This window comes from Mesocricetus auratus, unplaced genomic scaffold (assembly GCF_017639785.1).
Source record: "Mesocricetus auratus isolate SY011 unplaced genomic scaffold, BCM_Maur_2.0 Super-Scaffold_100007, whole genome shotgun sequence".
Lineage (NCBI taxonomy): Eukaryota > Metazoa > Chordata > Mammalia > Rodentia > Cricetidae > Mesocricetus > Mesocricetus auratus.
This window is the reverse complement of record NW_024429191.1, coordinates 80927619-81049514: the sequence shown is the minus strand read 5'-3', so window position 1 is coordinate 81049514 and position 121896 is coordinate 80927619. Positions and strand designations below refer to the sequence as shown.

The 121896-nt window shown below is 43.7% G+C and overlaps 2 protein-coding genes and 4 non-coding genes across 9 annotated transcripts; 5 read left to right on the top strand and 1 right to left on the bottom strand.

Annotated features, from left to right (window-relative positions):
• The first annotated feature begins 18230 nt into the window (after positions 1-18230).
• Positions 18231-74230, top strand: LOC121141528 (leucine-rich repeat-containing protein 37A-like). The gene is made up of 14 exons (XM_040749858.1): positions 18231-19391; positions 20773-20844; positions 22427-22498; positions 26976-27047; positions 28317-28397; positions 49089-49160; positions 51649-51723; positions 54556-54674; positions 57823-59813; positions 60577-60681; positions 72917-72966; positions 73754-73787; positions 73864-74009; positions 74092-74230. The coding sequence occupies exons 1-14, from the start codon at positions 18289-18291 to the stop codon at positions 74192-74194; spliced, it is 4095 nt and encodes a 1364-aa protein (XP_040605792.1). The 5' UTR covers positions 18231-18288; the 3' UTR covers positions 74195-74230.
• LOC121141680 lies at positions 24543-24702 on the top strand. The gene has a single exon (XR_005878644.1). It is a non-coding gene; the product is annotated as a U1 spliceosomal RNA (small nuclear RNA).
• Positions 74231-88568: 14338 nt separating the features above from the next.
• Rdm1 (RAD52 motif containing 1) lies at positions 88569-101445 on the top strand. Of its 4 annotated transcripts, XM_013113182.3 has the most exons (8): positions 88569-88585; positions 88879-88962; positions 89623-89802; positions 94368-94490; positions 95125-95284; positions 96926-97024; positions 98113-98195; positions 101124-101445. In XM_013113182.3, the coding sequence occupies exons 2-8, from the start codon at positions 88942-88944 to the stop codon at positions 101223-101225; spliced, it is 768 nt and encodes a 255-aa protein (XP_012968636.1). In that variant the 5' UTR covers positions 88569-88585; positions 88879-88941; the 3' UTR covers positions 101226-101445. The 4 variants fall into 4 exon arrangements, with proteins under 4 accessions (XP_012968636.1, XP_040605791.1, XP_012968638.1 ...); XM_040749857.1 differs by lacking the exon at positions 88569-88585 and having other exon boundaries at positions 88639-88962; positions 89639-89802; XM_005070245.4 differs by lacking the exons at positions 88569-88585; positions 88879-88962 and adding an exon at positions 89321-89465.
• LOC121141701 lies at positions 88631-88821 on the top strand. The gene has a single exon (XR_005878657.1). It is a non-coding gene; the product is annotated as a U2 spliceosomal RNA (small nuclear RNA).
• Positions 101446-114180: 12735 nt separating the features above from the next.
• On the top strand, positions 114181-114371 carry LOC121141704. Its single transcript, XR_005878660.1, has one exon. It is a non-coding gene; the product is annotated as a U2 spliceosomal RNA (small nuclear RNA).
• Positions 114372-117826: 3455 nt separating this feature from the next.
• LOC121141699 lies at positions 117827-118017 on the bottom strand. The gene has a single exon (XR_005878655.1). It is a non-coding gene; the product is annotated as a U2 spliceosomal RNA (small nuclear RNA).
• Positions 118018-121896: the final 3879 nt, after the last annotated feature.

Here is a 121896-nt window from a genome sequence, read left to right as displayed (position 1 = left end):
TTGGTTATGGTGTTTTGTCATAGCAACAAAAGCAAACTGCTATGCACATATTCCCCTATACACTATGAGATATTAAAAAGCCATCAGGTCTTATAAGGCACTGTCTTCATTATCTTAATTTTTGAGTTTAAGATCAAAATCTCTTGGACTATTAAAATAATACATATATAGCTACACAGGGGTTACATATTAAGTATGTGGCAAAACAAAATCAAGACAGTTCTTTCACAGATGTGCCCACAGCCAACCTGTTCTAGGTAATTCCTCATTGAGACTCTTTTCCAGATTGTGGCAAGTTGACTTTAAAAACGTTCACAAGTATCTAAAAGAGGAAAACAAGCAAACTAAAACATAAATTAAGGTCACAACAACTGATTTAAACAGAAACTAATTTATCTTTGTAATTAAGAGGATGTTTTGTTTTGTTTGAACAGACCATTTAAGCTTTTAACAGGTTGCAGGTTTGGGCAACCTTATCTTTCTGAAATACTTAAAGCTGTAAAGACTCAGAAAGGAAATTCTAGTGAATAACTTTCCAAGTTCTTTCAGTCTGAGTAGAGTGAACCTCTGTGCACATTGAGATGTCAGAAGACATCTGAGTACAGCCTGTCAGTCTCTTCATAAAGAATGTGTCATTCCATTTTTCTAGATTAAGGAAAAGCAGTGGAATAGTGATAACCTCTAGGTTATCACTGAGACAGAGCAGAAAAGGCACTGGGACTGTTTTGTTTTTTTTTTTTTTTTTGGATTGTGTCAGTTTCCCACCCCCACCCCCACCGCTGCAAAAAATGCAAGTAATTAGAATAGTTAGTAATTCTCTTCTCAGATAATTTTTATTCATCTGTGTAAGACAACAGCATCTCAGTGAGTCTGCTAGCTATGTCCTTTCTGAGGGGCCCATGCCCTCTGTTTCTGATTGAGATGGACTTATGCTTAGTTTTGGTGCATAGGTGCAAAACTCTGTATCTCAGAGCATTGCTGTAAGCTGTTACCGTTTATAAGTGTCCTACTTACCCACATGTCACAGAGTCTGTCAGATCCATCTAGGTGAAGATTTCCAAAATCATGCCTTGTCACTTGTACTCAAACTTTTCTTTGGGCCAACAGCTCACAAATAATGATGCTGGACACTTCTTATCAATTATGAAAACTTGGCCTTTAACTTAGGCTTGTCCCCAACTAGCTCTTTTTTTTTCTTGTGGTTTTTCAAGACAGGGTTTCTCTGTATTGCTTTGGAGGCTGTCCTGGAACTCGCTCGGTAGGCCAGGCTGGTCAGGAACTCACAGAGATCTACTTGCCTCTGCCTCAAGTGCTGGGATTAAGGGCATGCGCCACCAATGCCTGGCTCCAACTAGCTCTTATAACTTAAATTAGCATGCTTCTACTGATCTACATTCTGTCACGTCGCTTTTTTACCTCACTTTCATTCTGTATGTCCAACTTGGTCTGCATCCCCACTGGCATCTCCAACTCTCTTCTTCCCAGAGTCCTCTCTCTACCCAGAAGTCCTGCCTATTCTCTCCTGCCTAGCTCGTAGCCATTCAGTCTTTATTAAACCAACTACAGCAATACATCTCTATACAGTGTACAAATATCCCACAACGGCCACTCTGTTATATACAGATAATATTCAAGGCTGGGGATAACAACAATAATTCCTTTGGCTTTGGGGAAATTCTATCAACATTGGTCATTACACATAACATCCTGAGTTATCCATTAAGGTAGAGAACAAAGTTCCAGTGTTGGAGGGGAAAAAAAAACATTGTTATGTGTTTTATCAGGAACTACTCAAGGTCCTTTTTAAATGGTTATCTAAAGTCTGTTGAGATTTCACCTAGGACGTAAAGTAGCATCAATCTTCGGGGCAGCTATCATTGGAGCTGAAGGCTCTTGGATGGATGTTCCTTATGGGGATTTCCCTCTTTGTACAGGGTACAAATTGTGATTTTGTTGCTGTTGTTTGTTTGGGTCTTTTTGTTTGTTTTTTAAAAAAGTGTAGTTCTTTTCCAATGCCATGGTTTCCCAGAGATATGGTAAGCATTGCTCTTTTAGAATCTTCTTACTTTAAAGTTTCTCTAAGGAAACAAGGTTTTGTTTTGTTTTTGTTTTTTTTAAGTATTTCTTGTTAGGCAGTTTCATACATGTATACAATGCATTTTGATCATTTTTGCCTCCAATTATTTTCACCCTCTTTCTTATTCCATTGAATCCTTTCTTCTAAACAAGTTCCTCCCCTACTTGAAGAATGTGTTTGAGTGCTTGCCTGCATGTATGTCTCTGTGTGTACCATGTGTATTCCTCAGTGCCCATGGAGGCCAGAAGAGAATATCAGATACCCTGGAACTGTAGTTGTAGACAGTTGTGAGTTCTGGGAGCCAAACCCAGGTCCTGCTCTTAACTGCTGAGCCATCTTTCCAGCTGTCCCTTCTCCTACTTTCATGTTATTTTTGTTTTGTCTGTGCCTTAGTTATGGTTTTATTGCAGTGATAAAATACCATGACCAAAAGTTAAGGAAAGGGTCCATCATTGAAGGAGTTCATGGCAGGAACTTAAGGCAGGAACTTAGAGACAGAACTGAAGAGGCCATGGAGGAGTGCTGCTTACTGGTCTGCATTTCAAGGCTTGCTCAGCCTGCTTTCTTATATAACTCAGTACCACCTTCCCAGAGTATCACAATTCCCTGTGAGCTGGGTACACCCACATCTATCACTAACCATAAAACTGGCAACAGATGGAGGCATTTTCTCAACTGAGGTACCTCTTCCCAGATAACTCATTTGAAAACTAGCCAGGACAATTGACCCCTTGTCAGTTTCACACACAAACACATCACTATTGAACAATAACCTTTCCTTTCTTGTATATCCCCAAGACCTCATGTTACTATCAATATCTCAATATAAAATACATCCCAACTTTTAAAAGTCCCACAGTGTCAAGGCAGGGTGTTAATGAGTTCACTAGACCCAAGATAAATGAAAATGGGTGTTTTTACTGGGGGACAACTTACACAGGTAATAGTAAAGAACCACTGCAGTGTTTCTGCTCCAGAAGATGCAGTCTGCTTTCCTGGAACTGTATGCACCTGAAGCCACACCCAAAGGGGTGCGACCACTAACACAGATTCACTGGCAAGGAAATGCTACTACAACAGTCTTTAAAAATTCAAGCACTGCGGGCGGTGGTGGCGCATGCCTTTAATTCCAGCACTCAAGAGGCAGAGGCAGGCGGATCTCTGTGAGTTCGAGGCTGGACTGGACTGACAGCCTCCAAAATAATACAGAGAAACCCTGTCTCGTAAAACCAAAAAAAAAAAAAAAAACAAGAACTTTAAATTTTCAGTCCCTTTAAAACATCCAAAGTCTCTTTCAAAGTTCAAATTCTCTTTAAGTATTCAGTGTCTCTAATGTATCAAAAGTATCTCTAAGATTCCAAAATCTCTGTAAAATTACAAGTTCTCTTTTTTGTGGGCTCCAACAAGATAAATATAAGTTAAATACTTTCTTATTTCAAAAGGGAAGAATCAGGGCATAATCACAATCAAATCAAAGTAAAGCCAAAATTCAACAGTGTAAAAGTTCAGTGCTTGATGTCTGGGACCCATGCATGATCCTTTGGCCTCCACGGGGCCTTGAAATAGCTGCATTTATTTTGCTCTGGCATCTGAAGGACCCATGATGTCTCCCAGGTTCAAGCTGGCTCCACTCCACATGTAATGTGTCCTTGGTGTTTGTCCTATGATACTAGTATTTCCAAAATGCTGGAATCTCTGCTGCAACTTCATCAATGCCTCTCCTGGGCTTTCTTCAGAGACTCTGCCCCTGCTACGTGGTGCCAAGCCCCAATGTCTCACCATTACTCCTTCAATCCTGGGCCTTCTGCAACTGAGGCTACACTTTCACCAGTGACCTCCCACAGTGCCAAACATCAGCTTCTCTCCATGACCCCTTCATGCCTTCATGACCAATACCACCCAAGAGAATCTTACACATTACCATATGTCTCTGCCAGCACAAGTTACTACTGTCTTCGCCTCTCTGGATCACAGCTTCTGTGTGATGGCCCTGAGGAAACGTTTCCCAGAAGATTTCACTTCGGTGATGCTAGTCTTAGTCACAACTGTTCTTCAGCTCCAAATGACCAGCATCAACTGTCTCAACAAAGCAAATATTCCACTTTAATGGTTCTCTCTCTCTCCCTCCCTCCCTTCCTCCCTCCCTCCCTCCCTCATAAAGATTTTTTTCCATTTTAACATAGTTTTTTCTCACATAATATACACTGATTATGGTTTCCCCTCACTCTACTCTTCCCAGTTCTTCCCCACCTCCCCTCCCATCCAAATTGCTTCCTTTCTGTCTCTCATTAGAAAGCAAACAAACTTTTAAGGGATAATTATATGGTATTATATATAATATATGATAAAACAAAAACAATTTGGAATTGGACAAAATAAACAGAAGAGAAAGGGTCCAAGAGGAGGCCCAAGAATCAGAGACCCACTCGTTCACACACTCAGGAATCTCATAAAAACATTAAATTGTAATCCATAATATATACACAGAAGACATGTACACAGCTGTACAAGTCTTGTGCATTTTACCTCAGTCTCTGTGAGTTCATATGAGCTTTGCTCATGTTGATTAAGAGGGTCTTGTTTTCTTGGTGTCCTCCATCCCCTCTGGCTCTTAGACTATTTCTGCCTCCTTTTTCAAAGGGTTTGCTGAGCTCTGAGGAGAGAGATTTTATGGAGACATCCCATGTATAGTTGAGTGTTCTGAGGGCTCTCACTATGCATAATGTCTGGCTGTGTATCTCTCTGTATTTGTTTCCACCTGCCACAGAATGAAGCTTCTCTGATGATGGCTGAGCAAGGCACTGGTCTATGAGTACAGTAGAATGTCACTGGGAGTCATTTTGTTGCTATGTTTATTGTTTGCTTGTTTAGCACAGTATTACTTGGTTTTACCATAGGTGATCGGGCTATCTAGTCTCAGCTTCTCAGTCACCCAAGCAGTGTTAAGTATGGGTTTCATCTCATGGAATGCACCTTAAGAAATATTAAAGAGTAAGAATCAGTAGAAATATCACTAGAAGGACTTCGAGTTCAGTAACTTGGGATTCTCACATGCCTAATGTAGTTGAAGAGGGATATCACCTAGATTTTCTAGACAATGCCAATGTGTACTCAGAAGTTGACAAGCATTTGAGATGAGAAATAGGAATCCAAGAGTTTATCCCCTAAAGTTTGTAGTACAGGAAATAGTTGGAATTACTTGACAGGGTCTGTCTTTAGTTGGGGTGTCTATTGATGTGAAGAGACACCATGACAATGGCAATTCTCAGAAAGAAAAACAATTAATTGTGGTAGCTCAGTTACATTTTTAGAGGTTTAGTCCATTATCATCATGGCAAGCAGACACGGTGCTAGAGAAGGAGCTGTGACACTGGGCATGGCTTGAGCATATATGAGACCTCAAAGCCTGCCTCCACAGAGACACACTTCCTCCAACACAGCCATACCTACTCCAACAAGGTCATACATCCTAATAGTGCCATTCCCTTTGAGGGCCATTTCCTTCAAACCACCACAGGTCTTACTAATCCAGATTGATGCATACACACACACACACACACACACACACACACACACAAACACGGGATGGGTCAACAGTAAGAGGACTTGCTGCTCCTGCAGAGGACCTAACATGGGTTCAGTTTCCAGCAACCATGTGACAGTTCATGACCAGCTATATATCAGTTCTGGGGATCTGATGGCATCATATGGCACAAGGCATACACATGGTACAAATATACATGTGAGCAAAACACTCATACACATAAAAACATAAAATTATGTAACACAATGTGAATGTCAGTGAGGAGGCCTGGGCAACCTATGGGGCCCTGAGCAGTGGATCAGTGTTTATCCCTGGAATACTAACAGGCATCATGTGTCCATAGCACAAAGAGGGATGCTCTCTCAGCCTGGACTCTTAGAGGAGTGCCTGGACCCTACCCTGAGTGAAATGACAGACTCTAGATATCCCCTATGTGGCAGGAATTGGCAATAGGGTGGGAGGCTGGGGGGGATGGGGGGTGCGGGAGGAGGGAGGGAGAGGGAACTGGGATTGACATGTAAAACAAACTATTTAAAATTAAAATTAAAAAATATGTAACACAGTGTGTCAGAGGCATTTGGATAAAACCTAATCAGGTTTCCAATGGCCCATTCAGTAGAGGAATAAGACATAAAAGTCTTACTTTCCAAGCTATTGTTTGTAAATATATATTGATTTTATTTTGTTTTTAAGATCATATATAGCCCAGGTTAGCCTCACATTCACTTTGGGAGACTGGCTTTGAATACCTGATCCTCCTGTCACTATCTTCTAAGGATTACTGGCATGAGTTACCATGCCTGTTAATTTTTTTATTGTTGCAAATAACTAGTTTTAGTTCTCTATATCAGTGCTTTTAATTTTCAACTAAGTTATATTTATAGCCTTGGTAATAGCAAGCGTAACATATATGTGACATATATGATTATATATTATATATAATTAAGTTTGCTATTAACTAAAGGTTATAAATATAATATAAATATTATAAATGTTATACACATACACATATTCTCCATCTTTCAAATTTTCTTTTGGCATATTTGAATCTTCTGGTTTTGTCCTCACTTTTCCCATTTTGGAAAAACCCTTTCTTAGGATAAAACATTATCATTGAAAATCTTTTCTAATCTAAGAACTTTTCCTGTCTTTTTATCTTTTTTACTAAAAATAGCCTTTTTTCCTCCTTTGGTACTAAGGATTGAGCCCAGATCTTAGAACAGGCTTGGAAAGCGCCTTCCTACTGAGTTACACCTTCAAGTCTCTTCTTTCTTTCTTGTTTGCTGCGTCTGCACCACAAGCAAGTCCAGGGTATCAGGAAAAGAGAGACCAGACGTACACTTGTTTGTACTAAGAGAATGCATGTGCTGCCTTTATTGCCAGGAGAGTGTGTGTGTGTGTGTGTGTCTTCATTGCAAGTGCTAAGAGGTCTCTCCCTTGTAGGAGGGAGGAGCTTTTTATACAAGTTTACAGCACAGTGGAAAAAACCCCAGGTAGAAGAGATCGTTGTTTTCCTCCTGCTGGATGTTGATGTCAGAGGGTCAAGGCCAGGGCAGTAAGCCAGGACTAGAAAACAGAAAGCACTTGGATTGGAAAACAAGTTGCACTTGTAGGCTGACCAGCAACTCACAGAGACCCCATGGGGCTGGGGCCCAACACTTGTTATTTTGAACCAGGGTCTCAATCACTTGCCTTGAAGCCATTCTACAGTCTGCTCAGTTCTTGAACTGCAGTTTTCCTGAAACAGCACCCTGGGCAGCTAGAATCATAGACCTTCATTACCAGCCCAGAAAAAAACACATTTGTCAGGGCTGGAGAGATGGCTCAGCAGTGCTTGCTGCTCTCCCAGAGGTTCCAAGTGTGGTTCCCACCACCCATGTCAAGTGGCTCATAATTGCCTTTAACTCCATCTCCAGGGAAATCTGAAGCCATTCATGTGCTCTCTCTCTCTCTCTCTCTCTCTCTCTCTCTCTCTCTCTCTCTCTCTCTCTCTCTCTCTCTCTCTCTCTCTCTCTCTCTCTCTCATACTTGAGGGTTCCTTTCTTTTAATTTTTGTTTTTTGTATTTTGTTTTTTCATTTTGTTTTGTGGGGTTTTTTTGGGGAGGAGTGCATTGACGATAGTTCAACAGGGTAAGATGATTGCTGCTATGTCTGATGACCTAAGTTTGATCCCAGGAGAGAACTGACTCCCACAAGTTATCTTCTGACAGCTGTATATGTGTGTGCAAAGTCACATATATAGATAAACAAATGTAAAATTAGAACATTTTAAAAATATGTTAACAGTTCTAGGGGCATTTTTATCTTACCAACAAATTAAAATTAATTTATTAGATTTATTTAAGTCTTACTGAATTAAAAGGAATTTGGACTAAGGTTATGTGTGCACTTACTTAGAAATTAATTTAAATTAAACCCTTTTGGGGGAGACTTTATCATGTAAACATATCATATGTTAGATCTAATGGTAATGTACAGAAACATAATACTGGTAAGCCAATGTAATAAAACACTTTATGTCAAAACTTAATCATAAGAAAAAGCAAAATAATTTTACAACTTCAAAAGTAAATTCAAATATATAACAGAATGAAATGAATGCAGACCACCAATTATTTATCTGCCAAACCTTTGTTGTTGTGGTTACTCAAGAAAACTCTATCACTGCATAAGTTAGAATACTTCACTCTTACAGATTCTTTTTAGACCCAAGTCAGTTTGATGATTTGCTTGGTGTGTGTGTGTGTGTGTGTGTGTGTGGTGTGTGTGTGTGGTGTGTGTGTGTGTGTGTGTGTGTGTGTGTGTCTGTCTGTCTGTCTGTCTGACTGACTAAGGCCTGAACCTAGGGCTCATCACCAGCCCTGATAATTACTCTTGCTGTAGGGTAAGTTGAGACAGCAACCTTGAATAACCAGTCTTATTAATGAGAAGCAATTTAAATTTGAGACATGGTAGAGAGGATGGAATCCTCAGGCCAGGAATGAATACATTTGTTCTTTAGACCATAATAGAAAGAGATCAGGCTTGTTGAGTATGCTGCAAAGGGGCAGTAGGCTAGGCAATAACAGTAGCTGCAGCATAAGACAGTGGTTTGGGGGAGAATGGTTGTGGTGGAGGGGTCTTCTGGTAAGTTATTTTGTATGTAGTTTTCTGGCATGTAATCCCTGCTTAGCCAATATGGGTGTTACTGGAATTTTTAGGATCAAAGCCTGGGCCCCAGCAGTTCTAACAAACTCAGTTACTCATCATGAATATGCCAATTAAAGGGTCGGGGAGACAAATGGCTCAGCAGTTAAGAGCATATGTTGCTCTTGCTGAGGACAGGGTTTGGTTCCCAACACCCATATAGCATAGTTCACAACTTTCTGTAACTCCAGTTCCAGGGGATCCAACCCCTTTTCTGTCCTCTGTGGGCAGCTGTATGCACACAGTATACATGGATACAATCAAGCACAAACACATACACATAAAAGTAAACACATTTGTCTTAAAAAGAAGGGGAAGTAATAGTGAAAGTCAGAGAAAGGAGATTCTGTCATTGTAGCCATATTAGGAAGAAGAACAGATCAACAGGTCCAGTGGTCCCAGAGGCCATCTTTCGAACCCTGACTTGGGTTTATTTTTAGAGAGCAAGAGGTGTGTATAAGCAATCAGTTCAGCTCATGACCACCTTTAACCCAACATTGTCTCAATCTTTTCCTTCTCCCAATCTGAGATTTGGTGGTGTACGTGTGTGTGTCTGTGTGGAGGGAGATCCCAATTTCTTGTGGTTCATCGTTTCAATAGTCTATTAATAAAAAGGAGGGGCACAAGTGTCTTTTTAGAATATATTCCTCCTACCAGGAAGGTCACAATTCCCTATTCTTTGTTTTTACATCCTAATATTGAGGTGCACTACCTGTGTCTGAAACAATTATCATAAACAGAATTTATGTAGGATCCCTGTCAGAAAATACTCAGTCTTGTAATCATAAGAACTATTTCTTCACAACTTCTTGGCTTTAGTTACTTTTAGAAGGATTCCATTCCAAAAGTGACTCACTTTTTGCTGTTGACTTTGAGACAGAGCCTTCCTATACAGTAAGTATAGTCCAGGCCTAACCTCAGACTCATACTCTTCATGCCTAGCCTATTTTTTCTTTGACTGTTCCTGTTTCTTTCTTTCTTTCGCCTACGCACTTGTAAAACACACTGAAACCTATTTAGAGGGTTTTCCATCTGGATCTGTTTTACTACATATCTCTAGTCTTTCTTGACTGAGCAAACTTTAGACAGTTAAGCACCCCTAATACTCCTCGTGCTCTTTAGGCTGGCTCTGTCCACTCTCTGGTTAGGTTGTGAAAGCCAAGCCTAGAGCTCACAGCCTCGTCGGAGGAGGTTCATGACCAAGAACTGCATTAAACCTTTCTAGCTATGGAAGCAAGTACCTGCATTGCTGCAAATGGTTTTTACTTAACTTGCTGTTTCTAGTTTCTGTTTTAGTGCTGCTGGCTGAACAGTGGCACCTCTTAAAGGGGCCATGTCTTTTTCCAGCGTTCTCAGTCCCTACCTGGAAATACGGCCCACAAAAATCCTTTACATAGTAAGTCAGCTTCTTTTGAAGCAAAATTTAGAATATTTGAATCAATAGCATAATGGCTGGGCTATGTTCTTCTTCTGAGAAATATACCATTTAACTAACATGAAAACATATTGGTGTGTACTTGAAAAAGAAGGTCTTGCCGGGCGGTGGTGGGGCACGCCTTTAATCCCAGCACTCGGGAGGCAGAGGCAGGCGGATCTCTGTGAGTTCGAGGCCGGGCTGGATCGACAGCCTCCAAAACAAAACCCTGTCTCGTAAAACCAAAAAAAAAAAAAAAAAAAAGAAGGTCTTAAATATCTTGTTTTGGGGTGGGAAGGGCATATTTTGAACATACCTACAAATTTATTCTTTGTTCCAAAACACTGACGAGCTTTTGGTCTATTTTAATGTTTATAACTTGGGATTGTTTGTGATTGAAAAAAAGAAGTTAAAGAGCCTGGACCTGGGCAGGCACTTTCGAGTTCACGCTTTTGAAGCTCTGCCCCACAAAAAGACAAAGGGCTGCTGGGTAAGGACCACCCAGGACTGAGACCTAAATCCGGGTTAGGGTAGACCCCGAAAAAATCGGAGTTCTTTTCAGCCCGAGTAAGAGAAACTTGGGCCCTGTTACGTAGAAGGTTCTCTTCAGGGGCAGAATCCACTTAGTCACGCTTTGGTAACAAAGGAGTCCTGTCATAAAGGGCGGGGCAAGGCGACCACAGTTGCCAAGGCTCCCTGATGAGGTCAGGGGCCTTTTCTCCAGTTTATCCCCCGCCAGTGCACTGCAGCACTGTGGATCGCGCACTGCAGCACTGTGTATCACCTCGATATTGCATGCCATGTCCTTAATGCATGTCATGACATCACTGGACTTTCACTTCGTCACCCCAGGACTTCTCCTCATCGGACAAGTTTTGCTGGTCCTGAATCAGGCGATGGATACCCTTTCTGAGTTCGGTCAGAACCCAATTCAGTTGACCTCAGAGCCTTGGGTGCCGACCAAGCTATGGTCTTGGCACCCCTCTGATCATCGGCCCAAATCCCCACAAGCTCATAAGTCCCACGCAGGTGCAGGGGGCTTTGATTACCTGGGGTCCTCTGCTCCCTCCCAGATGTTCTCCCCACCCCGGGAGTTGACGGACAGTTTTCTTTCATTCCAAGATACAGATACCACTGCGCAGCCGCACCCAGAGTCAGACCAACATCAGCAACTGACCAACAAGATGACTCCACCCGGGAAGCTGTCAGAGAACGTTTTAAAGTTAAATGGGGATCAAAATCAGTCTCCACAATTCAAAAGTATCTCCAGTCTGGATCAGGCTGCAGATAACCAGTTATATGAAATACTTGTTCCACCACTAGACAGCGAGAGTTCAAAAGTGACAAAGTTCATAGCTTCGCCCCAGGACTTGAAGAAATATCTAGCACAGGACAGGAAACTTGCTAAGGAGACTGTTGGAACTACAAACCAATTTGCAAAACCTGAACTCCAGAAAGAAACTATAGAGGATGATTATGAGGATCCAAGTCTAAATGAAACTTATTCTGGCGGCTTACCTCTGCAATCCCAGGGAAACAGAAAGGAGCCTCCAGAGCCTTCTGAGCAGGTAGAACCTCCTGAGTACCAGCTGGAGGCACTGAATCAAAATTCAGAGAATCTTGGTTTGGTCCAAGAAGGCCAAGATCATCTCCCACTGCTCTCTGAGGAAGATGACCAGAAGGAAGAAGCAGTTCATCAGTTCGCTTCTGAGGGGGCTGCAGTAGTAGAGCAGCCGGAAATAAACGCTCCATCTCCAGATAGAAATGAAGTCCAGCACTCAAACTTGGCAAATGTCACAGTGAATCCTGTGGATCTGGAGGTTACGGTGATTTCAGAGGCAGATAAAGACACTCAGCACACTCTGAGCCAGCAGCAGGTCCCGGGCCATCTTCCAGAGAGTCCAGAGGTGGTAGGACCTTTATTAATCCAACAAGAGTCCCCAATCCAGCCTGAGGAGGTAGCACTTCCATTAATCCAACAAGAATCTGCAGTTCCAACTCCAGAGCTCTCTGAGGAGTTAGAACCTTCATTATCCCAACAAGAGACTGCAGCTCCAAACCCAGAGCTCTCTGAGGAACTGGAACCTTCATCAAGCCAGCAAGAGTCCTTAGCTCCAACCCCAGAACTCTCTGAGGAGCTCGAACCCTCATCAAGCCAGCAAGAGTCCTTAGCTCCAACCCCAGAACTCTCTGAGGAGCTCGAACCTTCATCAACCCAACAAGAGGTCCCAGCTGACATTTTAGAGCTTCCTGAAGACCTTGAAACTTCTGGTAGCCAGCTGGAAGTTCCGGCCCTACCTACAAAACCCTATGAAGAAGTCAATCCTCCAGTTGAGCAAGAGGCTACAATTCCAACTCCAGAATCCTCCATTCAGAGTATAATTGAAACTCCAGCAGCAACAATTCCACAGCCCAGTCAGGATCAAGTTCACCATCATACTTTGCCCAGTCAAATGATTACAGTCAAACCTGTAGATGTGGCAGTTACAATAACTTCTGAACCTTTGAAGGAGGTTGAGATGTCTCCAGTTCGGGAGGAGACTCCAACTCAGACTCCAGGTCCTATTGTGCAAGCTGAACATTTTCCTAACCTGGAGCAGCAGCCATCTGAACTTGATGAATCTTCTGGGGAGGTTGAATCATCTGAAAGTGGTTTGGAATCCCACATTCAGCCTCCAGAGGAAGTTGAGGAAGAGGAGGAGGAACCTTCTCCGATCCAGCAGGATGTCCCATCACAGCATCCAGGCCCTCTTCTGGAGGATGAGTCTTCTATGGAAGTAGAGCAGCCAGCTCAACCCTCTGAGTCCCCTGAGGATGTAGGATTAGGTCCTGGAAACCAGCCAGAAGCCTCGGTTACACCTGCAGAGCTCCCTGAGGAAGCCATGCCTCCAATCGAGCAAGAGGCTCCACTTCAAGCTGCAGAGTCTACTATTGAGAATATAGTTGGAACTCCACCAGTTCACCAAGTGACAGTCCATCCAACTCAGAATGCAGAGCACCATTATCCCTTGCCACATGTTACAGTTAGACCTGTGGATGTGGCACTTACCATAACTTCAGAGCCTACCAAGGGGATGGAATCTTCTCTGACCCAGCAGGAGTTCCCGATGCATCGTCCAGAGTATACTGGAGAGGGGGAACCTCTGATCCAACAAGAGCAACCAACTCAGTCTTCAGAACATCATGAAGTGACACTTTCACCCACAACTCACCATCAAACTCACCTTTCAAGCTTATCCACTATGACTGTTAAACCTCCAGATGTGCAGCTTACCATAACACAGGGACCCACAGCAGAGGTGGGACCTCCTCCAGTGCATCATGAGGCTATACCTAAACCAATTACAGTCCCAGAAAAGGATGTGGGCACTTCTACAACCCACTATACCAATCCAGCTGTAACTCCAGAGCCTTCTGAAGGGGTTGAACTCTTATCAAACCAGCAGGAGGCTCCAGTTCAATCTCTAGAACCTGTTCAGTCTGAAAAGCCTTCTCTGAGCCAGCAGGAGGACACAGATGAGAATTCAGAGCTCTTAGAAGAAGTGGAACCTTCTTCAGCCCAGCAGGAGTCCCAACTGCAACTTTCAGAGCACCCTCATGAGACAGTAGCTCAACCTCCAGCACACCATGAGGCAACAGGTTCTGACCTGGTTCATAGTCAAGTTCTTCCTCCAGCATCACACAATGTCACAGCTAAGCCTCCAGAGTTGATTAATGAAATTGAAACTTCAATCCAACAGGGGTTTGAACCTTCAAAAGATCAGCAAGAAGAAGTTACAACTGAGCATCCAACCCCCCCTGAAGAGCATCAACATTCTCCAGTTCAAACAGGGGCCCCAACCCAGTCTGTAGAGCATGCTGGGGAAGTTTCTTCAGGTCAGCAGGGGAACTTGTCTCCACCCCTAAACCACCCTTTAGGTGAAGAATTTTCACCATATCAGCAAGAACTCCCAGATCAGCCTCTAGAACCACCTAAAGATGATCTCTTTCTTCCTCCTTTGGGAGATACCCTATACTTTTCACCTGAAGATCTAGAAGCAATATTCAGATATGAGCATTCAATGCATAATACCACAGTTGAACATCCAAACCAAGCATATACCAGAGCTCCAGAGTCCTCTATGGAAGCTGAATCTCCTCAGGCTCAGGAGGACGTAGTTCAGCCTGTATCTCCCAGTGAACAAATTGAATTTTCACAAGACCAAATTGAGTCCCCTTCCCATACACCAGAATTCCCTGGAACTGAATTTCCTCAGCAAGAGGCCATAGCTCAGAAAACAGGCCTCCACAAAGAGGTCCTTCCTTTCCCAACTCAGCAGGAAGGCCCATATATACCTCCAGATTCCACTATGGGTGTAGAACCTTCTCCAGCTCAGTATATGATCCGCTCTCAACCTGCAGATCTCTCTGAGAGTGTGGAACCATCTCCAGTGCTACAGCCCACCCCCACACAGTCTTTAGAAAACCCTAAGGAGATAGAGCTTTCTTCAACCCAGCAAGTAGTCCCACACCAGCTTCCAGAGTCAATGAACAATATTGTAACTCACCTTCCAACACATCAGATGCTAGTCACAACACCAGGTCAGATTCAAGCTGAGTTTCCAACATCACCCATTATCTCATTTCAGCCTTTGGACCTGGAACTCACCGTAACTTCACAACATACTCGAGCACCAACGAAGACTACACCTCCTTCAACACAGCCCCAGGTAACATTTCCACATCAGACTCAGCATCCAAACCCAGCTCAAACTTTGGATCTGGAACTTGCCATAACTCATCAAACAACTCCTAAGGAACTTCCTCAAACTACACCAGAGAGCACAACTCATCTCACAGAACTACTTACAGAAATTCTAACTCCAGCCCCACTATATCAGGAGGTGGCAGTTCCAACACCACATCAGGATCAAGCTGAGTATCCAACAGCACCTGTTATTTCATTTCAACCTTTGGACCTAGAACCTACTAGAGAGACTCAATCTCCTATAGCCACAAAAAAGCCCTCTCATGTTCAGCCTTTGGATATGGAACTTACCATAACTCATCAAACAACTCCTGAGGAACTTCCTCAAACCACACCAGAGAGCACAACTCATCTCACAGAACTACTTACAGAAATTCTAACTCCAGCCCCACTATATCAGGAGGTGACAGTTCCAACACCACATCAAGATCAAGTTGAGTATCCAACAATGCCTGTTGCCTCATTTCAGCCTTTGGACCTGGAACTCACCATAAGTTCAGAACCTACTAGAGATGCTCAGCCACCCATAACCACAAAAAAGACTATAATTCCTCCTCCACAGCATCCTCATATTGATATTCCCCATCCAACAGCTCAACCTTTGGATCTGGAACTTACCATAACTCCACAACCTACTCCCGAGGGAGAACTTTTTCAAACTATGCCAGAGACCACAACTCAGATTACAGAACCACCTACAGAAGTTGTAGCTCCAGCCCCACTATATCAGGAGGTGACAGTTCCAACACCAGGTCAGTATCATGCTGAGTATCAAACAATGCCTGTTGCTTCCTTTCAGCCTTTGGACCTGGAACTCACCATAAGTTCAGAGCCTACTAGAGAGACTCAGCCACCTGCAACCATAAAGGAGACTACAATTCCTCCTCCAACACATCCTCAGGTTCAACCTTTGGATCTGGAACTTACTGTAACTCATCAAACAACTCCTGAGGAACTTTCTCAAACCATACCAGAGAGCACAACTCATCTCACAGAACTACTTACAGAAATTCTAACTCCAGCCCCACTATATCAGGAGGTGGCAGTTCCAACACCACATCAGGATCAAGCTGAGTATCCAACAGCACCTGTTATTTCATTTCAACCTTTGGACTTAGAACTCACCATAAGTTCAGAACCTACTAGAGAGACTCAACCTCTTACAGCCACAAAAAAGCCCTCTCATGTTCAGCCTTTGGATCTGGAACTTACTGTAACTCATCAAACAACTCCTGAGGAACTTCCTCAAACCACACCAGAGAGCACAACTCACCTTACAGAACTACTTACAGAAAATCTAACTCCAGCCCCAATATATCAGGAGATGATGTTTCCAACACCACGTCAAGAACAAGCTGTCACATTCCAGCCTTTGGACCTGGAACTCACCATAAGTTCAGAACCTACTAGAGAGACTCAGCCATCTACAATCCCAAAGGAGACTACAGTTCCTCCTCCAAAACCCCCTCAGGTAATACTTCCAGAGCAACTTCACATTCAGCATCCAAACCCAAGTGAAGTTACAGTTCAACCTTTGGATCTGGAACTTACCATAACTCATCAAACAACTCCTGAGGAAAAACTTCCTCAGATTGTGCCAGAAACCACAACCCAGATTACAGAACCACCTACAGAGGTGGTAGCTCCAGTGCCAGTATATCAACAGGTGGCAATTCCAACACCACGTCAGGATCAAGCTGAGTATCCAACAATGCCTGTTGCCTCATTTCAGCCTTTGGACCTGGAACTCACCATAAGTTCAGAACCTACTAGAGAGACTCAGCCATCTACAACCCCAAAGGAGGCTATGGTTCCTCCTCCAAAACCCCCTCAGGTAATACTTCCAGAGCAGCTTCGCATTCAGCATCCAAGTCCAAGTGAAGTTACAGCTCAACCTTTGGATCTGGAACTTACTATAACTCCACAACCTACTCCCGAGGGAGAACTTCCTCAAACTATGCCAGAGAGCACAACTCATCTTACAGAACCACCTACAGAAGTTGTAGCTCCAGCCCCAGTATATCAAGAGGTGACAGTTCCAACACCACAACAGGGTCAAGCTGAGTATCCAACAATGCCTGTTGTCTCATTTCAGCCTTTGGACCTGGAACTCACCATAAGTTCAGAGCCTACCAGAGAGACTCAGCCTCCTACAACCACGAAGAAGACTACAATTCCTCCTCCAACACATCCTCAGGTTCAACCTTTGGATCTGGAACTTACCGTAACTCATCAACCTACTGCTGAAGTAGAGCCTCCTCAAATTATGCAAGAGACCATAACTCAACCCTCTGATCCACCTAAAGAGCTACAGGCTCAAGTCCCTGTATTTCAAGAAGTGACATTTCCAACACTCCCAGAACAGCTTCTCCTTCATCATCCAAACCCAACTGAAGTCACAGTTCAACCTCTGGATCTGGAACTTACCATAACTTCACAATCTTCTACTGAGAGAGAACTTTTTCAAACTACACAGGAGAGCACAACTCAGCCTATAGATCCACCAAAAGAAGCTGTAGCTCAAGCTCCAGTATATCAGGAGGTGACATTTCCAATACCAAGTCAGGATCCCATTGAATATCCAGCTTCACCTGTTGTTACATCCCAGCCTTTGGACCTGGAACTCACCATAAGTTCAGAGCCTACTAGAGAGACTCAGCCACCTACAACCACAATGGAGACTACAATTCCTCCTCCAAAACCCCCTCAGGTGACACTCCCAGAACAGCTTCTCCTTCACCATCCAAATCCAACTGAAGTCACAACTCAACCTTTAGATCTGGAACATACCATAACTCCGCAATCTACTACTGAGGGAGAACTTTCTCAAACTATCCAGCAGATTACAACTCAACTCTCAGATCCAACTAAAGAGGTTGTCACTCCAGCCCCAGTAAATCCAGAGGTGACAGTTTTAACACCACCAAGTCAGGATCCAACTGAGTATTCAACAACACCTGTTGTCTCATTTCAGCCTTTGGACCTAGAACTCACTATAAATTCAGAGCCTACCAAAGAGGCTGAACATTCTACTACCTCACAGGAAACTACAGTTTCTCCTACACAGTACCATGATACAACACTTCCAGAACAAGCTCATATTCAACATCCAAATCTAACTGAAGTTACAGTTCAACCTTTGGATCTGGAACTTACAGTAACTACAAGTTCCTATATGAATGTTGAACCTTCTCCAAGCACACAGGAAATCCTTCCTGAGCCTGAACAGCCACATGAGGAGGTTGCAGCTCAAGCCCCAGTATTTTATGAAATACCACCAATTCAGGATCAAACTCAGCATCCAATTCCTTCTAAAGACATGGTTCAGCATGTTCATCATATAGAAGTAGAGCATAGCGCAGCCCAAACCACAATATCCAGTGTAGAGACTGAACTTCTTGTAGTCCCATACAATATTACAGCTCTTCCTCCAAAACACCAAGAGATGACCCTTGTACCTGAAGATCAAGTTCAGGCTCAGCATGTAAACCCAACTCAAGCCACAATTCATCCCTCACACCCAGAGTTTTCCATAACTCCACGGCCTGCTACAATGGTTAAACGTTCAGCACCAGTTCAGCCTACAGAGTCACCTAAGGAGACTGTAGCTCAATCTTCATTACATGTTGAAATGACAGTTCTAATTCATGATCAGTCTCAGCATCCAAACTCAGAGGCTATACATTCCACCCTCCCAATAACTAATCAACAGATTACATATTCTATAGTCCCAACAGCTAATCAACCAGATACTGCATATTCCACCATCTCAACAACTAAAGAGACTACACATCCTACAATCCCAACAGCTACTCATCCAGAAGCTACATTTCCCATAGTCCCAACTACATCCCCTTCTCCAACACAACATGAGGTGACACTTCCGCCTTCAAACCAGGTTCAGACTCAGCAGCCAAATCCAACTGAAGTCACAACTCAGTCTTCACACAGAGAACCTTCCACAACTCCACAATCTGTTACAGTAATTAGCCATTCTCCTGAGACTACATCTCAGTATACAGAAAATTATGAGACAACAGTTCTAACATCAGCTCAAGATCAAGATCAGTCCCCAATCTCAGAAACTATAGAAGGTGAAGTTCCAACAACCACAGCTCCTTCATCATATCCTAAGGTGATACTTCCACCTACAGATCAGGTTCAGACTCGGCAAATCCCAAATGAAGTCACACTTCAACCGATGGATATGGAACTTACCGTGACCCCATATGCTACAAATTCTAATACAGAAAAAGAGTTAATCATTAAAATAAAACAAAATGCCTCCACAGGCATCAGCATATGTGACTTCTGCTTGTGTGAAAATGAGACACTGTTGTGTATTCATCTGAGCCCAATGCGGAGACTCCACCAAGTGCCTTTGCTAAGGCCCAACACCTACAAAGGCACCTTAACTACTTTGTAAGAATAACCTTTTCTTATTTCTGTTTTACATTCAACTTGACATGGCAGCCTTTTCCTCAAAGCCTTAATGGACCTTCCTTGACCCCATGGCCAACACTGGCTGACTGTCTGCTTTATCTTTGCTTGTAAAGTCCTCCTTGTCCTCATCCTCCTCCTTACTACAGTGCCCCTTCTTCAATTGGCCCATTATATCATTGCTCAACTTTGGCTCTTCCATTTTCACTCCAGCCTCTTTAAAACTCATCTCATTAATGCAACAAAGAGGTCAGAGGAGATTCCAGAGGCACACTCCTGGGGTCTTATCCTAGGTCTTTCATGTGGTAGCTCTGCAGCTCTAGGAAGATGCTTAGCTGTGTTTAATTCCCTCACCTGTAAAATGGGGAGTATGATAGCTACTATTTCATGGGATTGTTGTGAGGTTTAGTTGACTACGTGTGATATTTATCTTAGTTCTTAGCTTACATGAATGTTAGCTATTAATGCTATGCAATCTCTTAGTTCTGTTTAGAGCTCACCTTTGTTCTAGGACATATAACCTTTTGTAAACAACTTGAGATTAAGAACTATGAGAGCCACATATGTATGGTGTTGTCCATATAAAATGAAAATGATACATTGGGAAAAGGGATCATTAATCCTTTACCTGCAGCTCAAAGGATGCCTATTGTTGAACAGAGTGAAATCCGAGAGTACAGCCTAGGCAAAGGCATGGCTGTTAGAATAATGGGGATTTAGACTAGTCAGATTGTAAACAAGCACAAATACTGTGTAAGATCTGACTATCAACTACAGGATTTAGACAGTAACACCAGGAAACATTAGAAGTTTCTAGGAAAGAAAGAAAAAGTAAAAAAACAGGAGAATTATTTTTTATAAAGACAAAATAGTAGTATAGTCTGGCCTGGAGTCTCCAGTCCTTCTGCCTGGTCTCTCAAGTATTAGGATTATGGACGTATTCCACCATTCTCATATCTTGGATCACTTTAGATTATAAACATATGTGTACATATATACATACATACACACACACACACACACACACACACACACACACACACACACCCATCCAAGCCCTCCACCATGGTGGCCCATGAGAAAGAGAAGACAGGATTGAGTGACTGATTAAATTTAGAGTTGGGCTGTAGAGTATACACCAAAGAGAAAAGTAGAATGTGCACCCACAGATTAGAAGTTCAAGTTTCGAGGAAATGTCTCACTGCTTGCACTAGTGGCACTTGTAAACTGATAGAGCTGGGAATTAGAAGCTTGGTGGTTTCCTTTGTTCTGCATTGAACACCTCCACGAGGGTGTGATGATTTTTACTCCTCCTGCTTATTCTTTTCCTATTTACTCAAATATGTGAACTGCTTCTTCACAGGAATTTCCAAGGAAATGTTATTTCTTACATTGACAAAAATGTATGGAAAGCATACCGTTGGGCTGAAAAACTGTGAGTATATTTTCTATAAATATGATCATAAAAAAACAAAAACAAAAAACACTACACAATAAGATCCTTCTAGGGCCAGATTTTGAGGTAAATACCTCTGAGAAAAGGTATTTATTCTTCACAGCTCAAATCAACTTATGTTAACTGAATTTCTCTGGCAAATTTTGTGGGGACCAAGGTGTAGCTCAGGGGGAGAATAATTGCCTATCGTGAATAAAGCCATAGGTTTGAACACCTTTAGTTAAGCCAAAAATTATTATACATTTTATTTTGTATGCATTTCCACACAAAGCCAGTGAGTGTATGTGTAGGGTCAGAGGACAGCTTATGGAACTTGGTCTCCTCCTCCTGCCAAGCTGGTCCAGGAGATTGGACCAGGTGTCAGTCTTGGCCGCAAGTCCCCTTTCCCTTGGGGTTATTTTGCTGCCCAGAGTTTAAAATTAAATTTTATGGGCTTTCTTTGGGGGAAAAGTGGCAATTTAAATTTGTCTCCCATATAGAAGTCATCTATCATAACATTTTTTGGTTGTGTTTTTGAGACAGGTTCTCTCTACGTAACCTTGACTGGCCTGAAACTCACTAAGTAGACCAGGCTGACCTCAAAGTCAAAGAGATATGCCTGCCTCTCCCTCTTAGGTGCTTGATTAAAGATATGTGTCACCACACCTGACCTACAATTACATTCTTAATGGATGTAAATTAAATATTCCAGTCTAGAGAAACCTGTCATGTGTCCTAATTTCTCACCTCTGAGGTAATGTACTAGTTTTGTTTTGCTGTGATGAAGACAAAAGCAACTGAGCGGGGAGGAATTTACTTCATCTTACAGTTGTAATTCATCATGAAAGGCAGTCAGGGCAGGAACTTAAGACAGGAACTCAGAAGCAGGACTGAAACAGAAGCAGTGGAAGAACACTGCTTACTGGGTGGCTTCTCCTGGCTACACCCCAGGACCACCTGCCCACATCAATAATTAATAAAGAAAATGCCCCACTTGCCCACAGTGGGGACATTTTCTCAACTGAAATCCCCTCTTTGCAGATGGCCCTAGTTTGTGTCAAGTTGAAAAACAAACTAACTAGGACAGGTAACTACTGTGAAATTGGTATATATCTTTCCAGACATAGTTAGAAAAATAGATTTGACACCTATTTATCATTGTTTACACAAATGGTAACTCCTGCAATTTGATGTTTCACTTTATGATGTGTAAAGTTTACCTTTAACACATAGTTATCATGTTTATTCCCAATCATGTATAATATTTCATAGTGTGTACACACCAGTGAGAACTTAGTATTACCCTACTGATGTTCAGAGAATATCTGGTTCTTCTGCTATATGTATGGCTGTAGTGAGCATCCTATGTACTTCTTTCTGAACATGCACAAGTTTCTGTAAACTAGATACCTATAAATGGAATCTCTAGGGTGAAGACCATTGTACAGATGAAAATTTAATTGCCCTAAAAATAAATAGTACCAACTTGTGCTCTAGGCAGTAGCATATGACAACATATATTTCCTCATCCCATTTCATCTGTTTGATGATTTTTGATCCAGATAACCTTTTAATCTTCCAGAATTCTCAGTGAAAATCATCTGACTGAATTACGTAAGGACTCATTTGAAGGCCTACTCTCCCTCCAGGTTTTGTAAGTTAGTTAAGCATATCTATTTGTAAGTTATGAGTTATCTATAGATGCACAAGGGATTTGAATTAGATACTAACATCTCTTCAAGCAATAAAATTGTGCAGTTATTGACTGGATTTGACAGTGCTTGACTATAAACTACCAAGGACTGAGGAGGTAGAAAACAGGAAGATTGCTATGTTGGAGATTTGCATAGTCTACATTGTGGATTTCATACCCATTCCAGAGCTGCTTGACAAGACCCTGGCTCTAAAGGCAAAGACATAATAAAACAAATTTGTAGTCAGCCAATCTCATGGGGAGACTTGAAAATGTCTCTATACACTTTAAATTTCTTAAATCATATAGACAGGCTTCAGATAGAAGAACTCCATTTGCAGGGGGAAAATGTTAGTAAGGTCTGAGCAATTACTGGAACACACATGACCCTTGTTTCCTAAGGCAAATGCTTGCATTTGGATCTAGTCTGTCATACCTCTATCAAGTCTGATCCATGTTCTCATTTTCTACAGCCCATGATTAGGAGTGGTTTGACACTTTTAGGGGACTTACACCAGTGCCTTTTTGTTGATGTGACCAAGTGCTTGATGAGAACAACTTGAAAGAGACAAGATTCATTTTGGCCCTTCAGTTCAGAGGGTTTTGGTTTATGATAGCTGGTTCCATTGTTACTGGGCCCATGGTGAGGCAAAGCACCATGGAAGGCTGTGGTAGGACAAAGCTTCAGAAAGAAGAAATTCCCAGTAATAAGACATGCCCCCATTCACCTGTTTCCTCCAATTAGGCTTCACCTACTCAGAGCACATTCAGATAGGGAATCCTCTGTGAGTTAATACATGAATGACCTTAGTGTCTACCAACCAATAGACCCCCCAGCTGAGAACCAAACCTACAGTATCTGGTCCTTTTCTTATTGGGGAGGGGGTGTACTTCATATCCAATCATTAGAAGAGCTAAAAAAAGAAAAAAATAGAACCAATAAAGAATGTTCAATAGAGACTATGTATGGCCTGCAAAGTCTAAAATATTTGCTAATCTAATCTTTACAAAAAAAAAAGATGGCATGGCAGGATAGAAGGAATTAATACCAGCTTCAAACTGTTGCATATAAGACAAGGAAAGAGCCATCCTCTTTAACTTGAAGGTCATTAACCCAGAGTGTTTGGGGGAGTTGTTTTGTTGGGGGTTTTTCATTTGTTGTTTGGTTTTTTGTTTGTTTGTTTTTGTTTTTCAAGACAGAGTTTATCTGTGCGGTCTTGACTGTTCTGGAACTCAATCTGTAGACCAGGCTGGCCTTGAACACAACCCAGAGTGTTTTAACAGTTTGTGGGTTTTTTGTTTTGTTTGTATGTTTGTTTCCATTTTGAATAATGGCCTAATATAAGCCCAGACTGACCTTAAATTCTCTAAAAATCAAAGGTTTGCCTTGAATATCTGCTTCTTTTGACTCTCCCAAGTGTTAGGATTACTGGCATTCATCACCACACAGTTCATGCAGTCTTGAGGACCAACCCAATGCTTCCTGTATGCTGGGAAAACACTCTGCCAACTGTACTATATCCCACTATATGGTGTAGGCTGACCTTATCCCAGTCCTCTTACCTTAGTCTTCCAACTCAAATGCTGGAATTACAGGAATGTGCCTACCAATCCAACTTGTTCTTACAATTAATCTGACTTAGATTTAACATTGCAATGTTAAATAATTAGATGAACACACAAATTACATAAATGATAGCAACATGATAAACCTGTCAGGAGAACTGACTTCTATTAAGGCTCTCAATGTAAGAATTTCATGCCCATGTCAGAAATAGATATTTGAAATGATGCTTAAGAGGTATTCCTAGTTAGTGCCAGGCCAAACAGGTCTACACAGTGAAACCCAGACTAAAAAATATATATCTAGAACAGTTTATTGTAAGTGAGCATATCAGAAATTCCCCTACCATTCACTAACTAAACAATAAAAACTTCAACAATCTTGTTGCCAAGGAGGGACTACTTGCCACAATAATTCTGCTTGTTTAGAGATAAGAATACAATACTTAACTGGCAGGGAGATATTGTGATCATGAAGGTGGTTTTCCTGGGGCGAGGCTTATCCACTGAACTCTGGATGTGCTGATCCTTGCAATTTCCCCAATTTGGGAAACTTGACTGCATAATTTGTGGTAGCAGGTGTCTGCATTCATGATCTCCTCTAAAAATCTAGAGACTATACTGTTATTTGCTATGAAAACTTGGTTTATATCCTTTACCCATGGGTGTATGCTCTTACTCCTTACTGAGCCAAATAGTGACACCTTTAAGCAAATAGATTATGTTCTCTATTGTAAACAACTCTTGGGAAGTGCATATACAGAGCCTTTCATGTGTTAAAAATCTTCCTTCTAGGCCCCAAAGGATACTACTTTTGTTTTGTTTGAGACAAGGCCTCACCATGTAGCCCTGGCTGGCCTGGAACTTGCTATGTAGATCAGACTGGCCTGAACTCACAAAGATTCACCTGCTTCTGCCTCAAAAGTGCTGGAATTAAAGGTGTGTGCAACTCTGAATTGACCTTTTTGAGATCTTATGCATCTGAACCAGTCTCAAGCCTTATGAATATGTTTGGAGAAAAAGAAAGAAAGAACTCCTCAATGGAGTAGTCCTTTTATTATTTATATTTGTAGCAGGCAATTGTTTCATGTTAGCATACATATTTCAATTAATTTTTTAAATGCCTCTCAACTTAAAAAACTAGCTAAACACTGTGCCTATAATTGGAGGCACAGCATGATTTACTCCCTCTCAGATTAAGGAATGAACACACAAACTCAAATCATAATGCTGCAGAGGTACACAGCAAGGGTCAGCCATGAAACCATGAACTGAATTCCTTCCAGAATAGTCATGCACATATACCATCTGCAGTTCTTTCTTTTATAAATTCAGTTTGCTGAAATATTGTGTCAGTCTAGAACTTGGTAGGCAATGAAAATAAGTAAAATCAGCACAATTCAAGGAACTTGTGATAGACAAAAATAATAATAAAAATAATAATAAATATAGATACAAAGGTATAAATTGCCATGCCTCCAATAATAGGCACAGTGTTTGATATATTCTATTTAGCTAATTTTTGTTTGTTTTGTGTTTTTATAGACAAGACTTCTCTAGGTAGCCCTGGCTGTCCTGGAACTTGCTCTGTAGACCAGGCTGGCCTTGAACTCACAGAGATCCACCTGCCTCTGCCTCCCAAGTGCTGAAATTAAAGGTGTGTGCCACCACTGCTCTGCCAGCTTTAGGTAATTTTTTTAAATTGAGAGACCTTCTAAAAATTAACTGGGACATATATGACACACAAGAGAAGACTTGACTTAGTTTCAAAGACCATCTTCCTTGAAACAACGTGTGCAGTTTTTCCCCCCTTTGGTGTTTTGAAACAATCGCCTCTGTAGCCCTGGCTGTCCTAGAACTCAGTGTAGTTCAGGCTGGTCTTGAACTCAGAAATCACACTGCCTCCTGAGTGCTGGGATTACAGGCACACACCACCATTCTGGAACCAAATCAATTGAACATTGAGTATCATTAGGAATCATCAGTCCTCTTTTTAAAAACCTTTCATTATTATGTTTGTGTGTGTATGTGCGTGTGTGTGAGGGGGGAAAGAAGAGAGAGAGAAGAGAGAGGAGAGAGAGAGTTCATGCCAGAGACAAACGTGGAGATCAAATAACAACTTACAGGATTTGGTTCTCTCCTTCCACCATGGGTATCTGGGGGAGGTCAAACTCAGGTCATTAGTCTTTGCCATAGGTGTCCGTACACATTAACACATCTCACCAGCCCCAGACAGCTCTCTTGGGGAAGAATATGTTAGTCACTAAAAACAAGAGTGAAGACAAAAGCAAAAACATGAGTTAGATGAATGCCCACAGCACCTGTAGAGCCAGGCATTCAGGGATTTGAATGCCAAGCCAAGGTACCATGGGGACAACCATGGAACTGCAACAGTGCTCTCAGACAGCCAGGAGCCTTGCCACATCACCTGAAGGGCTTGCATCACTTCTCAATGCAGTTACTGAATCAGCAAGTCTGAAGTACAGCTGAGAACCTGCATCTTCAGAGGTCCCAGGTACCAGGTATATGCCAGTAATTCTAGGACTCAGGAGGCTGAGGTAGGAAAACTGGGCATTTGAGGTCAGCCTAGCCTACATGGAAAAACCCTGTTTCAAACATAGAAAGCCATGTAATCTCTCAAAATAACTAATTCAAAAAATCTATCAAGACTTATAGTTTTATATCTATGAATACTATAAAGGATGAAACTCTTGGGAGATGGATGGACAAAGTAAGTGGCTCTAATATATTCAAATCCAAAGGTTTAGAGTTTAAACAAAATGTATTTTCTATTGACAACTCTAAATTCTACTAGTCATGCTCACTAGATATCTAATAGCTAAGCAAAACAATATTTCTCTTTTATGTTTCCTAGGGATTTATCTTGCAATAGAATACGCTATATTGAAAGAAGGGCATTTGAGTCATTACCTTTTCTGAAGTATATGTAAGTTTCAAATATAATCCCTTCATATTTGAATTTTAATCCCCCCTTGTGACTTTTTGATATCTGAATTACAACTTTGCTAGTAGGAAATAAGCTAGACTCAAAAAGGCAAATATTGCATTTTTATTTGTTTTGGTGATGGGGGCAAACCTAGGGTCTTGTTACCTGCTAAGCAAGTGTTCTGCCACTGAACTACATTTCTTGATTTTATGTGTGTGTGCTGAAAATAGAAGTAACACTATGAGGGGTGAGAAGGGAGTCTAGAAGATGGAGAACAAAGGGGATAATGGGATAAAGAAAGCTAAAGCATCATGTTTTCTCAAATATGGGCAATTAATCGTGTGTGTATCTGTGTGCGTGAGTGTGTGTCTCTGAGTGTGCGTGTGAGTATGTGTCTGTGTGTGAGTGTGTATGTCTGTGTGTCTGTGTGTGAGTGTGTCTGTGTGTGAGTGTGTCTGTGTGTGAGTGTGTCTGTGTGTGAGTGTGTCTGTGTGTGTGTCTGTGTGTGAGTGTGTGTGTGTCTGTGTGTGTGTGTCTGTGTGTGAGTGTGTGTATGTCTGTGTGTCTGTCTATGTGTCTGTGTGTGTGCCTGTGTGTCTGTGTGTGTGTCTGTGTGTAACAAGACAGGAAAGGACTGTATAGAGAGGGAGAAGACCAGCCGAGTAGAGTGGAGAGTAGTGGGACAGATTAGAGCAAAGTACAATGAGATAGAGATATGTACATGAAGTTGTCAGGATGAAATCTATTGTTTAGTACAATAACTAAAACTTGCTGCAAGTAAAACGTCATAAAAATTCTATGCCAAATCCTCTTAGTCTGTAATAAAGATGAACATGAGAATTCTGCCGGGTCAGAGTGCATAGTGACAGCACCATTTCTCACTCAGTGTGATGGTGCAGCCTTGGCAATTGTGGAAAAGCTACTGCCATCAAGTGGGCAGACAGCATAGCTGGTCCTCAGTATCCTCCAGTATATACAACAAACCTCCGCGATAGAGTGGTCCAACCCAAGATATCAGAGGTGCCAAAAACCCTCTCTTAGAGAAGTAAAGATCACTGAAAAAAAATTTGAGCATTTACTGTGGCTAATATATTACATGTGTAAATATGAAAGTGTAAATCATAAACCAGTATCATCCTGAGATTTCTTTAGCAAGTGGAGAAAATATTGGGATTATGTTTAATTATATATAAATTAGAATCACCACAAATGCAAATGTTATAAAGACTGTCTTTTCATTGGCTTATGTCTTTTTTTCCACTATTTTAGGAACCTTGGGTGCAATTTACTTGCTGAGCTGAGCTTTGGAACATTTCAAGCATGGCATGGGATGCAGTTTTTACAGAAGTTGTAAGTGAAGTAGAAGTTTAGCACATGTAAATACTTGTTTGTGTGTTAAAAGCCCAATGAAGTATTGATTCACCGAGTGTAAACACTGTGAACTGTGGATACTTTGTCTTAAGATCCATTCATTCTTTTTTGTTGTTGTTCTTCTGTACTTTTTATTTTATGTATGTTTTTATTTAAATTAGAAACATGCATGCTTCAAATGTCAGTCCCGGCTCCCCCCTTCTCCCTCCACCAGCCCCACCCCTACCCCTTACCCCCAGCCCAATCCCCACATCATTCCCCAGGGAGGGTAAGGCCCTCCTTGGGGGTATCTCCAGAGTCTGTCTCTCTTTTTCGTGGTTCCCTCTCTTCTCTCCCCATGTTCCCAATCTGCTCAGGAGATCTTGCCTCTTTCCACTTCTCTGGGGTATAATGTATATCTCTTGGGAACCTCCCTGTTTCCCAGACTCACTAGCCATGGGATTGTAGGCTGACACTCCCCTGATCCATGTCTAAAATCCATATATGAGTGAGTACATACTATGTTTGTCTTTTTGTGACTGGGTTTCCTCACTCAGGATGGTTTCTTCTAGTGCTATCCATTTGCCTGCAAATTTCAAGATTCCGTTATTTTTTTCCCCCTGAGTAGTATTCCATTGTGTAGATGTACCAAATTTTCTCTATCCATTCTTCAGTTGTAGGGCATCTAGGTTGCTTCCAGGATCTAGCTATTACAAATAATGCTGCTATGAACATAGTGGAACAGACATCCTTGTTGTATGAATTTGCCTCTTTTGGATATATGCCTAAGAGTGGAATTCCTGGGTCGTGTGGTAGACTGATTCCCATTTTTCTGAGGAATCTCCATACTGATTTCCAAAGTGGCTATACAAGTTTGCACTCCCACCAGCAATGGACGAGTGTTCCCCTTTCTCCACATCCTCTCCAGCATAAGCTGTCATTGGTATTTTTGATTTTCGACATTCTTACAGGAGTAAGATGATATCTCAGGGTTGTTTTGATTTGCATTTCCCTAATGGCTAAGGATACTGAGCACTTTCACTAGTGCCTCTCAGCCATTTTAGTCTCCTCTATTTAGAAATCTCTATTTAGTTCAGTTCCCCACTTTTTATTTGGGTCCTTTGGTGTTTTGGAGAATAGCTTCTTGAGTTCTTTGTAAATTTTGGAGATCAGCCCTCAGTCAGATGTGGGGTTAGTGAATATCTTTTCCCAATCTGTGGGTTGCATTTTTGTCTTGCTGATTGTGTCCATTGCCTTACAGAAGTTACTCAGTTTCAGGAGGTCCCATTTATTAATTGTCGATCTCAGTGTTTGTGCAACTGGTGTTATGTTCAGGAAGCTGTCTCCTGTACCAATTCGTTCAAGGGTACCTCCCACTTTCTCTTCTAACAGGTTCAGTGTGGCTGGATTTATGTTGAGGTCTTTGATCCATTTGGACTTAAGTTTTGTGCATGGAGATAGATATGGATCTATCTGCAGTCTTCTACATGCCAATATCCAATTATGCCAGTGCCATTTGTTGAAGATGCTATCTTTTTTCCATTGTGTAATTTTAGCTTCTTTGTTGAAAATCAGCTGTTCATAGGTTTGTGGATTAATCTCAGAGTGTTCAATTCGATTCCACTGGTCTACCTGTCTATTTTTGTGCCAATACCAAGCTGTTTTCAGGACTACAGCTCTATAATAGAGCTTGAAGTCAGGAATGGTGATGACTCCATATGTTGCTTTGTTGAGCAGGGTTGTCTTGGTTATCCTGGGTCTTTTGTCTTGCCATATAAAGTTGAGAATTGTTCTTTCAAGGTCTGTGAAGAATTGTCCTGGGATATTGATGGGGATTGCATTGAGTCTGTAGATTGCTTTTGGCAGGATTGCCATTTTTACTACATTGATCCTACCTATCCAAGAGCATGGGAGATCTTTCCATTTTCTGGTGTCTTCTTTAATATCTTTCTTTAAAGACTCAAAGTTCTTGCAATACAGGTCTTTCACTTGTTTGGTTAGCGTTACCCCAAGGTATTTTATCTTGTGTGTGGCAATTGTAAAGGGTGATGTTTCTCTGATTTCTTTCCCAGTCCTCTTATCTTCCGTATATAGTAGGACTACTGATTTGCTTGAGTTGGTCTTGTATCCTGCCACTTTGCTGAAGGTGTTAATCAGCTGTAAGAGTTCTCTGGTAGAGTTCTTTGGGTCAGTTATGTAAACTATCATATCATCTGCAAATAGTGAAAGTTTTACCTCTTCCTTTCCAATTTGTATCCCCTTGATCTTCTTTTGTTGTATTATTGCTCTAGCTAGAACTTCGAGTACAATATTGAAGAGGTATGGTGAAAGGGGACAGCCTTGTCTTGTTCCTGATTTTAGCGGAATCGCCTTGAGTTTCTGTCCATTTAGTTTTGTGTTGGCTGTTGGTTTTCTGTATATAGCTTTTATCATGTTTAGGTATGTTCCTGTTATCCCAGATCTCTCCAAGACTTTTACCATGAAGGGGTGTTGGATTTTGTCAAAGGCTTTTTCAGCATCTAGTGAGATGATCATGTGATTTTTGTTCCTCAGCTTGTTTATATGGTGGATTACATTGATAGATTTTCGTATGTTGAACCAACACTGCATCCCTGGAATGAAGCCTACTTGATCATGGTGGATGAGTTTTCTGATGTGTTCTTGGATCCGATTTGCCAGTATTTTATTGAGTATTTTTGCATCAATGTTCATGAGGGAAATTGGTCTGAAGTTCTCTTTCTTAGTTGTGTCTTTGTGTGGCTTGGGTATCAATGTTATTGAAGCCTCGTAAAAAAGTGTTTGGCAAAGACCCTTCTGCTTCTATTGCATGGAATACTTTAAGGAGAATTGGTATAAGCTGTTCGTTGAATTTCTGGTAGAATTCTGTACTGAAGCTGAAGCCATCTGGCCCTGGGCTTTTTTTTTTTTTGGTTGGGAGACTTTTGATGACTGCTTCTATTTCCTTAGGTGTTATAGGTCTATTTAAATTGCTTATCTGTTCTTGATTTAATTTTGGCAAGTGATATCTATTCAGGAAGTCATCCATTTTCTTTAAATTTTCGAATTTTGTGGAGTACAGGTTTTCAAAATATGACCTGATGATTCTCTGGATTTCCTCAGTGTCTGTTGTTATGTCCCCCTTTTCATTTCTGATTTTGTTAATTTGCATGTTCACATTCTGCCGATTTGTGAGTTTGGATGAAGGTTTGTCTATCTTGTTGATTTTCTCAAAGAACCATCTCTTTGTTACATTGATTCTTTGTATTGTTTTCCTAGTTTCTGCTTTATTGATTTCAGCCCTCAATTTGATTATTTCCTGGCGTCTACTCCTCCTGAGTGAGTTTGCTTCTTTGTGTTCTAGAGCTTTCAGCTGTGCTGTTAGTTCTCTAGTGTAACTATTCTTCAGTTTCTTCATGTGGGCACTTAGTGCTATGAACTTTCCTCTTAGCACTGCTTTCAAAGTGTCCCATAAGTTTGAATATATTGTGTCTTCATTCTCATTGAATTCTAGTAAGTCTTTAATTTCTTTTTTTTATTATTTCTTCTTTGACCCAGGCGTGGTGCAATAGCGCATTATTCAATTTCCATGAGCTTGTAGGGTTCCTGCAGTTTGTGGTGTTGTTGAACTCTAATTTTAAAGCATGGTGGTCTGATAAGATACATGGAGTTATTCCAACTTTTTTGTATCTGTTGAGGTTTGCTATGTTGCCAAGTATGTGGTCAATTTTTGAGAAAGTTCCATGTGGCGCTGAGAAGAAGGTATATTATTTTGTGTTTGGATGGAATGTTCTATAGATGTCTGTCAAACCCAATTGGGTCATAACCTCTATTAATTCCTTTGTTTCACTGTTAAGTTTCTGTCTTGCAGTCCTGTCTGGTGGTGACAGTGGGGTGTTGAAGTCTCCCACTATTAGTATGTGAGATTTTATGTGTGGTTTGAGTTTTAGTAATGTTTCTTTTACGAATGTGGATGCCTTTGTATTTGGGGCATAGATGTTCATAATCGAGACTTCATCTTGGTGGATTTTTCCTGTGATTAATATGAAATAACCTCATTCATCTCTTTTGATTGATTTCAGTTTAATGTCTAGTTTGTTAGATTGAGGCTCCAAATGATGCTGTAACGATAAACGGCACACTTACTGAAAGTAAAACTAAGTATTTATTGTAGAAATTACCCACAAGATACCAAACAAGGGTAGCTATTCATTCTTTCTACAGGAATCCATAAGTCCAGTATTCTTTGCTGAGTTTACCTGTGAATACAAAAAACAAAACACTTCTCTTTCCTTTTAGGAGGTCACTTTACCCATGGTGGACTATGAATTTGTATATGGGCTGTTATCTTCCTCCTCCTGAGATGTTTTCTGTTCTGATCGAATTTTAATTAATTTTGATGGAACCCAAACCTTTTCTTCTCCTGTGGAAACAAAAGCATAACCCCTTCCCCAACGTAACACATATCCTGGTTTCCAGACTGATGTCATAACATCCTTAAAATACACCGGTTGGTTCAGTTCAGAAGTCTTCTCTGTAGTCCAGTGTCTTTCTGCTGCAGTTTGTCCTTTTTCATCAGCATTAAGAAAATTCAACGTTAGTAAAGCATTGTGTAACCTGTGTTTAGGTGTCTTTGTTTTCCCTGGCTGTTTATGAAGCATCTCTTTTAAGGTTCGGTTAGATCTTTCAATTATTGCTTGTCCTATGGGATTGTAAGGCATACCAGTTACATGTTTTATATTATAATATTTGAAGAATTGTTCCAATTTACTGGAGACATATGCTGGAGCATTGTCAGTTTTTATTGTTTTAGGTATACCTATAACAGCCATCACCTCTAAGAGGTGTGTAATAACAGAATCAGCTTTTTCAGAAATAAAGATAAAAAGGGTACTATGAAAAAACAATATAGAGAGAGTTAGACTTTGATACCACACAGTGAGTTATTGTTTGTTTGATGGTCCTCAGGGTAGCTATTCATTTTTCTTCTGGAATCCATATGTCCAGTATTCTTTGCTGAGTTTACCTATGAAGACAAAAAACAAAACACTTCTCTTTCCTTTTAGGAGGTCACTTTACCCATGGTAGAATATGAATTTGTATATGGGCTGTTATCTTCCTCCTCCTGAGATGTTTTCTGTTCTGATCGAATTTTAATTAATTTTGATGGAACCCAAAACTTTTCTTCTCCTGTGGAAACAAAAGCATAACCCCTTCCCCAACGTAACACATATCCTGGTTTCCAGACTGAGGTCATAACATCCTTAAAATACACCGGTTGGTTCAGTTCAGAAGTCTTCTCTGTAGTCCAGTGTCTTTCTGCTGCAGTTTGTCCTTTTTCATCAGCATTAAGAAAATTCAACATTAGTAAAGCATTATGTAACCTGTGTTTGGGGGTCTTTGTTCTCCCTGGCTGTTTATGAAGCATCTCTTTTAATGTTCAGTTAGATTTTTCAATTACTGCTTGTCCTGTGGGATTGTAAGGTATACCAGTTACATGTTTTATATTATAATATTTGAAAAATTGTTCCAATTTACTGGAGACATATGCTGGAGCATTGTCAGTTTTTATTGTTTTAGGTATACCCATAACAGCCATCACCTCTAAGAAGTGTGTAATAACAGAATCAGCTTTTTCAGAGCTGAGGGCAGTAGCCCATTGGAAGCCTGAGAATGTGTCTATGGTATGGTGTACATATTTCAAACTGCCAAATTCTGGAAAGTGAAATACATCCATTTGCAAAAGTTCATTTCTGTGAATAACTTTAGGATTACAACCTGCTGGTAATGGAGTTTGATTGTAGAATGAGCAACTGGGACAATTTCTTACTATTTCTTTGGCTTGTTGCCAGGTGATAGAAAAATCCTTCTTTAAGCCTTTGCTGTTAACATGGTGTTTCTTATGAAATTCTGAAGCTTCCAACACATTACCTACTAATAAATGATCAATTTCATCATTGCCTTGTGCCAGAGGACCTGGCAGACCTGTATGGGATCTGATGTGTGTTATATATATAGGATGAGTCCTGTTTCTGATGATTTCCTGCAATTGTAAAGACAATGAGGTTAATTCTGTATTATCAGGAACAAATTCTGCAGTCTCAATGTGCAAGACAACTCTTTCTGCATACTGAGAATCCGTGACTATATTGAGAGGTTCTGTAAGTCTTTAAGTACCATGAGAATGGCATATAACTCTGCCTTTTGTACGGAGTTGTAAGGGCTTTGAACTACTTTACTTATATTCCCTGATCTATACCCTGCCTTACCTGATTTGTTTGCATCTGTGTAGAAGGTAAGAACTCCAGAAATAGGTGTTTGCCTCATGATACGCGGAAGAATCCAAATTGTTTTCTTTATGAATTTGATTCTCTCTGTTTTGGGATAGTTATTACTAATACTTCCCACAAAGTCACTGCAAGATATTTGCCAATACTCATTATCCTTCCATAAGGAGGAAATTTCCTCATTCGTTAAAGGTACAATAATTTCAGTTGGGTCTTTCCCAGTTAGTTGACGAAGCCTTAACTTACCTTTTAATATCAAATCGGAGATCTTTTCTATATATGTTTTCAATATTTTATTCTGTTTATGTGGCAGAAATACCCATTCTAGAATGATGTCTTCCCTCTGCATTAATATTCCTGAAGGGTATTCTCTAGATGGTAAAATAACCAGAATACAGTCCAGCTTTGGATCCACACGGTCCACATGTGCTTCTAATATTCTCTTTTCTACCCATTCTAATTCTTTTTCAGCCTCATCTGATAGTACTCGTGGGCTGTTTAGGTCTTTATCTCCTTTTAAAGCCATTTTAAGGTGTTTTAAATCATGCCCTTCTACACCGATAATTGTCTGTAATTGAGAGATTTCTCCTAATAGTTTTTGAAGATCATTAAGAGTCCGGTAACAATCTCCTCTGATCTGTACTTTCTGCGGTCTAATTTTCTGAGCATCTATTTTATAACCTAAACAGTTAATAGAATCTCCTGTTTGTATTTTTTCTGGGGCAATTTGTAATCCCCAGCGAGGCAAAGTTTCCTTTACTGCTTCAAACATCTTTTCCAATGTATCCTTATTTGAATCAGATAGTAATATGTCATCCATATAATGATATATTAACGAATGTAGAAATTTTTTACGAATTATTTCTAGAGGTTTATTCACAAAATATTGACACAAAGTTGGGCTGTTTAACATACCTTGAGGTAGTACCTTCCACTGGAATCTTTGTACTGGACGGGAATTATTATAGGTAGGCACCGTGAAGGCGAACTTTTCTATGTCGTTTTCTTGTAACGGTATGGTGAAGAAGCAATCTTTTAAGTCTATAACTATAATTGGCCAATCCTTAGGAATTAGAGAAGGTAATGGCATCCCAGGTTGTAGAGACCCCATAGGCTGAATTACCTTGTTGATGGCTCTAAGATCAGTAACCATTCTCCACTTACCAGACTTCTTCTTGACAACAAAAACAGGTGAATTCCATACACTAGTTGATTCCTCAATATGTCCAGCATCTAGCTGTTGCTGAACTAACTTCTCCAAAGCCTCTAACTTCTCAGATGTCATAGGCCATTGACCCACCCAGACGGGTTCATCTGTCAGCCATTTTAAGGGTAGAGCTTTTGGTTGCTCTGTAGGTTTGGCACTAGCATCCTGCTTCTATACAGCCTGTACATTTAGCATCTGTTTTCTGTACTGCCTTACTATTTTCTTTCTACCACTAAGAGCTTGTCTATAATTCCTAGCTGATACAGGAGGAATGTTAATCTGCGTATTCCATTGCTGGAGTAGATCACAACCCCAGAGGTTTATAGCAATATCTGCAACATATGGCTTTAACCTTCCTCTCTGTCCTTCTGGCCCAATAAAGTCAATCCATCTAACACTCTGTTTAACTTCAGATAGGGTTCCAATCCCTAAGAATTGAACGTTAACCTCTTTTAAAGCCCAATTGGGGGGCCAGGACTTCTGATTAATGGTAGTGACGTCACTTCCGGTGTCTAAAATGCAATTAATCACCATATTATTTACTTTAACTGGTAACTTGGGTCTATGATATTCTATAGAAGTTTGCCAAAATATATGTTTTGTATCTCCTCCTGATATAATTGATTCATCCTCTGGAGCTAATGTATTATCCAGTGCCGTATTATTTACAATGGGCAGTGGATCTTCTAATTGTCCTGGGAGAGGTTGTCCTCCACTGTCACTGGGAATGACCGGATAATCTTTCTTTCTGGGGGCCCGCTTGAGCCCCTGATCCCCTTTTCCTGGCTTTAAAGATCTACCTTGTCTATCTCTTGTGGACCAGCATTCGTCAGTCCAATGTTTTTCCTTTCCACACCTCCTGTAGAGACCAGAAGGCTGAGGCCTTCTGTTTGATGCATTCCTGGTAAAAGCATTATTTCTAGGAATGCGTTGTCTACAGTTCCTACTAAGATGTCCTATTTTACCACAGTTAAAGCACGTGGCATCTTTATGTCTGTTAAAATTCTTGGAGATTGCCTTCCCTACCCAGGCCTCTATATCCTCACAGGTAGGGTATTTGGCATCCTGGTGCCTCCTCAAGCCTGTAGAAATAGCTTCACCTACCCAAGCTCCCGTATACTGACTTTTACATTCCAGGTTCGCTGTATGTAGGACCCATTCCTCCAATAGCGCTGATCTTATTTTTAATGGCCAGATTACCTGCCTGCATTGAGGATTTGCGTTCTCATATGCCAAAGATTCTATAAGGAGTCACCTAGATTCTGGATTTGCTACTTGTACTTCTATTGCTCTGGATAATCTCTCTAAAAATTCAGTGAACCTTTCCCTTGGGCCCTGTAATACCTTGGTATAGGGTTGTATTATCTCTCCTGTTTCACAAACCTTATCCAAGGCATTTAAAGCAGCTGTACGGCATAAAGACAACATGTGCTTGTCATATGCAGACTGAACCTGTGTGTCAGCATAAGGACCCTCCCCAAGAATCTTGTCTTGGGGTACTTCATGACCGTTCTTTAATTCCTGAATCTTTAAGGCTTTCCCTTCTTGCCTCCATAAAGCTCTCCATTGAATTTGACAAGAATTTTTGAGCACTGCGGAGGCTAATTGGGCCCAGTCTTTTGGGGTTACTTTATTTACGGTGGCCCATGAGGTTAGGAGCTCTCTGACAAAGGGACAATGAAGACCATACAAAACAATGGCCTCCTTGATTTCCTTTAGATCCTTCATCTGTATAGGTTCCCATTGATAAGCAATGGGACCATTTGATTGTTTTTTTGTTGCTGGATTTTCTGTTACAGATACTGGGAAAACCATAGGTGAACGCACAGCAACCTTAGGGAGATCTTTCCAGCATTTGAGAAGTGTTGGGAAACTCCTGTCCTGACCTGTTGCCTGTATATCTGATTCTGAAGTATCAGATTGAACGTCTTCTAAAACCTGCAGTCTATTCATCATTGTTTCTCTGAGCTCTTGAAGTTCTTGGGACAAATAATTTTCTAAGGACGTCATGGAATCTTTCATTTTTTTGCATTCATCATTTACACATGATTCCAAATACTTAATATTCTCATCCTTAGAAAGTACCTCAATGGCATGTAAACTGCCTTCCACAAATGACATTCTATCAGTTAGTTTGTCATTGCTCTCAGACATGGAACAATTCTTTTCTGTTAGCATTTCAATCTTATGTTCCAGTCTTTGTAGATTGCTAGTGAAATCATGAAACATGGAACAATTTTGTTGGTTAAATGTTTCAACATTATGTTCCACTTTTTCTATTCTATCTGTTGAACACATTTTTCCTGAAAGTAATTCAATGTTGTGTTCCGTCTCTTTAAACCTGTTTGTCAGACCTACATTATCATTTTTAATATCCTGAATATTTTCTACCAACCCTTTCTTACTATCCTGCAAGGAATTTTGCATTTCCTGAATTCTTTGTATTAGGATTTCAAAACTATCCTGCAATGACCGTATGACCTGTTTAAGTTTCATCCTATTTTTGAGCCATTTCTTTAGCAAAATTATATTGATTATGAAACTAATAATCACCATCGTGGGCAGGTCCTCAACCCTTTCTAAAATCCCATCCATACAAAAAACAAGAAAATTCTTAATATCCTGCATCATAATGTTAGCTGACATTGTATAAAGCAGTTAAGTTTGTTACCAGAGGAGTTTTATTCAGGCCGAAATCAGCAGGCTGCCAGCGAAAGAGCACATGGCCGAAGTCAGCAGGCCGCCAGTAAAAGAGCACATGGCCGTGAGAGATATCTCGGAATACCACCTAACCTTACCGACAGGTAGAAGGTGCTGGTTCCCGATGGCAGGAATCGTGCCTTGCCGAGCGAAGTGGTGAGGAACTTAGCGAAAGGAGAGTCCACGTGTGCCTGGTCGGGCCGAGGAGCAGCCACTTTTCTGGGCGCCTGGATCCGGATTCCAAAACTTCTGACACCAAATGAAGCTCCAAATGACGCTGTAACGATAAACAGCACACTTACTGAAAGTAAAACTAAGTATTTATTGTAGAAATTACTCACAAGATACCAAACAAGTAACCCAGATGAGCCCAGTAGTTTTCCGCTGCCGAACCGGAAGCCGAAATCCGGGAAAAGAGACCAAGACTTCCTTTGTGCTGTCTTTTATGCCTTCCCCCATAACGCCCCCTAGCCATGCCCAAAAGTGGGCCTGGCTAGTGACGTAGTTCACCGCCTACGTACGTTTATGCCTTTATGTCTGTCTGTATACGTCTTTAGTCATGCCTAAAGGGGGTGTGGTTAGCGGTGTGGTAAACCACTCTTTTATACCTCAACTGTATGTGCCTCTAAGTCACATGGTTAATGGCGGCATCCAGGCTTCCTCCTACAGTTAGATATTAGGATTGCTACCCGTGCTTGTTTCTTGGGGCCATTTGATCGGAAAATCTTTTCCCAACCCTTAACTCTGAGGTAATGTCTATCTTTGAGGCTGAGGTGTGTTTCTTGTATGCAGCAGAAGGATGGGTTCTGTCTTCGAATCCATTCTGTCAGCCTGAGCCTTTTTATGGGTGAATTAAGACCATTAATTGATGCTGCAACGATAAATGGCACACTTACTGGAAGTAAAAAGTAAAAGACAAACAAGTAACCCAGATGAGCCGTGTAGTTTTCCACCGCTGAACTGGAAGCCAGAAAGCCAGAAAAGAGAGCTAGACTTCCACTGTTCAGTCTTTTATACCTTCCTCCGTTGCCCCTAGCCATGCTCAAAAGTGGGCCATGGCTAATGACGTAGTTCACCACCTATGTCCTTATACGTCTTTAGTCATGCCTAAAGTGGGTGTGGTTAGTGGTGCGGTAAACCGCCCTTTTATTACCTCATCTGTATGTGCCTCTAATAAGTCACATGGTTAATGGCGGAGCACTGTTTCCTCCTACAATTAATATTGAAGGATATTAATGACCTTGATTGCTGGTTCTCGTTTGTTTTGGAATGGTTGTTCTTGGTGGAACTGCATGTGGATTTCCACCCCTTTTCTCTTTTGGGTATTGGTAAAGTGGGATTATCTATTTCCTATGTTTCTCTGGTTGTAGGTAATGTCTTTGGACTGGAGTTTTCCTTCCAGAACTTTCTGTAGAGCGGGGTTAGTGAATATGTATTGTTTAAATCTGGTTTTGTCATAGAATATCTTGTTTTCTCCATCTATAGTAATTGAAAGCTTTGCTGGGTATAGTAGTCTGGTCTGGCATCCATGGTCTCTTAGTGTTGATAGAATATCTATCCAGGACCTTCTGGCTTTCAGAGTTTACATGGAGAAGCCAGGTGTAATTCTTACAGGTTTGCCTTTATATGTTATTTGACCTTTTTCCTTAGCTGCTCTAAGTATTCTTTCTTTATTTTGTATGCTTGGGGTCTTGATTATTATGTGGTGAGAGGACTTTTTTTGTGATCCACTCTATTTGGTGTTCTGTAAGCTTCTTGTACCTTCATTGGCATGTCTTTCTTAAGGTTTTCTTCTATGATTTTGTTGAATATGTTTTCTGTCCCTTTGAGTTGGGTTTCTTCACCTTCTTCTATACCTATTATTCTTAGCTTTGGTCTTTTCACGGTGTCCCATATTTCCTGAATATTTTGTGTTAGGGATTTGTTGGACTTCAGATTTTCTTTGATTGATGAATCTATTTCTCCTAGTGTGTCTTCAACACCTGAAATTCTCTCTTCTATCTCTTATATTCTGTTGGTTATGCTTGCATCTGTAGTACCTGTCTGTTTCTCCAGTTTTTCCATTTCCAGCATTCCTTCAGACTGTGTTTTTTTTTGTCTCCATGTCAGCTATCAATCCTTGCATTGTTTGAATTGTTTCTTGTAATTTTTGCTTCATGTTTTCCTCCCTTTCTTCCATTTTTTGAAATTTTTGGTTTGTTTTTTCTTCTATTTCTTGCATTTTTGGTCTATTTTTTCTTCCATTTCTTTAAGGGATTTTCTCACATCCTCTTTGAGGGCCTCTATCATTTTCATGAAGGTGTTTTTAAGGTCATTCTCTTCTGCTTCATCTGCCTTGGAGTGTTCAGGTCTTACTGGTGTAGAATCTCTAGACTCTGGTAGTGTCATATTTGTTTTTCTGTTGCTGAGTGTGATCTTATATTGCTTTCTCCATCACTTTTTCCAGTGGGCATAGAAAAAGTCTCTTCCTCTCCTGGTGGGTAGGCGACCAGGGTTCCTTTTCAGTGGGTGCAAGCAAATCCAATAGTCTCTGGCCTCTGCTCTCTGCCCTCTGCTCTGGGCTTGGGTGGAAGTGGAGCAGCTCTCTCTGCAGGCTCCTGGTCGCTTGGTCGTCCTTCTGCTGGGGGGGGAGTCAATCTGGCTGCAGTTCCCAAGCCAGGGGATCTGAGAGAGGGCGAGCAGGAAGAAATCGGGTTTAAGATAAGGACCCGGTGCTCACCTCTGTCCTCTGCCCCAAGTGTGGGCAGGAGTGGCCCAGCTCTCTCTGCAGGCTCCTGGTAGCTTCCCATTCATTCTTTTCCAATGAAAAAATTAAGGCACAGGAGGCCAGGAGACTTGTGTAAATTATAGGACATGGTCTGCTTTCCTAGTCCTGACCTTCAGCACAGACACTACAAGTAACACCACTCAAGTTAGGTATCTTCATGGGGCCACAGGGCTGTGGCTCTGATGTGTGATGCTTTTGGAAACTTGTGAGTTTCACTCCCATTCCCTCTCCCATGCACAGTTAGTTCCCAGAGAGCAAAGATTAACACCAAGTCCTCCAAGGAGCAAAAGGGATAGTCACTTCCTCGGAAATATAAAGCAGAGGGCCGGGCGGTGGTGGCACACGCCTTTAATCCCAGCACTCGGGAGGCAGAGGCAGGCGGATCTCTGTGAGTTCGAGGCCAGGCTGGACCGACAGCCTCCAAAACAATACAGAGAAACCCTGTCTCGAAAAAAAACAACAAAAAAAAAGAAATATAAAGCAGAAAATTCTGAAAATTTTCCCTGGTACTTCTCTCTCCATCCATCATCCAGAACATTATTTTTCAGGAAGTATATGCCTCTGGAGTCATGGGTTATCTGTGGGCAGGAAGCACCTTTGCAGCATGGGATAAGATGGCATCTGCATTAAGCGATATGGTTGAAAATACTCATAAAGAAAATATGTTGTTCTAGCCTGGTTCTATATAATACTTTTCTTCCTCAAAAAGAAAGTTAATTTTGTTAGCTTTTAGCTAAAACTCTGTTTGTCAGGCATTGTAGCATATGCCTAAATACCAGCAGTTGCACTCAGGAGACAGAGGCAGGAGGATCATAAATGAGAAGCAGCCTAGGCCTAATAGGAGACTCCTGTGTCAAAAACCCCACTTTGTGTGACATCCCATTTCCAGGAGGGCATCATAAACTCAAGAGGAAATTTCTGCTCTGAATCTGACTTTGGGTGTCTGTAACCTGTCTGACAAGTCAGAAACCCAGATTCACAGTCAGTTCCCATTGGAAGAAGGGTTGGGATGTCTGTGGATGCTCTTTGTAGCAGTCTCCTGTCTCCAGCATAATTTGCAGACTCCTAACTTTAGGAAAGGAACCAGAGAGTCTGCTTTTCAGGCAGAGAAGCATGGATGGTCTGTTGGGAAAGACTCATGCAGGAGACCCTGACTTGTCATCTCTAGTTTGTGTCCATCTTTGCAGAAAGGGAGTTTGCTTCCTGGTGATGAGAAGAGCAGAGCTAACTGCTCTGATTACATTGATATTCACATCATGTGATCTGAATGGAACAGAATTCAGTTACTATCATAGATTGGCGCAGTGAAGTAGGCATAGTGTGTGCTTGTAGGCCCAGCTATTCAGATGCTGAGGCAGGAGGATGTCTTGAATGCAGGAGTTCAAAGCTGACCTAGACAGGATAATGAGAACTTGTTTAAAAAAAAAAGCTTGACAACAGTGAACACAACCTACCAAATGTGTACTAGAATTTGGACTCCTTTATTAGGATCCAATACCCAACTCTTTGTAATAGATAAGGCAGCTTTCTTAAGGAAATATTTCCCATGGTAGGACACAAGCTTCCTGCATCTTTTTGAAGACAAGTTGCCAAGGGAGAGAACAGGAATTCTGTGATACATCGCACACAGTTCCTGTAGTGTTTTTATGTTGAAGCTCTGTCTTCCTTGCATTACAAAGGTCTGTACAAAGGTCCTCAACTGTGGTTTTGTCTAGAGTTGAACGGAGCCTAAACTCAAAGACTTCTCATTGCATAGGCTCTGCCTAAGTCCTACTAGGAGTTTTATTTAGCAGCTTCTATATTAATAAACTCTGCGTATTATTATTAGAGGACTTTCCCAAGATATGATAAGGTCAGGCCTCTCAAGATCCATATTCACCCCTGCTTTCAGGTACCTACTTGGATACAGCTTCCATGTTAGTGACAAACACTGAAAAAACATGTTAGCAATACCGTCAGGGTCAGATGATCTTGAATTTCAAATCCAGGTCAAAGACACACCAAAAGCTCATTGGTTAAGTACCATTGTTTTATTGACAGTAGGAATCATGCCTCTTTCATATGACAAATGTTACAAAAAAACAGTAGTGTTAAGTGTATTTTCCACACCAACTTTAAAGTACTTCTCCTTCATTTACCTATATAGGTCCAGATCAGTGACTTGTTTTCAGAACTCCACTTAGTCACTTCCTTGTTATTAATAATAAGCTCACTGAAGGATTTCACTAGACCAAAGAGCTACACATCATTCAGACTGAGAACATTCACATGATAGTTGTCTATAGCCCATCAACACTGTGCCAAGAGCATAGCCCTGAAAGACAACCAAAGGAAAATTCAAGTTTTATCCCTACTGAAGTGTCTACCCACTATTAAGAATGTGTTAAGAATGTCCATGGTGGTGGCACATGCTTGTAATCCCAGCATTGGGAAGGCAGAGGCAGGTGAGCTCCAGGACAGCCAGAGTTGTTACACAGAGAAACTTTGTCTTGATAAAACAAAAAAGAAGAATATCCATGAGGTAAATGGACATAAATTGACTCATGGGCCCAGAAATACCCCAGTGCTTCCTTCTAGCCTCCTAGCATTGGTTTCCTATAGAAACTATTCATGTCTAAAAGTTTGCTCCTGGAGCTGGAGAGATGGCTTAGTGGTTAAAACACTGATTGCTCTTGCAGAGGGCCTGAGTTTGATTCACAGTACCCACATGGTGATTCACTAATGTCCATAAACTCCAGTTCCAGGGAACTCAATGCACTCTTCTGATTTCCATATGTGGTGCAAATACATACATGCAGGCATAATACTCACATATAAAATAATAAAAATATTGATAGTATTAAAAAAAAAGTTGCTCCCTTTAGGTCCTGATCCTCCCTTTGGTTTGCACAGGATCCTGGCAGCTGACTTCTCACATTGACAAGCACAAACATTAAAGAGGAAAACAGCAACTCAAGTCTGTTCTTTGGGATGATCTAGACAAGATGTTTAATTTGTAACCATTCAGCAATTTTTAGAGGGTCACATCACAACATTGTGATACCTTTGCTCTCTCTGTGGCATCCTATCCTTCCCACTGGTGTGAGAAGGCACCTTCTCCTGCAGTCCTAGTAATTCTCCCCTGCCTATAACAATTCTTTGATACCTACGTCTATGAGATGTTATGTTCCAGGCACTATATGAAATACTAAAACAAATTAAATAATGCCATGAAGCTCCTTCAAAAATAGTGGGTATGTAGTACATATTCAAACATGTCACTATTTTCACTTTCCCAAAAACTCTTGCAGTGAAACCATTATTGTCCACATTTTGTAATTGATAAAGTTGAAACTGAGAGATGTTGGCTCACTTGTCTATGCTCACATCATTAACAAGTGGCAGAACTACTAAACAGCTTCCCCCAGCTTTTTGTACATTGTATCTTTTGTTTTGTTTTGTTTTTAGAGACAGGGTTTCTCTGTGGCTTTGGAGGCTGTCCTGGAACTAGGTCTTGTAGACCAGGCTGGCCTCGAACTCACAGAGATACACCTGCCTCTGCCTCCTGAGTGCTGGGACTAAAGGTGTGCGCCACCACTGCCCAGCTTGTGCATCGTATCTTATATGAACTTGACTCCTACTTCTAATAGCACCTTTGGTGGTTTGAAAGAAAATGGCCCCCAAGGGGAGTGGCACTATTAGGAGGTGTGGCTTTGTTGGAGTGCATTTGGCCTTGTTGGAAGAATTGTGTTACTGTGGAGATGAGCTTTGGGGTCTCATATATGCTCAAGCCACATCTAATGACTTAGTTCACTTCCTGTTGCCTGTATATGAAGATGTAGAGCTCTCATCTCCTTCCCTAGAACCATGTCTACCTGCATGCTGCCAAGTCCCACTATGATGATAATAGACTAAGCCTCTGAAACTGTAAGCCACCCGATTAAATGTTTTCCTTTATAAGAGTTGCTATGGTCATGGTATCTCTTCACAGCAATAAAACCCTAGCTAAGATCAGACCTATGAAGCAGAGAGCTGCATTCCCTCTAAGAAATTCATGCTTGCCGGGCGGTGGTGGCGCACGCCTTTAATCCCAGCACTTGGGAGGCAGAGGCAGGCGGATCTCTGTGAGTTTGAGGCCAGCCTGGTCTACAGAGCAAGTTTCAGGACAGCCTCCAAAACAATACAGAGAAACCTTGTCTTGAAAAACCAAAAAATAAAAATAAAAGAGAAATTCATACTTGTAGAGCTCCTGAGCACACTAGTATCTGGCATCCCCAGAGTTCCTGCCCCTCGCCCATTGTACATACAAAGTCACTAGTACTGAACCACCTTCTTTGGCCATGCCCCTTCTAGATACCTTTGAATTCTGGACTTCTTGATGAGGAAAATGTTACTAAAAGAACTCGGGTCTCAGGCAGTCTTAATTCACATCTCTTCACTAGGAAAGTACAGAGCCAGAGTTTGAACACAGATCTTGCTGGCTCAAGCCACCTTTGCCTGTTCTTCATGGCCATCTTTCCTGTCACAAGTTTAAGCACTGTGGGGCTCTTACCACCATAGTTAAGATGCAGGCTCACCATTTTTTATTTCTTGGAATCTACTGGTGTAACGCATGATTCCTACACTGAGGAGCTTTACACAGGGAGGCATGCTCTCATGCTCATGGACCTTGCAGATGAAGAGAAGAAAGGATTTCTCCTCTCCTCACACACTTCATGCTTGTTGGAGCAGGGTCTCGGTCATCTGCTTATTTCTCTGGCCATCTTCTAAGGAACCCATTTCCTGCCTGCCTTTGGGATTCTGGTGTGGGTGCTTTTGGAGGCAGCATTAGCTTCCCCTTCTACCTGTGCAGAACTGCAAGATCAGCCGGGGGTGAAGTTCCTCGGGTATTCTTGGGTTGTTTCCCACCTAGGCTCGAGCATGCACACGTGTGCATGACTGTTGCCCAGCAGATCTCTTGGGGTCTTTGTTTCCCAAGCTCACTCTGAGCATCTCACAGCTCCTGTGGACATCCTATTCCTCCGCTCTCCTGTCAGTCTCACCGCACAGGCACTTTGTTGTCCCACTGTCCTCAGCTACAACACTTGCCTGCAGTTGTTTTCCAAAACCATCTTCTGGGGAAGTTTCTAGAACCAGAGAGCGCTCAGTCAGGTCAAAAACAGAGAAGTCTAGTCTCAACTAGGGGCCACTGTTGCACAAGTTCTAATTGGTCTTAATAATAAAAACCTGGAGTCAGATATGGGGGTAAATGCTGAAAGATCGGAGAGACAAAGGAGCAAGCCACAGCCATACCTAACCTCGCCAACATTCCAGCTGAAAAGAGAGCAAGCTCCTGTCTGCTCTCACCGTACATCTTCTCTCTGCCCAGCCATCTCACATCCTGTCTGTCTGTACAGACCTCCACCCCCATGGTTAACCAGTGGCTAGCTCCACCCTCTGATCTTCAGGCAAGCTTTATTTGTTAGAGTACAAACAAGATATCACCACAGGCCACCAATTTCCTGGGGTTGAGGTTTTGCTGAAGCAAAAGCTCCATTCTGTGTCCTCTAGTGTGGGGCTGTGGGCTGTTTTTAAGGTTACAATGGAGCTAAGATGAGAAATGATATAGAGCAAATTAAAACAACACAAATCTTAGTGTTCTTATAGAAATTGAAGTGGTTTTTTTTAATAAATAATTCTGGAGTGTGGCAAGCCTTTGGTTAAATTTCCACAGTTTGATAATTCATTGTTTTATGGAGGGATGAACTCTGATGTCTTCACTCAACTGTTTTCATTGACATCAACATGTTAAAATGGTTTTTAATCTTTAAAGTCTCGATGACAATGGGCTAATTAAATGTTAATAATGGGACATGATTAGGGAAAAAGAATAAAAGGAAAGTATAATTCTTACAGAAGCATTCGCAAGTGAGTACATGAGGTTTAAACAGTTAACTTCTAAGTCTGTCATGGCAGTGCTCATGTCAGTAACCCCAGCACATGGTAGATAAGGTCAGGAAGATCAGAAGAACAAGGTCATCCTGAGCTGTATAGTGAGTCTAATAGTTAATACTATACAGACATTCTTAAAATTTGTATTTCAGCTTTGTAATCTTATTTAGTTTGCATATGCTATGGTGTTAAGTGGAAGACACTGGGTTCAGGGACTGAAATATGGTTGCCAAGCTGGCAGTAAGTCCTCTACCTGCTAGCTGCCATTTGTTCCATCTAGCCAGCCCAGAAAATTGTGTGTCGGGGGGAAGGGGGGGCGCGGGGTGATTTGGGTTTTTGTTTGTTTGTTTGTTTGTTTGTTTGTTTTTCTGAGTCAAAACGCTTTATTCAGAGACTTGGGGGAAAAGGCTGGGGAGATCCACGCAGTCCCTGTCCTCCACTGGGCAGATCTCGAGTCTACCTGCCGCTTGAAAGTTGTGTTTCTAAAAGTTTTCTAGAAAGAACATGATCAAATGCCGTGTGGTGATGACACATTCCTTTAATCCCATGGGGCACTTGGAAGGCAGAGGAAGGCAGATTTCTGTGAGTTGGAGGCCAGCCTGGTCTACAGAGGGAGTTCCAGGACAGCCAGGGCTACACAGAGAAACCCTGTCTTGAAAAGCATAAAGAAAAAAAAAGAATACGATCAAAAATATTGTGTGAGCATAAACTGTGGCTGTACCTCAGGAAGAACACATGCCACCTGTGCATGAAGTCCTAGGTTCATTCACCATCACTGTCAAAAACAAAAATAAAAGGAAAAGGCGATGTTAGGTGTGGAGATAGCTCATCAGGTAAAAATTCTTGCTGCACAAGCTGGATGACCTAAATTGGATTCCTGGAACCCAGTGGCAGGAGAAAACAGATTGACACAGATACAGGCTTACTCAGTCTGTGCTGACCAAGAACACAAGTGAGAATATGTGATGGAGGCTGGTTGTGATATGAGCCCAACTGTGGCTTCTCTAACAGTCTTCTATTTCTCCCAAAGCCAGGGAATTAATGAAATAACTACAAATTATATTATATTTCTAAAATGGAAAAGCACATTGAACTATGGGCAACATTAAAAATAGCTTCCCTCGACGGGCATTAGTGGTACATGCCTCTTTAATCCCATCACTCCTGAGGCAGAGGCAGGCAGATCTTTGTGAGTTCAAGACCAGCATGGTCACCAAGCGAGTTCCAGGACAGCCTCCAAAACAATACAGAGAAACCCTGTCTCGAAAAAAAAAAAAACTTTGCCTCACCTTCCTTGCTGGGTGGTGGTGCACACCTCTAGTCCCAGCACTAGGGAGGCAGAGGCATGTGGATCTCTGTGATTTTGAGGCTAGTCTGGTCTACAGGGAGTTCCAGAACAGTCAGGACTACACAGAGAAACCCTGTCTTGAAAAAACCAAACAAACAAACACAACACAATAACAACAACAAACAAATAAATCCTAAAAACAAAACAAAACAAAAGCCTTTACCTAAGGGCTTTACTACTAGTGTACTTGTTTGTTGGGCTTTCTTCGCTTTTTTACCTGAAAGTTTTGGCATTTTTTTTCCTTTATATTCTCCCTCCCTGCGTTTTTTTTTCTATTTTTCTCAATTCTTTTTATATACAAATGGGAGGTTTCCTAGGAGGAAATGTTGGTGGATTCTAAGGATGGTTTATAGGTTAAAAACACTGTGTTTTTTTAAATATGTTGATATTCCATACCAAATAAATTAATCCAAACTTTTCAAGAAGTTTAAAGCTGTTGAAATGTTTGTAATGTAAATTCCGTTGCATTTTTCAGAGTTCTCAGCCGAAACCCTCTGACAGTTGTTGAAGATCCTTATTTTTATAAATTGCCAGCATTAAAATATCTGTAAGTATTGTGACAATCCTATGGCTCCTTAGATGATTTCTGCTCTTATTTATTTCCAAAATAAGGAGGGTATTTTGCCTTAATAATTTTTTAAATCACAATTAACTAGATTGTTAAAAAAAAAAAATCAGTGACAAAAGGATGGAAAGCCAGGAGAGGTGGTGCCTGCTTTTAATTCCAATACTTGGAAGGCAATGGCCGGCCTTCGACCATCCAGAACTACATTGAGAGACAACTGTCTCAAAAAAATTCAAATGAGAGAAATAAAAGTAGGGGCCTGACAAGATAGTTCAGCAAATAAAGGGGTTAGCCACCAAGCCCGAGGCCCTGAGTTCAAGAACTAGTTCACATTTTTTGTCCTGTGACATCCACATATACATTGTGGCACATGTACACACACACACACACACACACACACACACACACACACATCCGCGCGCACACGCACGTGCATGCGCAGATAAATAAAAAATGTGAAAAAGGTAAAGAAGCATACAATAGGTAAGACATTCAGCTGAGGAGGAAACAGTGTTGAAGAGCATAGAGATGTATATGTATTAAATATGTGTAGGAATATCATCTCAGAAAGCAAAGAGCCAAAATTGTATACCACTTTTTTCTTTCTTCTTTATTCTTCTTTCATATATTACATCCCAAACCCAGTTTCCTCTCCCTTCCCTCCTTTCCTATTTTCCCTCCTCCCCCCAGATCTACTCTACTTTTTAAATTAAAAAATATTTCAAGTGTATGGATGTTTTCCCTGTGAATGTCTGTGTAGCCCACAGATGCCAAAAGAGGGCACCAGATGGCTGGAGCTGCAGACAGTTGAGAGCTGGCATGTTAATGTGGGAACAGAACCCCAGTACGCTGGAAGAGCAGACAAAAATAACAGCTTAAGAGCTCCAGTATGGCGGGGCGGTGGTGGCGCATGCCTTTAATGCCAGCACTCGGGAGGCAGAGGCAGGCAGATCTCTGTGAGTTCGAAGCCAGGCTGGACCAACAGCCTCCAAAACAATACAGAGAGACCCTGTCTCGTAAAACCCAAAAAAAAAAAAAAAAAAAAAAAAAAAGCTCCTCTTTTAAAGAATGGAGCCGTGTGTGGTTTCCAGCATCCACACTGGGCCATTCACACCTGCCTATAACTCCAGTTCCAGGGAATCTGGCACCTGTTATGATAACTCTTCCCACCAGCCTGGTACCAGTGCTGTGTCAGCCCCAAATAACACACAGAGACTCTGTTGGTTATAATGCTGTCGGCCAACGTCTAGGGCTACTTATTGGCTAGCTCTGTCTTAAGTATTAACTCATAACTACTAATATGTATATATTTCTACAAGGTCTTATCTTACCAAGAACACCAAACTCATGCGTCCTCTCCTCCTAGGATCACATGATGACTTCCTACTACATTTCCCAGAATTCTCCTTATCTCCTAGTCCCACCTATCTTGCTTCCCTATTGGCCAACAGTGTTTTACTCATCAACCAATAAGAGAAACACATGCACAAAAGACTTCCCCCATCAGGCATCTCTGGTTATTTTTTAAGAAGAAAAGTGGGTTGGAGAGATGGCTCAATGATTAAGAGGACTTACTGCTCTTACAGAGGACCCAGGTTCAGTTCTCAGCACTTATCAGGTGACTCACAACCATCTAGAACTAGTTCCAGGGCATCTGTGTTGCCTTCTGGGCTCAACAGGCACCTGAACAGACACACATACACATAAATAAAAGTAAACATTTTTATAAAAATAAATGAAAAGGAAGCTCAGTGTGGTGGTGTATACCTGTAGTCCCAAGACTTGGGAGGCAGAAGCAGGCAGGTTGCTGTAAATTTAAGGTCAGCCTGGTCTACATAGTAAGTTCTAGGCCACCAGAGCTACAAAGAGAGACCCTATCTCAAAAATTAAAATACCCAGTTTCCTGTGTTTTTAATATAAATAGTGTATACACACTGACAGAACTTTAAATAAATGAGAATTAAGTGTTTAGAAATTAAAGTGAAAAATAAAATATAGAGTGGTAGTTGTAGTAGGGTGAATGCAGTATCAAAACAAGAAGTAAGATAATGACAAAAAAGACAGGTTTGTTGAATAGTAAACTTACTTTTTTTCCAAAAGAGTTTTATGAAATAATCTTCTATGGCAATAAGATTTTACTTTTATTTATGTTTACCTGTGTGTGTGTGTGTGTGTGTGTGTGTGTGTGTGTGTGTGTGTGTATGCACACACATTAATATGCTCACTCCAGAAAGGTCAAAAGAGGGCAGCAGACGCTCTGGAGTTTGGAACCCCGTGTGGTTGTGAGCTGCCCTACATGGGTGCTGGAACTGAACTCAGATCCTCTGCAAGAGCAGTACATGCTCTTAACATCTGAGCCCTCTCCAACCCCAACAATAAATTACTGAGACAGATAGTTGTGTAGGAAAGACAGAGTTTACACAACCACTCGTGAAAATGGGTCCTCATGAAATCTGGCTTTCTCCCTCAGAGACCTGGGAACAACACAAGTACCGCTGACAACGCTTGAGAACATCCTCATGATGACTCTGGAACTGGAACATCTGTAAGGTTTATTTTCTTAGAATAATTTCACCTAGGTTTTAAAATGTTAATGCCTGTGTGTTTACGTGTGTGTGTGTGTGTGTGTGTGTGTGTGTGTGTGTGTGTGTGTGTGTGGTGCATGTGCGTGGTTTTGTGTGGTTTTGGACTTTCTGCTGAGTCATCTTGCCAGCCCTGGATTTTGTATGGTTTCTTGTATTTTAAATGTTTTTGAGATTTGCCTTATTTCTTGAGTCTCAGATATTGAGATAATTTTCATGCAATTAATTCAAGTGCATAGTTTAATGAGATTTCATAGTTCCCTGCCCACTATTGCATCACTGATATAGACGTTTGCCCCCTCCTGAGGGTCCCTCCTGAACCTTTGCACCCCTCCCACTGTCAGCCCCTGTAATCCACCAGTCTTATTTCTAGCCCTATAGTTTTCCTTCCCCAGAACATCTCATAATTGACATCCCATAGTGTGTGGCTGTTGGATCTGTATTCTCTCACTGAGCATGACCTTCAGCATATCACACCAGCAGTAGATGAGAAAGCAATGTCTTTAAAAGGTATTCATTTGGATTGGAAGTGTAGCTCAGTGGGTAGAGTGTTTAACAGCATGCATGATTCCCTGGTTTTGGTACAAGCAGGCATCGTGGTGAATACTTGTTCTTCCAAGTTAAGACCATTCAACTACACTGGCAGTTCCTGGCCAGCACGGCATACAAAACAACTTTGCCTTTCTGCTAGCTCATCTGAAATGGGGTCTGTGTGCTTGTCATCTTCACTCCTTACTAGCACATGTTCTGTAATGTCTAGTCATATGCAAACAGCCTTTTACTATGTATGCTTACTTCAAGGCAGTGGCCACATTGAATGAGATGTCTGTGTTCTTGTTGAGCTTTTGTTTTGTTTTGTCTGTGAGGCAGGGTCACCTTCTGTAGCCTAGGTTGCCTTGAACTTGTGATCGTCCAATCTGGTTTCTTACTGATGTTCATTTTATACATTCTGACATTTCAATCTGGTTTTATTTGTTTCCTAAGGAATAGCTCAGGTCAAACATCTGACACTGCCTTCCGGATGGTCTATCGTGTCAGGTCTGATCACCCAAAGGTGGTATATTGAAGTTCTTCAAGTTAGTTTTGTATGTGGTACTTAATAATCTGTGGGAATTTGTGGAAGGCCCACTAGAGATACCACATATTACGAGGGAAACCAGGGTTAGGAATGAACTGAAAAGGAAACTTGAGGCCAATTAGAGTTAACAAACAGAGCAAGAAAGTTGCAGCCTTAATATCTGCCTAGAAATATCAGACAGAAAGAAAGACGAGGAGGGCCATGCCAGTCAGCCACATAGCAAAGAGGGCAGAAAGCTTCAAGGGAAGAGGGAAGAGTACAAAGGCCCCAGGACTAGAAAGGCACACCAGGCCGTGGCCAACATCCCAAAGAATGAGACAGAAAAGGAGAAAAGTGAAAATTGCACCTCTCAGGACTCAGAAGGGCATGGTGACTCCACAGCAACTGCAGAGAGGCCAGGAATTCTAGAAAGGCAAATAGATTGTCTCTGAAGGGAAAAGTATTCTTGTCTCATTACCACGGCTTAAGTTGGATCTCCCTTCTTGTGGGGTGGTTCCACCCTCTTGAGGGGTGATCCATGAGAGACAGATGATTCACTTGCCCAACTGGCATGGTGTCACCAATACCCCAGATCTGAGTTCCATCCTCTTGACCAGAAGGAGAGAGCTTTTCCTAGTGGGCCTTCACTGCTACTGTAGCAAACATTGTCCCCTCAGCATCTTTCACCCCAGTGTGAACCAATGATAATCTTGTCTGAAGCAATTGTTAGTTGGTGGTTGAAACTGGCACATTTTTAACTGGTGATCTGCTGCAGAATTACCCTGCTTTTGTTTTTGAGTACTATTATCAACTCATGGATTCTCTTTACAATTACATTGTACTTTACTGTGGCCTCTGGTGTATGTGTGTGTGTGTGTGAGAGAGAGAGAGAGAGAGAGAGAGAGAGAGAGAGAGAGAGAGAGAGAGAGAGAGACAGAGAGACAGAGAGACAGAGAGACAGAGAGAGACAGAGAGAGACAGAGAGAGACAGAGACATAGAGACAGAGAGAGACAGGACCTCTCACTGATACGGGAGCACTATACCAAAGAACTGCACCCCCTGTCCTTATTCTTTCAACAGCACAAATTATGCAGGCTTGGTCATTATGGTCCCTAGTGCCATTTAACTACACAATATAGTTTAAACTGGACTGTTAAAGGTTTGAGAGGATTTCTAGTATTTCCCATTCATAACAGGAATAAAGTATCCCTAGTGTGAAGGCTTGCTCAGGCCTCTTCTTGTACATGGCCAACCCAGAGGCAGACTTGAGCTGAGGAGAGAGGTTTCTGCAGTCCATGTCCTATTTCTTCTCCTGTCACCTTTGTTTTAGGCACAAACTCACCCTGGCCACACCCTTTGAGCACCTCTGTCCTCCTTCATGATTACTTTCAATATCAGAGAGCAGTAATTTACTATTGAGACCACACCTAACTGCCCGTGTCGCATGCCTCAAGAACTCCTTCTTTTACAACCCTATGGTGGCCTTGACCTGCCTCTTCTGCACCTCAGTAAGACTTTCCCAGTAGCCGGGCGGTGGTGGCGCACGCCTTTAATCCCAGCACTCGGGAGGCAGAGGCAGGCGGATCTCTGTGAGTTCGAGGCCAGCCTGGTCTACAAAGTGAGTTCCAGGACAGCATCTAAAGCCACAGAGAAACCCTGTCTTGAAAAACCAAAAAAAAAAAAAAAAAAAAAAAAAGACTTTCCCAGTAAACCAGTTCTCTGTTTTTCCATTTATAGGGTCTTACCTAGACACATGGCCTGCTGCCTCTGCAAATATAAAAGTGATATTGAGGTTGTCTGCAAGACAATCAAACTGCATTGTCATACTGGATGTCTGACAAACATCACACATTGTCGTGAGTCTCTTGCCTAGTGATAAATGTCTTAATTTTGACATATAACTTTTAACTGGTAAAGATAATTTTTTTCTTTTTAAATTATTTTTATTTTAATTAAAAATAATTACATCACTTCCCTTCCTGCTTTCCTTTTCCTCCTTCCAATCTCTCCAATATTGCCCCTTACTCCCTCTCAAATTGACTCTTTTTGATTATTATTGCTACATATACAGATATATAAATGCATAAATATATAATAAGTCTTGCAGAGTCTTCTTGGTGTTGCTAGTGTGTGTATGATTAATGGTGACCACTTTTATTGGATAACCATTTAGGAGGCTCATCCTGGGACAGACTAACTCTCCCTCTTTAGTTCTTTGTCTAGGAGTGACCTCGTGATATTGTCCCTTTAGTTGTCTACTAGTGCTGTCCTTGTTCCAGTTTTCTGTAGACAACCATATTTTTGAGGTCATCATGGGTGTAACTTACCTGTCATTTCTAAATGACAAAAATCTCACAGCGACTTCCTGGTCCTCTTCTACCACCACATCCACTTCTGTGATGTTCCTAAAATTTAAACTAATAATTGTTTATTATTCATGTATAACAAAACTCCCTAAATTCTGAATTTCTTGTGAAAACTGGGCTCTCAGATATTATTGCATTATTATATATGTGAATGTTCTGTGGGCCAAAGAGATAGCTTTGAGGGTCAAGATGCTTACCACACACATCTGGTGTTCTAAATCAATTCCTGTAACTCCCATAAAGGTGGAAGAAAAGAACAAACTTCACAGAATTGCCCTCTTACCTCCAGACTCAAACAATCACACATGTACCCACTTGCATCATGCACATACAGACACAATATATGTGTGTATGTACATATATGTATACACACACACACACACACACACAGGAAGCTAGATAATTTAGTGGTTTAAAATACTTGCTGCTCTTGCAAGGGACCAAGGTTCAGTTCCCAGCAGCCACACGGTAGCTCACAATCATTCATAACTCCAGTTACAGGGGATCCAATGCTCGTTTATGACCTCTGCAGGCTAGAAACACATGAGGTACACATACATAAATACAGGCAAAACACTCATACACAAAAAAATTAATCTTTTAAAGGTATATACATAATAGCCAAGTGGTGATGGTGACGGTGGCTGCAGTGGTGCATGCCTTTAATCCCAGCATTGGGGAGGCAGAGGCAGAGGGAATCTCTGTGTATTCAAGTCCAACCTGGTCTACAAAGTGAGTTCCAGGACAGCCAGGGCCACATAGTAAAACCCTGTCTTGTTGCTGGATTTTCTTGTCCCGCCAGGTCCCACCACTTCAGCCCCAAATGAACACACAGAGACGCTATATTAATTATTAAACTATTGGCTGATGGCTAGGGCTTCTTATTGACTAGCTCTGTCTTAATTATTAACCCATAACTACTAATCTATGCATTTCTACATGGCCTTGTCTTACCAGAGAACACCTGGTGCATCCTATCCTCCCAGTCTCTACATGACGACTCTTCATGGTCTCCCTCTGCCTATCTTTCCCAGAATTGTCTCCTAGGCCTGCCTATCTTCCTGCCTCTACTGACTATTGGCCAAACAGTGTTTTATTCATCAACCAATAAGAGAAACATATATACAGAAGAACATCCCCCATCATCTCATCTTTTCTGTCTAAATAAAAAGGAATTTAACTTTAACATAGTAAAGTTATATATAACAAAACAGTATCAAGTAAGAGCTATAGTTAATAATATTTAGTTTATTAATACTGTCTTGAAAAAACAAATATATATATATATATTCTGTTGCATACACAAAAGAGTAAGAGATGGAGTGAAACAGGAGGGGCAACAAAAATGTTCACCCTCTGTGAACTATATCTACTATGCTTGGTACTTCAGTTTAGTGGTCACTTGTATGTGGCACTGCCATCCAAAGTTGGCTTTATGTGTATGGTCTCAGGCACTCCTGACCTATAGGGCAAGTGTAGATGGTTTTGTTTGATTCTCTTTTGCAGTGTTTTTAACACTGTGATGCCCTTTTATTTAGAATCCAAGAGCTTCTGGTTATAGAAGCAGTGAGTGCCACCTGGCTCTCCTAATGGAGCATGCCTAAATTGGCCAGCTCTGTATTTGTGCTCAGCCTCAAGTTCTTCTATCCACAGATCACTTGTATGAGTTTAATTAAATGTTTTTGAGACAGGGTCTCATTATGCAGGCTTGGCTGGCCTAGGACTTGCTGAGTATTTCAGGATGGCCTTGAACTCATACAGATCTGCCTGTCACTGGAATTTATTTTGCCAGCATCAAAGGTGAATGCTGCCTCCAAAACAATACAGAGAGACCCTGTCTCAAAAAAACCAAAAGAAAAAAAGCTGAATGCCATTATGTCTGGTATCATATGATTTTTAAAGTGTTTCTAAGTTGAGTATGGTGGCACATGGGTGGTAATGCCGCCTATTCAGAAGGCTGAGACAAACAGAATCTGAAGATGGAGGTTTTCTGTCCTGCCAGGTCTCACAGCTGCTTCAGCCCCAAATAAGCACATAAAGACAGTTTATTATTAAACTGTTGGTGGATGGCTAGGACTTCTTACTGGCTAGCTCATTTCTATTAATGTATGTATTGCCACAAGGCTGTGGCTTACCCGGTAATGCCCCACATGTTACTCCTTCAGCAGCATAGCATCTCTACTCTCCCGGCTTTTCTCTGCCTTCCTCCTTCCCCTCGTAGCCCCACCGATCTTCTTACCTGGCTATTCTGGCTGTTGGCCAGTGTTTTATGCATCAAGCACTAAGAGAAACATATATACAGAAGGACATGCCCCATCAGGAACCCATTCCAAGGCCATAGGGGAAACTTAGTGAGACCCTGTATTTCAGCCTTGAGCTTGTACTGAGGACTGAACATGAGCATCTCTCCATAAACACCGTGTGTGCATGCTGTAGATTGTTCCAAGCAGCCACTTAGCTGGCACTGTCCTCTCTAGCTGTCATTTCTATTCCATGGATTTAAATTTGGGGTTAACTTTGTCTCCACTAATAGGCACTCCATCTAGTATTTGCTGGCCTCTAATTTATTTGAATGACTGTGGATTGGGGAAGAGCTGCTAGTATTCTCTGACCCAAAGCAATCTCTTTTCTTTGACAGTTGAAGCATCTATAGGGAACCCAGAAGGACCATTCATGAAGGTGTTGCAGGCACGGAAGGAGAATACCAGCACCGAGCTCACTATTGAACCGGAAAGGGGCTATTCAGAAAAAGATGATCTTAGCTCTTCAGGCTTCATGAATGAACAACTCGACTTTAACGATGAAAGTGATGTTATTAGTGCCCTAAATTACATACTGCCATATTTCTCAGAGGGAAATCTGGAAGACGTAGTATCAACATTGTTACCATTCATTAAACTGCTGTTTTCTAATGTACAAAATGCAGATAATTCACTGGAACCCTACAAAAATGATTCAGGGAGCCTTGCTCTTAACCCTGTACCAAAGGCAAATAAGTTGGCTTACAAAAATAAACTGAATAAGCTTTATTTTCTAGAGAATTTGTTAGATGCAGAAATTGATGAGGTTAGGAAGAAAGAGAAAACTGCCATGCTTATGCATCAGTCTAGCCGCTTGAGTCCCAAATTTAAATGGCGAATATTTGAAAAGAGATGGGAACCTGCCCGTGCAGAGGAAGACAGTCTTGCAGAGATTGAGAAGGCAGAGAAAGGACTCCTCCACAGGATGGACACAGTGCTCAAGGGGACAGGAAGCATACAGAAAAGGCACTTCAAGGAAGTGAGTGACAAGAGCCTGTGGAGTAAGCAGAGTGTCCGGACACCTGTGGAGAACATCGCCAAAGATGGGCAGCTCAGGGGCCCACCCACCACAGAGCTGCAGCAGTTCAGTCTGGTGCAGAAGCCCAGGAAGTTAGTGGGAAATTCCTTCCACTCAGAGCCAGTGCTTCCAACAGAACCCGGGGAGGCAGTGTCTTCTTCCCCAGAACCGTCCCTGGTGGACAAAGCTCCCACTACAAATTCGCTACCTGAGTTCATAGATAGACGAAAAGACTTGTCTTACACCATTTTTGTTTTAGAAAGTGCAAATGCCAATGTGAAAAGAATGACGGGGTCTAATAACCCTAGTTTACAGTCTGAAAAGAGACATGGAAACCTTAGGAAGAAAAAATCTCATTTCCAGTTGATTGCAAAGAGGCCAGCATCCTCTGCAGTAAGGAGCCTGGTAAATTCCCCTGCACGAGGAGTCTTTTCATCTGCAGGAGACATGACTTATGCAGAAAAGCCTTTTTCAGAATCATATGCTGCTTCAGAACCTCCTACAGAAAAACTTCTTGAAGAAAACCAGGATGCAATAGATAATAGTGACGAAACCATCTTCAGACCAACCATCGTTATACCTGAAGACACTGCATCAGAAAATACACCCCCTGAGATTCCTGCTTTAGAGTCTAATGTGCCTCCATCTGATTTAATTCCAACTGTTCAGCAAACCAAAGAGCCACATTTAGACTTCATGTTGGACTCTGACTCACATGACCGTTTCGACCCACAGAACCATTTAGACTCACAGGAGCATTTAGACTCACAGGAGCATTTAGACTCACAGGAGCATTTAGACTCACAGGAGCATTTAGACTCACAGGAGCATTTAGACTCACATGACCATTTAGACTCACAGGACCATTTAGACTCACAGAACCATTTAGACTCACATGACCATTTAGACTCACAGAACCATTTAGACTCACATGACCATTTAGACTCACAGGACCATTTCGACTCACATCACCATTACAAGGAATTTGCTTATCCATTGCTGATGTCACCGGGTGAACACTTTGAATCTCAGCTAAACCAGCAGCTGCGGCCCCTCATCCCCAACAACAACGTGAGAAGGCTTATTTCTCACGTTATAAGGACTTTGAAGATGGACTGCTCTGACACCCGCGTGCAACTGTCCTGTGCCAAGCTCATCTCCAGAACAGGCCTCCTGATGAAGCTTCTCAGTGAGCAACAAGAATTCAAGTTGTCCAGGACAGACTGGGATACAGACCAGTGGAAAACTGAGAATTACATCAATGAGAGCACAGAAGCCCAAGGTGAACAGAAGGGTCTGGAACCAAGTCAGGTGAGGACAGTGCTGGAATGTGGGGACCTAGCCTTCTCAGTCATTTAAGCAGAAAGACCAGGGGCTCCCACTCTAGATCTTGTATTGGCTATGTAACTCTAGCCCAGCCAAGACAGCGATTCCCACTGTGTTTGTGTGTATTTTTGTTGTGCTTTGTTATTTAGTTTTTGAGACAGAGTCTCCCTGTGTAGCCTTGGATTCCTGGAATTCCCAAGCAAGCAAGGCTGTCCTGGAACTCCCAGAGATCCACCTGCCTCTGCTTCCCAGTACTTCCCATATGTTTATATGTTTATATGTTTCCCACACCTACCTTCCACTGTATTTCTAAATAAAGCAGACCTAAAACACAGGATATAATACAATGTACAATAATAAAGCATGCAACACATTGAAAACTACTCACTTGGAATAATGTGTTTAGGGTTTTTATTCATATCGTTTTCTTCAATGTAGGTCAAAGCCAGCACCTATTACAAGCTAAGCAAAGGGTTCAAACACAGAGGTTCATCCCCAGATCTTGGTTCTTTGAGTCAAAATCTCACTGTATAGTTCAAAATGGTCTGCTCACTATGTAGCCAAAGTTGGTGTCAAACTAATGACAGTCCTCCTATCTTAACTTCCCAATTGCTAAGTTAGATACATAAGTTACCATGAACAGATCAAGAATGAATTTTGAACAACTTTTCTTCACCTTCTTTCATTCTTTTTACTTTATTATTTGACAACAGCAATGTCTATTTATTCATTTATTTTGTACTTTTAGCTCACAAAAGAAGTTCCAGGATACGGCTACAACAACAAAGTCATCTTGGCAATATCTGTAACTGTAGTAGTGACAGTTTTGATTATCATTTTCTGTCTCATTGAGGTAAGGACAACAACACACTTATGTCTGTGTAATAGATTTAGAACCTGTGAACTGAAAACCTGAGCCACTTACCCTCTCTGTCTACTAGTAATATGTCCCTGTGTGTTCACAGGTATTCTGTCCGTGAAGCAGGACTCATCAATGTCAGGTCACTGTGTAGCATTGATTTGGTGTAAGATGGGTGGTGTTGGTGTGAGACTCTGTGGGAGCAGTGGAAAGTTCTCTGTCAATGAGGATGGTGAATTTTGAGCCTAGAGGACAGAGATCAACATGGGGTCAGTTCATGAACCCCCTGGGAGGATGTCCTCTGGCCACTGCATAGACAAGACCTGCACACCTGCTGTGGATGCAACCTCCCAGGAATTATCTGTGAAGTCCTATATTGCTCTTTAGTTGTGTGTACAATTCATCCTATGCTTGCCTTTATTCATATTTTCATTATTTCTTCTGCCAGTTTAAATGATGGACTCTGTAAGAACAGCAAGCATGCCCAGTGTTTTGCCTGTAGTAGATAGCAGTGGTGTTCAAAGAAGAGAAGTGAAGCCTTCCATTAGTTCCACTATAGAGAATGATACAATCCAGTACTTAAAATAACAGCAGAGAAAGATGTTTGGCACACTCCCATAGCCTGAGCTCTTGGGAAACAAAATCAGGGAGATCCAGAGTTCACAGTCATTCTTAGCAATTTAGGGAATTTGGGCCAGGAATATAAGAAATTCTATCTAAAAAATACAGATTAAATAGTGACAAACATAAAAGCAATGGACAAACCAATGCTCCAGTCATTTGAATGCAGGGACTGGGGTCTGAGGACTTAGCTATGGACTGTGCATGCTGAGTGTGAGCTACATTCCTAGACACTAAAACCTTTGAGATGTCACCCTTTAATAGTTTAGTCAGTGGTGGAAAATTAATAAATGATAATAGAACAACTACCTAACTATCTTGTGGCCAAGTAATGAAAGCTTACTACCCTTTACCTTAAAGAAATGATGATAGAGAAAATAGAAGTAGTTTTACAAATAAATGTGTGGAGGAAAAGATCTGTCTAGCCCCAGCTCCATGGGCAGAAGCCTTTGGCATCCTTAGGAATGTTAGCACTTGTGCCTGCTGAGCACAGGCCAGAGTTCTCCATTCCTTGTCTGATCTAATCACTGACCCTTCCGGGAAGATTTTCTCAAGACTCTCCTAGGATGAAAGAGCAACTTAGGTGGCCACTCCAAGAGTAGAGCTCCGGGTCCCCTGTTCCTGAAGCCTTCACTGACCCTTCACACCACTGGTCAGTTTCACCTCCTTAGAGACAAACAGGAAGTATTGGGAGTGTGGGAGAACAAGGAAACCATTGGAAACCACCCGAAGCATTAATCTATTTCATGGAAACACAATCCAGTGGGAAAAGAAAGTGTCTCTAGCCAAAGCCACTCATCATAACCAGCCTGTGCCTCCTGTGTGCGTTATGTTCTTCTATAGAGGCTTTGTCACCTCAGGGAGTCCAAGCACTTTCTGCTACTACTTCCTAGCACTATGTTGTCATGTGTACATGTTCCCTCCATCCCAGGAGGGGCTTGAGACAGAATGACCTGGAATTCACTATGTACCTGAAGCTGGATTTCAACTTGTGATTTTCCTGCCTTGTGTATGTCTGTGTACTGTGTTTGTACCTGGTACCTGTAGAAGGAAAAAGAGAGTATTAGATCCTCTGAAACTGGAGTTACAGTCGTGAGCCACAATTGAACCTAGTCATTGTCAGTGGATGTTTCTTTCCCACCCTCCAGTTCCCAAATAACCAACTCAGAAACTTAATATTAATTATTAATTCTTGGCCAATAGCTCAGGCTTGTTACTAGCAAACTCTTACATTTAAAATAACCTGTATTTCTTATCTAGCCTTTGCTACGTGGCTTGGTACCTCTTCTCAGTATGGCATGCCCATCTTGCTTCTCTCTGTTTCTGCTGGTGACTCCTCTAACTCTGCCCATCTCCTTCCCCACATTCCCAGTTTGGCTCTCCTGCCTAAACTTATTCTGTCCAGCTATTGGCCAGTCAGCCTCTTTATTAAACCAATCATAGTAACATATATTCACACAGTGTACAGAAATATTCCACATTTCCCCCATTTTGTCCAATTAAAAAGGAAGGTTTTAATTTTAACAGAGTAAAGTTATATAAAACAAAAACAGTTATCAAGTAAGAATTACAGTATCTTGTTCATTCATATTTGGCAAAATTAGAGAAAATATTCCATTATCTACTTTATATTTGTGGCTCTAAAGTTTTGTACCTAGTTTATCTTTTAACATAACTAAGAAAAACTAACTACACCTGTCTCGTCTTCAACTCCATCAAAGACCCCAGAAGAGTGAAATGTTACCTAATGACAGGGACATCTGACTTCCTGGACAAGCCACCCTAAGTTCTTCTGTAACACTGGGGTGTCCATCTTTGGCCCACATGCCTAGTGTATCTGAAAGATATTTCTGAGAAGCAGGAAAATTTGAAGGACTGTCCTACCCTGTGTTAATAAAGTTCGACAGTCACTTTTCTTTGTGTCCTGCTGTCAGTAGTCAAGACAAGGACAGTTTCTTGCCCAAATGGCTAGTTTTTACCACAAAGAAAGCAAAATCCATATGGAATTTATTCAATGCCCATCATCCTTTTTGAAGTAGATCAGTGCTGCCAGGAGCAGATTTGTCTCATGTCAAGAAAAACCTAAGTTATTATTAAAACATTTTAAATGCCATATTCTGTAAGTCTTTGAAGTGTTTAAAGATCATCTATCTGAAATATATCTCTGTGTGATCTTGAAAACATACCTAATATGACTGCAAGTTTGATTATAATAGGTGACTAACTACTAGCCTACATTTCTTTATTATCCTAAATAGTTTGTAATAATAACTTTTAAGGACTAGAAATTTATATTACATTGTTAAATGAGCTGCATAGGTATATACATTAAACAAGAGTAGAAAAACGTAAGGGCACTATGTTCTAACAAAAATAACCTTAAATTTGTACCAATATACAAAAATATCTTAAGAGTAGAAACATATATACAGTATAACAAAAATAACCTCAAATTTGTATCAACATACAAAAATCCATACCAATGTAAAATATTTAAGACTGATAGTTGCTTTTTTGGCTTAAAAGTAGATAAAGATCTACCTTTTTAGCCTACCATTCCTATATCCTATCCCCCTTTTTTTCCTTTAGAAAGAAATCTTTGAATTTAACTCCTTTGTTTTGCTTCTTTTTAATATGACCAATAACATTTTGTAACAATGTTCCCCCAAATGATAATAAACATCCATAACCCATTTTTTAGGAATGTAGGCATTATTCTCTAGACTAATTCCTGTTGTTTGGGGGTGTTGACGTCTTTGAGGGAACCTTGAAAAAGTCAGGATAATTGTTAAATCTTGGCTGTAGCAGTCTGTGAGGCAGGATCATCTATCTCTGCCAGAAACCTTAAAGCTGTTCTGGATGCAGAACACAAAGGAAATTGTAACAGAAGCGCTCGGGGATAGTGGATAATCTGGGCCATCTGCATTTACTGGTGTTTTCGCTCTTTGTTCTGAAAATATATAAACCTTTAAAGGTAATGTGCATTTTTGCACTAATGCAAGTATAGACTATTTTTGTTTTACATTTAGCAGGTAAAATATACATTATATGTTTTGTAGTTTTACTAAGATATTTCTTTATGTTTGCAGTCAGAATTTTCTGAGCCTTTAGACTGCTAAGCAGAGTGGCTAGGACCTCTGCCTCTGTTTTGGTAGCTGCTCCCTTCTGTAGGCAGCTGTCAGGAGATGCTTTTCTTTACTGTGGCTGGTGTGAGAGACTGCAGGGACCCACCACACAGCTTAGCTCATGGTACACTGGCTGCTCAAGTTCGCAGGCAGCAGCCAGGAGATCAGCCCTGTACCATAGCTGGATGCTCTTGTGTGTCTAGAACCCTTTCCCAAGCTCTCTTACGTTTTATATGGATGTCATGCCCCTCATTGGGCACCATTTGTTGGCAGATGTTTCTTTTCCACCCACCAGTTCCCAAATAACCAACATGGAGATTTACTATTAATTACAAATGCTTGGCCAATAGCTTAGGCGTGTTACTAGTAACTCTTACATTTAAATTAACCCATATTCCTTACCTATTTTTTTTTGCCATGTGGCTTGGTACCTCTTCTCAGTATGGCATGCCCATCTTGCTTCTCTCTGTTTCTGCTGGTGACTCCTCTAACTCTGCCCATCTCCTTCCCCACATTCTCAGTTTGGCTCTCCTACCTAACTTTATTCTGTTCAGCTATTGGCCAGTCAGCTTCATTATTAAACTAATTACATCCATATATATTCACACAATGTATAGGAATATTCTACAGGTCCTCTGGAAGGGCAGTCAGTGCTCTTAACTTCTGAGCCATCTCTCCAGTCTCTTATTTATAATTTTTTTCTCTTTTTATATATTTTTCTCTTTTTTATTTAAATTTTTAAAATCTTATTTTACATACCAATCCCAGTTCCCTCTCCCATCCTCCCATACCCCCACCAACCCCCATCCCACTTTTCATTCACTCCCAAGGAGGGTGAGGCCTCCCCTGGGGGATCATCAAAGTCTGTCATATCATTTGAGGTAGGGCCTAAAAACTCCCCCATGTATCCAGGCTGAGAGAGTATCCATCCATAGGTAATGGACTCCTAAAGTCCATTCGTGAACTAGGCATAAATACTGGCCTTCCAGCTGATACCCACATTCAAGGGACCTAGTTCAGTCCAATGCTGGTTCCCCAGCTGTCAGACTGGGGTCTGTGTACTCCCATTTTCTCAGGTCAGCTTTTCTGTAGGTTTCTCCAGGATGGTCTTATATTTTTTATTTAAATTAGAAACAATCTTATTTTGCATATCTATTCCAGTTCCTTCTCCCTCCCATTCCCTCACCTACCCGCCCCCATCCACTCCCCAAGGAGGGTGAGGCCTTCCATGAGGAATTGTCAAAATCTGTCAAGTCACTTCGGGCAGGGCCTAGGCCCTCCCCTGTGTATCTAGGCTAAGAGAGTATCGCTCCATGGGAAATGGGCACCTGAAGTCTGTTCATGCACTAGGGATACATCCTGGTTCCACTGTCAGAGGCCCCATAGAATGCCCAGTGCTCCTAGCTGACACCCTCGTTCAGGGGGCCTGATTTGGTCCTATGTTGGTTCTCCAGCTGTCAGACTGGGGTCCGTAAGTTCCCATTTGCTCAGGTCAGCTGTTTCTGTGGGTTTTCCCAGCATGGTCTTGACACCTTTGTTCGTCAGTCCTCCCTCTCTGAAACTGGATTCCAGGAGTTTTGCTCAGTGCTTAGCTATGGATCTCTGCTTCTGTTTCTATCAGCTACTGGATGAAGGCTCTAGGATGACATTTAAGGTAGTCATCATTCCCATTATAGGGGAAGGACATTTAAGGTAACCTCTCCACTATTGCTTAGGTTCCTAGTTGGGGTCATCCTTGTGGATCTCTGTATAATGCCCTAGTGCCAGATTTCTCTTTAAACCTATAGTGGCTCCCTCTATTGATGTGTCTCTTCTTACTCTTCTCTATTCCTCTCCCACTCAATCTTCCTGATCCCTCACATTCTCCTCCTTCCTCCTCTTCTCCCCTCCTCTTTCTCCTACCTCCCTCCCCCCACTCCCCATGCTCCCAATTTGTTCAGGGGCTCTTGTCCCTTATGCTTCACTAGGGGACCATGTACGTCCTCCTTGTTTCCTAGCTTCTCTGGAGGTGTGGATTGTAGGCTGGTATTCCTTTTCTCTTTGTCTAATCTCCATATATGAATGAGTACATACCATGTTTGTCTTTCTGTGACTGGGTTATCTCACTTAGGATGGTTTCTTCTAGTTCCATCCATTTGCCAGCAAATTTCAAGATTCCATTGTTTTTTTTCCCCTCGCTGAGTAGTACTCTATTGTGTAAATGTACCATATTTTCTGTATCCATTCTTCAGTTGAGGGGCATCTAGGTTGCTTCCAGGTTCTAGCTATTACAAATAATGCTGCTATGAACATAGTTGAACAGATGTCCTTGTTGTATGAATGTGAATTCTTTGGGAATATGCCTAAGAGTGGAATTGCTGGATCTTGAGATAGACTGGTTCCCATTTTCGGGAGAAACTGCCATACTTATTTCCAAAGTGGCTGTACAAGTTTGCACTCCCACCAGCAATGGAGAAGCATTCCCATTTCTCCACATTCTCTCCAGTGTTTTTTATTTTAGCCATTCTGACAGGTGTAAGATGGTATCTCAGAGTTATTTTGATTTGCGTTTCCCTGATGGCTAAAGATGTCGAACACTTTCTTACGTGTCTTTTAGCCATCTTAGACTCCTCTATTGAGAATTCTCTATTTAGTTCTGCACCACACTTTGTAATTGGATCCTTTGGTATTTTGGTGACTAGCTTCTTGAGTTTTTTATATATTTTGGAAATCAGGCCTCTATCTGGTGTGGAGTTGGTGAGGATCTTTTTCCATTCTGTGGGCTGCCGTTTCTTCTTGTTGACTGTGTCCTTTGCCTTACAGAAACTTCTCAGTTTCAGGAGGTTCCATTTATTAATTGTTAATCTCAGTGTCTGTGCTACTTGTGTTATGTTCAGGAAGTAGTCTCCTGTGCCAATTAATTCAAGGGTACCTCCCATTTTCTCTTCTAAGAGGTTCAGTGTGGCTGGATTTATGTTGAGGTCTTTGATCCATTTGGACTTAAGTTTTGTGCATGGCGATAGATGTGGATCTATCTGCAATCTTCTACATGTCAGCATCCAGTTATGCCAGCACCATTTGTTGAGGATGCTTTCTTTTTTCCATTGTATAGTTTTAGCTTCTTTGTCAAAGATCAGATGTTCTTTGTAGGTGTGTGTGGGTTAATATCAGGGTCTTCAATTTGATTCTATTGGTCTACCTGTCTGTTTTTGTGCTAACATCAAGCTGTTTTCATTACTATTGCTCTATAGTAGAGCCTGAAGTCAGGGATGGTTATGCCTCCTGAAGTTCCTTTATTATTCAAGGTTGTTTTGGCTATCCTGGGTCTTTTGTTTTTTCATATAAAATTGAGTATTATCTTTTCAAGGTCTGTGAAGAATTGTGCTGGGATTTTGATAGGGATTGCATTGAATCTGTAAATTGCTTTTGGTAAGATTGCCATTTTTAGCCAGGCATCAGTGGTGAACGCCTTTAATCCCAGCACTCGGGAGGCAGAGGCAGGCAAATCTCTATGAGTTCGAGGCCAGCCTGGTCTACAGAGCAAGTTCCAGGACAGCCTCCAAAACAATACAGAGGAACCCTGTCTTGAAAAACAAAACAAACAAACAAACAAAAAAGATTGTCATTCTTACTATGTTGATCCTGCTTATCCAAGACCATAGGAAATCTTTCCATTTTCTGGTATCTTCTTTAATTTCTTTCTTTAATGACTCAAAGTTCTTGTCATACAGGTCTTTCACCTGTTTGGTTAGAGTTACCCCAAGACATTTTATGTTGTTTGTGGCTATTATAAAGGGTGATGTTTCTCAGATTTCTTTCTCAGCCCCTTTATTGTCTATATATAGTAGGGCTACTGATTTTTTTTAGTTAATCTTGTGTCCTGTCTCTTTGCCGAAGGTGTTTATCATTTATCAGCTGTAGGAATTCCTGGTAGGATTCTTCGGGTCAATTATTTAAATTATCATATCATCTGCAAATAGTGAAAGTTTTACTTCTTCCTTTCCAATTTGTTACTCCTTGATCTCCTTTTGTTGCCTTATTGCTCTAACAGGAACTTTAAGTACAATATTTAAGAGATAAGGATAAAGTGGGCAAACTTGTCTTGTTCCTGATTTTAGAGGAATTGCATTGAGTTTCTCTCCATGTAGTTTGATGTTGACTGTCAGTTTGCTGTATATTGCCTTTATTATGTTTAGTATGTTCTTGTTATCCCTGATCTTTCCAAGACCTTTATCATGAAGGGGTGTTGAATTTTGTCGAAGGCTTTTTCAGCATCTAGTGAGATGATCATGTGGTTTTTCTTTTTCAGTTTATGTGGTAAATTAAATTGATAGATTTTTGTATGTTAAACCATCCCTGCATTCCTGGGATGAAGCCTACTTGATCATGGTGTATGATTTTTCTGATGTGTTCTTGGATTTGATTTGCCAGTATTTATTGAGTAATTTTTATCGATGTTCATGAGGAAGATTGGTCTGTAGTTCTCTATCTTAGTTGTGTCTGTGTGGTTTGGGTACCAAGGTAAATGTAGCCTCATTAAGAGTTTGGCAGTGATCCTTCTGCTTCTATTGTGTGGAACACTTTGAGGAGTATTGGTATTAGCTCTTCTTTGAATTTCTGTTAAAATTCTTCACTGAAACCTGGGCTTCTTTTTTTGGGAGATTTTGATGACTGCTTCTATTTCATTAGAGGTTATAAGTCTATTTAAATTGCTTATCTGTTCTTGATTTAATTTTGGTGAATGATATCTATCCAGAAAATTGTCCATTTCCTTTAAATTTTCCAATTTTGTGGAGTACAGATTTTCAAAGTATGACCTGATGATTCTCTGGATTTCCCCAGTGTCTATTGTGTCCCCCCTTTCATTTTTGATTTTGCTAATTTGCATGTTCTCTCTCTGCCTTTTGGTTAGGTTGGATAAAGGTTTGTTTATCTTGTTGATTTTCTCAAAGAAGCAACTCTTTGTTTCATTGATTTGTATTTTTTCTTTGTTTCTACTTTGTTAATTTCAGCTCTCAATTTGATTATTTCCTGGCATCTACTCCTCCTGGGTGAGTTTGTTTCTTTTTGTTCTAGAGCTTTCAGGTGTTCTGTTAATTCTCTAGTGCGGCCATTCTCCAGTTTCTTCATGTGGGCACTTAGTGCTATGAACTTTCCTCTTAGTACTACTTTCAGAGTGCCCCACAGGATTGGGTATGTTGTGCCTTCATTTTCATTGAATTCGAGGAAGTCTTTGATTTCTTTCTTTATTTCTTCCTTTACCCAGGAGTGATGCAGTTGAGCATTGTTCAATATCTATGAGTTTGTAGGGTTTCTGCAATTTGTGTTGTTGTTGAATTCTAATTTTAAGCCATGGTGTCTGATACGATACAGGGGGTCATTCCAATTTTTTTATGAGACTGACACGCTACCTACTGCACTAATGAGGCTCTTTTCCAGTATTTTTATATCTGTTGAGGTTTGCTTTATTTCTGAGTATGTGTTTGATTTTAGAGAAGGTTCCATGTGGCACTGAGAAGAAGGTATATTCTTTTGTGTTTGGGTGGAATGTTCTATAGATGTCTGTTAAACCCAATTGAGTCATAACTTCTGTTAGTTCCTCTGTTTCTTTGTTAAGTTTCTGTCTGGTAGTCCTGTTCAGTGGTGAGAGTGACGAAGTCTCCCACTCTAAGTGTGTGGTTTTATGTGTGATTTGAGTTTTAGTAATGTTTCTTTTACAAATGTGGGTACCTTTGTATTTGGTGCATAGATGTTCAGAATTGAGACTTCATCTTGAAGGTTTTTTTGAAATGACCTTCTTCATCTCTTTTGATTAATTTTAGCTTGAAGTCTAATTTGTTAGATATTAGGATAGCTACACCAGCTTGTTTCTTAGGGTCATTTGATTGGAAAATCTTTTCCCATCTGAGGTAACGTCTGTTTTGAAGGTGAGGTATGTTTCTTGTATGCAGCAAAAGGATGGATTCTGTCTTCATATCCATTCTGTTAGCCTGTGTCTTTTTATAGGTGAGTTAAGGCCATTAATATTAGGGATATTAATGACCACTGATTGTTGGTTTTTGCTTGTTTTAGATTTGTTTTTGGTGGTGGTATTGTGTGTGTGATTTTACCCTATTTCTGGCTTTTGGTAAAGTGAGATTATCTATTGCCCATGTTTTTGTGAGTGTATTAACTTCCTTGGGTTGGAGTTTTCTTTCCAGAACTTTCTGTGGGACTGGATTTGTGGATATGTATTGTGTAAATTGGTTTTATTATGGAATATCTTATTTTTTCCATATATAGTGATTGAGAGTTTTCCTGGGTATAGCAGTCTGTACTGGCATCTGTGGTCTCTTAGTGTTTGCAGAACATCTGTCTAGGACCTTCTGGCTTTCAGAGTTTTCATGGAGAAGTCAGGTGTAATTCTAATAAGTTTGTCTTTATATGTTACTTGGCCTTTTTCCCTTGCTGCTCTTAATATTCTTTCTTTATTCTATATGCTTGGTGTTTTGATTAATATGTGGTGAGGGGACATTTTACTTTTTTGGTCCAGTCTATTTGGTGTTCGGTAAACTTTGTACTTTCATTGGCGTGTCTTTCTTGAGGTAGGGAAACTTTTCTTCTATGATTTTGTTGAATATGTTTTCTGTGCCTTTGAGCTGGGCTTCTTTGCCTTCTGTTATTCTTAGGTTTGGTCTTTTCACAGTGTCCCATATTTCCTGGATATTTTGTGCTAAGGATTTGTTGGATTTAAGCTTTTCTTTGGTCAATGAATCTATTTACTCTAGTTTATCTTCAGCACCTGAGATTCTCTCTTCCATCTCTTGTATTCTATTGGTTATGCTTGCAACTGTAGTTCCTGATCATTTACCCAACTTTTCTATTTCCAGCATTCCCTCAGTTTGTGTTTTTTTATTGTCTCTATTTCAGTTTTCAGGTCTTGAACTGCTTGAATTGTTTCCTTCATCTGTTTGATTGTTTTTTCTTGGCTTTCCATGCTTTCTTTAAGAGATTTGTAGGTTTCTTTCATTTTTGGTTTATTTTTTCTTCCATTTCTTTAAGCGATTTTCTCATATCCTTTTTGAGGGCCTCTATCATTTTAATGAAGTTTTCTTAAGGTCATTCTCTTCTGCTTATTCTGTATTGGGATGTTCAGGTCTTGCTGGCATAGAATTCCTGGACTCTGGTGGTATCATATAAGTCTTTCCGTTGTTGGATGTGTTCTTACACTGTCATCTTCTGATCTCTTCTTCCAGTGGATATAGGTGGGATCTCTCCCTCTCCTCTATACTGGAGGGTGGAGAGGCAAGACAAGAATGGCAGTTGATGATGCTGGCTGCTTTGTTCCACCTCCAGGTCCCTCTGTGAAATTTGGTGGCAGGAAGGGTCTGGTGGCAGGTCAGGGGACTCAAAAGAGGGAAAGGTGGAATGGAAGAGCCCCTGGCACTCACCTCTCTACTGGAGGGTGGAGGGGTAAAACAGGAATGGTGGTGGCCGATCCCCCAGAATGGTCTTAACCCCTTTGCTCATCACTCCCTCCTCTCTACAACTGGATTCCAGGAGTTCAGCTCAGTGTTTAGCTGTGGGTCTCTGCTTCTGCTTCTATCAGTTACTGGGTGAAGTCTCTAGGATGGTATTTAAGGTAGTCATCAATCTCATTATAGAGGAGGGCATTTAATAAGTTGGCATGGCATTTACAGCTCTACTTTATTTGGCAATTGGTACCTTTACAACATGCCTTATTGCTGTCAGTTATTGCCACCTCCTCCTTCCTCTTCTTCTCTTTGGCATTAAACGCAGGCCTTGCACTCTGCCACTGAGAGATATCCCTAAGCTTTGGCTGTTGTTTTAGTTTGGTTTTTGTTTTTAGACTGAAACTCTGTAAGCTAGACTGGCTTGTCATTTCTCTTAATGTTCTCCAGAAGAGTCAGAGTTTTAATCAGAGAATTTGCTCATTCTGATGTACATTTATTCTGAGACATTGTCCATCTCCATTGCGATCATAAGTGGGAACTTGCTTAGTTTGTATTGGAGATTCACGACAAACCCACTGGGCTTGGTATCCTGTTCTCTTTTACGTTGTGACTAGTATTGAGTCCTCTTATTCTAATCAAATGTTAGTTGATTGTCTTGAACTTTGTGGTTCATTGTTTCCGATACTAACAATAATAGTTGTGTTCCTTTCTCCTCAGTACCTTGTCTAGTTTCCTTATCACATTTCAGGACCTCACCAAGAGACAAATGCTTTGTAGCTGTGGTAAGAGGCATTGCTAATGCTCTTCTGGTTGATATTATGATAAAGTCAAAGATACTTCTTTCTTTGACTTTTAAGAGCTTTTATTGGGACTTGTTGAATGTTATGTAAAAAAGTCAATACACAGTATTAGGTGCCAGCTACCTGGGAGACCCTAAGGAGTTACAGAAGAGACGAAAAGCAGGTAGATGTCAACTAAGTAAAAGGATTGCATATAGATAGGAGACAGAAGCCACTGTGATAATCATGATCATGTTTTCTCCCAAAACAGGTTTATTCTCACAGAGCAGCGAGAGAGGGAGATGAAGAAAAGTCCGCAGGGTAAATACAAGATTAGCAAACCTTCAAGGAGAACCTGAGAGCTAGCAGAGAGCTTGGGCCTCATTGGGGAAACTCAGGAAGATTTTATTTCCCCTAATGTCTTGCCTGGCAACCCAAGGAGGCAGGTGTACCCAGGCCTAGCAAGGGGGCCTCCAAGTGTGCCCATTTTGTTAAGGAGAGAAGGTTAGGCTGTGCCTGTTCTGCTGTTGGTAGCATCAGGACCTCACTATGTAGCCGAGGCTGGCCCCAAACTCTTGTTTCAGCCTCCCAAGTACAGGAATCATAGCTATGATCCATCATGCCCAGCCAGTTGAGCCCTTTAAACGTCTCACAACTCACTCATCAGAGGCAGTCTGCAGGGTGAAATCCGTGAGTCTGTGAGCTGTGCTGTGGACTTGGGCATTGCACTTGGAGGAGGAAGCAGCTAGGCAAGCAGGAAGCAGCCCCTCCTCACCTCAGCAAGCCTGCATGTGAGAGCTGTTCTGAAGGAGAGCAAAATGCTCCTGCCCAGGGTGGCTTCTTCAAAGGGATAAGTTTGTTCACTGGAATAAGTGGGGTTTTTGCCATGCTGACACTTTGCTATTCTCTAGCACAAGGCACATACAAAGATCTCCCCAGAGGCATTGTGGGGCCCTTAGAACAGACTTGGAAAGGTTCCCAGAAGCCAAACATGCATGGAATTGTTCTCAAGTCCCAGTGCTGGCGTGATTTTTGTTATGGGGAGAGCCAGGATGTCCCCCAGAGAGACACAATCACTAACTGTCTTCTGCATGTGTTTTCCTCCAAGGGGTAAGAAATGCTACAAGGACAGTGAGAGTCAGGTAAGCCTGAGACTCAGTGCTGCGGCTGGAGTAGGCAGGGGTTAGCAGAACTAATGTCTCCCTTTCTGTTTCCTAGGAAGGGTTTTTCTGGCTAAGGTGGCCATTATGGCTTAGGGATATGTACAGGCCTCTTCACGATACACGCAAGAAAAACATGGCTCAGGATCTACAGGACAAGGAGTCCTCTGGCGAGGAGGAGATCTTCAATAAGGAAATATCAGGGTAAACGTCTGGCTCAAATGAGGAGTTAAGGGCAACTTGCTTGTTTCTAAGTTTGAAAGCCTTGGCATTGCTCTTCTTCCAGGGAGGTCAAGGAAGAAGTGGTCGTGGTGCTGCCAGCTCTGAAAGCGTCGACCACTGATGCAGAAGAGAGTGAAGCAGCCGATGACGCTGAAGGCACAGAATGATCTGCTATCGTTTATTAATAAATTATTTTTTTTAGATTCGTGAGTGTCAAAGGCCTTTGTACTCCAATAAAGGAAAACTGATGCACAGTAGTTGAGAGTGTGGGCCAATAAGATGGCTCATTACATGAAAGCAGTTGCCAGGCAAGCCTTGTGACCCAAGTCTGATCCAGAATCCCAGTAAAAAGGATGCTACATGGGGTAGCAAGCATCTGTAATCAAAGCACCCCTGTGGCAGCTTAGAGGGTGAAGACAGATAATAACTTAGGAGCCCATGAGCCAGCCAGCCTGGAGTGCACAGCAAAAAAACAGATAAGAGAGACCCTGCCCCAAATGGTGGTAGGTCAAAACCAACTCCCAAATACTGTCCTCTGACTTTCTCATGGTTGCCATGGCATGCATGAACCTAGACTGTCTCTCTCTTCTCTGTCTTACACACAAAAATACACACACACACACACACACACACACACACACACACGCACACCCCAGACATACTAGATAGAGGCTGAGAGATGGCTTAGTGGGTAAAGTGCTTGCCATATAATCCTGTGCGTGCGTGCACGTGTGCATGTGCACGCACGCACGAACACACACATTTATTTTAAAATTGAGGATGTGCCTACTGATCACAGAAACACTGCCTTTCTAGTGATATGAAGAATGGTGCCAGTCCTGGATGGTCAGCAGCCTTGGTACCCAGAGGAGCCCTGTACCTGGGGACCCACTGGTCCGTGTGGCTGGTTATGTTCCAAGCAGAGTGAGTGGCCCTCTAGTCTTAGCTGCACCCACCCCTGCCCCTTAGGGACAGTGTCTCAGTGACAAACCCTGGGCTGGGTCTTTTACATCTTTTGCTAGTTAACAATCTACCATTGCAGCATTGTTTCACTGTCTCCTGCCAGGTGTGGTTGGGCAGACCTGTAATCTCAGTACTTGGGAGGTCCAGGCAGGATGATTCCTGCAAATTCAAGGTCAGTCTGGGCTACACAATGAGGTTCAGGCCTCTTTGCACTACATAGTGACACCCTGGGGGAGCAGGGGACCACAGGACTTGGAACGTAGGCAGAATGCAGCCTGCTTAAGTACCCTAGACCACACATCATAAGCTATTAGACCTTTGCAGATCAAAGCCTCTTAACCACTACCTTGCACTGCTGTGGGAAACAGGGACATGGAGACACACAACAAGCCTTGCTGTGGACAAAAGTCATCATCCACATGGAAGGTAATGACCACTCTTTCTGAGGACCAACTATGGGCCAGGCATGGTGCTGGGCACTTTAGTTACAATGTTATCACTGGGACAGAAACCTCAAATGCTACACTTGAGAGGCAGGGCTTTTGACCTAGATAATAGTGTTAGAGACAAAGAGGAACTAAAGAAGGCAGGGGTAGGGCATCCTCTATTGCTGGGCCTCCCAAAGCCTGGGCCAAACCTTTCCACACAGTCATCCAACATTACATTGTTCATTTCTCAAAACATGTTTTGATAAATGTTATTCTCCACCCCAGAACTGGCAAAGCAGGCACTTTCCATATTCTTTTATTTATTATTATTTTATTTCTTTTGGTTTTAAGAGACAGGGTCTCACTATATCTCTTACTATCCTGGAACTCACTCTGTAGACCAGGGTGGCCTTAAGCTCACAGAGATCCACCTGCCTCCTCTTTCTAAGTACTGGGACTAAAGGCGTGTGTAACTGTGCCCGGCTTCCATATCGCTTATCTGCATTTCTGAAGTGTCCGCGTTCCTTTTATCATCCCTCCCTCCTCCTCTTGTCCTCACCATTGTCAGAGATTCACCTGGGTTCTCCTGGGAAGGAAATGTAGCTGGACCTGACCCTCATGGCCATCAGAAGCATCTTAAGACCTGCAAGTGAGGTGGGAAGAATGAGATACAGTGAGGAAGAGCATCCCTCGGAACCCTGACCTTCCGTGTGTTTAAGAACTTAATGGCTATGGAGAAACTGCTATTGCTCTGGATAAAGAGTGTTACTAGGATTTTTAGGGCCCAAGCCTATGTCTTAGCAACTCAAAACAAGCTAGGATCAAAAGGCTGATTGAGAGAGGAATCAGTTATGAAAAGTAGAGAAAGATTTATTCAATAAGGCTGCATAGGGAAGCTGACACTAGGCCCAGGGACGACCTCTAAGTCCACTTTCTTGTCTAAATAGAGGGTAGGAAGTATGCATTACAAAGCAGCCTTGATCACAGTTTGGCTCCACTCACCGTCTTATCTCTGTTGCAGTCTCTCTAGCTGACACCAGCCATCAGTTCTTTCCTTTTCCCATCGCTAGATTCTGGGGAAATTTCAATTTCTTGTAAATCACTATTTCAATAATGTCCTACTTAGTGTTACTACTGCTGGGATAAAACATGACCAAAAGTGGGGCTGGAGAGATGGCTCAGTGGTTACGAGTTTTGGCTGCTCTTCCAGAGGTCCTGAGTTCAATTCCCAGCAACCACATGTTGGCTCACAACCATCAATAAAGAGATCTGGCTTTCAGGCAGACATGCAGGCAGAACACTATATACATAATAAATATTTTTAAAAATATGACCAAAAGTAAGTTAGGGAAAAGGGATTTGATTTGGCTTATGCTCCACATCAGTGTTCATCATAGAAGGAAATTGGGACAAGAACTCAAGCAGGGGTGAAAGACAGTGAGAAGGATGGCCTCCAAAGATGTAGGGCTGGAGTTGGACCAGCTGTGTTCAGCAGAGCCGTGACCCAGCTTGAGGCAGCCCTCAGTCCTCCTGCTCCTGAGCCTGGAAGCTCAAAAGACTGTTGAAACAGTTCACTCAGGGGTTACAAAAGAAGTCAGGCAAAGACAATTCCAGCCAAGAAATGCCTCAGTTCTGACCAAATGAAGGTGCTGAGAAGATGACTTGATCCATCCTTCTTTTTTTTTTTTTTTTGGTTTTACGAGACAGGGTTTCTCTGTATTGTTTTGGAGGCTGTCGGTCCAGCCCAGTCTCGAACTCACAGAGATCCGCCTGCCTCTGCCTCCCGAGTGCTGGGATTAAAGGCGTGTGCCACCACCGCCCGGCTCTTGATCCATCCTTCTGTGTTTATCGAGAACTGATCCTAAACTCTCAAAAAGGCTCCTCAGCTAAAAACCTACTCTTGCAGGATATTTGATCCCACTGTGAACCCTGAGATTGCATTATTTACTGGAAAGCCCTCAGCTGTTGTGGCTCAATCCTAGCACACACCTTTAATCCAAGAGCTCTCTGCTTGAATATTGTAAACAGGATTAAATAAAATCAACCACAGGTCAAGAGGCAGAGCAAGCAACCAATTGGCAGGAAAAAGCCACAGAGAGTGAGAGAAGTCAGAGGATGGAGAGAGAGGGAGGGGGGACAGAGAGAAAGAGGGATGGAGAGGAGGGGCACAGGAAATAGAAGGGAGGGACATCCAGTTAGAGGGGTTTTGTTTGAGACAGCATAGGAGAAAGCTCTCTAGCTGAGATGTCAGATGAAGAGGAAGGTCAGCTGAGTACTTTCTCTGCCTCTCTGAGCTTACAGGTTTTCACCTCAGCATCTGGCTGGATAGAGATTAGATATAGATTGGAGACAGAAGCCACTGTGATAATCATTGTAAGGATTCAGACATTATGCTGACCCCCCCCACACACACACAACTAGTATTATATACACACCAGCATTCAGGCAGATACTTAAGACAGCTCAAAGGGCCTGTGTTGAATGGCTAAGTCACAACTTACGAGGCTGCATGAGGACTCTGTAGGCATGTGCAAGCTTTCCCTTTTAAGGGAACACCTCCCACCTGTTAGCCCCTTCTTCCCCCTTCTTCTTCCCCTTCCCTGTTTCTCTCCCCCTTCCCCTTCCATCTCTGTTCCCAGTTGGACAACACCTCTCCCTCCCTTTGCTCCCTTTCCCCAATAAACTCCACGTGGGTTTTGTTGAGTTTTGTGGTTTGTGTTTCATCGCCCACAGCTGCAGCAAAACAGCAATCATGATCGTGCTTTCTTCCAAAACAGGTTTAAGATTATTCTTATGGAGCAGTGAGAGAGGGAGATGAAGAAAAGTCCGCAGGGTAAATACAAGATTAGCAAACCTTCAAGGAGAACCTGAGAGCTAGCAGAGAGCTTGGGCCTCATTGGGGAAACTCAGGAAGATTTTATTTCCCCTAATATCTTGCCTGGCTCCCCAAGGAGGCAGGTGTACCCAGGCCTAGCAAGGGGGCCTCCAAGTGTGCCCATTTTGTTAAGGAGAGAAGGTTAGGCTGTGCCTGTTCTGCTGTTGGTAGCATCAGGACCTCACTATGTAGCCGAGGCTGGCCCCAAACTCTTGTTTCAGCCTCCCAAGTACAGGAATCATAGCTATGATCCATCATGCCCAGCCAGTTGAGCCCTTTAAACATCTCACAACTCATCAGAGGCAGTCTGCAGGGTGAAATCCGTGAGTCTGTGAGCTGTGCTGTGGACTTGGGCATTGCACTTGGAGGAGGAAGCAGCTAGGCAAGCAGGAAGCAGCCCCTCCTCACCTCAGCAAGCCTGCATGTGAGAGCTGTTCTGAAGGAGAGCAAAATGCTCCTGCCCAGGGTGGTTTCTTCAAAGGGATAAGTTTGTTCACTGGAATAAGTGGGGTTTTTGCCATGCTGACACTTTGCTATTCTCTAGCACAAGGCACATACAAAGATCTCCCCAGAGGCATTGTGGGGCCCTTAGAACAGACTTGGAAAGGTTCCCAGAAGCCAAACATGCATGGAATTGTTCTCAAGTCCCAGTGCTGGCATGATTTTTGTTATGGGGAGAGCCAGGATGTCCCCCAGAGAGACACAATCACTAACTGTCTTCTGCATGTGTTTTCCTCCAAGGGGTAAGAAATGCTACAAGGACAGTGAGAGTCAGGTAAGCCTGAGACTCAGTGCTAGCTGTTCTGGAGTTCTGAATTTGTAGATCAGGCCGATCTTGAACTCAGAGATCTGCCTGCCTCTGCCTCTGGAGTGCTGGGAGTGTGCACCATTACCACTTAACTAGATTATGGAATTTTACATCCAAGATATATAGTAAACTACACAGAGCTCTCCCAATCCAGGCAGCTTGACTCATAGCTCTTGAGGTGGGGAATTCACCCAAAGCACTTTGCTTGTCTCCTACATAGATCTTAAAATGGGATGGGCATGGACAGATCATCAAGTTGGAACAACAAAAGGGTCAGAGGTAACATGCAAGGAAAATATCAGAGGTTCAACCCAGGAAGGAGTAAGTGGAGCAGAGTTTGTGAGTGCCAAGTGGTCGCCTGGCCAGCCAACCCGTGGATGAGTTGTCAGGTACACAACCTGGCTGTCCACAGAAAGAGGAGTGTCTGACACATGGAATGGCAATTCTGATGCCACCGAGACCTAACAAAGACATCAGATAATTCTCAGAAGACCGTGAAACAAGGCAAGCGGTGATTGGCACAGAAGAGATGTGTGGTTGGGAGGAGGCAAAGTGAGGCAGCCTAGGAGAGCCTGTGAGGACGGTTGAACTCGGGTTCTGGGTCTGGGCTCTGAGCTAGACACTGCCTGGCTCTAGGGAAACCTCGAGGTGGGGTTTCAGTGGAAGAGATTGAACATGCTCCATTATCATTCTGTGAGTCCCTCCTCCTCCCAAAATGTCAGCTTATTTTATAATGCAGCATGTGTCAGTGGTGTCTCCTTCATGACAGGACACAAGGAAATGCGTGTTCAGGACAATCAGTGGGGATTGTACGGAGGAAGGGAAGACAAAGCTTGGGGTCAAAATCCCACGTCATTCCACAAGCCTGAAGAAGCACCAGCTCAGAGGGTCTCCAGACTCCCCAAAACTGACTTCAAATGGTAAGAAGCAGCCACTCCTCACAGTGTTAGTTAAGAGCTCACACGAGCTTTAGCACTCCCAGCTGAGACTCTTCGACGGCACTGTTTGATTTGGGCCAGCGGTGTGGCATCTGAAGGCTTCAGCAAGGCTGCAGAGTCCATCTGCAAGGTGTTTCAGGCCCCCACAGGCTGGCAAGAGATTCTGGCTGTTTTGAGGACCCCTTAGTTCCTGCCCATTCAAATCTCCCCCCCCCCCCCATGCTACTTGACTGAATGTCATTAAAACATGGCTGTTCAAGAGAGGTGGAGGAAAAAGAAGAAACTCTTTATGGCCTCACACTAGAGGTACAAGAGCATCACTACTGCCTCAGCACAGAACAGTGAAATGCCAGCCAACAAATCCAGACCGCATCCAAGGGTAAGGGATGTTACAGGCCATCCTCTGAAAACGGAAATTCCAGAGATGCTGGGACCGCATTGACAAATCGTCTGCTGACAGGGAGAGCAACCTTTCTCTGCTGCTCCACTGAGTTCAGTCCTTCCACACCAGCTTCTGCTAACCTTCTACAGACAGCCACAGGGAGTGGGCGGGGCCTCACAAGCCCCACCCCCTAGGAGCTGGTAACTGCCTCTAAAACCACAGGGAAAGCACAAGGACTCAAGTGTCCCTCTCCCTAGGAACTGTTAACTGCCTGTAAATCCTCAGGGAGGGGGAGTCCTTGTGGGCATCTCCCCAGCTTCACGATAGGAAGTTTCCAGAGCTGGTCTTATGCAGGTCTTCTCAGAGCTGCTGAGAGTTCAAGAGGCAACTGACAAGTCATACCCAGGAAACAGCTTTCCACAAAGCCACGTAGACTCTGTGTGGCTCATTTTTCAAAGCAGGTTTCAGGAACCATTACAATTTCCTAGCCCCAATGAGGACAGAGCCAGTAAGCCCCTCCTTTACACACGGGGTCAGAAACATCAACTGCAGTAAGCGTGCGCCTGAGCCAGTTGTCCTCCATTCTGAGGTTCCCACATCCAAGTCATAGAATCTAGGGCCTATTTTTAAACTACCCGAGTGCAGGGTAAGTGTTGTTTTGCTGCAGCCGCTGTGGGCAATGAAACACAAAACTCAACAAACCCACATGGAGGTTTTTGGGAACAGAGATGGAAGGGGGAAGGAGAGAGACAAGAGGTAAAGAGGCACAGAGACAGAGAGAGAGAACACAAGACAGAAGAGGGAGACAGGAAAAGTCCGGTCTGCCCTAGGGGAACGGTGGGAAAGAGGGGGAGAAGAAAGCAGAAAGAGATGAGCAGGCAAAAAGACTAAGTAGGTGGGGTCTTTCTCTTAAAGGGGTCCATTGCACCTCCATGGTACCCTGGGCTAACCAGAGCACTGCCTGAGTGCATTCTGCCAGGTGACAGGGGCAGGCCAGCATAATGCCTGAATCCTCGTAGTAAGCCCCTTTGTCTGTGCTACTGCACCCATTCTGAGTACTTCTGACACCAACTGGAGAGGGAGGTCCCACACCAGGCAACTTTCCAGTTCTCTGGGGACACCAGCTGAACTTGGCTCTCACTGGAGTTAGTGCCAGACTGCTCAGATAAGGGCTCAGCTCTACCCGAGGCCCCGAGAAGATCACAGTCACAGTCCAGGTTGTCACCAGTACATCCTACCAGCTCAGGGTCGATCACTTGCTAGGATGACTCACAGAGCCCAGGAAAACAGTTCCCTTACCCCTGCTGATCTATTACACAAAGGATCCAGGGGAGCAGTGAAGAGCCTGGGGAGAGGAGCATAGGTGAGGTGGACTGGGAAAGCTCCCGTGGAGTATGGAGTTCATGTGTGTGTGCATCACCCAGAACCATTCTGATCTCCGTGGTTGGGGCTTTTTTTTTTAAGGTTTTTGGAGACAAGGTTTCTGTGTATATTCCTGGCTGTCCTGGAGCTCACTCTGTAGATCAGGCTGGCCTTGAACTCACAGAGATGCACCTGCCGATGCCTGCTGAGTGATGGGACTAAAGGTGTGCATCACCACCAGAGATTTTTATGACGCCCTCAGGCAAGATTGGTTTCTGAGACTTGCCTAGTCCCGTCATATAGGCCAGGAAGAGGCTGAGAATGCAGAGAAAAAGAAGATAAGCAAAGACCTCAAATGGCCACACAGCATCCAGAAATGGTGTACACCAGAGAAGGGACTGAGTAAGGAAATCCAGCCCCCAGCCCCCTGTGGAGGGTACTAACTCAGGAGCCCATGCCCTGCGGAGCTACAGCAGCTGGATACGATGCCCAGACCCAGGAAGTTAGTGGGAAATCCTTCTGCCAGAGTCCTCACTCAAGGAGAAACACAGGCAGCGCACTCTTCTCTGCTGAAATGGCCCATGATGGAAGACGTTTGCATCTGTAAAAGTCACCATCTGTGGTCAGAAGCCAAAGGAAGGACTTCACCTAGATCCTTTTGGTTTTGGGGGACACAGCTGCTGGGGTTAAAGGCAGGAAGGCTATGAAGCTGGTACAAACACCCATCCCTTCTATCCTGTGGCAAATCAAAGCCAAGGATACTGACTCTTGAGAAACGTTCATGACTCTGACTGACGCTTACAAAGCAGCCTCCGTGTTCTGCAGTGAGGATCTTTAAACCCCGTCAGGTCTGGGAAGACTTTGCTCTTTCTGGCTATGGACCAAGCCCTGGGTGAATCTTGATGAGGCCCGAGATGCATGTTGGGAGAGACAGAGAAAAAAATGACACCATCAGTAATTGTGTTGTGCCAATGTTTCTCCCAGGAAGCTTCCTTTTGTTATCCACAGTGCAGGTACTCACAGGGACACGGCAGTCACATAAGCTTGAGTCTCGGGGCTGTGACTGAGACGGTGGGGGAAGGAGAACTCGTATTCCCTTTTCTGTTTTCTGGGAAGACTTTTTCTGGCTAAGGCAGCCACTGTTGAGACAGACAGTCTTGTTGTATAGCCCAGGTAGAGAATGCAGGGGGAAAGCTGAGGGATATATGCAGGCCTCTTAATGCCACACAAGAGAAAAATGTGGCCCAGAAGCAATAAGACGGGAACTCTTCCAACAGGGAATAGATTTTCCATGAGGATGAAGGGAGAGTAGCTGGGGCGACTTAAAATTCCTAGCTAACTCAAAGAGAGAAAGACAAGTTTAAGTGGGCATTTTGAGAATCCGCTTGGCTTTACCTCCTTCAGGAGCTCAATGAAGCTTCCACAGAAGCATCACACAGAGCTGGCCCCTGAGCAGAGGAGGGTCCTACGTGACACTGACCTCATCCTCTCTGGGAAACAGGCAAATTTTTATTTTCAAATACAGGATTCTCAGCTTTGGTTATAAAATATCCCTTCATTCGCATAGCACAAGTAATCTCTGGGAGGCAGAGGGCTCATTATTTTCAATGTTGAGGACTTTTAACTAAAATCCCAGTTGTTGTGGTGCCTTCTCTGGCATTTCTAGCCTACTAACCTCTTGTCCGAAGGGCATCTCCTTCCTCCTGGTACACTCAAAGGAGTCAGGGTCCCTGGAATACTTGCATCACTTGGCTTACTGCTCTGCAGAGCTGAGTCTTTTCTCCCAAGTCCTGAAACTCAAGTTCTGGCCTGGTAGGGTGTTCTCTACCCTAACATACTGGTGGAAAATTCCCATTTGTTTATTTTCCTTTTAAAATATATACCCACGGTCAACTAGAGGCAAGGGAGGTGCTAGGGGGACAAAACAGAGAACATGAAGAGAGATGGTTTCCCAAGGTTGTTCTCTGCAGGCCTCTATGGAGTATCTCAGCAACTCTGGACCCCACTTTGGGTCACTTGGGTGCTCTGTAGCTTCCCCCAGCTTGCCCAGCCTCAAATCTGACTGCTTCCTGTGAGCCAGTCAAAGATGGCACTGAGGAGAAGAGAAGTCAGATGGGCAAGTCCTGAGTTGTTTACAAAAAAAAAGATGATTGGTTGCCTAGATCAAACCAGATGAGGTCACTGCATGAACAGCTCTTGCTCACTAGGTAAAGCATAGGGCACCTAGGTGTGTGATAGACTGACCTTTAAAATCACTGTTTTCCTGCTCTGCAACTTTTTGCTTTAAATGATGCTTGCTGTGGGACAATAAACGAGTTCCTGCTTGACTAGACTCCCTGCTGCATCTGATTGTTCCGGGATTCTGGGAGGCTGGGGAACGGGCGAGCAGTGCACTTACCCTTCCTTGGACCCAGCTCAGCCTTCCATGGTTGGGCTAAGATCCTGTGTCCTGTTCTGCTCAAGCTGGATGCACAGCTGTGAGACTCCCAAGGGATGCTTCACTCACGAAGATCTGATGTCAAGAGATGGAGTGATAACTCATCATTTGGCAGTGAAACTTCTGTCTTTTGGCCTTACTCTCATGCCCAGGACACATCCTTCTCAGGGGTACCAGATTAGAGCAGAAGACAGCCTGCAGACATCAGCAGTCAGTAGATGGCAAAGCCTGGGGAATTGCAGCAGGGAGGGCGATCTGCATTATACAGATTGAGTCATTTCACATTCATTCCTTCATTTGTTCAGCAAATGTCAAAGGCCAGGTACATGCTGAGTACTGTCCTAGGTACTAAATCTCACCCTTCAAGATGGAAAACATTAAAGCAAACATGCATGTATAATTGTGAGCATATCTAATACCTGTGTCTGTGTTTCTATTTCTAGCTGCATACACACCAGAGGCTAACCAGTGCATGAGGAAATGAGGTAGTAGTGAAGGGACCAGGCCCCTGCATTAGCAGCCACGACAGGCTAACATGTGCTTGCCTGACCTTGCCCTCCTGTCCTAGTCGATAGAGGTCAGAAACCCTCCTCATGGCAAGGAACCAATCAGAAGTTAGCTGGTGGGGCTGTGCTTTATGGCTCTGGGTATGCTCTACCGTACAAGTGCACAACATTGATTTGCAGAGCATAGCAACTGCCCTGGGAGGGCCTATAGGCCATAACAAACAGTTGACCAATCAACACAGGACAGGTTGCCCAAGTCCAGAAGTGCACCAATCCTGAGACTGTTGTGTACCCCTAGACACTCCCCTTGCTCTACCCAATATATCCGCTGCCCCCCCCCCATCTTGTGGTTACTCGGGGTCCTTCTCCAAGCATCCGCCACAATGAATGGACAAAGGGCCTGAGCTAATGGGGTTAGCTTGTTAAACAACAATAAAAGACTGCTTTTGCGTCAAATTGAGTCTCCTGGTGATTTGGGGGTTTCAGAATTTGAGCACAACAGTAAAGCCCTATGTGGGTGGAGTTTGTTTGTTTTCTGTTTTTGTTTTTGTTTTTAGAGGCTGGGTTTTTCTGTGTAACAGCTCTGGCTGTCCTGGAGCTCACTCTGTAGACCAGGCTGACCTTGAACTCACAGAGATCCACCTTCCTCTGCCTCCTAAGTGCTGGGATTAAGGTGTGGGCCACCACCACCTGGCAATGGAGAAGATTCTTCGAAACGCTATACTATAAAGTGGGCAGTACTTCTACTTTAGAAATGAGAAACAGAGCCGGGCGTTGGTGGTGCACGCCTTTAATCCCAGCACTCTGGAGGCAGAGGCAGGCGGATCTCTGTGAGTTCGAGGACAGCCTGGTCTACAAGAGCTAGTTTCAGGACAGCCTCCAAAGCCACAGAGAAACCCTGTCTCGAAAAACCAAAAAAAATAAAAAAATAAAAAAAGAGATGCCTATATGGGACCAGTAAGACGGCTCAGCCAGTAAAGGTACTTGCCACGTGGTGGAAGGAGAACTTGTAAAAGTTGCCATCTGACCTCTACACACATGCTATGGCATGCCTTCGCAACCACTGGCACTTGGGAGGGTATACAGTATGCTGCTTGAGGCTCTGCAGTGGCCACGCCCCTCCTGGAAAAGAGCCGGGTATGCGCATCCCAGAAGGCACATCAGTCAGCCGTGGGACCATGGGCAAAAGACTAGGAGAGAATAAGAAACTTGTAAGAGCCTCATTGCAGGAGTGTGGATAGGGGACAGTAGGGGGACAGAGGCACCACTGCCAGTACTCACTGCAGGTAGTGTCCATTCTTTCCAGTTTACTATTCAATGAGCCCCTTATCACAGCATAACACCTTACATGGCTTTATGGAACAGGAGATGGGATGGGAGCCTTCCAAGTGCTGGGATTAAAGGCATGCAACACCACTCCCTGGCTGAGTAAGCATTCTTAGTAAGTCTCTGTGGTTTTTTTGTTTTTGTTTTTGTTTTTGTTTTTGTTTTTTTTGATGTGGGGAGCTGGCTGGCAGGACAGAAAAACCCGCTTATACCCCACTTCTACAGACAGCATGGGGCCTGCAACTGTTTAGCTGTCATTTGTCTGACACCTATCTCTAGCTTGTGACTCCCAAACTGATCTCAGCACAGGGCACACATCTCTCTGCAAATTTGGTACTCTCCAATTTAGCATACGCCAACTGTGTCCTTCAGTAGTTTGGGCCAGAACTCTTGGAGGTACTCTCTACCTCTCTCTCAAACCAAGAGCCCCCATGTTGGCAAGTTTGAGCATTGCACCCTCAATCTGATTCCCACTTACCCCCTACGCTGCTACCTCTAGGATCCAAGCCTAGTCATCCTTCCTAGGGACTGGTATCACCCACCCACACACACCTGTCTTCACCTTAGGGCTCGTCTGAGTATTTCAGTGCAGTCTTACTTGGCCAACTAGTCCTCCAGCCTTCCCTTAGCCTTTTTTGCCGTCTTCTGGGAGGCCTGCCCACTTAGGCCGTGGATCTAGTTCCCTGGTTCTCAACCCCACTTGGGTGTTGATTCTGTTCTGGAGGGAAGGAGGAACCTTTTATGACTACGTAAGTAGAGACTGGGAAGAGATGGCTCAGCATTTAAGAGATTGATGTGTTGAAAGACCCTTCAGTCTTCCTCTCAGGACCCTCGCCCCAAAGACCACCAGGGAGCCGAAGTTCATTGCAAAACGCAAGGGGATTTTTATTTAGCCGGCTTGCTGGGGTTCAGCAGCCTTGGGAAGGAGTGAACCTCGAGCAGAAATTACAGCGAGTTTTTAAAGCCTGAATCCGCAAACCGGGTGGTGGGGGTACAAGGGGAGTTTGGTAATCGGTGCCAGACCTTCATGCAATCATACACTTGTGGCTGACTGGCTCGTTATCTGTCTTAGGCAACGGCTGTGCTTGGCTGAACTTTGTGACCGGCCTTCTCCTGGAACCTTGAGGTCTGGGGAATGTTTCCAAGTCCTTGAAGACCCAGGTCTGGGAAATATTTCCAAGTCCTTGAGGACCACCAGGGGAGGATGTTTAGTTTATCTTTAAGTGCAGCTGCTCACTCCGGAGACAGCTAGTTATTTTCCAACTGTTAGGGCTCTTCAGTGTGACACTTTCTGGAAAGATGTGAACAAAGCTCTCTATAACCTCAGAGAACGCATCAATGACACACTCAAGAAATGGCCCCACACAAGTCTAGCGTGGTGAACCAATGAGTCTACGGGGTTACTTACCGAAGCATGGGTGGTTACTTATAAGAACATGGATGACTCAAAAAGACAGCTGCATCGCCCAAGAGCCCACCCTCGTGATACCTGCATTCCTGGAGCTCTCTGAAATAACTCACAGGCATCTGGGCTTGTGGAGAGTGTCCTCTGCCCAGTAATTGTTACGGCACACATAAGGTTGGGTGAGACAAGGGCCTGTGACTCCTGTAGGTTTCTGCTGCTTTTGTTTACTTTCTGAGTACTTGTGTCTTTTTAATGTTTAGATTTATTTTATTTAAGTGTATGAATGTTTTTCCTGGGTTCATTGTGTGTATTTATACCACTCGTCTGCCTGTTTGCTCCCCTGGAACTGAAGTTACAGAGGGTTGTGAGCCACCACGTGGATCGAACCTGGATCTCCTTCCAATCAAAAGAATGAGAAAGACGACCCTGGGCTGGAGACATGTCTCAGAGGTTAAGAGCACTGACTGCTCTTCCAGAGGTCCTGAGTTCAATTCCCAGCAACCACATGGTGGCTCACAACCATCTGTAACTGAGATCTGGTACCCCCTTCTGATATGCAGGCAGAACACTGAGTATGTAATAAATAAAATAAATCTTAAGAAAGAAAGATGACCCTGCCTCAAAGCAAAAACAGCGAGATACGTATCTAAAATAAGTTGGAAATCGAAAGGCCCCTCTCAAGGATCCTTCTGTGTCTTTAACTGGTCAAAGTGTGCATTCTTCAGGGGTTATACTCACTCACCATCCCTACCCAAACCCATTGTTGATCTCGCCGGTTAACAACAAAACACTCAGGACCACAGGAAATAAGAGGGGAAGGGAGAAAGAGTGGGAGTACTTCTTGTGGAGGGTACTGTCAATTTTGTCTCTTAAAGATTTCGAAGAGGAACCGGACACCGCGGCGCGGTGCAGAGCAGAGACAAAACGCGCGCTGGGCGGGGCATGCAAATGAGGAGGTGGCCGCGTCTCCCGGGAACTCTGGGAGCGAAGAGAGCAACGAAAAGTCCTCGGCCCACGCTGGTCTCACAGATTTTCCCTGGAGTTACGGTCGTGCTGAGGATAGAGCAGGAGAGTCGGTGTCGGGCGCGTGTCTGCGGGCGCGCGAGCGTCGGCGACCGTGAGGTGAAGGTGAGTGCGCGGGTGAGTGCCGCGGTCGCTTGGAAGTGAGGAGTTATCGCTTCTCGGCCTTTTGGCTAAGATCAAGTGTAGTATCTGTTCTTATCAGTTTAATATCTGATACGTCCTCTATCCGAGGACAATATATTAAATGGATTTTTGGAACCAGGAGTTGGAATAGGAGCTTGCTCCGTCCACTCCACGCATCGACCTGGTATTGCAGTACCTCCAGGAACGGTGCACCCCTTCGGGGGATCTCTAATACTGGTTCAAAAGTGAGAATACGTCTAAATTCTGTTGTCTAGGTTGCTGGCTGATCTTTTGGAATACCTGGAACCAATTCCTAAGATTTTCGTGGCCCCTCACAGATGTCTGTAACTGCAGCTTCAGTAAGTCTGACAATAAAGCTACATTGCTAAAAAAAAAAACCATGCCTAGGTGGTTTTATACTCTGACCTTTTCACGGACAACTGTAAAGAGTGCTACGGATGTGAGAGTGAGAGATGTTAGTGTTTTTGGGGTTTTGACACCTGGCTGGCTTTGCTGGGGTTAAAGGCGTGTGCCGCCACCGCCCAGCTAGGATGCTCACCAGTCGCCTAGTCTTTTAGCACTCGATAGGGTGTGTGAGAATATGTAAAGTATTACTATATTATGAATTTAAATACCTGGTCTGTGGGAAGTTTCAGGGAAATAGTGGGATGCTGGGCTCCACCCCTTTCCCATCTGGCGCCGCCCCTCGTAAGCAACACTGTTCGAACTTCGCGGTAGTTCCTTGCGCAGGCGCAGTGGCTTTACCATGGCGGAGTTGATTTCTTTCGTGGTTCCCACCCAGAGTGACAAAGTTTTGTTGGTGTGGGATCTGAGCGCCGGTCGTCAAGCCGAGGACTTAAGTGTGAGGGGCTGCGCGGTGGGGGCGAACGAGGGTTGCGGGGGAGGTCCCTGTTCCTGCAGGGAGGAGTGCTCCGAGTGGAGAAGGGCGGGGACTCGTGGGCCACACTGGGTTTGGCGTGGAGCTGGAGATCCGCACTGACGTCGTGGGCCTCCCACAGCATTCTCTATCTACAGTGTTCTCCCAGTTTGGCCTTCTGTATTCAGTCCGAGTCTTCCCGAACGCTGCAGTGGCCCGCCCCGGCTTCTACGCCATCATCAAATTTTACTCATCGAGAGACGCGCAGAGAGCCCAGAAGGCATGCGACGGGAAGCCTCTGTTTCAGACATCTCCAGTCAAGGTGGGTGCAATTGCAGGATCTGGAGTGAAGTTACGACAGCAACAGTGAGCTAGCGTTTGTATGACTTTCTGATTTACACAGTGCTTCCAAGTGCGTTTTCACTGAGCCTCTGGCTCCAGGCATTCCTAGATGAAGAAACTTAAACTCGAGATGGCTGGTGACGGTAACTGATCAAACCCAAGCGTAAGGATGAAAATCCCACGTCACTGTGTTGCTTTAAAATTTAAGAGTATTAATAAGCGTTTTCTATTTTATTTAGATTTTAAAAGGTGTGCTTGATAAACTGATAGTTGTAACATGACTGATGTTTTATCGTCATCATTCTCAAACAGTCTATCCAGAACTCCCCTCCCAGAAGGTGGGCAAAGCATTCTTTAGTACATTATGGACTCCATTCTTTATTAACATGAAACCCATTTAACTTGCCCAGAGCCTCAGGACAACTCACTATGTTTCTCATTTCCACCACCTGTCCTTTTTAAAACATCTTTACGTTTCCAAGTGCCTACTTGCTGCTGACCCACAGCCTATTGTCCCCATTGCTTCTCTCCTCCACTGAACCTTAACTGAATCTGAGAACTCTAGTCAGGAGTGACCCCAAGCATGTTATCTCTACTTCGTACACTGTTCAGAACCTTCTTCTCTCCCAGATCATCCACCTCCAAGCAGTGAAGCGATTGCTTGTCATCCTTCTAATTACTGGACTTTGTATGTTTTTAACCTGTGACCATGTCTCAGTCATTTGGATATTGTATCCACATAAGCAGTGAGTTTCCAGTGCCCTTGGGACAATGAGACCATTTCATAAACTAGGTTTCCATGGAATGGTGAAGGAAACCTTAACAATTTAAGATAGTGGGGCTGGAGAGATGACTCAGTTGTTAAGAGCACTGCTTGCTCTTCCAGAGGACCCCAGTTTGATTTCAGCACCCACATGATGGCTCACAGTCACTTCCAGTAGCTACAGTTCCAAAGGGATCCCACATCCCCTTCTGGCCTGGGCACCAGGCATGCATGTGATTCACAGGTATATGTTCAGGCAAAATACACACACACACACACACACACACACACACACACAAAATAAACAAAAGAAACATTCAATATTTTAAAAAAAACAAGTCAAGGAGAAGGGCTTGGTAGCACACACCTTTAATCCCAACACTCAGAGGCAAAGGCAGGTGGATCTCTGTGAGTTCAAGGCCAGCCTGATCTACAGAGCAAGTTCCAGGACAGCTAAGGCTACAAAGAGAAACACTGTCTCAAAAAAAAAAAAAAAAAGGTACTGTTGAGAGGTGAGAATGGTCTTATTAGGTTTATTTACATAGTTTGCTTTGTTAGGCACACATATGTTCTATGTGTGCTATAAAATAAGATCAAAGCCAGGTGTTGGTGGCACACGCCTTTAGTCCCAGCACTCTGAGGCAGAGGCAGGCAGATCTCTGTGAGATCAAGGCCAGCCTGGTCTACAGAGAGAGTTCCAGGACAGCCTCCAAAACAATACAGAGAAACCCTGTCTCAAAAAACAAAAAATAAGATCAAGGAAAGGCCTAAGGTACTTGAGAATACTCCCCGCCCCCTTTGGCATTGTCTTAGTTAGGGTTATTACTGCTGTGAAGAAACACCATGACCTACAGCAAGTTGGAGAAAAAAGGGTTAATTTGGTTTACACTTCCATATTACTGTTCACCCCTGAAGGAAGTCAGGAAAGAACTCGATCAGGGCAGGAAACTAGAGGCAGGAGCTGATGCAGAGCCATGGAGAAGGGCTTGCTACTCACGACTTGCTCAGCCTGCTTTCTTGTAGAATCCAGGCCTACCAGCCCAGGGATGGCACCACCCATAGTAACCAGAGTCCTCCCTCATCAATCAATAATTAAGAAAATGCCTTACAGCAGGATCTTACGGAGGCATTTTCTCATTGAGGGTTCCTCCTTTCAAATGACTCTAGCCAGTGTCAAGTTGACATAAAACTAGCCAGTACATACCAGAAAGAAAAAAGAATGAAAGAAAAACCAATCCAGGAAATGGTGGTGTGTGCCTTTAATTCCAGCACTTGGGAGGCAGAGGCAAGCAGATCTCTGTAACTTCGAGGCCAGCCTGGTCTACAAAGCGAGTTCTGGAACAGCTAAGGCTACACAGAGAAACCCTATCTCTAAAAACAAAAAGCCTAGCCAGGGCAGGCATGAAGAAAAATGTGCCCAAGTCTCGAAGATCCTCAGAGACCACCAGGAAGACAGACCCACCAAAATGCAAAAGCAAGGTTTTATTGTTCATCCAACCATGACAGGGACCCCGTCTGGCTAGCTGTCTCAGCAGCCTCCGGAGGGAGTGAAGTTCCCGGTCTACTTCTAGGTTTTTTTGTTTGTTTGTTTTTTGAGACAGGGTTTCTTTGTGGCTTTGGAGGCTGTCCTGGAATTAGCGTCGGTGGCGCACGCCTTTAATCCCAGCACTCGGGAGGCAGAGGCAGGCGGATATCTGTAAGTTCGAGGCCAGCCTGGTCTACAAGAGCTAGTTCCAGGACAGCCTCCAAAAGCCTCGGAGAAACCCTGCCTCGAAAATCAAAAAAAAAAAAAGGTTACTTAGATCTTTGTCTGTGGGTGTAAACATAGGTGTTTACAGCTGACTGCTATATCATTTTTGTTAACCGTCAGAGACGTGTTCTTCAAATAGACCTACTACACCTTCATCCATGTGTCATCAACCAGGCTTACAGTCTTGGGTATTTGTTGCTGAAGTCACTTGTCCTGCCAGGTCCTGCCACCCTTCTCAGCCCCAAATAAACACACAGAGGCGCTATATTAATTACAAAACTGTTGGCCGAGGGTAGGGCTTCTTACTGGCTAGTTCTGTCTTAAGTATTAACCCATTTCTGTTCATCTATGTATTTCCATGTGGTCTTAACTTACTGGAGAACTCCGGGCACGCCCTATCCTCCCGGTGCCTCCTTGGCATCTACTTTCAGCCCTTCTCTGTCCACTTTTCCCAGAGTTCTCCTCTGTCTCCTAGCCCCACCTATCTTCCTGCCAAGCAGTGTCAATAAGAGAAACATGTATACAGAAAGGACATCCCCCATCAGGTATTGGTCCCTTCCTGTCCCTCAAGGAACGGGTCTTCATTTGTCCCTCCATAGCCAAGCTGCTGCTGCACAGCTGGGCATATCAGGCTTTCAAATGGTTTCTTAATACTCTCTTTATTGGGCAATATTCCCTTCATCTCCCCAATCCCCCTGCCTCCATCCCTGCCTTTCCACCCACAGTCCTCCCCTCCCCTATAATTTCTTTTAGCTTATGATCTACCGTCCCCGTCCTTTAAAGTAGTCCCATCCCATCCCTCCCGTCATTTGCGAAAGTATGTGTGGCTATGGGCACAAGTGACTGCCGGTACCCAGAGAGAAGGTGTCAGGTTCCTCGGAGATGGAGTTATAGGTGGTTGTCAACCACGTGACTTGAAGCCTGAGAACTAAACATAGGTCTTCTCCGAGAGCAGTACACACTCTTAACCAGTGGCCATCTTGAGCTCCGAGGAGTGACAGAGGAAGAAGACACATAAACATAATTCATGAATAGTTAATACATTGACGTTATTTGTTCAAATTCTATGAATACACAAAACTTTCTAATAATGAAGACTTCCAAGAATGAGTTAGTGGTGTAAGAAATACACAGTAATGTGTAAAGTATTACAAGGGTAACACCTAGAGAAACTGTCAAATAAGCTTGTCAATGGGGATGACATATAATTGTAAAATGAGAGAGAGAGACAGAGACAGAGAGAGAATGCATATATATTATGATTTACTTTAGACATGGAGCTCTCTATGTAGACCAGGCCGGCCTAGAACTCAAAGAGGTCTGTTGCCCTCTTCCTCTTGAGTTCTGAGATTAAAAATGTACACCACTGGGCCTGGTGGCGCATACCTTTAATCCCAGCACTCAGGAGGCAGGCAAGGGGAATCTCTGGGTTCAAGGCTACTCTGGTCTACAGAGTCCAGGAATACACAGAGAAACCCTATCTTGAAAAAAAGAGAGAGAGAAGGAAAACACACCATGGTGCCTAACCATGTATTATCGCTTGTAATAGGGGTTATTGACTTGGAGCTGGATGGGTATAAGGTTCATCCCCATCTTCCTGGGTCATAGTCTCAAGCAGGAGCTACTAGATTGGAAGTCTGGTACAATGTCTTTGCTAGCTCACAACCCTTGACTCTTACTGCAGGGCTTCCTTAGTTATTTTCTCTATCCCCTTCTACTCTACACCTAGTTCATGGGTGCTCAGGCTTCAACCCCAGGCTTCCCGAATGCTAGGCAAACACTCCACCAACCAGGCTCCATCCCCAGTTCCCAGAGCAACCTGCCATTTAACTAAAAATGATGGAGGACAGCACTGAGGCTTAGATGGACAGATAGCATGTGTTTGGGGCTCACTCTGATCAGGACTTAGGACATCCTTCTGTCTACCTGGTCTTCACTGTCACTTAATGGAATTGGAATTGACTGGCCTCAAGTGTCTCCAAAATAGAATCTGGCAGGCTGTGGTATTTGTGGGTCTCTCTCCTGACTGCAGGTTCGTCTCAGCACCAGACACAAGGCACAGCAACATCAGGCCTTTGCCCTAAACAGCTCACGATGCCAAGAACTGGCAAATTACTACTTTGGTTTCAATGGATGGTCAAAAAGGATCATTAAGGTAAACCTTGTATGTCTTTTGACTCTTCCTTCCACATTATAATCCTAGACATCGGGGAGGATTGATAAGGACTTTGTAGAGGGACATATCAGGGACCAGCTATGGTGAGGACAGATGGATATGTCTGAGATTTAGGAAAACTCTCCCAGTTCACTGGCTGATGGAGTCCATAGTCTCCCCAGTGTTTGTGTGTTCAGTAAGACTCGGTTGCCAAAAGCAGCACTTCTTGGCAAATCTTACTTGTGTTTGAAGCTCTAGGATGCTCCAGCTCTTAGCTGGGATCTGGGGTTTAGTTTTTTGGTTTTTTTGGTTTTTTGTTGTTGGTGGTGGTTTTTCAAGACAGGGTTTCTCTGTATTGTTTTGGATGGAGGCTGTCCTGGAACTTACTCTGTAGACCAGTCTGGCCTCGAACTCACAGAGATCCGCCTGCCTCTGCCTCCCGAGGGCTGGGATTAAAGGCATACACCACCAACGCCTGGTGTGGTGTTTAGTTCTTTATGTTTCTTCATTAAAATTTTAGGCAAGCTGGGGATGGGGCTGAGTGGTGGGAAGCTTGCCTGGTAGGGGTGAAACCTTGGGTTTGATTCTCAGAGATAAGGAAATCCTAGAAGGACTGGAATCCACCCCCTCCCAGCTGCAGGAGCTCTCTGGACTGGAGGACGACACTCTCCCGGTGCCCGTGCAGAGGCAGAGCCTCAGGTTCCTCTGTGCTGTCGAGGTGGTGCTGCCGCTGTACGGGTGCAGGAGCCCTGGAGTCGGCGTCGCTGAGGAACCTCTGCATCAGCTGGAGGAAGGTCTGTCCCGGTGCAGAGGGGTGACAGTAATGTGTCTGTCTGTGTGTCTTTTCTTCCTTCTCTCCACTCTTCTGTCAGCTAGTAGGCAGGCCCTTCCATTGCTAAACTACTGAAGTCCTAGGCAGAATTTTTATGCCTTCTAATATAAGATTTCACTTAAATAAACGCCTGTCCAAATCTTCACATTTACAATCCCTACTACCCAGAGGCTTAGGGGAGGCAGGAAGTCATGTGTCTCTCTAGTTTTTGATTGAGGACTTGCTCTGTGTTGAAATAATTGGTCAGAGTCCTTTATCTTAGCTTTCAGTTATCTCAGCAGAATCCTGCTGTAGGACAGGAGAGATGGCTCAGTGTAAGAGCTCTGATCTCGCAAAGGCCCTGCATTCCATTCCCAGCACTGCAGATCCAGTAGGATCACACACCTCTCTGGTCCTCAGACACCGACACTAGTATACTCAGAGAAAGCCACACAGACATAGACACATCATTCATCATTATCTAAACATTGTCATAGACTCTTGTATAGGCACTCAGTCCTTTGCCTGTTAATGGAATGGCTTGAACAGACAAAAAAGCCAATGTGAAAAAGGTATTCCAGGGCTGGAGAGATGGCTCAGTGGTTAAGAGTATTGACTGCTCTTCCAGAGGTCCTGAGTTCAATTCCCAGAAACCACATGGTGGCTCACAGCCATCAATAATTAGAGCTGGTGTCCTCTTCTGGTGTGCAAGCATACATGCAGAACACTGTGCACATAATAAATAAATAAATAAAATCTTAAAAAAGACAAAGGTATTCCAATTGATTTTAAGTTTTTTTTTAAGTTTTTTCTAGACCTCATGGTTCTCAACATGAGGAGTCCAACTCAGATATAAGGTGTTAGTGGGATGTGGCGTAGGCACCTGAGGCTGCTGGATAGATAACATCCATCATCAGTACCATCACCTGATCTTGTTCCATCATCTGACCTTGCTTAAAGTGAGTCCAGCCCTGAGCTGCAGCAGGCAGAGTCTACAGGAAAAATGTCAATTTGAAATTGGCCAGTGATATGAGCCTTGTACCTGTTCCTCATTTGGATTCCATAGTTAGTACATAAGGAACTTCACAATACACTAGGCCTGCAAAATAATGGGCCCTATCATTATGTACCATCAACAGAGCCATTCAGCCAGCTCCTTGTGCTATGGTTGCTCAAATAATTATCTGAATGAATCATAAATACATTGTCTTTGTAAACAAAGAATAATAGCTATCCATATAAGTATTTACTTATTTTTTATTTTATGTGTATGGTGTATTTGTATGTCGTGTATGCAAATGTATGTGTGCACAGAAAGTGTGTAGGCCTAAGTATATAAGCACAGAAGCCAGAAGAGGGTGTTGGGTATATTCTCTTTATCATTTGAGGCAAGGTCTCTCCCTGAAGCTGGAGCTCGTCTTTCTTTTTGGCCAGCTAGAAGATGACAGCCACCCCATCCCCCACTCAGCCCAACTCACTGCTGGGATTGCAGACTTGCACAGGGTCATGCCCAACTGTTACACGGGCACTGTATCCCAACACTGGTCCTCAAGCTTCTACAGCAAACACGGAACCTCTCAGCTCCGTTCAGGTAGTTGAAATCCATCTGTTTGTTTGGCTCCAGGACAGTCATCATATCTGATGAGAAGGAAGACAGCTCAGAAGCTCGCAGTCCAGAGCGCTTTGTCAGACGCCTTCCAGAAGCTGGCCATCGTGGTTCTGGGTGAGCCTTCCTTGATTATCTCAAGTGTTTGACTCTCGGTGAGCCGAAAGTTCATTTTAAAGCATAAATAGTGTGAAAACGCTGCAGTCTAGAACTTTCATTCACGGAACTCTTCCATGGCAGTGGGCTCAGATTTGTTCCTTGTGTGTTGATGAGAAAAGTGACAGCAAACATTCTTGTTCCTAGGTATAGATGTCAAAGGGTTTACCTCACCACCGTGGCATTTCTCTTTTGCTTGCCTGTCACTAACAGGGTTTATGAGCTTTGGATTCTGGGTTTTCCTGCTGATTGTCTGTGTCACAGAGACCTGTAGACCTACTAAGCTGCCCTCTCATCTGCAAAACAGGCTAGAGGTTCTTCTTACCTCATAGGGACACCACAAGAGGAAATGAAATGCCGCGAGTGAAGGGCGCAGGCTCTGCTTATGTGAAAAGCCGGAAGTCTGTGGATTATCATTGTTCCCTTCTCTCTTAAAAAGAGAACAGCTGCAGCTGGGGCAGTGGTGGCGCATGCCTTTAATCCCAGCACTCGGGAGGCAGAGGCAGGCAAAGATCTCTGTGAGTTGGAGACCAGCCTGATCTACAAGAGCTAGTTCCAGGACAGCCTCCAAAGCCACAGAGAAACCCCCCCAAAAAAATAGAAAAAAGAAAATCTGCCTCTTCTAATCCAGTGCTCTCTATGCCAGATTTGAATTCTCTTTGCCTGCCACCTACACCTCAGCCATTTGAACCTTTTTTATTTCCAATTTCTTGTTATCCCTTAGTCCTACCTCTAAGAAACCTAAGTTGTTTGAACTAAACATACTTGGTATCTTTTTTTTTTTTTTGAGATAGGGTCTCTCTATAGCCCTGGTTGGTCTGGAGCTCACTCTGTAGACGTAGACCCACCTGCCCGTGTCTGCCGGACACACCGCCATGCCTGGCCCTGCTCATACATTCTTTAAGCAGACAGTTCTGTTGATAACTGCATCGTGGGATGTGACATTTCTGGAGACATGCTCTCCCTTAGCTTTTAGAAACTGTAAGCGCTCATTGGATGTGGCAAGTTTGAGAACAAGGAAAGCTCTGAATTGATCCTGTCACTTTTAGAAAGCGGTAAGGTCGCGGTGGAGTACAGACCCAGTGAAGAGTCCTTGGATGCCACAAGTGAAGAACTGCACGGTTTAATCCAGGTGCGTGGGGGCCAAAGCCCGAGGTTTCTATAGCTGGTATAGCCAAGACAGAAGCAGCCGGCAGGATCTGGGAGACTGCAGCACTGCGCTCTCAAGGGAGTGCGGACTTGGAAGTACAGGCAATGGGGGGGAGGGGCTCTTCCTGAACTCCTAGCCCTGGCCTCTGCCCTCTTGTGTGGAGTTTAAAGAGAACTGAGGTCACTGAGGACTTGACTAGGACTGTGGCCCCAAGATAGGTGGGAGCTCCCTGCTCCAGGAAGCCAGGCTATCTGAGCAGTGATCTTTCCAGAACTTCCTCCATGAGTCCCAAGAGCACATGGAACAGGGCAGTTCTCTGATGCACTAATAAAGTGTGTTATTTAAACCCCGACATTTCCCCTTCTCTCCAGCAGAAGACCTTCCTATATATTTTTTGCCAAAGACCATTCTGTAAATCAGTTATATAAATGTCTTAATCAGGATATAAGTTGCCAAAGTCATTTCAAGAAAACAGTCACTATTACATAGAAGACACATTTAAAGCGGTAGTGGCCGAAATGTGTTCTGTCTCATGGGAATATCATTTATCATTTCGGGATTTTTGATTACTTAACGCACCCCAGAACTTTGAAGTGATTTGCTTTGAACAGGTAGAGTGGTTGCCCTCTCAAAAAGCAAAGTTCCTCCATGGAAAGCAATGGTTTAGTTCAGCTTAAACAGGGATTTCCTGGGCTCTGTCTTCTTGCTGGAAGGAATTCAGTAGAGACACAATGCAGACAGAAGCTTGGTCAGCAAGGCAGTGTCACCACAGAGAGGTTAGGGTGGGCTGCCCCTAAGTGAGGATAGTAGCCCTTGGCCTGTGTTGTCCATTTACTCTTTTACTTTTACCAAGTGTGCTTGAGAAAGACAGACTCGTGTGTTTGCCATTGCGAGCGTGTGGAGTACATTGTGAAGTCAGTTTTGTCCTGCAGCCTTTTTCCTTGGATCCCTTGGTGCACTCAGGCTGCCAGTCCTGTGTGGCAGGTTCCTTTACCCACTGGCATACTGGTGGCCATGTGTTGTGGATTTTTGACAGGTTTTGTGAATGTTTGTGAGGTGAGTAGTAGAGCAATAATAGGAAGAACAGTATTAGGAAGGTTTCCCTACTAAATCATGGTGGGCCAGATCTCTGTTTTAGGATATTTCTTAAACCGTGCGTGCATGCGTGCATTCGCGCTAGCACAATGCAAGTGATGTTACATTGAAGCTGGTATCTTCTGGGTCTGCAGACCCGTTTCTGGTAAAAAGAATATAAGTGGCAGTTGGGCAAGTGGGATATCTAAGAGGCATTCTGCACACTAGGAAGAAAATGCCCCCAAGGTTCTGTTATAGTTTTTTTGGCTCCATCCACCAACTCCCTGTCTAAGAAAGAGACATAGCTGCAGTTTCCTTGGTAACCGCATCTAATCTCTTGCCTACTCAGTCTCAAAACCAATCAAGGAAACGTCTTTCTTTTTGTTGTTTGTTTGGTAGACCTACCTACCTGTCCTGGAACTTGATGTGTAGACCAGGCTGGCCTGAAACTCACAGAGATCCGCCTGCCTCTGCCTCACGAGTGCTGGGATTAAAGGTGTGCACCACCATGCCTGGCAATGTTGTTTTGGTTTGGTTTTGGGGGTTTTTTTTGGGGGGGTGGTTTTGTTGTTGTTGTTTGAGAAAGGGTTTCTCTGTATAACAGTCCTGTCTGTTCTGGACCTCACTATGTAGATCAGGCTGGCCTCAAACTCACAGAGATCTGCCTGCCTCTGCCTCCCAAGTACTGGGATTAAAGGCATATGCCACCAATGCCCAGCCTAAGTACTTTCTTTTTTAAGAGTTGGGTTGGTGCCAGGCAATGGGGGCACATGCCTTTAATCCCAGCACTCTGGAGGCAGAGGCAAGCAAATCTAGGACTTCTGAGTTCGAGGCCAGCCTGGTCTACGGAGCAAGTTCCAGGACAGCCAGGGCTACAAAGAGTAACCCTGTCTTGAACAAACAAACAAACACCAAAAAAGAGTTGCCTTGCTGTCTCTTCACAAGTGACTAAGACACTAGGCAAGCACACTACTAAATGAACTATAACCCAGTGACATTTTTCACACTTTCAAGAAGTCCAACTTTTGCCCTGTGTGGTGGCTCACACCCTTAATTCCAATACTCAGGAGGCAGAGGCAGGTAGATCTCTGTGAATTTGGGGCCAGCCTGGTCTGCATAACAAGTTCCAAGCCAGCCAGAACTACCCTGTGAGCCAATATCTGAAAAACAAGGTCAGCTCTGTGAATTTGAGAGGAGGCAATCAGCACTGGGTTCTGAAATCCCATTGCAACAGTGGATGTGCCAGTAGAGAGGGGACTATTAGAATCAACTCCACTTTAAAACCGGCACTACACGCCCAACTATGTCAGGACACTGCAATGTCTGGTGATGTTGTAGGAAGCTAAAGGCATCGGATCCATTGGAGCCCGAGTAACAAGTGGTTGTGAGTCACACTGTGTCGGTCCTGAAACCGAACTCAGGACCACTGGAAGAGCAGTACATGCTCTTAACTGATGAGCCTCATCTCTACCCCAAGATGAAGGCTCTTCTTGCAAATCATAATACAGATTATAAAACTGGAAAGAAGCAGCTATGCATATTCCCTGTGTGGTGTCTGGGGTGGATCTCTGTGAAGTGGTAGCCGTGCCCGTGAGTCAGCGTGGGCTGCGGGTGGTTTCCCAGGCCTGTGGAAAGGCTATCCACTTTGATCCAAAGTTTTGGCTGAATTACCCACCCCTAAATCCCTCTGCAGAAGTTTAAGAGTGATCACAGAGTCTACCCTGGCTCAGCCAAGCAGGGGTGAGTTGGGAACCATGGTGCCCAATGGAGAGCAGTTAGGGAGTAACCGCTGCAAGTGTGTACTCCCCACAGCCCTATTGGCTCTTCATCCTGCAGGTGCGCTGCCTTCCTTGGAATCAGTCCAGCCAAGGGGAGGAAGAATGTCTCTCGGATTTCAGCTTGGAAGAGGAAGAATGGAAGCTGCAAGAGCTGCACTAGCATCCTGACTGTCAGATGCCCTGCCTGCCCTCTGACTTTCTTGGGAAGTCCTACATTTCTGGTCAGTGGGCTGCCGGCATCCCCAATCGTGAGGCCCAGATCTTTCCTGGTGCCTTGAAAGAGGTCTAGGGATGCTAGGACACTATCACTATGGTGGGAAAAGGTTCCCCCTGCAAAATGGAACTGGGCCCCAGCTAATAAAGGCTGCCTAACAAAGGTTTCCTGTTGTGTTAGTGTGTGGTTTGGGTCCCTGACTTCAGGGACCTTCAGCAAGGTTTGCAGTCCACTAGTGAGGGACAGTCTAATCCACTTTCTTCTGATCCTCTTCATTTAGCAACTATTGTGCCTACTGTCCCAGATAATTCTCCTAGAGTGAGCCTACAGCAATCAACTCTCCAAGCCTTGGGGACAATCAACCCCTGGTATTTGTACTCGTCTGTTGATCACAGGGGAATTGTCCCTGTAGCCTACAGCCCAGACAGCACCTGGCTGTGTTTTTATTCAGTGCGTGTGTATGTGTGTGCACACACACTCGTACATGCCACTGTGTACATGTGTCAATCAGATTTGGTTCTGTCCTTTGATTACTTGACTTTTTGAGTACCTTGGATCCACTACTCCCTCATCAATATTTGCTCCATACATTTACAACCCTAATAGTCCCCAAAGGGAGTGGCACTATTAGGAGGTGTGACCTTGTTAGAGCAGATGTGGTCTTGTTGGAAGAAGTGTGTCACGGTTAGGGCAGGCTTTGAAGTCTTTTTCTCAAACTTCACTCAATATGACAGTCAACTTCCTGATGCCTTCTGGTCAAGACGTAGCACACTCAGCTCCAGCACCATGTCTGCCTGCACGCTACCAAGTTCTCCATCGTGATGATAATGGACTGAACCTCCGAACTGTAAACAAGCCACCCCACTTAAATGTTTTCTTTATAAGAGTTGCTGTGGTCATGATGTCTTTTCACAGCAATGAAAACCCAAACTAAGACCCCCTGAATCAGATCAGTTGGCTGTTCCACCCCAGAATGTGCCCTACTGTCAGCTCCCGAGGCTCCCAAAGGTGTCCCGTGCTAGAGCAGCGTCAGAACAGGGCACTGCTGAAAGGGTCAGTGTAGGTTCAGGACCCCCCAAGGCCAAGTTCTTAGGACAAAGGAGGTTTATTTGCCACAGAGAGTTAAAGGGCATGGAATAAGATGCAAAGTCAGGAAATAGAGGATGAGGAAGAAGGGGAAAGGAATAAAGGGGGAAAAGGGTATTTGTCCTAAGAGGTAGGGAGTGATGACAAAAGGACTGCCTTGCCAGGTGTTGGTGGCGCACGCCTTTAATCCCAGCACTCGGGAGGCAGAGGCAGGCGGATCTCTGTGAGTTCGAAGCCAGCCTGGTCTACAAAGCAAGTTCCAGGACAGGCTCCAAAGCAATACAGAGAAACCCTGTCTCAAAAAACAAAAGAAAAGGACTGCCTCTACATAGAAAGGAGACAGACTTGACCCATAGGCAAATGGTGGTTTATAAGGGAAAAGGGGGAACCCTGTGTTAGGGTGAGGTGTCTAATTTTAATTGGGCATGTTAATTAGGTGAGCCAAATGGGCCTTTGATTGCTGGACTTTAATACTTGGATAGCTGGACCTTGGTAGTCAGTCTCAGGAGGAGGGAGTGGCCAAATAAGGGACTAGACCTTGGTGGCTGTTAAGGGTTTGTTTGTTTGTTTGTTTGTTTATTTATTTATTTTGTGATTGTCTGATCTTGTACAGTTTTAAGGTCATAAGGTCAACTGTTACTTCTGATTCTGTTAAACAAAAGCTTGTTTTGCTCAAGATGACCTTCTGCTTGCACATAGACAGGATGCAAGTTTGTGTTCTTAGTCATTATAAACCCCTGATCCAGGTGGCTTGGCACTGCATTTGGGAATCCCAAGTCCTGGTATAGACCTGGTACCAGTGTCTGAATAAAAGCCTCTTCTTTGTGAGAATTTATTCATGGTCAGACTGGTGGATCTCTGAACATCCCAGGCCCATAACAGCCTGGACTGGTCTCCAATTCTTTCTTTCCCTTTTTAGGAATAGAAACAAGGCGGTTTATTAGGAAAGGGAAGGCCCGTGAGAAGAGGAAGGGCATACACTAAAAAGCTTAGCTTCCAACTCAAGAGAGCGAGGATGACCTTGAAGGAATCCTACTGCCTCTTCCTTACAAGTTTGCATTATTGTTCTGATTGCTTGTTGTGGTAATATATTATTTATGATTTATTAAAGCTTGCCTGAGGATTCAGAAAGCGAAATCATCCACAAGCCATAGAAGCCAGGCACACATCTTTAATCCCAGGACTCTAAAGTAGACAGATCTCTGTTAGTTCAAGGCCACCGTGGCCTACACAAGAGAAAAGAGTAATAGAGCTCATGCCTTTGATCCCAGCACCTGGGATCACATGCCTTTAATCCCTGCATCAGGGAGGTATATAAGACAGGAGCAAGGTCTCAGTATCAGGCATTCATTCTCCAGCCACATTGAGCATGGGAAGACACTGAAGTCTTAGGATTCTCCAGCCAAACTGAGGAGAGGCTTCAGTCTGAGGTTTGGTGGAGCCAGGATCGCATTTCAGTCTGAGGTAGAGTGATGGGGGATGTCCTTCTGTATATATATTTCTTTTATTGGTTGATGAATAAAATACTGTTTGGCCAATAGAGGCAGGAAGACAGGCAGGACTAGGAGGAGAAGGTCCCAGGAAAGGTAAGCAGAGGGAGATGGGGGAACGCCATGTAGCAGAGGAAGGAGTAACAAGTCTCGACCCTTCTCCAGTAAGATAAGACTGTGTGGAAATACTTAGATTAATAGAAATAGGTTAATAATTAAGACAGAGCTAGCCAATAAGAACCCTAACCATTGAGCAATAGTTTTATAATTAATATAAGTTTCTGTGTGAGCTGGGCCAGCCTGGTCTACAGAGCTAGTTCCAGGGCAGGCTCCAAAACAATACAGAGTAACCCTGTCTTGAAAAAAAACAAAAAGTCTTTGTGTGTTTATTTGGAACTGAGAAGGGCGGCGGTACCCGGTGAGACAAAATTCCAGCAACAGTAGAGTGAGAGCTAGTGGCCAGCTGCTTGGCTTTTCTGATCTTCAGCTTGAAGCTTGAACCCCAATAGTCTCTGGGTCCTTTATTTTTCATGTTACAGTGTTGTGCCCAAACTCAACAAAATCACTAAAAGACCCAATCCGATGTTAAAACAAAGAGTTTTTAATTTTATGAGTTAACTCAGTTCCCCTGTCCACCCAACAGTGGGTGAAGTAGGCAGAGAATATATTGGGGTAGAGCAAGGGGAGTGTCTGGGGGCCTCAACAGTCTCAGGATTGGTACATTTCTGTGCTTGGGCAACCTGTCCTGAATTGATTGGTCAGCTACAGCTGCAGCAAGGTTGCTAAGCCTAGAGGCCCTCCCAGGCCTGTTACTATGCTCTGCATTCCAGAGCCTGCCAGCTAACTTCTGATTGGTTCCTTGACGCATGGAGTTATCTGGTTTCCTAGCGACTAGAAGGCTGGAGCTCAGCACATGTTGCTGAGTCAGGGGCCCTTGCCTTGCTGGGTTTTTTCTGCAATCTGTCATGGCTGCCAAAGCAGGGCCTTGAGTGATGGTCTGGTCACTTTAATAGCATTTAATCCACTAGGTGCCCCTGTTCGAGGTGTGACTGTCCCCCTGGTCCACTAGACACTGTAAAACCCCAGTTCTCACCTTAAAGAGAATAAGAGATAGTTTATTCTGGAGCCACTGTTTGACCATGATCCAGGAACAGATTTAGGTTCCCCCAAAATTCCATGCTCCAATGTGAAAGAAGTTTCCTGAGGGTTTTACATTTTTACAGACAAAAAAAAAAAAAAAGCCAGGCATTGGTGGCACACGCCTTTAGTCCCAGCACTACTCAGGAGCAGAGGTAGGTGGATCTCTGTAAGTTCGAGGCCATCCTGGTCTACAGAGCGAGTTCCAAGACAGCCTCCAAAACAATAGAGAGAAACCTTGTCTCAAAAAACCAAAAAAGAAAAAAAAAAATCATAGATCAAGGCAATTTTTAAAATACATTGGTGTGATGGGGGAAGTCCTGTGTATATGTCAATAAAGCACTGTTGGTCAATAGGGAAGCAAGATAGGTGGGACTAGGAGTCCAGGAGGACTCTGGGTAGGAGAAACACAGGGAGTCAAGATGTAGCTGTCATAGGGATAAGAAGCCCGGAAACCTCTCCGGTAAGAGAAATACTTAGATTAACAATTATGGGATAAGTACTTAAGTCAGAGCTAGCCAGTAAGAAACAAGCAAGGCCAACAGCTTCATAATTAATACAGTGTCTTGTGTGTTATTTAGGGACTACAACGCAGCAGAGCCCAGGCGACTGGCCGGTGATAAACCAAAGCGGCTAGCAAGGAAAAGCCTCCCTTTACATTGGTGTGACAGGGGAGGTATGCTAGACTTTGTTGACTTCCCAAGGGTGGCCTTACCCCCTCTGAGGAATGGATGGGGGGTGGGAAGGGGGGAGGTGGGGGAACTGGGGTTGGTATATAAAACAAAAAAAAAAAAGTCTTTTTGCTTTTCCAGAAAGGATTCTCTGTGTAGCTCTGTAGACCAGGCTGGCCTCAAACTCGTAGAGATCTGCTTGCCTCTGCCTCCAAAGTGCTGGGATTAAAGGCATGCACTACCACTGCCTGGCTGAAAATAATTTTTTTCAATAAAAAAAAAAACATTGGTGTGTACCCCCCAAGAGGCAGATACATAGAGATGGGGGAAGCTATTTTATAGCCTGAGATTCTATCTGTTGACTACCTTAGCTCTTAGGTTAGTGGGAGCTTGTGTTCTGCTAACTTATTAATTAGTTCCTAAGGTTTTATTCATTATCACACAGAAAGTTGTTGTGCCCACTCGGAGAGGACCCCAAGGCTTCAAGGAGCTTAATGACACCGAATGCAAGTACAAGAAGGTCCGTTTATTTCCAGAAAACCAGCTAGGGCTCAACTCTGTTGGGAGAGTTGAAGCTCCGAGCCACAAAAGCAAGGCACTTTTAAGGAAAAAAAGAGGGCCGGGCGTTGGTGGTACACGCCTTTAATCCCAGCACTCGGGAGGCAGAAGCAGGTGGATCTCTGTGAGTTCGAGGCCAGGCTGGTCTACAGAGCTAGTTCCAGGACAGCCTCCAAAACAATGCAGAGAAACCCTGTCTCGAAAAACCAAAAAAAAAAAGGGGGGTCCCTGAGTCCACAGGGTTCCCTTGGTTACAGAGATTACTTAGCGTATCAAAGGTTATCAGACAGAGAAGGCCTTGAGAAGAAGGGAGGGGGAACTGCAAGGCTCAGTAGGGTTCCCATAGCTGCAGGGATTACTTAGCACAGTAAGTCTATACATAGTTATAGCATACCAACTTTTCATACAAAGTTATAAGACGAGGCCTTGAGAAAACAATGACTGCCTCTGGTTAGGCAGAATCAATTGGCACATCTGTGCTCTGGGATTCCACGGCCAGAGCACATCCTACAGTTGTGGGCTAAGGGAGCAGCTGCAGATGCTGTTACAGCTGCTCGCGGGTCTGGGCTTCTGATCACGTAACCTCACATAACCCTCCTCACTTAGTTGGGGACTTTTTTTCTTTTTTAATTTTACAAGACAGGGTTTTCCCATAGCTATGGGGGCTGTCCCAGAACTCACTCTGGAGACCAGGTTGGCCTCGAACTCACGGAGTTCGCCTGCCTCTGCCTCCCGAGACCTGGGATTAAAGGCAGGCGCCACCAACGCCTGGCTAGTTGGGGACTTTTATTCTCTTTCTTTTTTTTCTATTTTGTAGGGAAAGGGGACTTTTATTCTCTTTCTTTTTTTTTTCTATTTTGTAGGGAAAGGGGACTCCCCAAAGAAACACACCCTAAGCAGAGCCAAAAAACATACTTTGGCCTTGCAACCAGAACCAAAGAAATGCACCCTGACCCTGAAACCAGTGCCAAAGAAACACACTTTGTCCCTGGAATAAGAGTCAGTGAAAGAAATGTACCCTGGCCCTAAAGTTGGAGCCAAAAGGCTAAAAAGGACCAGAGAAAGAAACACTTTGGCCCTGAAACCAGAGCCCAATCTGACCCTAATCCTGTGCAGAAAACTAACCAATCCTCGAGCAGGAGCTGTAGCCAATCTGAGTTCAGCATTAAAATCTGACCAATCCCCACCCTGGAAGCCCTATATAAACCCTGTGTCTGTTCAGCTTGTGGTTGTTCACGCTACTGTCCTGGATTCTTCCCTCCCAATAAACCCCTTCCATGAGCTTTGGGTGAAGACCTTCTTTTGCAGCGGTGGCAGAGCAGAGGCAACCCTGGGCAGAGCAGAGCCATCAGGGCTGTAACACTTTTGCCTGGGGAAACCTTCCCTTGGCAGAGCAGAGTTGTTACACTCCGAGGAGCAGAGCTGAACTAGAGCAACTTCACCCAGATAACCTCTTGCCAGAGCAAAACCGCTACACTGGGTAAACATGCCCAGCTGGAAGACGCTGTCCTGCCAGAGCCATACACTGGGGAAGCCTTTCCCTGAGGCAAGGCTGTAAGCTGCTAAACTTACTCAACCTGTGGTGGTCCTTGGGTCCTGAGCTCTAGGATACCTTTCCATCTGAGCTGTGTAACACTTAGTATTCTGTGACTCCCAAGTGCCAGAACACCTGTCCCATCCTGAAACGCTTACACACTTTCCTTAATGGCCCAGAACACATCAATGGCTGACCCAGAGGCTAACGCTAGCCCAAGATAAAGTAATTAGGCCCTGAACCTACAAAATTCCAGTCTGACCACAGTCCTGAAATTCTAGTCTGACCACAGTCCTGAAATTCCAGTCTGTCCACTCTCTGCAGGCACACACTCCTTCAGGAGTTTGATGTTCACAGTCACATGGCTTCTTTCTAGGAATTGCCGTTCACCAGATCCAACCTAGGATTTTCTCACATAGTAAGTAAACGCTCTATAACTTGTGATGGCAAGTGTTATGTTGGTGGCAAACTTTATGTTCAAAAGTTTAACACTGCTTGCTTTCGAGAATCATGAAGCAAAATTGGACCTACAATATGTCAGGCTTGGGTTTTTTTGTTTTTGTTTTTGTCTTGTTTTTTTGGTTTTTCAAGACAGGGTTTCTCTGTGGCTTTGGAGGCTGTCCTGGAACTCGCTTGGTAGTCCAGGCTGGTCTCGAACTTACAGAGATCTGCCTGCCTCTGCCTCCTGAGTGCTGGGATTAAAGGCGTGCGCCTCCAACGCCCGGCATGTCAGGCTTGTTAAGAGCTGTTTTTGCAATTGCCTTGTCTTGTACAACTCTATTTTTTATTTTTGGTTTTTCAAGGCAGGGTTTCTCTGTGGCTATGGAGGCTGCCCTAGAACTAGCTCTTGTAGACCAGGCTGGTCTCAAACTCACAGAGATCCGCCTGCTTCTGCCTCCTGACTGCTGGGACTAAAGGTGTGCGCCACCACCTCCCAGCTAATCTTGTACAACTCTTAACAAAGCTTGTCTATGCAAGACAATAGGTCACAGGGTTAACTGTCGATTCTGATTCTGTAAACAAAAGCTTGTTTTGCTCTAGTTAACCAGGATACTTGCAAGACAATCTGCAAAAATGAAGACAATGTCCTATAGCCTGGAACTCTTCAGATCAATGTGTCCGGAAAACTTACAGTGTTGCCTAGACTAGCTCCCAAATTCACAATTTTCTAGCCTTCATTTCCCAAATTTACAGGACTCCAACACTGTTGTGTAACAGTTTCCTCTAAGATTAAAACATTACATCTTGCAGGAAGCTCCTTAAGCAGGAAGGTAAACAACTCAAAATAGCTTCAGGAAATCCTTGAAACTGACCAGACTCAACAGGCCCCTCCCTGCTAGAGTAAACAGAAAAAGTTGAGAGTCCCTCACAGACTAAGGAAAGCTGCAGCTGCAAAGACTAGCAGACTCAACAGCTGCCTGGAACAGGGTTAGTCCAACCTGTTGAGCTGTCTGCAGGCTGTGCAGGGAGCTCCAGGTTCCCAGCTTTGTGAGCTGTCACCCATGCTGGGGTGGCCCTTGGGATGAAGCCGTCTTTGCGTCATTTCTGCTCCTTTAAGTAACCCCTCATCCATCTTCTTGTAAGGAACTCCAATAAAACTCATGGTTCAGGACAGCCACAACTACACAGAGAAACTGTAAGCGTTTCGTCGGGGTGGGTCAGGACAGGATGGAACAGGAGTGGGTCAGGTATTCTGGCACTCGGGAGTCACAGAATACTCAGTGTTACACAGCTCAGGTGGAAAGGTATCCTGGAGCTCAGGAGCCAAGGACCACCACAGGTTGCAGTAAGCTTGGCAGCTTACAGCCTTGCCTCAGAGAAAGGCTTCTCCGGTGTGTCAGCTCCGCTCCGGCAGGACAGGGTCTTCCAGCTGGGGATGTTCGCCTAGTGTAGCAGTTTTGCTCGGCAGGTTTCTCGGGCGAAGTTGCTACAGTTCAGCTCTGCTCCTGGAGAGCGGAGAGCAGGGAGCCGGGAGCAGAATGTAACAACTCTGCTCTGCCAAGGAAGGTTTCCCAGGCAAGTGTTACAGCGCTGCTCGCTCTGCTCTGCTCTGCTCTGCCCAGGGTCGCCTCTGCTTGCTCTGCTCTGCTCTGCCCAGGGTCGCCTCTGCTCTGTCGCCTCCGTTTCACCCGAAGCTCATCCAAAGGTGTTTATTGGAAGACAGCTGGACCAGCCAAGCTGAACATACACAGGGTTTATATAGGGATTGGGGGAGTTTTTCCAGAGTAGGGATTGGTCCAATTTCAGTGCTGAGCTCAGATTGGCTAGAGCTCTGCTCCGGGATTGGTTACTTTTTTACACAGGATTAGGGTCAGATTTGGCTCTGGTTTCAGGGCTAAAGTGTGTTTCTTTCTCTGGTCCTTTTTAGCCTTTTGCCTCCAATTTTAGGGCCAGGGTACACTTCTTTCACTGACTCTGATTCCAGGGACAAAGTGCGTTCCTTTGGCACTGGTTTTAGGGTCAGGGTACATTTCTTTGGTTGTGGTTGCAGGGTCAAAGTGTGTTTCTTTGGCTCTGCTCAGGGTGTGTTTCTTTGACTGGTCCCTTTTCCCTACAGAAACCGTCTTGAAAAACAACAACAAAAACCTCATAGTTCACCAAGTTGGACCTCTGTGGTATCAACGCATTGGTCTGTCCTTGGATCCCCTCTGGGTGAGAAGTCACGTGTTGTGTCTCCCCAGGGAAAGTTCTGTCACACAGCAACCGCTATGACTAGCTTTCCCTAATACGTGTATTTTAGCTTTTGTGCATGTATGCATCTGTTGCATGTTTAACACACAGTATATCTCCTCTCCTCAGCTCTATCCCCATTCCTGTTCTACTGCCGTGTTTTACATAACATACATGAGTATTTATGTGTCTGTATAAAATCTAGGAAGCATAGGTAAGAGAAAATGTTTGTCTGAGTGGCTTCATTCACTTAACATGTTTTTTTTTGTGGCTGGAAACAGTTGCATTGTATATATACCATATTTTCTTTCTTTCTTTCTTTTTTTGGATCTTTTGAGACAGGGTTTCTCTATGTAGCTTTGGAGCCTACCCTGGCACTCTCTCTTATAGACCAGGCTGGCCTCGAACTCACAGAGATCCTCCTGCCTCTGCCTCCCGAGTGCTGGGACTGAAGGTGTGCGCCTGGCTGTACCATATTTGCATCATCCATTCCTGGTTTTGGACACTGGAGACAGATCCATAGCTACTGCTGTGCATGGACTATAACAGATACAATTGTGAAAGTGTCTGCTATGCGTTGACTTGATTCCTTGAGGTAAATGCCCAGTACAGCTGTGCAGTGTGGACATCTGTCGTTAGTTTGAATAAACCAAATAAACCACAATAGTGACTTCCGTGGCTGCTAGACTGGTTTGTAGTTCCACCAGCACTGTATAAGAATCACCTTCGGGAGCTGGAGAGATGGCTCAGAGGTTAAGAGCACTGACTGCTCTTCCGGGGGTCCTGAATTCAATTCCCAGCCACCACATGGTGGCTCACAACCATCTACAATTCAATCTGGTGTCCTCTTCTGGCATGTAGGCAGAACACTGTATGTGTAATAAATAAATAAATCTTTAAAAAAAAAAAGATCACCTTCAATGGTGGCACACCTTTAGTCCCAGTACTTGGGAGGCAGAGGCAGGCAGATCTCCGTGAGTTTGAGACCAGCCTGGTCTACAAGAGCTAGTTCCAGGACAGCCTCTGAAAGACCCCCAGAGTAGGGAGACCCTCACTCAAGTCTCGGGATAAGCCAACACCCCAGTAATTCAAGGGGGACCGTTCTTGCTGCAAGCACACAAGGTTTATTCGGGGAACCAGTGCACTGGGGCCAAGCTCATGACCCTCACGGGCAGAGGAGTTCGACCCCTAGTAACTGCAGTCGGGGGTTTTTTAAAGGGAATTGGGGAGTTAGACAAACATCATAAAGGTTGAAAAGTTAAATGATAGCTTATGTCTTAACAGGAAGGTTATCTCAAGCAAGCATTCTTTAGGCATTGTACAGTTAAACATTGAGCAGGAATGTGGTGAGCTAGTTCCTGGATAAGGGAGGGTTATCTTTTAGGTTTATCTTGAAGTCTCCGGTTTCTCAGGAGAGGGAAGAAGGGCAAGTCACTCTGTGATGGGCTAGTCACTAGAGGTCTAAAAAATGTTGAGTTGGGATCTCTCACCTCCAAAGCCACAGAGAAACCTGTCTTGAAAAAAAAATTACCTTTTGTCTGCCTTCTTGACAGCATTTGCTGGCTTTTGGTTGTTGTAAAAAGAGGCTTTTTCCTTGGAGAAGCCTTCCTGCCAGCTTGGTTCTAGAGCCACATCAGTCCCAAATAAACACACAGGAGGCTATATTAATTATGAAGCTGTTGGCCTTGCTTGTTTCTTACTGGCTAGCTCTGACTTAAGTAATTATCCCATAATTGTTCATCTAAGTATGTCTCTTACCGGAGAAGTTTCTGGGCTTCCTACCCCATGGCGTTACATCTCGACTCCCTAATGTTTCTCCATCCCAGAGTTCTACTGGACTCCTAGTCCCACCTATCTAGATTCTTATTGGCCAGCAGTTTTATTGACAAATGCACAGGACTTCCCCCAACAGGTTGTTTTTTAAATCATTATGTTTTTGTTGTTTTGAGATTAACTTACTGGGTATTCATGGATAGCCTGGAACTGGTTTTGGTTTTGGTTTTAGAGACAGGGTTTCTCTGTGTAACAGCCCTGGCTATCCTCAGACTCACAGAGTTCCACCTGCCTCTGCCTTCCAAGTGCTAAGATTAAAGGTGCTCTAACACTGCTAGGCTTATTTTTTTAATTAAGGTTTTGCTTATTTTTTTAAAATAAGCTTTTTAAACAGATTTATTATGTATACAGTGTTCTCTCTGCATATATGCCTGCAGGCCAGAAGAGGGCACCAGATCTCACTATGCAGGGTTGTGAGTCACTATGTGGTTGCTGTGAATTGAACTCAGGAAGAGCAGTCACTACTACTAATCGCTGAACCATCTCTCCAGGCCCTGGTTTTGCTTATTATTATTGTGCATGTATGTGTGTGGTGTGTGAAAGTGTGCACTCTCGCGCCTAGTATGAAGGTCAGTGGATAGTGGGGTAGGTTCACTCTTTACACTGGAAAAGAACGAGACTACGGTCCCCCTTCTCTGTTCCTATCAAGAAACCCAAAACTTGCCCCTTTGGCCCCACTGTCCTAAGGTGCACCTTTTCCTTCGTGAGGTTTTTCTTTTTTTTGAGAACCTCACTATGTAACCCTTGGCTGGCCTGTAACTCGCTATATAGACTCTGCTAGTTTCCAGCTCCTGAAGAGATCTCCCCTGCCTCTGCCTGGTAGGATTACAGGCAGGAACCTTTTTGCTTTTTTAAGATTTATGTTTTTATTAGGTAAATAGTATATAGGCCAGAAGAGGGCATCAGATGGTTGTGAGTCATCATGTAGTTGCTGGGAATTGAACTCAGGACCTCTGGAAGATTAGCTAGTGTTCTTAACCTCTGAGCCATCTCTCCAGCCTCCCCAGGCATGAACTTCTATCCTCTGCCCAGAGTGATGTTTATTCTGTTAAGGGTTGATTTTTTGTTTTTTGTTTTTTCCTTTGCTTGGAAGGTTCGTTTTAGTTTTTTGAAACAAAGTTTCTGTGTTAGCCCGGGCTGTTTTCTGGAAACCCTGTTTGTAGACCAGATTGGTCTGGAAATAAGAGATCCTCCTGCTTTTGGCTCCCAAGTGGTGAGGTTAAAGACATGCAAAACGAACGTCTGATTTACTGTTTTTAAAAAGGAACCCAGCTGTTGAGGCAGGAAGATCAAGTATTTCAGGTCTGGGCTTCCAAGGCGAAAACAAGACGAACAGGGAGAGGAAGGGACGAAGGGAGGTCGGGGGCTGTAGAAATCCCAGAGAGCTATGTTACAGCTCAGGAGCTGAAATTCCCAGGGCCCGGTCCATCCCCTGAGCGGATCACAAGGTGCCTTCCCCGGGGCCGCAACACCCGCCTCCTCCCCTCCGTCGCGGATCTCATCTCAGGGCGAGACGCGACGTTCAATGGACTAGATATAAAGGCGGCGCCGGGAGTGTGGTGGTGTCGGGGTAGGGACCCTTGGAAGGTGGATTCTGTCAATTCTGTGAAAGATTGCCAAGAGGAACCGGGCGGACAGGAGAGCGCGGCTGAGCGGTGCAGAGCAGAGACAGAACGCGCGCTGGGCGGGGCATGCAAATGAGGAGGTGGCCGCGTCTCCCGGGAACTCTGGGAGCGAAGAGAGCAACGAAATGTCCTCGGCCCACGCTGGTCTCACAGATTTTCCCTGGAGTTACGGTCGTGCTGAGGATAGAGCAGGAGAGTCGGTGTCGGGCGCGTGTCTGCGGGCGCGCGAGCGTCGGCGACCGTGAGGTGAAGGTGAGTGCGCGGGTGAGTGCCGCGGTCGCTTGGAAGTGAGGAGTTATCGCTTCTCGGCCTTTTGGCTAAGATCAAGTGTAGTATCTGTTCTTATCAGTTTAATATCTGATACGTCCTCTATCCGAGGACAATATATTAAATGGGTTTTTGGAACTAGGAGTTGGAATAGGAGCTTGCTCCGTCCACTCCACGCATCGACCTGGTATTGCAGTACCTCCAGGAACGGTGCACCCCTTCGGGGGATCTCTAATGCTGGTTCAAAAGGAGGTCTGAGTGTTGGAGTGATTGTAGCTTTGGTATGTTCTCGTCTTTTTTTTTTTTGGTTTTTACGAGACAGGGTTTCTCTGTATTGTTTTCGAGGTTGTCGGTCCAGCCCAGCCTCGAACTCTCAGCGATCCGCCTGCCTCTGCCTCCCGAGTGCTGGGATTAAAGGCGTGCCTCCCGAGTGCTGGGATTAAAGGCGTGCGCCACCACCGCCCGGCGGTATGTTCTCGTCTTATTCGCCCCATTTCCTGGTATTCTGTTCATCTGAATTCTAAGGGACTTTGCAGATATTCTGACCGTCACTCACTGTCATACAGCACCTTAGTGGTTACTTCAACTGGGCTGTATCCAGTGCTGGGATTAAAGGTATGCGGCCCCCCTACAGCCAAACATTCCAGTTTTTCATTGTTTTTTTTTTTCTTTTCGTGAATAATTAGGAAAGTCCTTATTGATGCCTGTATCTTGAAATATTCTCTACATTTTTCCCTATGGGGCTGGTTGTGCACGACTTTAATCCCAGCACTTGGGAGGCAGAGGCCAGCCTGGTCTACAGAGCGAGTTCCAGGACAACCTCCAAAGCCACAGAGAAACCCTTGTCTCAAGAAACAAAACAGTTTTATTTATTTTCTATGTACAGTGTTCTGTCTGCACGCCAGAAGAGGGGGTCAGATGATAGATGACTGTGAGCCATGTGGCTGCTGGGAATTGAATTCAGGACCTCATGGAAGAGCAGCCTAACCTCTGAGCCATCTCTCCAGCCCAAGATGTAGGTATTTTGTCACTGAAGTTCATTTTTGTATGGGGGTAAGAGTATAGAATCTACACTTACGTGTACACATTTAATTTTCCTGGACCGTTTATTGACTTTTTTCCCCCAGTGTATACTTCTTGGTAGCTTTGTCAAAAACCGTAGGGCTATCTGTTCTTACATCTTGCTCCTTGGTTTATTCCATTGACCCACGTGTCTTTTTCCTGTACTATACTGTTTTTATTGTTGTGCCTATAACTTGAAGTCATGCCTGGTGATTGTTGTGCCAACTCACAAGGATCCCCAAAAAGACCAGGGAGACAGACCACCAATGCAAATGCACAAGGTTTATTGATTATAATCCTTCCGCGGGAGGGACCCCTGTCCAGCAAGCTGACAAAGCAGCCTCCAGAGGAGGTGAAGTTCCCTGTTTACTGCTAGGTTTTAAAGACAAAAATTACAGGATTACATCAGTAGGTATGGGTTGGTTTCTAATTGGTTGACATTTGGGGAACAATCAAGAAATTTTTCAAAGTCATGTTTTTGGCATGTTTAATACCCGTGTACTCATTTTTCTCACGGGTTGGTGCTGGGAGGGAACATTCTGTGGTTTCTGTGGCTTGCAGGTGGTCTATTGTACCAATATTTTTCAGAATTGAGTTTCCTGGAGACAGGGGAGTTTCTTTTGCGGTCAAATGGTCCCCAGGATCCAAGTATCTAGGAGGCTGGGGCGGGGGCTGGGGGGAGGTTGGAGTTCCTGGTTCCTTTGTGTTCAGTTTTGGTCCTAGGCCTGTTGCATACAACATAATCTCCAGGAGCTAAAGCTGGTGAAGGGTTGATCTGGAGTTTTGGCTCTTCAGTGATAGCTCCAGCAATATTCTTTTTGACCAGGATTGCTTTGGCTTTCCAGGATCTTATATGATTTTATATATTCTTTAAGACACCCCACCCCTGTATCTGTGAGAAGAGTCACTAGCCTTTTTTTTTTTTTTTTTTTTTTTTTTTGGTTTTACGAGACAAGGTTTCTCTGCATTGTTTTGGAGGCTGTCGGTCCAGCCTGGTCTCGAACTCACAGAGATCCGCCTGCCTCTGCCTCCCGAGTGCTGGGATTAAAGGTGAGCGCCACCATGGCCCGGCTCACTAGCCTCTTTATTGGGATTGCACTGAACCTTTAATTTGCTTTTGTTAGGTTGGTCATTTTCTCAATATTGATTCTTTTGAGCCAAGAGACAGGCAGTCTTTCCATTGTGAAACCAAATTAGGACCACATCGTTAGACATTGAGTCTCTGTCCCTCACAACAGTGACTGTCTGTCTACCCATTTGCCTTTGTAAACTCCTGAACCTGTGAGGTATGATTGCCCTTTTGTTTCAGGAAAATGTCTTCCCAAATACCTTGATTCCTCCCCGTCTACATGATAAATTCTTGCTCTTGTTTTTATTACCTCCTTCTTAGCTGCTGATTATCCTGGGGCAGTGTTCTACCACACTTATCTACCCCACAGGCAACCTGAGTCCTGAGCTCCCGACACTCCTCTGTCCTGCAGCTAAAACAATTATTTTGACAGCTATTTTCTATTCATCCTAACTTTTCCCCATAAAAGGAACCTCAAAAGCCAGTGAAGGGCTGCTCTCTGAAATCCCAGCTTTGGGAGAGGAATAGGCTGCCCAGTTCTGAGGACAGCTTACATGGAATTTTTTTTTTTCCTCAGCTCTAACATCATTTTCTAGGGTTTTCCTCAATGTCTTTATCCAATTTTGGTTTTGTCCTTAAGTCAGGGTCTCTTTTCGTGGTCCTGGCTGTCCTGGAATGTACTGTGTAAACCAGGCTGGCCTGAAACTCAGAGATCCACCTATCTAGAGTAGACAGGTTAAAGGCATGAGCCACACCTGCCCCCTCCCTTTTTTTAACATTCTGGGATTATTCTAAAGACTTTTTTATCATTGTTTTTGTTTTTTTCTTTTTGTATATTTATCCTGGAGTGTTTTGTTTTGCTTTTTTGAGACAAGGATTCTCTGTGTGGCTGGCTGTCCTGGAACTCGCTCTGGAGACCAGGCTGACCTCAAACTCTCAGAGATGCACCTGCCTCTGCCTCTCTAGTGCTGGGATTAAGGCATGGGCCAACACCCCGCTTGGTTTTTTTGTTTTGTTTTTTCTTTTCTTTTTTTAAGATTTATTTGTTATGAATATAACATCCTGCCTCCATGTATGTCTGCACATACCAGCAGAGAGCGCCAGATCTCATTCAAGGTGGTTGTGAGCCACCATGTGGTTGCTTTTTTTTTTTTTAACCCCCTTCCTAGGAGCCTGCCAGGTTGTTGTGTTTTGAGTTCTGAGTTTTCTGGTTAAACCAAACACATTGAGTGAAATACCTCTTTAAGACTATGAATTGTGTGAGGGGTGTGTGGATGAATACGAATAGTCAGACCCACCTGCTTGCCTGAGTGCTAAGAGTGTGCATCCCACCTCGCTTATCATTTGTCCACCGTGTCAAGTTGCTGGTTTTAGTGTAAAAAAAAATGTGCTGTGCAGCTAGACACGGTGGTAAAGATACTTTTCTTGCGGTGGGTTTGGTTTGGACAACCAAAAAGAACACAAGCATAATCCTGGAGACTTAAATAAGAGAGTAGGAAAGGACAACATTTGACTTACTTTTGAACCAGCATTAGAGATCCCCCGAAGGGGTGCACCGTTCCTGGAGGTACTGCAATACCAGGTCGATGCGTGGAGTGGACGGAGCAAGCTCCTATTCCAACTCCTAGTTCCAAAAATCCGTTTAATATATTGTCCTCGGATAGAGGACGTATCAGATATTAAACTGATAAGAACAGATACTACACTTGATCTTAGCCAAAAGGCCGAGAAGCGATAACTCCTCACTTCCAAGCGACCGCGGCACTCACCCGCGCACTCACCTTCACCTCACGGTCGCCGACGCTCGCGCGCCCGCAGACACGCGCCCGACACCGACTCTCCTGCTCTATCCTCAGCACGACCGTAACTCCAGGGAAAATCTGTGAGACCAGCGTGGGCCGAGGACATTTCGTTGCTCTCTTCGCTCCCAGAGTTCCCGGGAGACGCGGCCACCTCCTCATTTGCATGCCCCGCCCAGCGCGCGTTCTGTCTCTGCTCTGCACCGCTCAGCCGCGCTCTCCTGTCCGCCCGGTTCCTCTTGGCAATCTTTCACAGAATTGACAGAATCCACCTTCCAAGGGTCCCTACCCCGACACCACCACACTCCCGGCGCCGCCTTTATATCCATCTAGTCCATTGAGCGTCTCGTCTCGCCCTGAGATGAGATTCACGACGGAGGGGAAGGGGGCGGGTGTTGCGGCCCCGGGGAAGGCACCTTGTGATCCGCTCAGGGGATTTCAGCTCCTGTGCTATAACATAGCTCTCTGGGATTTCTGCGGCCCCCGACCTCCCTTCGTCCCTTCCTCTCCCTGTTCGTCTTGTTTTCGCATAGAGTCTCTCACCTTGGAAGCCCAGACCTGAAACACTTGGTGATCCTCCTGCCTCACAACCTGCCTCAACAGCTGGGTTCCTTGTATTTTGAGACAGGGTCTCTCTGTGTATCCCTGATTATTCCTCAAATTCACAGACCTGCCTGGTCTTGCCTTTGTAAAGCTGTGGGCTAGCACACCCGGCGGTTCAGTTCCTTTAAGAAATTCAAACTAAAACTCACTTTGGATTGAGCTTTATGGCGCAGACCTGTATTCAACTCCACAGGCTGGTCCATAGGAGGACCCAGTGATCCAGGCTGGCCCGGGCTGTGCAGTGTAAAGCTATGCCCAAGTGAAATTACTGGAACGCTTTTGGGCAGGGATACCTTTAGGACAAGGATCGATGGATGTCTGGAGTCTCTTCCCATTCCCTGCTTCAGAAGTTCTGATACTTTAGTGGACGAGGAGGAAAGCGCCAGTGTATTGGAAGTGTAATCCTAGTGCTTGGCAGGCTGAGGCAGTGAGATACTTGACGGAAAAAAAAATGTGTTTGTGGGGTGTGTGTGTGTGTGTGTGTGTGTGTGTGTGTGTGTGTGTGTGTGTGTGCGCGCGCTGCTCAGTTGGTAGAGTGGTTGGTTGCCCAGCATGCACTAAAACCTGGATTTGATCCCCTACAAAACAGTCTCGTGTCACATATCTGAAACTGTAGCTCTGTGATAGGAAAAGGCCCTAGGTTCTACAGCCAAGAAACCAACAAGTGCATGTTGGGTAAACTCAGTCAAATACTTAGGTTTTTGTCAGTATGACAAGAGTGGGTTAGAAAATTTCAACTGAGGAAAATGTTCTCATCAGTCTATGGGACACTTTCTTAACTAATGATTGATGTGGGAGGACCTAACTGGAGATGGTGCCACCCCTAGGCTGGTAGTTCAGGGTGGTAAGAGAAACACTTCTACCTATATTCATCATAGCTGGGCCCTGACACCCTCGGGAAGCCCTGTTCATTCCTCCCTGAAGTCTAGGATTCTAATGTGGAAGAGAGAGTCAAAAAACATACAAGGTTTTCCTTGATGATCCTTTTTGACCATCCATTGAAGCCAAAGTAGTAATTTGCCAGTTATTGTGAGCTGTTTAGGTCCAAGGCCTGATGTCACAGTGAAGCCTTGTGTCTGGTGCTGAGACAAATCTGCAGTCAGGAGACCCACAAATACCACAGCCTGCCAGATTCTATTTTGGAGACACTTGAGGTCTATCAATTCCAATTCTGTGACAGTGAAGACCAAGTAGACAGAAGGATGTCCTAAGTCCTGATTGATCAGAGTGAGCCCCAAACACATGCTGTCTGTCCATCTAAGCCTCAGTGCTGTCCTCCATCATTTTTATGATCCTGGGTTAAGTGGCAGGTTGGCCTGGGGGCTGGGGGTAAAGCCTGGTTGGTGGAGTGTTTGCCTAGCATGCATGAAACCCAGGGTTCAATCCTGAGTGGCATCAAAAAACCAGGTATGGCGTTCCAAAGAGAGAAAGGAAAGAAAGCACCTAAAGAGAGTGTGTGGAAATAGACAGGGATTTAGTTAGCATATAAAGAGTTTCTGTCTCCCTATCTAGTAGCTCCTGTTTGAGGACATGACACAAACAGCATAGAAGATGAACCATCCACCCACCCCTCTCCAAGTTAATAACCCCTATTACAAAGTAATATACACAGCTCTGTGAATTCAAAAGGAACTAAACAATTAGAGGCTTGTAGCCAATTAACAAGCTTCTTTGACATTGCAAATACCAAGTCTTAGGTCTACATACTTTACACATTACTGTGGATTCCTTTTGTAAGGGGGTCTTGGAGAGGGCACAGAACACACTTAGACACTAATTCTCAACATAAGGAGGTTTATTACCGCAGAGGGGCAAGCAGGGATGGTGGGGGAGGGGTGTGGAGGCTGCAAACTCAGACAAGGAGCAGTAGCAAGCAGGGGTTTACTGTTGCTGTTTTCAGGAGTTGGATTTTAAGGAGAAAAGGGGGAGTTCTGTGCTGGGGTGAAGTTTGTAAGTCCTAGGGTGACTTGTTAAGTCCTGATTGCACTAGTTAGCCCCCATGGCCAAATAATGAATTTTGATTGCTGGACCTTGGTGATCAGTCTCAGGGATGAAGCAGTGGCCAAATAAGGGGATGGACCTTGGGGGCTCCTGTAGAAATGTAATCTACAAGGGAGCGAGGAGGAGCAAGGCCTGCCGGTGCTGTTAAAGAGCCCTTCTTAGAAGTCTCCCTCTGTTTAGTCATAAAACTTGAGTAATAAACTCAACTTTTTTTTTTGTTTTTTTTTTTTTTCGAGACAGGGTTTCTCTGTGGCTTTGGAGGCTGTCCTGGAACTCGCTTGGTAGTCCAGGCTGGTCTCAAACTTACAGAGATCCACCTGCCTCTGCCTCCCGAGTGCTGGGATTAAAGGCGTGCGCCACCAACGCCCGGCTGAGACAGGGTTTCTATGTATAGCTTTGGAGGCTGTCCTGGAACTTGGCTCGGTAGACCAGGCTGGCCTCGAACTTACATAGATCCGCCCGCCTCTGCCTCCTGAGTACTGCTATTAAAGGTGTGCACAACCAACGTCCGGCAAAACTCAACATTTTAAAAAACTCAACGTATTTTAGTTACTTGTGTGTTTATGAGTTCTTCTGTGTCAGTGATGCAAAAGCTCCTAAGGATCTAAGGGACCAACAACTTCATTTTTTGATCCCAAGAACCAAGTGTATAGTTCATAGCATCTAATAGAGGATGGGGGGTCTGCTGGTTAGGTGAGTAAAAATAATTTTAAATGAAATCTGGAGTTTGGAGACATGACTTGGCGGTTAAAAGCACTTAGTGCAAATGCCAGCAGGGCTTCTTTCCATATACCCCTGAATCTAGCCACTTCTGTCCCCTACACTGTCACCACTAGGATCCAGATTTGGTCATTGAATGACAATGAGGATATGGTCGGTCACCCCTAGGTGTGCTTGAAGAGAAGGTTTTATTATAGATAGTGAGGGAAAACAGAGCCAGAGGCATTTAGAAGAGTCCAGAGTGGACAGGGCCAGCAGCACAGACCAGGCCAAGTGAGGGGACTGGAAGTAACCAAGAGGATCAGGAGAGGTTCAGTAAGGAGCCAAGAGGAGGAGGACCAAGTGAACCCAGACGGCATGTAGCCAAAATGGCTGAGTTATACAAGAAGAGAAGCTGGGGGGGGGGGGAGCAAAGCCAAGGGACCAGAGAGGTTTAAGGTAGGGGATGGTGGTGGGAGCCGGGACTTTGTAACTAACAGGTACTAGTAATGC

Coding starts and splice junctions, on each gene's coding strand:
- LOC121141528 (XM_040749858.1), top strand. CDS start 18,289: ATGGTTCAGCATGTTCATCATATAGAAGTAGAGCATAGCGCAGCCCAA. Junction 28,398..49,088: donor ATGCAGTTTTTACAGAAGTT/GTAAGTGAAGTA, acceptor TGCATTTTTCAG/AGTTCTCAGCCGAAACCCTC. Junction 54,675..57,822: donor GACAAACATCACACATTGTC/GTGAGTCTCTTG, acceptor TTTCTTTGACAG/TTGAAGCATCTATAGGGAAC.
- Rdm1 (XM_005070245.4), top strand. CDS start 89,370: ATGGCGGAGTTGATTTCTTTCGTGGTTCCCACCCAGAGTGACAAAGTT. Junction 89,803..94,367: donor TTCAGACATCTCCAGTCAAG/GTGGGTGCAATT, acceptor TCCTGACTGCAG/GTTCGTCTCAGCACCAGACA. Junction 97,025..98,112: donor GCTGGCCATCGTGGTTCTGG/GTGAGCCTTCCT, acceptor TGTCACTTTTAG/AAAGCGGTAAGGTCGCGGTG.